At 44.9% G+C, this 144,179-nt stretch overlaps 1 protein-coding gene across 1 annotated transcript; it reads left to right on the plus strand.

The window, feature by feature from the left end:
* The first annotated feature begins 23,169 nt into the window (after positions 1-23,169).
* Positions 23,170-107,758, plus strand: efnb1 (ephrin-B1). The gene is made up of 5 exons (XM_012869899.3): positions 23,170-24,317; positions 57,750-58,027; positions 90,915-91,007; positions 98,781-98,900; positions 103,129-107,758. The coding sequence occupies exons 1-5, from the start codon at positions 24,064-24,066 to the stop codon at positions 103,521-103,523; spliced, it is 1,140 nt and encodes a 379-aa protein (XP_012725353.1). The 5' UTR covers positions 23,170-24,063; the 3' UTR covers positions 103,524-107,758.
* Positions 107,759-144,179: the final 36,421 nt, after the last annotated feature.

Consider the following 144,179-nt stretch of genomic DNA (forward strand, 5'->3'; position numbering starts at 1 on the left):
ACCGTCCGCCTCCTGTCGGTTTCCCTCGTATTGACACACGGGCAGAGTGGCTAAAGGTATGCTGAATGCGCGAACGAGTGACAGGCCCATTGTAGTCGGAGGATAGGAGCAGGAGGATTAGTCTCCCTTTGGCACCGATGGTCCCCGGCGTGGAGGGAATCTGTCAGCGGCAGAGCTGCAGGTGGTCCGCGGTTCTGAGCGGGGGGCCGAGCGAGAAAACAAGCAGGGTTTTCAGCTGGGAGCAGGGTGATGTTTACCCTGGGTTGCCCTGGAATCCGATTCTCTACACCTTCTCTCCTCACCTTCCATTATTGCTGTGCCTGCAGTCCCCCGAGGGCCCATAGCTGTGCAGCGAGTGTAATAATGCTTCTCCCTGCAGGTAGAAGGGAAACAAGTTTTTCTTTTTTTCAATTAGAGCAACTGTACAGTGAAATCATGGGAGCTGCTCTGGCTAATCGGGTGGCGAGCAAGTCCGACATCTCTGCCCCTCAGCTTCCACCTCCTCCCCACCAAGCGTCTTGTTCAGAGGTGACCTGCGGATGGCTGGATGGATCTCCGGGCCGAGCCAGCACCGGTTGAATCATGAGTCTCTGTAAAAGTTTGGATGAGTGTCTCATAAGGGCGTGATGAGACAGGTCTCATAAAGATGACAGAGAGCCCCCCCCCCGCATGTCACCGGCCCCTGCCAGGAAAGCCCTGTGATGTATGAGGCCCTGGACACCTCTGCTAATAAGAGCCATCTCTTTAATTGGCTCTACGGTGCGGCTGCCCAAACGGCACCGGGGCGTGGCTGCGTGCGCGACGACTGTGTGTGTGTGTGTGTGTGTGTGTGTGTGTGTGTGTGTGTGTGTGTGTGTGTGTGTGTGTGTGTGTGTGTGTGTGTGTGTGTGTGCGTGCCCTGGTCTGAACCGCGTTGGCTCCGCGCACGCATGTGGTTCTTTAATGTGTCCGTGTGGGTGGAGGCTCATGAATGTTCCCGTTATTAGATTTCTCACTTCAGCCTCCTCCTCCAGAGCGGAGGATGAGCAGCCTCATTAGTAGGAGAGCACTTCCACTGCGGGCCGTGATTTAACACCTTACCCAATCATAATTTATTCAATCTATTCTTAAGTATTGCATGCGCCGCTAGATGGGGGTTAGGTTATGTAAGGGTGCAACAGTGCCTTGTCTGAATGTGATGTGGTGATCATTATTAATATAAAGAAGCAGCAGATGGTGGGCCGCTTTTAAACGTTCATCAGACATTGACCACCCACTGACCACATACTTAAACATATTTCATTTGAGATTTCATGCGTTAGGCCAGCACAGAGTACTGCACAGTGTAGAGTAAGATATGGTTTACAAATAAAAAATCTAAAAAGAGTGTAGACTTGATTTGTTTTCAGCCCCCTTTAGTTGGATTCCCCTAAATAAAATCGGGTACAACCAACTGAAGTGTACCCCAGGCCAATCTAACCCCCGACTACAAAGACGACGTAATGGCCGTGATGGTGAAGCTCACAGCATTACCAGAGGTATTTTTGCCTTGTCAACCAGCATTCACACAAAAAATATCTGAGAAGCTATTTCAAATCAACCATAAAACGTAAGTTTAAATATCCTAGCCCTATACCCAACTTAAAATATACATCAGTAACTTAAAATAGTTTCTGCAGACTGCAATAGATGTAGGAGTGCAAATTTGAATTTACACTACCTGTTAAATGCTTTGTGCAAATCTGAGTCCTGTTAATTGATCATAGCTGGCAAAGACTAAGCATACAGCTTGTCTTGTCCATCACTGTTGTTGTCTTTTTTTTAACATCTTTTCAGGGAGAGGAATAAACTGTATTCCACCCTCCAAACGTTCAGGACAAAGCGTGTCTGAATTGTGCTTTCCCCCTTGACAAGGTTTAACCATTTTTAGCGATGTTTTGTAACGAAACCCATCCGACCACAACGTATTCATAGTATTCAATTCAATTCAATAAAATTTTCTTTATATAGCGGCAATTCATGAAACATGTCATCTCAAGGCACTTTACAAAATCAAAATCAATCATATTATACAGATTGGTCAAAACTTTCCTGTATAAGGGAACCAGTTGATTGCTTCAAAGTCCCGACAAGCAGCATTCACTCCTGGGAAAGCGTAGAGCCACAGGGAGAGTCGTCTGCATTGTCAATGGCTTTGCAGCAATCCCTCATACTGAGCATGCATGAAGCGACAGTGGGGAAAAAAACTCCCCATTAACAGGAAGAAAAAACCTCCAACAGAACCGGGCTCAGTATGAACGGTCATCTGCCTCGACTGACTGGGGGTTACAGAAGACAGAGCAGAGACACAACAAGAGAGACAAAAAAGCACAGAAGCACATATTGATCCAGTAATCTGTTCTACATTAGATGGTAATAAAATCCCAGCAATGTTGCTGGAGCTAAAGGGCATGCAGCTCCCGCAGGTAAGAGGCATTTCACTTTGCGATCACTGATTTGTCATTTACTGACGTGTCTCTGGGATTGACAGGCGGCTTCAGGTCAACTGCCCACAGAAGTCACCTGGTTAGTAGATAATTGAGCTCTTCTGTGAGGGACTTTGAAATCCATGAAGAGAGCCACATTGAACCGAGTATGGCACAACTACAAACCTAGCAAGACAAAGACGTCCGCCTAAACTGACTGGCAGCAGAGAGGATGACGTTAACTCTGGAGGAGCTGCAGCGATTTACAGGTCATGTGGAATAATCTGTCAACAGGACAGCTATTAAAGGTAGAGTCCGCGATTTTTACGGAAGTTTCCCCAGTTTTGAATAACTCCACATGTGCAAGACCTACTACAATGAACAGCTAACACTGAAGCTAACTGCTAAGCTAACCGCTAAGCTAACCCAATACATAAACACTAGAAGTGCGCATGTGTAGCCAGCAAGAGGAAACTAACAAGGAACGATGAGGATTACCAAGTATGCAGTCTATAAATTTGGCCTCGACAGAAGAGTGGCGGGAAGAAAAGCCATAAAAATGACCAATTTCAAGTCTGCCAAAAGTTATTATTTTTTTTTTTTTTTTTTAGTGGTAGCAGCTTCAGTGAGAACAGAGTTGAACGTTTTTTGCCCACTCTCTGTGTGGCACAAAACTAACACCCCCGATGCACCATCGCCACCATGAAACACCGTGTTGCCTGCATCATGTCTGGGGACTGCTTTTCCTCAGCAGGAACAGGGCAGCTCCCCGCACGCAAGCAGAGCTGTAGCAGACTGGTTTGGATCAGAGCGTATTAACGTGGCAGGACACTAAAAAATCCACGTCGGCCGAGCTGAACCCCTCGACTCTGACTGAGCCGGAGATACACGGCAAAGAAGAACCGGCGCGCAATCGTCTTCTCCGTACGTAGAAAGAAATTAGAAATGCACGCCGCACTTTTTAGAAATCTAATTTGTAAAACGTTTTTTTTTTTAATCATTTTTTGTTCTCCCTTTTGTTACCTTTGTACTGGGTTTATCTCTATCACATTAAATCCCACTGAAATACAATGAATCTGTGACAAAAAGTGAACAAAAGTCACAGGTTAAATTGCTTTTGCGATGCAGTGGACATGTTTTGGAGAAGGAGTACAGAAACTTTGCAAGGCCCTGCTACATTTCTTTGCTGCCTCCCATCAGAAGAGGCGATGGAGGGGAGGGGAGGGAGGGATGGGGGGATCAGAGGTGGTCAAAGACAAGAGGAGAGAGTGCAGACACGGTGAAGGAGAGCTGGTACTCGTTAGCAGGCTGTTCATCAGTCCTGTGGGGTCAGGGTTCAGGGAGCCCCGAGGCTCGATGTGTGACCGGCCACCTCTCACCCCTGACCCCCGCAGCCGGCACCTGGAGCTGAGGTATTTCCTCATAAGGTTTGCTCCTTCATCATCGATTCTCAGCCAGACGGGGGCGAGGCCCCGAAGCGCGTGTGGACCCGAAGGAGGCTTTTAGATGTTGTACGGCTAGAACTCAGAGAAAGCGGCTCTCTGGCTCAACGAGGTGGGAGAGAGAGAGAGGTGGAATCAAACGAGGACAAGGAGGTACAGGAGACAGTGGGAGGAGGAGGAGGAGGAGGGAACTCAGGGTCACAGCTGCGATAAAGAGGCCGGAATGAAAGATGGCGCTTCGTCGGACGGGGAGGAAAATAAACATCCTCCCTAAAAATAGTTTGCCGTCCACTCGACGCGGCCCCGCTCTCACTCCAGCCAGGTGTCGGAGCGGCTTTGCTCTCGGCTGCAGATCCAGGATCTCCGGACTCTCTCCGAGAAAACTGGGCTCCTAATGTAAAAAATGTGTCTCGGGGCTTTGATGTGAGGGCTCCCTTCAAAGCTCATAAGACAAACAGTCGGGGGATATCTTAACCCCTCAAATAAATATGACATGCCTGTCTTAACTTCATATCTGCTCCTGCCTGTTGCGGCTCAACTTTGACCTTTTTTCCGTGACCCGCGCTGTTGACTTTCCTTCTCTCCGTACGTCTTCATTTCCCTTGAAGAATCTCCGCTGAGCCGAGGCGAGCTGCTCGGGAATCCGTCTGAGTGAAGCTTTTTCTTTTCTCCCTTTTTCTGACCGGCTGATGGACGGGCTCCAGTTTGATTGAACCCAAATGCTCGAGGCAAATAAGACAAACAAGCACACGCACACACACCTGCATCTCCCTCGGCCTATCTTTCATCACCCTGCTTTTTTTTTTGTTATGTGTCCGTCTTCTAGGGGCCCCCCCTCCTTTCTCTATTTATGCCTGCAGAGCTACTTTGTTGTGCTTTTAGTGGCTCGGTTTGCGGATGGAGCAGATGCTGGGGCTGATATTCCCTGGTCTTGCATTGAGCTGAGATAAGAGCAGATTTATGCCCGAGTTAGGGAGCATGGGAGTAATTGCTGTGGCTTTGATGATCCCGGCCGAGATGCGCTCGGGCACCCCCGGCTGCCGGCTGCTTGCTAACAAGGACGGTCCTCGTTTTGAGTATTTTTTTTGTTTGTTTTTCTCTACAGGTTAGAGGGATGATTCCTGAGCATTTCTACGTGCACTGATCATGTGCATGGATTTTGGGATTTTAATGAGGAGCTTGAACCCTTCCGGGGCAGGGAATCGTTTCAAAAACGAAAACTTTCTGCACAAACTTCAATTTGGTCTAAAAATGTGAGGCAAATATATATACCTTCCCAATTTAGTTCGCATTGATATTAATTTATCAAGGTACACCTTGAAACACACGCCAACTATGAGACTCTGCCAATTCTACCAATAATAAGCAGGACACCAAAGTTTTTCCGGTCTCTACATGTCATCTACAAATTTATTAGTCCACTTTCTCCATTCCAAAAGCAGGTTTTACTTCAACCTACCCAGAAGTTTCAACCATCGAACTGTTGAGGGACGGTAAAGAACTTCAAGGTAGTCTTCCCTCTTTATTCCATCCACTTTGTGCAAAACAGAGCCACAGCATGATGCTGCCACTAAAAGTAAGTAAAATTTTCTCGAAATGAGTGTATTTATCCTTGACTTGAGCAGGTAAATAAGACTATTTGGCAATGGAATGAGTATTTATACCCCTAAAATAAATGATTAGATATCCTGCACTCGAAATAAGATGATGGAGATGAATTGTTCCTATTTTAAGTGCAAAACTCTTATTCCATCCCCAAAATACACTAATTTCAAGAAAGTTTTACTTGCTTTTAGTTCCCTTTTTTACAGTGCACCACCGTGCTTGATAGTTGGTACCATGTTCTTTATGTTTAAAAACCCGGCCTTACTCCAACAAACATATGTTGTCGTCACTCTGGCCAAAGGTGTTCGTTTTGGAGCAGGTTCCCATCTCCTGGTCGGTACCCGCTCAGTGAAGGTCGATATAAAACTTCCCTCCCTGTGGATAGGGACCCCAGGTGATCCAGCGGGCCCCAGTCTTTTTGTTTAGTTTTTTTCTGACCTAAAAACCCCCAAAACAAATTAGTTTCTTCTGAAATTTAGACACAACTGGGTGTTCCAACAGAACAACGATCCAAAACACACATCCAAGCTGGTCTCCCAATCAGGCCTCTGGGCTAACCATGAGCTTAAGCCTGATAAACTGAACGTTTCCTGTGGCCAGAAAAAAGCACGTGGCTCCTCTGCAGATATCCTGACACCGTCACTGCGGTCGCCACATGTCCGATCTGTCAAGCCTGCTGTGTAACTCGCGGCCGTGATGAGTGTACGCAAACCTGTGACCTGGCCTGCCGACGTGTTTGTGTGAGAGCTCAGAGCTGAAGCCTTTTGTCTTTGTCTGTGAGTGAGAGCGCGCGTGGGTACATTAGGTGTTGTAATGCTTCTCCGGGTCGCTTCAAACGACGTGCCACTGTGGCAGTGGGTGGATGTGCTGGATGTGGGGAGGGGGTCCTGGGAGCCTGCGGGACTCTTTGTGGCCTCCTTTATTTATAGCCTGTGCAGAATCACGCTCAGCTGAAAAAGCTATGACATAATCGGGCTGACAGATAACATTCTGTCTGCGGATAGAGTTATCTGCAGCTCAGCACATGAGCGCGTTTTCATAGAATAAAGGCCGGCGGCCGCTTCGCGTGGAACGAAAGCGCAATCAAGATGACGTTTTGGCTCGCAGGATTTTTTTTTTCAGCCTCGCATGCTGGGTCACACTCGGAATATAAATATGTGATCAAAGTTGCAGCAGCAGCAAGCAGCCTGCACAATTTCCCCAGCACCCGCCGGGGACGGGGCGAGGCGGGGCGGGGCGGGGGGATAAAAGCCCCTGATGAGGTTGTCGGGGGGGTAGGCGGTGGGGGGGGGGGCTGCTGTGCTCTGATTAGAGGTGGATGCTGGTGGCTCTTCAGCTGAGATCTGAGCGATCTCCTCTGTGTTCTGCTGCGGTGACCCCACCGAGGACATGTCCGGGACACCGGGCGGCAACGATAACACGTTGATCCCAGCGGGCTGTGGGTGGCTGGCCTGACGCTTGACTGGTACAAGAGGGTTCAGACGGGACAGATATCCAAGCGAGCACAAACAAACCTTATCTGGGCCAGGCCTCGACCGTGGCCCGGCCTGCCTCTCCGGGGGGTTTAGGGGCAGGGGGCTGCTCTGAGGGAGCAGAAGCTCCTGGATTTGTGCGAGGCCCTCGGCTTCTTAGGCCCTTGAAGGAGGATCTGCTGAAGAAGAGAGCGAGGTGATAAGTGGGACATCATTAGAAGCTCTGAGCCGCAGCCAAATGAGATGACGCACTCCCCGGGATCATAACGCGGGGCGAAGTCGGTAAGGACACCGGGATCAAATTAGACGCTAAATCCCTCTGTATCTATTAGCAACAATAATTTCTTCAGCGTGTCAGCGCTGTGGGCTACTTGTTCCGGCTCCAGCGCCGCCTTAGAAGAGCCAGCGCTCGGCGGCGAAGGGGGGGGGGGGGGAGCAATGAGTCAGATCCTCTGCTCCAATTATATCTCGCATCCCCGCAGTTTGCTCTTTACAGCCGGAGCACACATCGCCGCATAAGACAAGGCAGCGAGGCGCGCTCTGAAATCCTTAACTGGCTGCCAAGGATCGCCTGTAGCTGTCAAGAAAAATAACAGGCCGGCAAACAGAATCGGCGGCTGCTTGTTGACCATCGCAGAGCCAAGGGACTGTGGGGGTGGGGGTGGAGGGTGGGGGGGTAGTCAGGGGGCGTTGGAGGGTGAGCTCACTGAGGTCGCTTTGAAGTTTCTTTTCAGGTCTTTGTCCCATTCAGGCAGCTGGCAGTAGACATCTCTACTTGGGGCCGGGCCCCTCCCATCATCACACCGTGTCCTCACACACACACACACACACACACACACACACACACACACACACTCACACACACACACGCGCACAGACGCACACACGCACACAAATAGAAAAAGCAGGCACGTCCGCAGGTCCTGTCCATCACACAGGCCTTAATTAGAGCCGATTCAAATGCACCCTTTTGTACCCTTCTCACTCTCTTCTCTTTCTTTAACCCCCAACCCTCCCTCGTTTCACTCTCTTTCACCAGCTCCCACTCTCTCCCTCTCTCTCTTTCTCCCTCTCTCTCTCTCCCTCTCTGCACCCTTTTCCACTTTTGTTGGCGTCCTTTTCTTCGCGGCGAGCGGGGCACTTCTCCAGACGTTTTCTTCTCCGTGCCACAAGGACCCCCACCACCACCCTCCATCCAAAACCACCCACCCACCCCTCTGAGTCTGGAAGCTGAGTGTGACCTAATGTTTGACAGACAAGCCGCCCCGGAGAAAGAACTCATCTATCAGGGGCTTGTAATTCTATTAGAATGGACAGAACGAACCCCCCTCTCACCCCCGGGCCAACATTTGGCGTATTATCTCCATCCGTTTAGCTCTTCTTCAAGTCCTCCAGGCCGTAGGTCTACAAAACACCAACAAACAGCCAAAGAGCGTCGACGACTAGCCGCGCCAAGCAGAAGTAGACGTCTTTCTTTTTCCCCATTCTTGCCAGGTTACAGTCATAGACTTGACTTCAATGTGTATTTTTTTTTTTTATCTCTTTATTTATTTTTAATGTGTCCTGTCTGGCAGTGTAGCACTCAGAATGTCTTTCTCGGTGCCAAAGAGAGCCCAACAGATTTGCTTTGACAAGTGGAGCATCGCTGCTTTCGCTTGATACTCATGCACAACACTTTATTGGGATTATTTCAAATTCGATGGACACAGAAACGGAAAGGTGGAAGAGAAAGAAAGGAAGTGTCTTTGTTGGGATTATAGACGACAGACCAACACAGTGAATGATTTTGGAAGGAAAATGGTTTTCTGAAATTTGTTACAACAGATTAAGCCAATTCGTTGTTGGACCACCTTCCACCTGTACTGGTGAAGATTCTCAGTCATCCAGGTCATGATCATACCAAAAAATGGTACAAAAACTAAACTACTGGACTTTTTGTTCCCTTTTTTCTAATTTTTTATGTCACATTTGAATTGAGAAAGCTTTCTGGATGGGAAGCGAAACGCCTTCAAACTTAGGGAAAAAAAGTCCAGTTGTTTTGTTTTTTTAACATTTTTTTTGGAATCACCTTCCACTGTGTTTCCGGGTGTACGTCTGGTGGGGAATGTCTCTACCTGCTTTGCACATCTGCAGACGCAGCTGCTCATTCTGCTTTTGCAGAAGAGCTCAAGCTCAGCCACATCGAACGTGGAATGTCTCTGAACAACAAATGCCAAGTCTTAACACACACACTCAACTGGATTTAGGCCCAGACTTTGACCGGGCCGTTCTCACCGACGAGACGGATAGGCTTCGGTGTAAACTGTTCCCTCTCTGCTCTGACTCTGAGGCTGTTGTCCTGCCGGAAGGCGAACCTCCACCCTGGTCTCAAGACTTTAACAGGTTTTCTTTAAAGTTTGAACAGGATTTAGCTCCATCCGTCTTCCAATCAGGTCTGACCAGGTGTGATGAATCTTTTAGAGCGGCGGCCCCGAGGCTGTGGACTGCCTTGCCGCCGTCTTTCTGATTGTTTTGATTCTGTCGATTCTTTTAGGATTCAGCTGAAGACCCATTTGAACAGACTGGCTTTTAACTGGATGATTCTGCTATGTTTTACTGTATGTATGCTGTTTTATCTCTACGTTTATGCTTTCCACTTTTATCCTTTTTTTATTTTTCTGATTAATTTTATTCTAAAGCGTTCTGTGTGTTTTCATTTACCTTTAGAAAGATGCCATATACACAGAGTTTCCTTCCTTTCTTCCTACCACGATGCATGCAGTTGGCAGTGTTATTTTTCCTCCACACATAGCATTGCTTCACCGACCAGAGTGGCGTTCCTCCCCCACGGCGTCCAGCAAATAAGACATCTTGTAACTCGGGATCAAAAAGAAAATCTTGCTTCTGTATTTGCCACGCTCGCACCAAAGTCCGATTTGTGGAGTGCACAATTATGGCTTGGGTGGAAAGTTTGAGCTGCAGACCTCTGCAGGTGGACGGCCACGTCTCGGCGGGGCTTGGAGCTGCGTCTCACGCTTCCCGTTGTACTCCGAGGGATCGGAGTAAAAGCAGCTGAATGCAAATGCCTTCCACACTTTTCCGAGGTTAATTAGTTTATTGGTTTGTTTTGAAGATCCATCCATCTTCTAACATGTCTATCCCTTGTGGGGTTGCGAGGGGTGCTGGTGCCTTTCTCCTGCTGTCAATGGTACACCCTGGACAGAGACAGACAGGGCAAATAACCATTCTTGCACACACACACACCGAAGGAGAATTTAGAGAGGCCATGTTTTTGGACTGTGGGAGGAAGCCGGAGTACCCGGAGAGAACCCACGCATGCACAGTGAGAACATGCAAAAAAACCCAGGGCAAGGGTCAGACTTGAACCCAGGACCTTCTTGCTGCAAGGCAACAGCACTACCCACTTTTCCACTGTGCAGCCATGTTTTCAAGATGATTGGAAAATAATAACACTTGTAATCAACAGATTTCACACTACAGCAGCTTAATGTTTTGTGTGAAAGCAGGTTGGAAGAAGAAGGAACTTGAAATCCTACCCCAGTACCTCCAGATCAAAAGTGTCCTTGTCCCAATGTGCTGATGGATCCATCTGTTAGCATGTCTGTAACATGAAGATGAAGCGCAAGTTCAATTGAAGAAACTCATCGCCTGCCTCCATTCAATCAGAGTCCGATCCGCCTCTGATGTGAGCCAATCAGCTACGAACCACACCTCCATGAAGCCAATCAGCATCCCGCGCTCATCTTAAAAGCAACTTCAAATCCACGTCTCAGCCATCTAACCAGCAAGCGCAAACGGATTGCATGTCGGATTTCGAATCAGATGTCCGATTCAACCCAACCCCAACCCCTTCTCCACCATCGTAGCTGAGTTCATCTAGCTTCCATGACGTTCCTCCATCCTCAACCCATCAGAGTGTTTTCTCCCAGTCTTCAGCACTCCCTATCACCTTGTTATTGGTCCGGCAGAAGACCACCATGTTGGGCCCGGTTCTGCCAGAGGTTTCTTCCCAAAGGGGAGTTTTTCCTCTCCACAGTCGCTTCATGCTTGCTCATCATGGACAGTTCATGCAAACCTGTGTTTATCAAGTTGGTCATCTATCTTAAACAGATTACCATATGGACTGAACAAACTTCTTCTATCTCCACTCCACCACCAGTTTCAGACCTGGGGGGGAACATCCCTGTTCTCATCTACTTATGCATATTAAAGTATAATTCAGCATTAATGTTCCTGCCGAGGTCTGAGCGCCAAAGACTTAAAACATTGTGTCAATAAAATCCTTCTAATTGCTATTTCTTTCTCTGTGAGTTTTTCAGATTGAAATGGTTTCCTTGTAATTTTTCATTTGTAAATCATTTTAAAAATACATTTCAATGTGTTTTACATAAAACTGTCATTAAATTCGTTGAAGTTTGAGGTGGTACCTGTGTTTTTTGTTTGTGTTTTTTTTGGGTGTGTCTTGACTTTCTATCCCATCTTTTCGGCAGAGAGTTGCCTTGTTCTTCATCAAAGAACACAAGCTCTCCCTAAATTCAGATCTGATCTGATAAGCTGGGACGGCATAATGCGACAGTTTAAGATAGGAGGAGCCCGTTCCCCCACTAATCAGGATTCCTGTCCACATTCCCCTGTGTTTATATGTCAACAAGGATCGCAGCATTGAAACGTCTCTTCCACCCGGCTCGTTGAAGGGGGAGAGCAGAGGAGGACGGAGCTGGGGATGTTAAATCAGGCAGGACTTGTTTAGCGCAGACTGGTATTTGTCTGTAATCAGAGCTTTCCTGTCAGTCATAATGACTGAGATGAATAAAAGAGATGAGGGAGAGAGAGGAGGAAGACGTCTGGACAGCAATCAAGCGAACCGCAAACAGGAAATGTAAGTCTGCGGATGCCCCAGCTGTTGTGTTTGGCCTCCCTGATGTTGCTGTTAAATCAAAGCAGCATGACGGGCTCACGCAGCAACCTTCGAGCGTCAGGCGTTCTGAAAATAGCCCGTTTACATTAGCCGACTTTTCCCACCGCTGTCGCTCGGCGCGGTGTTTGGAGTGGATCTGACTTGTTTGTCTCTATATGCTCCTTGTGTTTCCTTTCGGCCGGGATTTTGCTGGCCCCGTGCGTCCGACGGGAAGCGCATTGGGCGTCTGCGAGGAACGTGTTGTCCCTCTGGTTAATGGCTCTCCGATATTGATCCCATCTGGATGGTCCGAGTCCCTCTTTAGATAACGAGGGTTAAAACCCACTTGACCCCCCGAGCATGCCGGAGCGTCGCCACCTCATGTGCCTGAATCCAGCGGTCATCCCGATTGGCAGCGTCCCCCCGCAGCCAGGCCAAGGCCGGAGCCCTTTTGGTTGCACCCCGCCTGGCCACGTGGATCGCAGCCCGCGTCATGGAGCTGCACCAGAAGGGAACGGGCCAGAATTCATTAGGATCAGATTAAAAAACGAGGGGAGAACACTTCAGCTGTGATTTATTTTCACCGTGGGGTTGCTGAACTAACAACATGCTAACGGGAGCCTCCGTCCAGGAACAATGATGTCATGGTTTCAGAGTAAATATCCAAATGAGAAGCATCCGTGTCCTCGGCAGCAAGGTTCAACATGGAGAACGCGGCAGACTTGGGTTGCTTTTCTCCTTTTAGGAGTTGGGGGGTGGGTGGGTGGGTGGGGGGGGGGAGACCATTGGGTGAACTGAAAGTTGTTCTGTAATATTTTTGGTAGCTGATGTATTGTATTAGTTGGAGGGCTCTCAAAAAATGTGAAATATCTTTGTTATGAAAACCACATGGAGAAGATTTCCCATTTGAGCGCTGTATATTATTATTAGGCACTTTTCTGGAAGGCCCCCATCTGGCAGCTTTAGTTTTAGTGTCGCTCTGTCTGTGAAACTGTTGGATATATGCGGCTGAGAGGGTTTCGATTACAAGCATAATACGGCTCAAACGACTCATTTCCTTAGATTTTGCATCCATTTATCCCGGCATCCTGGGAATCTTTTAAAGTTGTTTGATCAATACTTTTTTAGGACATCTGAAGTAAAAATGTTCTTCCTTTTGGACTTTGGCTTCGTTTTTCTTTAGTTTTATTATTATTCCATTGTGTCCAAGCCTCGGGGTGGTTGAGTCTGTTTTCCTGTTCTCACAGCAGCGGGGCCGACTCCCGTGTGTTGTCACACCTCCAGGTTATTTGTCACACGGCAGCATGCCATCTAGGATCAGTGTTCCTCTCTTGGAGTTGCCTAATGGCTTTGCCTCGCCTGTGATGGTCAAGCCATGTTGCTGGAAAAGTGCTTTCTCTTTGTACTCATGAGTTTGGATTTTCTGAGCTCGTGGCCAGAAATGCCACTAGAATGCACTCCTCCTGACTGTTTATATCTCATTACAACAGCAGAACACATTGTGCTGCTCCATTGTTCTTTGTGAATGTGTTCCTCTAGTGTTTGGGTAGCAGATGTGCTGAGAAATATATTATCAACTCGGATTGTTACTAGTAGTTTGGGCAACACAAAGTAGCCAATCCCACCCAGAACACACGTTACTCTGGGAAAGACATCATTCCCAGATTCCCAGCGGCCGGAGAGGAGCTGCTATTAAGTTCTATCAAAGAACCCAAACTGGCCGACACTGTAAGAATCAAGGATCTTTATTGTCATCATGTAACCGTAATGGTGAGACACCAGCTCAGAGTTCCCACATAACATACAGGCACAAATCAAGACACGATGTGCAAATAGTTGAATGCACCGACAACACCCCCCGAGGAGCTGAACGCGTGCAAATAGTCCTCGGCATCCGATAAGATTTAAATGTTCGAGTCAAAAAAAGTCTGCTGTCAGTTTACAGACGACGTAAAATACTGTGCAGTTGCATGACTGTATCAGACATTCTTGGAGAAGATTTTTATTAAATTTATTGCCGACACATAGTCCATATTATAAAAAGGAACACAGTAACAAAGAACAGAAACAGAATAATAATATATAATAAAGAATATATGATACAATAAAAGGAGCAATAGTACATAAAAGAAAGACTAATCTATAAGGAGGGAGCCATACCAGTGTTTGCAAAGCACAGAAACATAGTGTATGGCACTATATTACGTCTTGGTATCATAACGATCCTGTTCTTCGATGTATTCAGTCGGCAAGTAGAGTTGTACATAAAATTTCTTAAAACACCCATCAGTGAGCTGACACCAGCAGACACAAACAATTCACTGGCACTTGTCCATCTGGGCTTTTTCAACAAAAGTCTTAGTGCATCACTATAAGCTAACCTTTTGAAGCTGGCTTTCTTGTAATTCCACCATAGGTGTGCCGACACCAGACACCTTAAAGTTAGGGACTGCCCTACTTTTGTCCTCTTTAGTATGACAGATCAGAATAACAGTTGTTGATTAATTAAGTTTAACATCATATTGTGTGTTATACCAATATGACCGGTGACCATGCTTTTAATGTGTGCAAATAGTCATTAGCAAAAACGGAAATCTTGAAGTTAATTGATGCGCAAGTAAAAGAAAAGAAAAAAAAAGGAAAGGTAGCAGTCAGTTTAAAGGCTGGTGGAAAACACTGCAATTTCATGAAAGGTACTAGACCAGGGGTCTGCAACCTGTGGCTCTTTACACCTTCAGCTTTGGCTCTTAAAAACTTAGACCAAAAATGCGGGGGGAGAAAATTAGTCAATGTTTCTGAATTTAAAGGTCATTTAAAATTGCTAGCTTTAGCATGCTTTTAGTTCTGCAATATATGCATAACATTTCCAGAAAGAAAGAAACTAGTAGTGTATAGAATATTTTACTATAGCTTTCGTCAATGCTTTTTCATCATTTTGATGCCATTTGCTATAAAAAATCAAATGTCCAATTGAAGAGAATGCATTAAACCTAAACATAAAAATACTGTTGGTTAAATAATAAAAACTGCTGATTTTTATTGAAAAAGAATGTAAAGAAATTTCCTATAGTATACCATAAAAACAAGCTGTTGTTTCAAAGAGATGTGTAACTTTTGTGGCTCTGAACAAAATTTGTTTAGCTGGACCGAGGGCAAAAATATCTCTGCGGGTTGTAAAGGTTGCTGACCCCTGTACCAAACTGACTCAGCCTGAGAAGTTTGCAAGTAGACGTTAGCGAAAATGTTAATCTTCAAGTTAAAGAACTGTGTAGTTTGCATGGATGTCCAAACAAACACTTCTTGAGAATCTAAAAGTACGTGGGAGACAATATGAGAGGCCGATGTTGCACCTTTGGCTGTAAGGTGCTGGGGATCCTACTCCAACCTGTTTAATTCCAAAGTGTCGACACTTCAGATGACACCATCCAAAGCTGAAGTCCAGCAATCCGTTCTGTCCTGGCACACTTCAGCGTGACGCATTTCACTTCTGCTGAAACGCGCCAGTTGACCGGCTGTGATTAAAGAGACCCACAGCCATTCCATCTGTGGGAGCGGATGCCCTGTAAAGCAAGAGGTAAATGTATGCACAGCTCACCTGCCGCACACACCGCTCAGCCCTCATCCTACCATGTCATCAGCGACCTGCGTTGATGGACACATGACACTTCATCACTGCAAAATCAGGCGAGGAGATGCATCAACATCAGCAGGTCATTGACTGTAGGCCACATTTTCAGCTAACAGCTCTCTGAGAATCAACCTGTTGGTGCTAATATCATAAATCATGCCCATCGAATTGTATCATGATTGTAAATAGGTTTAACTAAAGATACAGGGAATAACATGGTTCGTCCCTGTGCTATTTCAGATATCACTTGATGAATTGTCACCGGAGACTCACGATCAGGTGATCCGACGACGGCTGGACTCTCCTCCGCCGGCACGGCTTCGCGTAGTAACACCGAAATGGTTTGGCTGCGAAAAGCAGCGACAAACTTCACAACTGCCTCTTGAGTGAGTTTAGACGTGTCGATTTCCTCTAATGTGTCGTTTCAGTCGTTTTGAGCTGCTAAACGCAACAGGTGGCGGTGGTGGGAGGAGGCTCCATCTGATGAGGAGCTGTTAATATCCCACCGCTCGAGGATTTCTTGACTTTTTGACAAACTCCCTAAAATACCAAGCCTGTGTGAGGGGGTGTGTGAGGGCCACGTGGGCGTGCATTGGTGGCTCTGGAAAAATTCAGGTGGGCTGATAATGTGAGGGGGGGGGGGGGGAAATGTCAACATTCAAAGAAAAACTTCTGAGAAACTGGAGAATTGTTGATCAAGACAGCTTGATTACAGACAGGCTTGATCATTGAAGGCAAAGTATGTTGAAACTGGACATTTCTCAAGACTCCAGCACAGCTTTCTGACTTTTTTTTTATTCAGCATGTCGTCCAGTTTTAGACGATTATTCATACCCAATACAGAGAGGCGCCACCATGGGAGCCCAAGGGGAGGCGCCAGACCCCAGGCTGGACGGATGAGAGGAAAGGACAAACTTTGATGAGCTCCAACAGTAATTTATTCATCTATGCTTATGTCATCTTTTTGTCCCTCAATGCCCCCCCCCCCCTCCCCCAAAATAGCTTAACCCTGATAAATTGCTCAGTTTTTGTCATGCAAAAAAAAAAAACAACCCTCCCCCAGATCAGGGTAAATTATCATAAAACTTTCCCCCTGTTTTATGTGTGTTTCACTGGGATTTTACCAGAAATCTGGTGATTAGGACAGATTTCATTCTTCACCATCACAGGAAGTCATACATCAAAGTCAACAATACAACTTGAAGATAATTAAAGTGTCCCGGGCAAGACCGCAACTAAATCTGACAGAAATGAGAGTGCCTGAAGAGGGCTGCAGACAAGGGATGGTCTCCTGATCCGAGGGATCTGGGTATGTTTGCAAAGAAGAACGAGGAAATATCTTGATTTAAGATGGGAGACGCCTACAGACCCCCATCAAAGAAGACAGAACTCTTGTTTTTCAGTGACTAGGTGCAAAAGCAAAGTTTTAGTTTCAGTCTCTCCTCCCCCGTACAACGATTGTACTTGTATCTTTTTCATGATAAGAAATCTGTTATTTTTTTCTGTTGAATCATACACGAGTCATAACACAAGTGCAATAACTAGAAAACAAAAATCATGGTCATCAATTTCCATCTCACAAACCCGGCATTTCAACGCGGGGGCGTGTAAACCTTTTAAAGTCACTGTAAGACATTGGGAGGAAAAAAAATCACTCTCTAAGCCAAGAGCACAGATTGCAAACCCTTTGCTTGAGCTTTTCTGCTTTACTTTATGATCACGAAACCCGTCAGCGTGACACTCACACAGCGACCCTTTATGCACACCACAAACAAAGACTTAGCAGCTGGCAGTTCTCTGCTCTGTGCAGTTTCTAACCATCAAGGTGACCAGCCAGAGTAAGGCGGATATTTCAGGCCGGGTGCCGTTTAAAGACACAGAAACCTCGTTAAGAACAATGCAGAGGCATGAGAAAATCCATGCTTTACTTAAATCAATCTAATCCGAAATAAAACTGCGAACTCAAAAGGAGGATAATAAGGGCTCTTTAAACGTTAAGGGTGGGAGAGCAGTATAAAAAAAAAAAAAAAAAAAGATCCACAAGGTTAAACATCAGCAAATAAGATAACAGCTGCTACAGAGGACTTCCCAGCACAGAATAATCACCAGAGTGTTCATCATTAACACATCTTTAATCTTTAAACTAAACAAGTGAGTACCAAGCCCCCACACTGGTGGATCTTACTCGCATTTTTTACCCTTAGGATGAATCCTTGGAGCGCACAGTTTTTTTTTTTAGTTTTTTTTTTTTTGGCTGACGGTGAAACGTCTTGACAACTTTTGGACGAAGCGTCCCAAAATCTGCAACAGATACGGACGTCGCTGAGATCAGCCAACACTGTTATGCTGTGGACATTTGAGATACTCAACAGCCATTTATCCATTTGAAGCGCCCCCCCCTCCCTACACATACACACACACAAAAACTAATTTATGTCCCTCTCAGGATGATGGTTTCCATCAGTGCTAACGTTCATCCACAATATGGAGCAAACCCCTGTGCTTTGGCTTAAAAACAATAGTGAATGTGGTGACGCTCTAATCGCCCTCAGCTGTACTTTGCCACGTTAAATCAAAGGTCAAAAAGTCAGTAAACAGCGGGCCTGCTTAGCATCTGGGTGCTGACAGTCTCGTTGGATGTCTCCTCTGAAATGGTGTTTTTTTTTCCCAGTGCTTTCGTGGCACGGAAAGGGTCAATTAAGCAAAACTGAAGAATCTTTCCATTGTGAAGGTCCCCAAAGCAGCTGCTCTCTTCAGGCAGCAGCGATATTAAAGTGCAAACTGGCTATTTATAGCAGCATAACTACACATTAATATGATGAGCTCACTCTTTGAGAACGCAACAGCTACTACAGAGTGTCTGAAGGGGTGGGTTGGATGGGGGGGGGGTACTAATGCTGTGTTGAAAATGTGACTGAGCACGGACAACATCCCTGTTTTTCCCCTACAACCTGTGTGTTGTTTCCCCTCTTAATAAAGCTGGTGGCCATGGCTCTGGAAAATACACGGACAGTCCATCTGTCACTGCTGTAATCCTCTTGTAGTGAGTGTGAGGGTATTTTCTTCCGCTGTGTGTGCGGCGCTGCTTATAAACTGCTGTTATAGATTACTCTCGTTGCTTCCCGAGGCGAAGCTCTGCAAAATTGCACACTGCCGCTGATGTGTTCCTAAGAATGTGAAGCTGCTGTTTGGTAACCCCCCCCCCCCAACACACACACACACACACACACACATCCCGGACAGAGGAAACTTGCACACACACGGTCATCCCTGTCCAAGTCGTGCCCCTATTGGTTAGGGAGCTTTGGCTGCAGCTGTGGCATCCATCAAAGCTGCGAAACCGGAGGGATCCCATTGGATCGCAGCGGATCAGGTATCCAACTGTGACCGAATGATTGGCCGGCGAGTTATCAGGTATCCCAGAAGTCTGCGGACATCACGTTCGGTGGCAGCCGGACTGTGTGCGCTGCGGCTGCGGCCGCCGCACGGCCCTCCGTAGGGGTCTCCACCGGAAGTGAAGCTTAAAAGCATAAAAACACTCAGGAACAAAAGTACTCATGCTATACTTTTTACATTATGTAACATTACAACCCCAAACTTCAGCGTGGTTCATTGTAATGTTATGTGATAGATAAAAAAAATCAGCTCTTGTTGCAGTTACAGAGACAAGTCTTTCGGGATTTAGATGTTCAGGGATTACATTTCCCCCCTGAGTTTTTCCAAACTCACCTAAACGAGATGGAGAGCGTTTATGGAAACCGTTTTTTTAAAATCTCCCCACAGATATCCGATGGGATTTAGTTCTGGACTCTGATTTATTGTAGTTCCGGCCCATCAGCTCTGACCAGATGCGACTGAAGGAACGGGTCCCCGCAGCATGATGCCGCCACCGTCGTGTTTCGCCACACGAACGGTGCGTTAACCCTGAACATGCGAGCCTCATGTCAAAACGTGTCGCAGTGTTAGCTTTCCGTCACACGTACCGTGGCTCGGATGTTTTGCACTTAGGCAAACAAAGACAAAAAAAAAACAAAAAAAAAAAACAGATTTCATTTTGGTCTCGTCTGACCTGAACCCCATTCCTCTCGTGTCTGTTGTGTCCCTTAGATGACGTGTGACCAGCGGTGGATGGCGTAGCCAGAAACCACACTCAAGTAAGAGTAAAAAAAGGAGTGGTTGAAAATGCTTCTTAGGTTCTGAGGACGGGAATAGTACTGTTCAATCTGATTTTAGTTGTGAAAATGATACATACATACTAGTGTTGCACCAATGCCATTTTTTGGCCCCGATACCTGGCTGTGCAGTAATGGCTGATACCGATACCATCTGTTTGAAATTGATGTGTGTGTGTATAAATGAAGAACTGCATACTACTTAGGGTAGTAGAACTTTTTATTGCCTACCTGGAATGGATGACAATAGTCGAATAAACTTTTGGCTCTCAAAGGCCAAAATAGTGCAACATTGGTGAAATTATAACATGTATAATAATAGTAGTGCAACAGTAAGACAGTAAAATTACATTAATAATTGAATAATCTCTTTTAAACCCTGAGTTTTAGCTCTCAAATGCCAAAATAGTGCAACTTTCATGAACTTTTATAACATGTATAATTCTAGTCGGGAGAGAGAAGGCTGCGTTCAAGTGACATACAAACATCAAAATGGTATCGGTGCCTATTTGTTGGTACTCACCGATACTGATACCACCATTTTAGTGCTGGATCAGGGCCCCGTCCCATACTGGTATTGGTGTTGGTATCGGTGCAACACTAATACATACAGAAAAATTCTAAAATGATGTGCAGCTTCTGGTACTACTAAATGAAAAAAACAAAAAACAAAAAACAAAACAAACAATGAGTGCAATACAATTTGATGCCGAAGAAACACACATTCCAAATCTTTGTTTGAGAAGAATACTTACAGTTTGTAATGTATAAGAATTATCACCTCCATCATTGAAACAAGTCTTCTGCATTAAGCCCATCCCTCAGGGAGCAGTGGGCTGCCACTATACACTCCCACATTGTGGAGCTAAGGGTTTTGCTCAGGGAGCCAAAGTAGCAGTCTGTGGGATACGAACCAGGGAGCTAATGGCCTTTCCAGGAGGCAAGCGCCCTCCTTTAACCACTGGGCCACCACTCCCACATCCTGCATGTACACGCTAAAACAGTGCAAAGTACTTCTAGAGACAATATCACCTGTCTGCAGTACATCCACTTGAAGTCCAAACGGCGCAACATGCCTAGCAGAAAGAAAACGTTAGAACAACAAAGCTTGTTCACGAACCGGAAGTCTTACCAGACACGCTGGTCTGTGTACCCAGAAAACTGTACTCAAGTAAAGGCCCATTCCTACCCTACGTTTGGCCTACACGTCCGTATTTCTGTCCGTACGTTCTATCCGTTGACTCCTTCATACCTCCGTCCGTTGAGGTGCGCAATAACCAATATTTCCTCTAGGTGGCAGTGCTGGGCGCCAATGATTCGTCACTGTCCAAGACGTGATTTTGTTGTATTTGCTCCGTAAGTAAACTTTTTGTTTGTCCCTGTGCCCCGGACACGATACATCATATATGTGTGGGTAGTTGCGGACAAGCTCCGCAAGTCGTTCCTCGAATCTCGCCATTGTTTAAAGCGCAGAATTCTAACCTTGTTCGTGATTTTGTTGACATTTTGTACTACAAACTCAATAGCGCCCCCACCGTTTCGGTAGTATTGCTCCGTATTGATCCGTTTCGTCCGTAATCGTAAGCTCCCAATTTTCGTGTCAAAATACGGAAGAAATCGACGGTTAGAACGTATGAAACACTCCACATGTATCCGTCTTTTACGTGAGGTATGAATGGGCCTTTAGAGGAAGGTTCTTTTAAAATATTTTTTTCCAGTAGAGGTAAAAAGTACGGTGCAGCAAAACTTCTCCTTGAAGTGCATTTCTTTCTAAAAGTTACTCAAGTAAACCTCGCCTAGGTTTTCCTTCCACCCTTTCCTGAAAACCGGATGTTTTCCAGCTACTGTCAACAGATTAGCCCACCTGAGCTGTATAGACCTGCAGCTCCCCCAGAGTTACTCCTGGCTGCTCCGCTGATGGATGCCCCGCTCGCTCAGCCGGAGAAGGTCAGGCGGGTTCCTCGGGTCGTCTGCGGGCCGTGCCTTTCTATTTTCACTCTGTGGCCACGGATCGGCCCCGGTCTGCTGTGTTCCCTGGCTCCGCACCAGGCCGTCTGCTCACCAGCGTTCTCCGACAGACCTCTGAGGCCTTTCACACAACAGCTATATTAATGAGATCGAATTGGATGAAGGTGGACTTCTGAGGGCAATGTACTGCTCTGGATTTTATGAAGCGGTCTCGGAGTAAAGATGGGGGGTAAATATGGATACGCTTCTATGCGTTTCCCCCATAAAAGCGATCCTGAAATCCTCCAGAACGGTGTGCTGCTATGCGTTGGTCTAGCAGGTTGGCGGTCGAATGCTTTTAGCAGGGCACTTCCCTGCGGTTCGGGGGGGGGGGGGACGCGCCGTCCAGCAGCCGGTGTCGGATTCTACTGTAGGTTCTGCTGCGTCCGCTGCCATCCCCGGGTGTCTCCCACACCGGTGAAACGCAGCTATAAATACACTCTGATAATTATAGAGGGTGGGGAGTGAAGCATGCACCAAGATTATTGTCTCACAAAGATTTATGGGCTGTTTGCAGTCAACAGGATGTTGTAAAAAAGCATACGGAGGCACGGAACACGTCTTAAAATGTCTGTTTTGCTCCCAGTTACACGGAATGCCTCCCCCCACCCCATCCACCCCCCTTCCCTCTCTCCCGTCAGAGCCCCAGATGCGCCTGCGTCACCGCCGTTAGGGGGCAGCATTGTTTGCATAAACGCCAGGCAATAATAAGAAAGGCGCACACAAAGGGGGCAAAGACACGGACATGATCAATTATGTGCCAAGCGTTTCTTCCTCCTGCGAATGAATGGCTCGGTGACTACGGGGCTACCGAGCGTCTATTGTCTATTGACGCTGGAGACGAAGTTCTCATGCAGTTCATTATCCTCCAAAGAGGACAAATAGGGGGAGATCCAAAGAGGCCATTAATCATCATTCCCTTCAGAGAGGAGAAAAGAAGCAATCAGACTAACAGGTACTGTAACCCCGCACGGCAAACTGTAAAAAAGAAAAAAGAAAAAAGAAAAAAAAAGTTGCCTTTTATAGGACAAAAACAGTCATAAACTCCACATTTACTTTCGTTTTTTTTTTATTAGGATCAAGCTCAGCGCAATAATTGCGACTGAACGACATAATTGAGACCTTTATGACGCAAGTGGTTGGTTTATGACCAATTTCCCCCACATTTGGGGGCAAAGTTTGGCTCCATGCTGCACCATCCCTCACTTCGTCTGCCTTCAGCGTGATGAATAACTCCAAAGTCCGTTTGACTTTGGGCCGGCATGGCTAGTTGGTTGGGGGGGGGTCAACCCAATAACACCCCTCCACCACCCCGACCCTTGCCTTCTCTCTCTCTCTCTCTCTCTCTCTCTCCCCCTCCACGTCCCCACGAAATGCCTTCGCTTCCTGCTTCCAAGTTCGGACAGAGCGCAGTGATTGGCCACGGCGCACGCTGTGGGCCGTCCCCCCCCCCCACCCTCCTCCTCCGCCCGCCTGCTCTCTTCGCTCGGCTCGAGTTACCAGCCGAGCTCGGGCTGTTGCATACACACATACACACACACTCACTCACTCACACGCACACACACACGTACACACACTCACACGTACGCACACGCGTTCGCGCATTCGCCGGAGCACGGAGTGCTTTCAGGGAGGATTTCGGGCAAACACCAACAACAAATAGAACGGGGATGTTGTGCTGAGCTGATCTGAGAGCCACATCGACCCAAGCAGGTCCGATCCATCCTTTCAGCACTTTTTTTTATTTTTATTTTAATTTGATTTCATTTTTTTTTACCGCCCTCCCCTGAAACAGCGGGGAGAGCGGGGTGCATTTTTACGCACTGGCGTCGCTCCGAGGCGGACCGGACTGCTCGCAGCGCGATCCTCACGCTGGGAGCCGGGAGGCGTATTTACAATAGAAACTCAATTCCTTTGCGGAGAAGAATAGCAAAGGAGAGAAGGGGAGGAGGAGTGAAAGATAACACTGGAATGAGGAGGACCTCCAGATTCCTGGCGTGCTGTGGAGTTGTGACTGATGGATGAATGTGGTCATCTGTAGGCTAAAAACGGGCGACAGGTACGGACACCAGCGGGGGAGCCTTTGACTTGAGTCTCGATCGGCTCGGATTGTTGGGAGTTTTTTTTTTCTTCCTTTCTTTTTTGGCCCCACAGGGTTAAGGAACAAAAAAAAAAAAAAAAGGTTCTCAGCCACAGGTCATACAGGACACTCGTTGTGGGGGAGAAAAGGAGGGGGTCCTTTTCTTCCAGATCATCCTGCGCGCACATCAGATCGCATCAGTTCAGATCGGCCAAGGACAAACAAACACAAGGGGAAAGGAGAAAGAGAGGGGAAACCTGGAGCCGATCTGAAGAAGAAGTCGGACAGGGAGACATGTATCTGACAGCGACCTCGCATGCTCCCGACTGATCCCAGCTCACCTTCCCACGGGCCGAAAGCAGCAGATAAAGGCTTGGCTAAGGCGCAGCGCAGCGCAGCGCCCCGTCGCTCCGGCTTCTTCGGCTCCCTCTCCTCCGCGCGAATTGCCCTCAGCATGGCGAGGCTCGGATGTTGGAAGTATTACCTCTGGATGTTTATTCTAATGTGCAGGTCGGCGCTACCCTCGGCGAAGTCGCTGGAGACTATCATTTGGAGCTCGCAGAATACCAAGTAAGTCCCGGGAGTCTTTGTGCAAAAGCACGGGTGGGAGCTCAGGTTTGCTGGAAAAGTTGGATTTGGGTTGCAGGTTTGCTAAACGTCAAACCTAAGTTCTAAATTTATATAAATAGATATATGTATAAAGAAATACATGAGTATAAATAAATATATATATAAGAAATACACAATTTTCTTGGTTATAATTACCAGTTCTGCACACTGGAGGTGTGTGTTTATATATATATGTATTTATTCCTCGGTGGGGGGGAATTCCCCACCAACAATAACCACAGCTCTAACAATGTGCAGCAGGCCCCCACTTTAATCACAATAATGAATGGTTGATTATAGTAATTTATGACAATATTACATGCAGCTTTTATTTTCTGACTCCAGTCTCCAAAAGTTGTGGGGCTTTATCCTCAATTTCCTTGCACAGCCTTGTAATTGGTGTTATTAGCTGAAGGGAGGGGGGAGTGATGTAAACTATTCCAAGTGTGTGAAGGTGAAGAAGTATAGGATAGTCATCTTTTTCCTCTTTTTTTTTTTTTTTTTGCTTTCTTTTTTAACTCCACTATAAGCCTTCAAAAGAGGGCCACCCCGTAGTTTAGATCTCCCACCACAAAACTCCCAAGATAACGTTCACTTATCAGAGGCAAATGGGTTACGAATTAAATAAATCAAATGTTTTTAATTGCTCTGGCTGGGCATCAAGCTTCATTTCTGAAAAAGCGGAGGCGAGTTTCTCCTCCTCCTTAAAAATTCCCATTATTCCCACCAAAAGAAGCAGAGCGAAGCCCAGACTTCTGATATAGCACATTACGCTCTGGCAACAATTATCCCCCACTTAGACGTGACTCCTGCATTTGCATGATGCTGGAAAGCGTTCGTAAAGAGAAAAAGAGTCGGAAGGCGAGGTAAACTGCGAAAGATCTGTGTGTGTGTGTGTGTGTGTGTGTGTGTGTGTGTGTGTGTGACCTTCATCTGAGCTCCGCGCCAGCCAGGGGACAGGGAGACGGGGACTAGCTCTGGCCCGGCTTCTCCCTGGAACTTAGTCATCCAAGTGAATCCATGATTTATCCCCCAAAATGTCAGATGTCACAGGGGCTCGTTGTGCAGTCAGTGAGTAGGAATATTGCTGCAATGCTCACTGGGCTGTGTACGTTTGTGTGTGTGTGGCCCCCATCGCTCTAATGGCAAAACTACGGCCCATCGGCTTTGATTTGACTATGGCTGCAGCGGCACACACACACACACACACACACACACACACACACACACACACACACACTGTATACATTAAACAAGGGCCTGCATACAGGTATCATGGCATACAGACGTTTTACGACATCGCCGCTTCGAAACCGTAAACTAGAATTTTTTTTTCCCCCTCACACCCACAGAAGGTTCACTGTCGTAACGGGGCCCTCGGCACAATTTCCTTTTTTCTGGGGGCCCCCACTTCCAGGTAAAGCTTATGGAGCGTTCTGAGAGTTACTCAGACACTTTTTTACCAACTGGCATTTTGGGATATTTACTGTGATTTGGATAAAATTTTGTTGTGAATCGACCTGAATCTTATCTATATGGATGGCACTGAAACAAGTTGGACTCATCTGAACTGATTCTGTGTCGGCGAATTTGAATCGGAAAAGCGCCTTTTATAGTAGCGTTTCTTTCAACTTGCCGCTGTATAAATAAGTTGAACTAGAAGAACCTTTCTTGGTATCTATACAACCGGTATATTTCTAAAGCGGTCCAGGTTGAATTCAAGCCGATTCCTCGGGTCACCTTTGTCCCAGCGTGAGTAAACCCAGGATCAGAATAGGTGACGCCTTTGAGATCCTCTTCAGGAATTCTGCCGATCCGCTTCAGGGATTGAGTGGAATACCTAAAATAAAAATGTTAAATCGTCATTAAGAGCATACTAGTTCTCGAAACGGTTTGATCGCAGTAGGAAGAGTAGTCGTCCTATAATTAGAAAGTTGTTGGTTCGATTCTATGCTGATGCTCCCCTGTGCAAAGCCCTTCAACCCAAGGTCCCCACCAATCTGCAGATCGGTGCAAGAGTGTGTGGGTGTTTGTGATTGGTCTGTATGAACAACAGAGGGCTATATAAATATGGGTATTTATGGGAAACCCCCCCCCAAAAAAAGTCAAAATATTGGCTGTTCCTGCTGTTATTATACCCCCTGTTTAACGGACCCACTATTACGCCCAGCTGATTTAGGGTCACGAATTCTTATCACTGTTATTTTAGTTGTCCTCAAGCTAAAAAAAAAGTTAGGAAACCAGCAGTTTAAAGTCCTTTTTAGCGAGAGAAGCAGTGCAGCGACTGACTGTGTGGAGCATAGGGCAGCACCAGGTGCCTCCTCCCCCACCCGTTGCTGCGTGCCGCCGGTCAGCCGGCCGAAAGAAGGCGACGGGACTTTTTCCGTTGCCAGACAGACAGATTCGGATCTCTAGAAATATTCCTAGTCGCGAAAGATATTGACTGTCATGCTAAGGGAAATAATGGCGTGTCAAAAAAAAAAAAAAAAAAAAAGATTTCATAGGGGTCTAGGTTCAAGAAGCTCCTTTTAGGGAGGCATTTTTTTCACTCCAGGCGTCTGGTTGCACTTTAGACCATTTATATTTTTCCATTTCTCCGTTTTCCATTGTGAAGAAAAAGGCACTTTATTTTTTCTTTTGAGGCGTGGAGAGCAAAGAAATTGATCAAGTTTGAATTAAAGTCTCTTTTAAAATGACAACTCTTCACTACCAGAACATAGAGCAGCTTAGGTACATTTCAAAGTTAGTACAAAGGACTGTGGCCTGGACCTTCAAACAGGAGCTTTAAGAACTGCTGCTCTGGAAACAGCTCCGGAGGGGGGGGGGGACATTCTGCACGCTTTTATTTATTACAGAAAAGCAATCTGAACATTTTTATCCAATTTTGGTTTCGATTATTCTTTGCGTATTTCAGTGAAATCTCATTATGTCATAAAAGTGTCATGATTGCTCGTGCCTGTAGCACACACACACACACACACACACACACACACACACACACACACACACACGCACACACACACTCAAAGCTGCCACAAACATTAAGTCCAAATGCAAAAATGTCACAAGAAGGAGAGGAGACGTTTATTGATTGATGATATCACCTGGAGGGAATGTCTTGGAAGGTTACCACGCCGCTTTTGAGGAGGATTTCAAAGATCATTTCTCCATCTGTTTTCTCTCTCTCTCTCTGTTTCTCTCTCTCTCTCTCTCTGTTTCTTGTAAAAATCCCCCAACGCCGGCTGAATATTTCATAAAGTTCACAGTGGAACAATAATGCATTCTGCAAAGTGTTCTCTCAAGCTAATTATCCTGCTGCTCGCCGCTCAGCAAACAATAGACAATTAACTTGTTGTGTATGTGTTAGTGTGTGTGTGTGTGTGTGTCTGTATTTGGAGTACTTTAAAACCACAAAAAAGACAAACCTGTTCTCCTTCTGAAACACATCAGTCAGCCGGATGGTGTGAAAAAAGGCAATAAAAGAGCGGAGTACACGCGCAGCGCTCCGCAGCAGTCCTCCCTGCTTGTTGGTAGGAGCTCCATCTCCTCGGCTTGTATTGCTCCGTGGTGATAATAGAAAGAGAATACCTATAGAAATGTACAGTACGGTGCACTATCTGGTGACTTGTCCAGATTTACGACGCCCCACTTCCTGTTCCTGCTTTGGGGAGCTCTGCTGCCTCAGCTAATAAATTAACTTAGCCCCTCTGCATGTGCACTGTGCCACATGCGCACGAAATCTAACAATACCAGCACCTCCCCGCAGGCCCTGAGTTATGAGGCGAGGTATAGGGAAGGAGCAGCAGGTTTGGGCCGGGGGGGGGTGCATGTGTGTGAGCCTCTCCTTAATGTGCAGCCGAATGTGCGGCTATCCTTTATGGATTTTCATGTGAGGATGCGATCACTCCAGCAGCATCAGCATCAGCTGCATTATCAATGACTGGGGCTTGCTTAATTGATTTCCCCCCAGCACGCCGGAACAGGCCACATATATCTTCACTGCGGCGCTGACTTGAAAGAAAAACATAATAAGAAGTAACATTCTGGATTTTCTTTTTCTTTTTTTCTTTTTTGGCTGCGGGACGCATGAGACCTTTTTCTTATTTAATTTGACTCTGGATGAGTGAGCTGAGGAGAAGGAGGGAGAGGGGTGGGGGTGGGGGGTGGGGGGGGTTGCAGCCGCGCCGAAGGAGAAAGCTGGATGTGTCAACTTTCCCAAGCTGGTAAAGAAGCGCCCCCAACATTTGATCAGAACAAATCGGATTAGCTCTCATTTAGCTGAGTGGGATTACCCCAGAAAATGTCACTTTGTTATGACTAATCACGTCCCATCCGTTTGGGTTGGAGCCCTGCGTGCAACGGCGTAAACACACACACACATACACACTCACTCCGACAATCTCCCGGCGTCCTCAGGAATGTCGCAGTGATGCCGATTTAACCATAATCTGACAAGGTCGCTGCTAGGGGCTCCTGCACGTCCGAGGCTAATATTTACCTCATGACCCTGGGCTGCCTAGGCCTGTCTGCAGCCAGGCAGCAGACAGACAACAAGGAGGCGACGCGCCGCTGCAAAGTTACTTTTTTGTAGGCATTTTTTTTTTTTGGTTTCCAGGCCTGCCGAGGAGCGGGGGAACAACAAAAACAAAAAAAAGCACTAACACAAGCAACGGAGACGTTTGGTGTCGATTCCACTCGGTCGCTGTGGGTTTTCTTCCTCTTCCCTTTGCTGTCTTGTGACCTCATCTGGTGCTTCGCATCAGTTTATATCATGCTCCAGTGGGTTTGAGACTGAGCCGAACTTGATTAGCGCTCCGATATTTATCAAGCCTGTTTACGTTTTTTTTCCCAGACCAGAAAAATAATATTGTGTCATTTCTGAGATGAGATGTGGCTGCAAGTTTATTGTTAGTTCAGCTCTGGAGCAATTTACCTACATTTTGTCCCCGTTAGTTAGAATAATTACAGAAGATTTAACAAAAAAAAGAAAAAAGAAAAAAAAAGGAAACAGTTTCTGCCTTATCTCAGTTTTAAAAGCAAATATTTAAAAGTCGGATTCTCCGGTGCACTTTGAAACCTCGGTGATACCTTTCGAATGTGACGCGGATATCGGTAGCAGGTTTTAAAAACAAAAGAACTGCTGTTTGAAAAGCCTGAAACTGACGCAACCTGTCGAGCCAGAGCCAGGATGAAACTTGGAGAGTGGATGGAGAAACAGGATTTGGTTGATAGTCCAGTGCTCTCTGCTCCCCTCTTGCCGAAACTCACCTTCCCTGTCTTTGCCCCCCACCCCCACACCCACCACCCACGTCCCCCCCTCCCAGCGCTCCTCTCCCCCCTTCAGACTCCGATCATGTTTCCCCTCTGATAGAGATCTCATTACACACAGAGAGGACTTTAGAGGCCGAGCGTCAGTCAGAGAGGAGCAGGGACCCTCCGACCAACAAGAAATACCTCTGCAAAGCAACTGGCCCTCGGTGCTGTAAATGCGCCCTGTGTCTCGGCGGGAGGACAGCTGCGTTTGCCTCCTTCATGTGTGTTGTTGCGCTCCCTGCGCCGGCGTGGCTGTTGTTTCAGCGGTGTGTAACCACAGATTCTTCATTCGGTTATCTACATGAGGCACCTGGCCTTCAGAAAAGCCGGGGGTTGGGTGGGTGGGTGGCGGGGGGCGGGGGGTGCTCAAGGGGCGGGGTGCTTCAGGTTATTTTAGGGGAAAAATGTAGCATTTTCTTTTCATTCAGCATGTTTTTTTTTTTTTTCTGGGTTCCAACCAGATGGACTCACTTTATCCACTGGTGGTTTTTGGCTGCCTGGTCGCTGAAAGCTGATCATTCTGTTTTTTTTTTTTTTGTGTGCCACTGATGCATTCGTTTCTTTATATTCAAGCAGTGGTGCACGTGAAACCCAGCAACATTCCCCAGAAATGGAGCAAGTGGGATTGGCAGCTGATTTCTGCCGGTGGTGGTGGTATCTTTCATGCCTGTATGATTTTTTTTTCTTCTTCTTCTTCTCTCCCCTTTTATTACTAATGGTTCTCATGACTCACCACAGTTGCAGTTGTTATTCTTTCAGGACACATTATAGCGAGCACACCTAAACGCGATGAATCATGTGGAAAAATGGGCGCGCGCTGTCAGGATTATTTTCGCAGTTGCATAAAAGCAATCCTGCTCGGTTTAGCCTATTAATATGTGTAATATTAATAAAGCATTCAGCAATCTGCATGCTGTATTCATTCATTTAGTCATGTGTTTCTGTTTTAACTACAGCGTTAAGCCAATTACTTACATACTTCTACTTTATTTAATTTCACCTGGAATGTCACATTGAGGTTAGGCGTTAGCTCGCTCCTGTGAAAAAAACAAAACACTGAAACGTTCAGTTTTTCCTACATCCCTTTTGTTTCTTTTAATGAGATGCCAGAGTTTCAGCATTTAGTCACAGTCCCAATTGTTGCTGCGCACCATCAGTCAGCTGGCTACTACACTTTTATAACCTAGACTGACAAATTTGGCTGCTTGAGTATATTTCTAGATGTTAAGAACACAAAGAGTCATGTCTGTTTGCATTAAAATTGAAATAATGAATAGAATGTAACTAATAGATATCAGTATTATTACCATAATAAGCCAAATATTATTTTATCGGCAGCAGGAATAACTACTCCTTTCCTGTTTTAAATAAAAGCTATTAGAACATCTTATCTATTTGTGTTTCAGCTTTTTGTTGGAATGCCGTCATACAATAGAACTGTGTTTTTCCCCCATCAAAATCTTCTTATCATAACAATCTCATTACCAATCTTTTTTTTTTTTACCAGGTATTCCTGGCCCTCATGAGCAGCAAAAATTAGATACATAAAAAATGGATTGGAAAAACACAAGACTAAAGTACAAATAATAATAAAAAAAACATTCGTTTTCCATCCGTAAAGAAGTGGCATTATGTCCTGATTTTAAGATGGCAAAAGAACTTGCCAAACTAGAGGATGGCACCATATAAATAATTGTACCATCTGCAGATGTGATCTATACCCGGATCTAGATATATCCTATATGTCTTCTTGGCATTATGTACCAATGTTAGCTTGGTTAAAAAAACTAAGAAATCTTGTCACCGTATAAACGTGTGTATCATCAACATATAAGTGAATTGGAGCTTCCTCAAGGGATAGCCTAAAAGTATTATATAAAAAGGAAAAGGTCATTAGTACCAAAATTGGCCCTTGATGAGAAAAGAATCTCTGCTCTTCTAAAGCTCCGTAGTTGAATAGTCTTATATAAATAATATAATAATATACTTTGTAAAGTGCCTCGAGCGCTATATAAATAAAACTGAATTTAATTGAATTATATAGTAGTCATATGTATACAGCGGTGCACTGATGTGTGATAATTAAAATAAATGATCTATCTATCTATCTATCTATCTATCTATCTATCTATCTATCTATCTATCTATATATATATATATATATATATATATATATATATATATATATATATATATATATATATTTATATATATATATATATATATATATATATATATATAGTTTGCTGCTTACCTGCTGTTGACTTTATTCTTTACTCCCTACTCTCTTCTTTGTGTAAGGCTTGCTGTGGGCCCCGAGGCACAAATCTCGTCCACACGTTAAGATGGAAATGACAATGAGGACCTTGAACCTTGAACCTTGAACCTTGTCCTAGTTAGGTTGTTTAAAGACCAGTTCAATACAGTCATTAAAGCCTCAGCAATTCCACTACAGCTATTGTTGCAATACCGTGGCTGTCAGTGGGTGGAATGATGCAAAGTTCATAAAATAAATCACTGTTTGCACAAAAAAAAGAGAGAGAGAAAAAAAAAACAATTCTGCATTGTTTACTTTTACACTGCCCAGCCCTAATCATTTCACTTTGTCACAGATAAATAACTGTATATAGTGGCCCTTGAACAAACACTCTGGCTGTCCAAACTATGAGAGTCTTTAGAATTACCTCACTGCAGCCTCTCATTAAAGGCGTGACAGTTCATGAGCTTTGTATGTGTGTGCGGTGAGTCACCCAAAGCTATGATAAACAGCGCACTGCCAAGCTTATTACACAGCCGCCATTCTTTGAGAGCGAAATCCACGTTAATTTATGATTTGAGATGGCCAAAACGGTCGCGATGGCGTCGGATTTGCGGTCTTCGCCTTCGTGCGGCGGTCGTAGGTTTAATTGCATTTTAAACAAATTGAGCCTCCAACGTGACACTTGTTTAGTTTTGCGGAGTTTGGCTGTTCGCGCGGCAATTGTTGGCCCATGTGAAAGGGCGAGTTTGAGCTTATGGAAGTGAGTGAGAGCCTTTAAGTGCGTGCGGTCGCTCCATTGTTCTTTGTCCAGCCACAGCGGAGCATTAAGGAAGTGTTAGGAGCGTGCCAGTGTGCCCCTGTGAAAGTGTTGAGGGCCTGAGTGGTGGATGAGTGTGGAGTGGGTGAACGGTGGCCGCCTCGCAGGCAGTTAGCGACCCAGCTTTATTAGACGGAGGGCCCAGCTGGCAGTAGCCACGAAAGTTCCCATCCACTCTGACTATGCCAAGCAGAGACACAGGCGCTGGAGCTGGAAACCTTCCCTTGGGATTTCTTCTGCCTGCCTGCCTGCCCAGCCACCTCTGCTGCGCGTTTAGCCGAATCAAGGAGAAAATCGAGGGATGCAGAGTTACAGGAAGTGGAGCAAAAAAAAAAAAAAAAAAGTTGAATGGGCAAAGTCTGCCTTTTGTTTGCCGTCTTAGGTCTTTTACATAAGAGCAGTTCATAATAAGGGGATTAAAACGAAGAGGAAAGGAAGCTAATATAGAGCGTTGAAACTCAGCCGTGGGCTCAACCGCACATCTTTTCAGTCCAGCATGGAGCTCCTAGATTACTTCCATGTGTCAGTGCGACGGGGGGGGAAAAAGAGAGGGAGAAAAGAAGAAAGGAGGACAGGCAGAGAGAAGTTGAGCGACTGAAAAGCGAGCGGACCGGGATTGGTGGAGATCAGCGGCGGTATTGGACAGTGGAACGGATCTCTGTGACAGCCATCTCTAAAACCATTACCCCAACGGCTCCGACTCGGGGAACTCGTAACCTCCTCCTCCAGTCTGACCTCATAGACTTAACTCTTTCTCACAGAGCCCCTCTGTGCCGAGGAGGCTGGCCTCCTCGGATGCCAGTCCCCAACAGCGGGCAGGCCACTTTAAAGGCCAGCTGCACTGCTGCAACTTTCAAGACGTCAGGAGTTGTCACTGGTATACAAGCAACCTGGGATCTGTTTCCCTCCAGTTTGTGGCACTCCAAAGACTTTCATGGGAAGGTTTGAATTAAGTCTGCCAGGACTTTGTAGGAAGGACTGACGGATTCCAACAACTAATGACAAAAAGATGTGGGACAGGGCAGGAAGTGCATGTTTATTAACAAATAAAATTGGAGAAAGCATTGAGGTGGGAATATAAATCGAGATGCAGGCTTGAGGACTTACAGCGCTAATACTTTGTTATGGCTACTTTCTTAAAAAAAAAGAACAGACGAAAACAAAAGTAGTATTTTTATTTACTCTATTCTCAATCTTTAGTAAAGTATAACATTTTTTATGTTATTGAAATATTTGCAAAAATTAAAACTAATGATACATTTTAATAGCTTTATTCAGACATTCACCAGCTGTCTTTGTATATATATATATATATATATATATATATATATATATATATATATATATATATATATATATATGTGTATATATATACATATATATACAGTATATATATATACATATATGTATTGTATATATATGTATATATATACATATATATACATATATGTATATATATATATACTGTATATATATGTATATATAATTATATATATACATATATATGTACATATGTATGTGTGTGTGTGTATATATATATATATATACTGTATATATACTGTATATATACACAGATATAGCTATCTATCTATCTATCTATCTATCTATCTATCTATCTATCTATCTATATATATATATATATATATATATATATATATATATATATATATATATATATATATATATATATATATATAAGCTATTGATTTTTTTAAATAATGATATATGCTGGAAGTGATGCATTATAATGGCCAAATATTTATTTTTCAAGAATTTCCTTTTACCTGTGGCTTTCTAATTTGGGGCCCAAGTGAGCCACAGCTGACCCAACAGAACCCAATAGATAATATTTTTCCAAGAAGAGCCTGGATGAAGTATGACCACACCAAAGCCGCTCTGCACATATCATTAATGATCATCATGGAGCCCTTTGTTCAGTGTTATGAGTACACTAATGGAGTGACGGGGTAATTGAATCTAGTGGTAGGATAATAGAATGATAGAATGATAAAGTAATGGAATAGTGTGGCAGCAGCCAGCTCTTCCCAAGGGATGCCCCCAGTAAGTGTGTCAGCATGGCAGATGGGCGGTCTGCAAGGGACCCCCCCCCCCCATCCACCCAACCCCTTCCCCCACATTAATTATAAAGCATCATAATCCATCTATGGCATACAGAGCCAGGACATGGAGACTATTAGGGAAAGCGTGGAAACGGCACAGCACATAATCCTCGCGTCTTTGCCACTGTTCGACTTCCAAAGCATGAAATATAAATCACTCGTTTCTCAATGATGGAATGTTACTTGTGGAGCTCGGTGAATACGTTCCTGCTCTCTGTCTGTTCACGCGGGTCTCATAAGCGTCTGTCCCCAATTCCCCGAGTTTAACTGGAAGTTTTGTTTTCCTTCCCCCCACCCCCAACTTCATTTCCCACCATGCCCACAGGCAAGACAGAAAGCCCCCAAGAAAAGCATTTGAGTTTGTGTGAGCATATATATGTGTGTGTGTGTGTGTGTGTGAATTTGTGCCTTCTTTAACCCATTCTGCCAAGCCTTAGCTCAGCCTTTTCTAAGCAAACTCCCAGCGTGATCCTGGTCCCCCCTTGTGCTGCTGAGAGGAGCCAGAATAAAAGGCCCTGTGGGACTCCCGCTGCTCCCGGGCCTGGCCACGGCCACTCCGCCCCGCAAAGGCCCCGGCCTGGGATTTGGTTTGCGCCGGGGCCCCGTGTGGCAGCTGTGACTGACGCTTCAATCGCCTCTCCCTGGGATGTCCCGGCGCAAACCCCGCATTCCCTTTCACGCCTCGGAAACGGAGGGGGGGGAGACAATTACACACATATTCAGCGACCTCCCCTCTTCCCCATCTATGTCCACAATCTTGCAACTCTGATGTATGGCCATTTACCAGAGCTATAAAAAGACATTTGCAAAGTGTCCTGTGTTTTGAACAACTTGCAAATTAGTTTAGTTGTCTGGACAGCCCGTCTGGAATTTCATTATGCGTCTGAAGTTGCTCTTGTTTGTTTAATGTCTTCCAAGTTGTCCTCTCTCTCTAAGTAAACACTATAACTTTGCTATTTCCTTTGAATTTCCCCTGATATTTGGAAAATGTAAGTGAGGAGGAAAAAGATTGGAGCTTTAAAGTGAAGTTAATGCTATCATGTATGGATTGTCTGCAAATTGAGTTTGTTTCTGGGCTATCTGAGCAGGGACTCGTAAGCCAGCGGGATTTAAGTCTCTTAATTGAATTATTTTGATTGCTGACTTGATGGATGGAGTTATATGTGGAGCGTTTGCTGCAAGTTTTCTTTTTTTTTTTTCTTTTTTTTTTTTATCGTCTGACTAATTCCTCTTCCAATAGAGACATACCAGACAGAAACAATAGGAACCTGCAATCAATCACAACTGCAACCCTGAGCCGTTTTTCATGTTGGGAGAGAAATCTGCCTGACATCAGGTCCCAGTTCCACAAGCCATCCCAGACGACGCGAAGGCAACAATGACATCAGAAAGTACGGCACCCCTAATTTTAATCTTCCCATAATGCAATGCTAAACCCTGCAGAGACCCATGGTAAGGGAGAAAGGCTTTTTTTTTTTCAATGCCCCCGCTGCTGCTCCTCCTCCCATGGCCTCTGGCACTGTGTGTGTGTGTGTGTGTGTGTGTGTGTGTGTGTGTGTGTGTGTGTGTGTGCGTGTTCATGCATGTTTGGAAGAGAAAAAGAATTCAGGAGTGAATGGAGATGTCACTGTCAGCCTCTCGCCTCTGCATGAGCCGGCTTTAGAATGGCCCATATTGACGGCTTGTGTGTACGAGAGCCCGTCGGGGGGTCCGCCGCTTCCCCTTCACGCCGCGTTTCTACCGCCGCGATCGGAGCTCGGCAGGACGCGGGTCTATATTTCATCCTTTTTCATATGAAGGAAGCCCTCCTCCTCCACCCACCCCCCCCCCCCCCCCTCCCCCCCTGTTTCATCTCTAGCACACACATGTTCCCCATTAGGTGTGTGTTTATTCTCCCACATGATGTGCTCGGCCGTGGAAGCCTCTCATCTTCCCCGATATTGGAAATAGCAGCGAAACGGGGCCGCTAAAGCAAACACAATATCCGAAAAACCTCTCGGCTCGCTTTATGAACTATGGAGAGAATAAGAGCGAGGGACCCAGCGTCAACTTGATTTAATGAGTATCCGAGGGTAGTTCCCCCCCTCTCTCGAGTCCCTGCAGTGCACTGTGATGTTTTAGCCCGCTAATCTTAATGTGGTAGTGGCTCTCCTTCCGCATTCTGCTATCTCATCTTCAGTTTTCACCCTAGCGCTCGAAAAAAAAAAACTTTCAACTGCTTTTAGCTATTCTCATCCGTCTTTCAAGTCCCCCCCACTGTGAAACATGACAGGCCCGAACCTTCACCGCATCACTCCTCTCCTCTCTCGTCTCCTGTCTGAGAGATGAAAGCTTTTCTTTGCAGACAAACCTCACCGAATCCTTTTTTTGCTCCCGTGCGCCGAGCGCAGGCCGGGCGTCCCCGCTTTTAAGGAGCTCTGTTTTGCCACGTTTTCTGATTTATTTATACACCCCCTTATTTTATAGCACCTTTTGCCAGTCAAGAATCTCAAGTCTGAGCCCTTGCCTGTGCACTGCGCAGGGTTGATTCAGATTTGAAACATACATGAATGCATGAATTCATTTATTGTGGAGAAGCACCCCTCTTTACAGCCAGGGGAGACTCTATGTGTATATATATATATATATATTTCTTTTCCAGCTCTGGAATGGAGTGGCGTGATTCTTGCCACCAAACAGAGCTGCTCTCCCACAATGGAAGGGAAATGATTTGGCTCCTACTGGCGGGGCTGGGGGGGGTGGCGAAGTCGCTTCAAAGCAGCGTGCCTAGCCGAGGCTTTAACCCGCCATCTCTCCGCATTAGATCTGCGTCCTGTGATGAGCCTTTGAAGGGTGTGAGCAGCTCCGGCCTGGAGATTGCAACGGCGTTGCACGGATGCAGAGATTCAGCCCAGCGGAAAAAAAGAAAAGAAGAAGGAAAAAAAAAAGAAAAGAAAAAGGCCTCACAAATTTGGTGGCTCCGCCATGGATGGTGTCGGCGGAGTGAGAGGAACGGCGACTCGACGAGGGGCAGCAGCTGGGCTGTCCGCACACATGCATGGAAGCAGAAGTTATTGTGGATGTGCGTCGCGCGACGTCCCAGGAGTCAGCTGTGGTCCCGCTTGTGCCGATTATGATATGAGCGTGGGTTGCAGATGGCGGCGATAATGATCAGATAGCCCTTGTAACGGAGATGGCCCAGTTTGTAATGGCGTCCCCCCAAAACAACATGTGGAGCGTCTTTTACGAGGCCGCAATCGGGCTCGGTTACTGCGGAAGAGACAACTCCGTCGTGTCAGACGAGCTATTTATTAGCACATGCTTCATGAGCGTTTCGTTTTTAGCGCTCGCAGCCCCGCGCCTCGCCCCGTTTCCGCCTGTTAAAGGCGGACCGTTATCAGAAGAGACAGAGCCTCCCGCTGCACCAGTTAGGCCGTCCTCCCCTTTTACGTTCACTGTTAATGAGCCTAATGATGTGTGTCTCTGTGATTGCATCAGTCAATATGTTGTTCAGTATGGGTTTTAGAGACTCACTGACAACTTAAGCACGTCTGTCTGGATAAGATCTTCCATTCAAGGAGGGAGGGAGAGAAAGAAAGAAAGAGCAACTAATTTGTCTTGGATTTGATGGGACATGTGTAGCTGTCTTTTACGATCGTGGGCTCGGATTGTAAGCAGAGAATAGACTTGTCACTCACGTTTTCTGATAAGGAGCTGCTTTTGACGAACTGAAGGAAATTGTGTTTTAAAATCCGTGCGCCCTGCTTGTGGCAGTGTGTCTTGTACGTGCATCGCTGTCTTCGTTGGCGCTGATACGGCATTTTTTTTTTTAGCTTTCTTGCATCTGGTTTTGATGTTTTGACCACGGGTTTCATACAGAGATTTAGTTTTGGTTTTGTTTCAGCTCACGTGTCAAACGTTGGATTAGAGATGCAGGGCCCATCTCTGGGGGGGGGGGGGGGGGGGGGGGGGGGGGGGGGGGGGGGGGGAATTACAATATTATCCCTATTTATGCATTAAAGTGTGGATTTTATTCAACTGGAATAACCCGCATCAGAGAGTGTGCTGCTCATTGGTACCTTTAAACGGTTTGGTTTCCTGGTTCTGATATGTTTTAAAAAAAGGAGTTTCATTCGTTGAGGATTAGGCCTGTCGATCACCAATCAGAGCTGATTAGCCAAACATCGGCCAGTTCTGATCAACGTCTGATTGACTGGGTCCTCTCCAGCTATGATAATATGGACAGTAAACCTTCTGCTATTTCTGGAAACTTGAAGCCTTGATCCTTGTACGTGTGACTTCATTTTGGCAACGCTTCCTCTTTGTATATCATATGGCTTTTCCTTGATTTTCACTTTAGTTTAGTTCACTTTAGGGTTAGTGTAGGGTTTAATCTGGGTACTACCCGGTATAGGATTCTCCTTATATGATGATGACTTAGTCAAAATGCCATGGTTTTATGCTATATGCACAAGAGATGGAGATAGAAACGTAGAACACAAGTGATTTGCTTTTACTTAGAGGAGAAAAACCAAAGATTCTTCCTATAGCTGCAAATACAGCAACTGGACAATAACAGTAATAGTAATGTCATGGGTATCATTTAGCAATGTTTTTAAACTACAGCAAACATTTAGACTCAATATCCTGTAGTTACCTTAATTGGAGGCTGCGGTCTGTTTGTTTGTTCGCCATGGTGGTCCGAATCTGTTTTTCTTCTAAGTGAATGAGAAGTGTGGTAGCCTCTGTGGAGCTACCTAACCATAGGTTAACGAAAACGGTGGATATATCCCCACTGTTTCTTTCCACAAGAATAGCGTCTCTTCACAGAAGTACACCCACCGTCAGAAGGGGGCGGTTTCGGCCACTCAGTTTCGGCCACTCAGGTACAACTCTGTTTTTGGAACAGTCTGTGTAGCGTCTTCATTTTCACAAGCGTGTGGATCCAAAATGTCACCCAGACTCCTAAAACCTTGAAATTTGTGTTAGGAACGTACTTCCTCTAAAGATTCCTCCCCTGCTACGAGTTCATTGATACAGGCAGACTTGACCTCTGGCGACACGCGCCGCTGAAGATACAAGCTGCAGTCAGTGTTGTGCACCTCAAGGTATGGCACAAAAGTCAAAGGGACAACGGTCAGGGCTGGATTCTGTGACGATATCTGGCAGATGAAGGTAAAGCCAATGGCTTTACCGTGTCCTGCATGTGGCGGAGAAAACTCCAGTCACTCCTGCACTTTCCTCGGGAACATTCTTAAAAGCATTTTGAACTGTAAGAGCCGTGCGTGCAAGGCTTTGGTTCACCTTGCCAGTGACCGGCCCGTCCCTACTCTGATCCCGGTCGCACTTTTTTTTGTGCTAATGTTGATTTTGTTCTTTAGCCGAACAGAAAAAGACTCGGAGCCCTTTGACACTGATAAAAGCCGTTTCTTTTATAAGCCACGCAGCTTTTTGATTGATCTATCCCATGGTCTTGATCCTTGTGCTTGGCTGATTAAACCTATCCATCAGCCTCTCTTATCAGCGGCCTAACAGATCGACTGCAGGACGCTGAACTAAACCCCCCCTGTATTGTTGCAACACAGAAAAAGTCAAAGGCTAAGGACAAGGAGGGGAGAGGTTTACCAGAACTCCTTTGTTCAAGGCCCTGAGAACAAAGCAAAAAAATCCCCACTTTGTTATTCTAAAGTAATATCCTCTGTACAGAAATAAGACTTCTGAGATAGCCATCCATCATTGCTATTGTCATGAAGCTGCCCCATGCACATAACAACCCGCATTTCGCCATTGTGCGTATTGCAATAACCTCTGTAAATGAGGTCGAGCTCCGGTATTGGAGATAGTGGCGAGAGTGTTTCCCTTCTGGAGGGAAATCATAAAGTAATGCTTCCTGTCCGGAGAGCATCGGTCCGCGCCACTGATGTGACCCTAACCCCCGGTCACGGCTCACGCAGACATCAGCCCGATAATGACATCCCTTCCACTGACAGACTGTCATTCACATGCCGGCTCGCCCCCCCCCCCTGCACACACATAGATACGCGCACACGTATCGACAAACACACGTGCTAGCCCGAAAATGAGGGCAGACGAGCATGCTCACCGTCATGAATCATCTCGCCGATTTGCAAGTCAAATTGCCGGTTTCATAAGATGTGTCTGTTATTTTTTTTTCCTGGAAAAAAATTTGAGATGCTCATCTTCCGGATGACTTCTAAAGCAAACGCGTCAAGGCTACTAAAACGTGGATGATTGCGTGTCACTTTGCTCTCATTTATCTTGCTGCATCTATTACTGTCAGGCTGTCAAATAAGTGAATCCGGCGAAGCCCACGGGCTTTTCAGGTTCACATATGTTTGATTTTAGGAAAGTTTGTTAAACGTCACGCCTCCTCTGTCTTCGCGCCCATGCCGCGATCCAGGAAACCAACTTTTTGCTCAATTTAAATATGAACACAAACATCTTTGCAGTCTGTTGATTGTATCGCAGTTTTCCATGCCGGTTCAGAAGCTCTTTTTTTTTTTTTTTTTTTTGGCATGTTGCATCAGATAAAGTTAACGTTTCCACCCCACTGCCTTATCGGGAAACCATCAGGCCAAATTTACGCAGTCAGAATTATTATGTTGAAAGAAGATGGTTTATTGGAATCCTGTTGGAGCACGCTCCACAGAAGCAGGTGTAGACCTGTTGGCTTGCCTACTTGCTGCTTGTAATTTTTTTTTAAGGAGGTGGGGGTGTGAGGGGGGAATCGCTCCCCCGACTGCAAGGTGGGGGAAGCTGTCTGCATAGCGCATTCATTAACCTGGTATCCAACTAATCTCCTGGCTAATTCATTTAGTTCTCCCAAGCACTCCTATGTTTTAATATCCTCTCGGTGCCGCCCGCTCATGGGGATGTCGTCGGAGCGTAGCCATGGCGATGATTGTGTCATTATTTTGCAGTCAGATGAGTGATATCCCAGAGGGCTCTGGCTGAGTTGTCCAGGCCGGTTGAGAGGGACTGATTAGAATTGCAAATGGCGGCCAAGTGTTGTGTTTATTGTGTGTCTCAATATTGGAGACAATCAGGCGAATCAAAGCCCTCAGCTGGAGGGATGGGACTGAGGCTTGGTGGGCCTCTCTGGTTGGCACCATGTTCTTTGCTCCCCCCCTTTCCCCAACTCCCTCTCTTTTTTCTTCCCTCTGTTGCCCTCTCTCTCGGTCCACTCCGTCGTGTGGATCTGTCCTGAAGTACGCGAGCCCAGCTGTTATAAGAGTCCGTTAAGCAGGGAAAGAGACTCGATCTAGTGCACTCGTCTGTTGTGCGGCAGCCCTCTCACGCAGCTGAGAAACATTAAACATGGTTTATGGTAATGAAAGCGCTAGCGACGGACATAAATATCAGTCAAAGTGGTGACGGTTTGAAATCTTGTTGTTTGCTCGTAGTACAGATTTGTCATTATTGCAAATGATTGTAGGGGATAAATATGCAGTCTCTGCTCGTTTTAAGAGCCCGGGAAATGCCCGGATATCTATTTGCTGTCGGGCTGCATTAATGGAACATGTTGGCCGTGCGCCATGCTGCTGATGGCTCGGTGACAAGCCCACGGTACAAAGTGCCCTGCAAACACACATGTTCTCCCCAAATCGCCCCGCAAATTGTTCTTCCTCGACGATCGGCCATTATCCCGATATTGACTCACTGTTTGCACAAGACTCGCCAGGATCCATCTGAAAGCCATCCAGCGCGGCCGTGTTAGACAGGAAGCCTGTGTTTTAGCTGTGCGTGTAATTCACTCTGTCACTTGCACACAGAGAGGCCCATCTTCTCTTGTTTCGCTACTGTTGGCTTTTAAAGAATGCCCGCGCGTATATAACGTGCATGCTATGCGGGAGCGTGTGGGTGTTTTCGCGGGGGCACTCGTGCGTGCGTACGTCCCCCGTTCGAGCACTCGATAATTCCCCTCGGGTCGTACATGCGCCTCATATTGCACCGCATGACCGGTCGCAACAGGCTCATGTGAGGCCCAGGTACAGGCATGCATCCTGAACAGGTATTGCTACAGGGAAGTAACTGTTATAGCTTCGTTTTATTGCGCCACACATGGTCTTTTTTAGCTCTCGTTGCCTGGGGCGAGGTGAAAAACTAAGTTACGAGGAATGTGTCCACGCTGCAGAAGTTTCACAGACTTTCGGAGAGCTTCTCTCTCCCTTTGGCTTTTGAGAGGGAGTGAGCGAAGGCCGGCAACCGTCGCAGGACTCAGATGTCTGACATGATACGATCAAAAGTCACCAGCCTTGAAAGACGGCAATCAGCGTACGCGAGACGCAGACGCTGCTTAGACAGTGCTGCGTGCCATGAGGGTTGACAAGTGTACGATGAGAGATGTTAGGAGTTGTGCGGATAAGGAGAAATAAGAGAATGGGTAAGAGGGAGAGCGCGTGTCACATTGCCAGTGTGGCTGAGTGTGCGAAAGGAGGAGAGAGTTCACAAGGCGACATCTCGTCAGCTGTTTGACTTTCCCAGTTTCCCAGGGAAGCTTTTTTAAGAACAATGCAGAAGACAAACCGCCAACCACCGACAAACTGAACTGCCACGAAGGAAAAAAGAAGGCAATGGTTGCTGTTTGTTGGTGACTGAATTATTGCCGTTGTCTAAAAACCGAAGACTCTGGGAATATGTGAGAGACGGCACCGCGCTTGCAGCCGACACATATCACCTACCGGACTCCTCTACCCATCCATCTCGAGGTGCTCCTCACAATAGCGGGAATACATTAAAAAAGAAGAGCCCTGTCGGCAGGGAAGGGGACACAAGATAAATATTGTGTTAGTATTTTCCCTCCCGCTCCCTTGCAATTGTCTCTGCCTCTGACAGATGAACAATGGGAGTATTTTGAACTTTGCAGCGTACGATCTTTTACGTCTGGGTTCAGAGCGGTGCTGTCAGAGCCAGACGTGCTCTGGCAGGGATTGATTGATTGGCTTTCTGAGAGCCGCGTCTTCCCTTTGTTCTTCCAGGAAGGCTTTGGTTTCTCTCCAGATTGTCTGGCTGTGTCATATTAACACCTGTTAACAACACACACCCTTATAAAATACCCACTCAACTCTGCTTTAATCGTAAAGGGTTCGTATAAAGTTCTAGCAGGCAGTAGTTAAGGTCTGTATTAGGAGAAAGAACAAACATCTATTCAGATGGGCCTAAATATTATTTACTCGTATTGTCTCTCTTTTATGGCATTATTTAGGAATTTCTAGTATAATTTCTTGTTTTCTCTTTCTTGCAAGGGCGCTTGCTAGAAGGCACATGCTGGTTATCAGGTATTAGGGTACAACAACGTTTTTATGCATTAATAATAATACATACATACATACTTAGACTTAAAAATATTATATGCATAATATCTACAGTATAACAAAGCTTTGCCCTTCTCCCACCTGTTGCTGGGCGCTGCTGGTCAGCTTGCTAAAAGAATGCTTCAACATGTTTTTCCTCACATGTGATTCACAAATCTGGCTGTTTGGAAATAAGTCCTGTTGCGAAAAAAACAGTAATTGCATGCAAAATAATGCACCTATAGCTCTAAAATAGCTAACACAGGTTTAATAATTTAGTTGTCAAGTTTCGTTGGCATGTTTGTCAGGCAACTGACTGCAGGCTGTAGCTATTGTATCCATATACATAACCTGAGTAGCTAACCACCAGCTAATGCTAATGTAGCTAACCAGCTAATGTTAGCTTGTCACTGTTATCTTTCACTATAAAGGGCAGATTGGGAAAAAGGGACCATAATCTATGCAAAGGTGAAAGTTTACTTTGAATAATTGAATTGTTTTTGATTCACATTGTGTTTTAACTTCAGCGTTCCCTTCAAAATCAAATTAATGAATACACGTTCTAGACTCTAATTCCTATTCAGTAATCTGTTTATCTTCAAGCAGTAGGAATAATTGTTGGCTTTCTGATCAAAATGTCCTTTGTTAGTACAATAATCCAATAAAACTGTGGCATTTTTACACAAGGTTATCCTCTGGTGAGAACCTCATAGCGCTCCATGACTACTTTCTTGTGACCCAGCAAGATGGTAAAAAGAAACTGTAATTCTCGTTTTGGCAAAACAGCACAAAATTTCCAAACTCCTAAGGAAAACGGCTAAGAGTAACAATCTTCCATTTTTGTGTTACAAGCTAATAATTAATCACTTGGGCTAGCTGTTCATGGTTTTACACAGTTTTCTTATGCTAAACTGTAAACTAATCTAAAATAAGATGATAATCCAAATAATCAACACGCTTGGTCCAACCTCAATTTTAACTGCACAAAGTATGTGGCTTGAATCAATATAACTTCCTGAGAAGAAAGTAAATAAACATACTTCCCTAAATGTCAAACAAATTCCACCAAGAAAAACCTCATTAGCAATGAGTGTCAGGTTTGTTTTGGAGATTTCCCCCCCCCTTCCTGATCACCGACTGATTTAATTCCCAGATGTGTCTGTGCCAAAACATACTGCTGGGCAGGTCTGCTTCAAACCACAGCCCCACCTCTGAGAGCCGTGAACACTTTTAAGCTGGAGGTTTGAAAAAGTCCCCAATTTTGGCTCCAGAGAGTGTCAAACCTCTCTTCCCCAATGAGTTTTTCTTCCTTTGTTTTGCCGTTCAGTCGGAAAGCCTGATCCCTCCAGCTCCGGCGTGCTGAGATGGAAGGATAATTGTTAAAAAATGAATTCAACTATGACTGTTTTTTTTTGTCTGTGTCAGAAAGAAAGAAAACAATTGTGTTAAAATATCTGTGATTTCCACTTTTATCTCCGTTTGTTACCGAGTCTGATTGAATGCAGCATTAAAGAGGGTCTTTCAAATGCCGTTTGCGAGCCTGTTAAGGGAATTGGAGATACAGAGCATAAAATGGCCTCTGTAACAATTCGGGCAAGCTGTGCGGGTTTGATAATGATTATGATTCTTTTTCTCTTTAGTTACTCCTTCCACTCCTCCAGGTGGTTGTTAGTAGTATTGGGTGAATAGGAGGGAGGGGGGCTATTGTTTGTTAGAGGGAATCTCCTGGTTCCTGTGGTCCTGCCTTCATGAATACAGATACGTGCTCCAGCTTTTCTCCGCTCGGCTCTGCAGAGCCCAGTCCTGAGGGATTCCTTCTCTCTACGACTGTTTGGACATCACAAATTTGGCTCGACTTGGGGGCGGGGGGGCTGGCACGACAACACACACTCACACTCACCCACTCGGGCCTGTATGCCTACATGCATCGCACACATCACACATAGACAGCGAGCTCAGGCCAGGCGGGTTTGGCTGTGACTATAGACTGGGCCCTGTGGAGAGATCTTTATGGAGCAAGCAGGGCCCATCTGTGGCGGCTCCTCGGTGATGGGAGGCAGCTGGCTCTCTCTGTCTGTGTGTGTGTGTCTGTGTGTGTGTGTGTGAGTGTATCAGAGAAGTAAACCAACGGAGGAGGGAAGAGGCTTGTGTGTCTTTGGGTCATGGAACAGTCCCAGAGCGAGCGCTAAACTCAGGCTGAAACTGACCCAAATGGTTTTGTCTGTTGCCAAGCCAAACTCTTCTCCTCTCCTCTCCTTTCCTTTTCTGCCGTGTCCTTTCCTTTCCTTGCCTCTCCTCTCCTTTCCTTTTCCTCTCCCCCTGACAGCCCAGCTGGAAGAGCTCAGTTCCTGGGCTCCTGGATGAATAAGTGGGGACCAAGAGAGCAGCAGTCTGGGCTTTCTCTCCGTGTCAGTGATAACAGGGATGATGCTCCATCACAACCTATACACCCCTTTCGCTCGCTTAGCTCCCCAGCGCTTAAAGAGAGATGGACTCAGCACTGACAGCAACCACAGAGGCCATAAGAAGTAACAGATTATGCTCTTTCTCCTCCCTAATGACTTCTCGCGCCCCTTCTCGCTCGACAGTCCTCTTCAGCTTGTTCACCTCGTAACAAGGTCCACTTCTGTCCTCCTCGTGACAAGGCCATCTGGACGTCGTCTCGTTAGCTCGTTACAGCCTCTGATTGTGCGACGCTATAGCCCTTCATGTGACAGTGATAGAGGGCGAGCACACTGGGCCTGTTTGGCGAGCATGGGGAAGGTGTGTGTCAGCCGCGGTGACACACACCGGTGCGCAGCCGCTATGAGTCACGGCGAATCTGATCTGCTCCGCATGCCAGCCCGTTGACTGAGCCATCCGGAGCTAGTCTGCATTAGCCTGTGAGAGCGCGAGGGCGTCTGTTTTCACACGTACAAAAGCGGCTCTCAGCGGGGTGGAACTCGGGTCTCTCCGTCTTCCCTTCTTTGCCTCTGAAATCGCCGTTTGCGTCTCTCCAATGGAGACAGCCCCCCGGGGGGAGGGGGGGGGGGGACAAAATTCCGAGCGTTCTGCTTTTTCAGCGAGTTGCTGCAGCGACGCCAGGCCTTCTGGAGTTAAAAATGCAATGCGGCTCCAGCTTAGTTCGTCCAATGCTACTAGTTTGTGCTCCATTTCTATAATAAGGGTCAAATCCTCCCCGCTTCGCTAAACAATTCAGGAGCCAGATGGATCTTGTTTTGCTTAATTTCAGGATGCCTGTGTTTGTTGGTGCGACTCGCTAATGTGTGTGTGCGTGTGTGTGTGTGTGTGTGGCCCGTGCTAGCGCTGGGGCGACTTGTTTACCGTGTTTGACATGTGAGGAAATCAGTGTATGTACACTGCGGGGTGTGTGTTTATGTGTGCATGTTTATAGTTAGGCCTTCCTAAGAACATCTGCCCCTGCAACGGCCTGACAGAAGCCAGCTATGTATACAGGCAAAGGCGTTTTAGCTGCAGGGCACGGGAACAGACCCTTTGACCGCGTTACCTTCTCGCGTGACCGTTCGGACTGGTTCTGGGGCTGTGCAAGCAGCAGCACTTTAACGCCACACGTGTTCCCCCCCTTGTATGAAACGGTTACACTGCGTCAGGGCTCAGTAGATCTTAGCCACGTCATAAGAACGAAGACGTTTCAGAAGCTGCTGTTTGAGTATTTCCATTCTGAGGCTTTGTGGATCTGTCTAGCTGGATCTGAAAAGAGGTTCTGCGCTGAGAAAGTTCCTGCATGGGGGGAAAAAAAATCATATTATGTACCGAACTGACTGAAAGCTGCAAGCATTTGTGACCAGAATGAGACAATATGCATTAAGCAAGACTGTAATCACAGCTTTGAAAACACACAAAATCACAGCATATTAGATAGAAGTACAGTGCCTTGCAAAAGTATTCACACCTGTTTTGCTTTTTCGCATTTTGTCACCACAAACTTCAGTTATTTACTTTGACAGAGCGACACAGTAGTGTACAATTTTGTGCGTGATGGAAAATGATTACACCACATCACTGTGAATGCGGCATGCATCACGTTGAAACATGGCGGTGGTAGCATCATGCTGTTGGCAGGTTTTCCTGCTGTAAGGACAGGGAAGCTAGTCAGAGTTAATGAGACGATGGATGGAGATGAATACACGCCAGTGCTGGAAGAAAGTTGGAAGGTTTTCGAAATAGAGATTCACTTTCCAGCAGGACTAGGATTCTAAACATACAGCCAATGCTACAGTGGAGTTGTTAAAGCTATTAAAGCTTATTCGTTTAGCGTGGCCCGGCCACACTCCAGATCCGAATCTGATGGAAACTCTGTAGCAAGAATTCAAAATCGCTGTTCACTGACACCATTTTTCAAATTTGAATAGGCAAATTTTTTTTAGATTCTAGTTGTTCAATAAGGATTTTATTTGGGGGTTTAGTAGAGTAATCGGTGCCTACATATAAATGCACAGTATACTATTCAGATATCCCAATAAAATACATTTTACTTTGTGGTTGTAATGTGACAGAATGTAACGGGGTATAAATGCTTTTGTTAGAGATTGTATGTTAAGGGAATAGCTTTTGCGCGAAACAGCCTTTTGTTAGATTAGAATAGAATAGACATTTTATTTTTGTTCCTCACTGACTCCATTGTACCGTGGCCATTTTGGTCTAGTGGTGCTCCAGGAGAAGGCCTGATATCCATCCCTGTTCTTGGTCTGTGGTATCTTGATTGAAACGGACAGAAATACCTCTGTCTTATGGAATGTGTCATCTCTGATAACAGGGGGGGGGGGGAAGCAGCCGCGGTGATTTTGTGAATAACGTAGGAGAGAAATAATAATTGGTGCGGCAACACTTCTCCTGGTGTGATAATTACCAGGGTAACATCAAGGGGATAAAGTACCTGTTGTGCTGGCGATCATGTAGGGACAGGAGCGCGTGGACATGAGCTTGTTCCAACATGCAACGCTGGAAGGTGGGGAGGAAAACAGAAGCGCGTTGAATCCAGTGGCAGAAACTGGAAGCTATAAATCTGGGCATGGGTCCTCTGATGGAGATAGATTACATAGTATGATAAAATAGATTTTAATTAACATGTATGGCCCGTTCCTGATGGTGCTCAGGAGGAACAAATCAATTTGAGACCATTCAGTTGATATGAGCCGTCCCAGCCCTCTTTCTCTCCGGGTTGCCGGGTCTATTCATTCGGCAACAGAGGCTGCCTGCCAGTGGGGCTCGGGGCAGAGGCTTGAGTTGACTGGACGGGGGTTGAGAACACAGGGGGAAGGGGTGGATCGAGGCTCTGTAAAAGGGGCTTTGAGTGGGCCTGAGTGTAGGCGGCATTTTATCTGAAAGTCGGCGAGGGCAGGGCGCTTGAATAGGGGGTGGCTGGGAAGTTGGGCTGGGAAGGTCCAGGATGCACCCCACAGTGCTTTTGTGTGCCTCCACATGTATATATGTGTGTGTGAATGTGAGTGAGTGTGTGTGTGTGGGGTGCAGCATATGTGAGATCATGTGCTCATATTCACCAGTGGAATGTAAAAAGAGAGCGGAGGGTGGGGTTGGGGGGTGGGGGGTGGGGGGGTTCTCCTCTCTTTTTGCTCCGTTGTTTTCTGTTCTCTGTCCGCTGTGCTGCAGCGTAGGTCTGTTTGGATAAGCTCTTTACAGGATTGAGCACGCCGCCGAGCTGTCCAGATGAAACAAAACCTTGCCTCGTTGGGTTGTTTTGAAAATGATTCCCTTTATTTGGTTTGGTGCAGGCAGATCCACCTCGTTTGACACGAGGGGGGGGATAAAGGCTCTCTCACGTTCGGGATCATTTCCCAGAAACATTATTTGTATCCGCACAGCTCTTCCTCTGTGCACTCCAGCTTCTTTCATCAACAGGTCTTATGGGTCTCCAGACAACGAGAATGAAAGATGCAATTCAACCTCCCCTTTTTCCCCCCTTTTTTCCCTTTTCGACCTCTTCAGAAGTACAATAACGCTCAGTCACTCGTCTCCTCCTCTCCATGGCGTGGCTGTGTGTTTCGCCGAAGTGGTGCTGATTAAGCCCACAGAGAGACAAACAGGAGACAAAGTCCCTGCCCACCAGTTTAGTTTCACATCCTGGACTGGAGCTGGGCTGCAGCTTGCCAAGTGGAGGCCTTTTAAACTGGGCTAAACACTAATTGCTGCCCTATTTCTTTTATGCCGCTTCTTTCCCATCTGCGATGGCGCTTCCAGACCTCCACAGCAGCCAGAGCCTCATTATAGCAGACAGTTAACAAAGGCTGGGAAACAGAAGCAGAGAATTCACTTAGGATAGCTATCTAACCGCCAACCATGAGGCCTGCTTGGAAAATTGAATCAATGACAGGGGCCGGCTTGAGATAAATCCTTCAAGGATATTAGGATATTAAGATTTTGAAAATCTTAATTGTTCATCTAAATTATTGAGACTCTGACAATGGCGGTAAGTGGGACGCGGGGATCACTGTTCTATTCCAGGGCCGGTCTCGTGATTCTCCAGCTCCTTTGTCGGAGGATATTTGACGAAAGAGGAATCAACAAAGCAGACATAAAACATCTACTTGTTGAATGAAACAAACGGAGGTCTGATCTCTATTTCTTTCCCCTTTCTTGTGTTTTCCGTAGGTGTTTTTGATTTTTGTGTGTGTTTGTAAAATGAGGGGGAGGAGGGAGCCGGGCGGGGGGGGGGGGGGGGGGGGGGTTTAGAGAGAGAGAGAGAGAGAAACCAAATGAGGAAAATGTTGAGGAGATGAATAAGAGAAAAGGGATAAAAAGGAGGGGAGAATGAGACTGCTGAGTGGAAACAGAGGGGGCTGAGATTGAGATTGGGGGACGGATGGAGACATGATGGAGGTGTTGTTCGTGGGTGGGGAGGGGGGGGGTCAGCAACAAAGCCTGCGGTTGCTATGGAGACATGTTTATGCCTCACTGATGCATCTTGTAGATCCAATTAGAGACTGATTGTGTCTGTGTCTTCATAGACATATGCACGTGTACCCAGGCCCAGTATGTGTATGAATGCACACCCACGGACACACACACACACACACACACACACACACATATCCATGAAAACACATGTATGCTTAAACACACACAAAAAAACAAGCAGGCATAAGCAGAGTGCTGCTGCTGCTGAGCACCAGCAAATTATTAGAAGTAGGACAAAAGGATACCCCGTGTTCTCTCTCTATCGGCCTCTCGAATTAGCGAGACCCCCCCCTTCCTCTTAATACCACGCCCCCCCCCTCCTCAAACCCGCGAGCGTCAGACAATGGTGGGGAAATAACGTCTCACCCGCGTACGAGCTTAGGACGAGGGGCCACCTGTCTGAACATGCTTTCGTCTTGTCATCATATTCATACGGGTGACAGAAAGGACTGTTTCTCAATTTTCCTATCGCATCTATCTCCTGTGCGTAAGGTCATTTACTGGGTGATGGCCCGTCCTAGAAGAATGGCCATGAATGTTAATCCAATCATGTTCATTTTCACGGGGGGGGGGGGGGGGGGGGGGGGTATTTTATCATTAAATAGGAACTTTTTTACAAATCTTTTCGTACAAGGGCTAGCTCCTTGCCAGCGTTTAACATCATTAAATGAGAAAACCCTGAAATCCCTCCAGAGAAAGACTAATCATAGATTTCGTGGGAGATTTCTAATTCCATATTTCTTGAAACTTTGATCTGCTGATTCGGATTTCTGTCCAGTATCTATGTCAGGGCAAATATTATCTATCTATCTATCTATCTATCTATCTATCTATATATCTATCTATCTATCTATCTATCTATCTATCTATCTATCTATCTATATATCTATCTATATATATATATATATATATATATATATATATATATACACATTTTAACCTCAAAAGTAAATAATAATAAAATAGTACAGCAATTTCTCAAAAACTTCCCAACGTTGCAAAGCAGTATCCCACTGGATCACTAACATTTGATAAAGACTAAAGACAGCAGAAATGCTGCATGCTGTGGGACAGAAACAGCTGCTTAGAGCCCCCAGGCCAGCAGGGGTCCCCGTGAAGCTTTTGATCTCCTGTAAAAAAAAATGCTCCATTCACTGTTAACCGGAATTTTTCAAGTTCCTGGTCAGAAATAAAAATATAATTACCATAATGGGTTGTGGAATTTCTGCTGGGAAAGATGATGTCGCTGACAACTCAGAAAAAGTATCCAATATGTCTTCTGTGCATATATAACTTTGTGTTGTTGCAGACTTACGTTGATGGTGGTACTTTAATAAGCCGGTGGTGGAGTTTGTACTGTACAACATAAATACATTGGCTTGTATTGCTTTTAGTAGTTTGCACCACGGCCAACAGCAAATCTGAGGACAGTGGTGACTCACAGGTCAGAGTAAAGCGCTTGTGTCCAGTTTGAACCCCACAGACTGCAACGTGGGGTCTGCCAGGGACCCAGCCCTCTGCATTTGACCTATACCTTAGGCTATGGGTCAAATGCAGAGGACAAATTTCATTAAAATGCACAAAGTTGTACTTAAAAAAGGAAGGTAATTATTGTAAATTCGGACTGGTTTTCTGACTTGCAACTAGAACACACGCAACTCAGGTGGGACATCACTTCCCAGATTCGAGCTCGGACCTCTGAGACAAATTAAACACAACCATACATCTCAAAACCTACAACTTGACTTTCCTTTAAAAGGAAAATTTAAAATAACTGTAAATTAAAAAAGATTTTTGTTTAGGATTTAAGTCATCTTCCAGAAAAAAATAAAATATAGTTTTAACAGTGCTTCTGATACTTTCCTATACTTTCTGTGTATTTGAGACACATTTCCAGGACAGCGTCTCTAACTGATTCATGTAGATGAAAGATGTCCACACTTTCATGGCTCTATTCAGCCTTGATTGAAAGAATATACACAGCTGACAGAACAGACGAGTGAATCAGAGAAAAAAAAAATATCATCCCAAATACTGTTAATAACAAAAATGTAAACTGGAGTTGAGTCCCCAATCAAAGTTCTGCTTAGGGCCCCATAAATACTTGGCTTGCCTTGGATTCAGGTATCTGGACAAATAGATAGCAGCTGAAAATAGTTACACATTTACAAATTTACAAGCCAGGCTATAGTTCACCATTTTTTTTGTTACACCCCAAAATGTAATGTGCACATCTAAAGATAATTTTTTACTCCCTAATCAGCTCTAAAGTTAAACAAGATTTTCAGACTGTTTTAAAACAAAGACCTATAACGATATGGATGAAGTGTTTTTAACATCCTATATTAGCATTTTTGGACATTTAGCATGATTGGTGCTATAAACAATATTACGGGTAGCATTACTAACGTCAGTCTTTGAGTGCATTTGCTGTCGAGTACATAAGGCTTAACCTTAACTGTGAGATTTACGAAGGCGTCTCGATCCAACATGTTCAGTGACATATAGAGTTGGACTCCTTAGACCAGGGGTTCTCAACCTTTTGCAAGCTGGGCCCCCCAAAAGCTGGTTCGTTGCTGTTGGGGCCCCAGTGCCCCCCGCCCAGATCCCCCATCCCCCCGCCCCGCTCTACCTTGCATAGATAGATAGATAGATAGATAGATAGATAGATAGATAGATAGATAGCCCTAGGCTATTATTTTTAGGCCCACATTATTATTATTACCATCATCAGTAGCGGTAGGTAGGCCTATTATCATTTCTAGGCTATTGTTATAATTTGCAGTAGCACCAGACTTCTAATGTGAGCTTGCAGGCATTATTATTATTATTATTATTATTATTATTATTATTATTATTATTATGAGTAGTATAGGCCTATCACCATTACTAGGCTATTGCTATATAATTGTGAGGTTACATGCTTTTTTTTTTTTGTTATTATTATTATTATTATCATCATCATCATCATCAGTAGGCCTATCATCATTACTAGGCTATTGCTATAATTGGCAGTAGCACCAGACTTCTAATGTGAGCTTGCAGGCATTATTATTATTATTACTATTATTATTATTATTATGAGTAGTATATGCCTATCATTATTACAAGGCTATTGCTATATAATTATGAGGTTACATGCTTTATTGTTGTTGTTATTATTATTATCATTATTATTATCATCAGTTGGCCTATTATCATTACTAGTCTAACTCTTGGACTGAACGTATTTTTTGCCAGATGCATTCAAATAGTCACCAGAGTAAAGAAATGTATATTATATGTGAATTTGCGCCGTTTGGAAGTAATTTTGATAAAACTTGCTGTATAAGCGAAAGAGCACGAACGTTCTGCATTCGGGTTGTTCCGGAATGCGACGTCACAAACAGAACTAGTACCGTGCATCAGCCTGCAAATACTACGTCTTTTGCTACCGATTTGTTCAATTTTATTAATAACTCCTACTCTACGTACAAAAAAATAAATTAAAAAAATGTCTGATACATCTACAAACTCCACCTCAAGCATCGGCGACTCGGATAAGGAATATATATACGAAGAAATGGAGTTTGAACAAGGTGAACCTGAGGAGACTATATCTAACGCTGGCCAACACATAGAGCCCATGCTCCATTGTAAGTACCCCTCACAATCCTCGCTTGTGAAGTGTGAATTGCATAAAACACTTTTGTCACTGCTGGCAATCCAGTCCTTTTGCGTTTCTTTTACGAATTTATCCCATTTCTTTCGGACCTTTTAATCCGTCGGCCAAGTATGTAGCGCTACTTTCTGGCCTGCACTAGACCGCGGTGAAGTTGGCTTGACATGGACATTCAAGCTCCGCGGCATCAGCGGAGCACTCTTGAGAAACAAAAATCAAATCAGATTTATTGACGGTCCCACCGCGTATGGGAGAAGGGAGCAGCTGAGAGACGCTGGCCGAAATCGGAGTCCTTCAACCGGATCAACCGTGAGCTAGATCCCGCTGACTCCGCGGAGGTTGAATGTCCAATGTCAAGCTAACTTCACCGCGGTCTGCACTACAGCTGCTAACTACGGCGATTTTTTTTTAATATACATACATGTACAATGTATGCAAACCCTCTGGCATGAGTCTGTGAAAAGGATTAATAGGACAAAAACACCGAAATAATCCTTAGTGAACAATGTTTGTGTAAACCTACCGGGCGGCTCGTCCTCTTTGCTGAAGCGCTGTGTGTCCGCTTTCTGATGTTAAACAAACATGTCTGAACGTCCATCCATCCATTTTCTGACCCGCTTAATCCCTCATGGGGTCGCGGGGGATGCTGGTGTCTATGTCCCGATATAAAATAATTCTTAGCCGTCCAGTGGGTTCATGGTTCCATGCTCTCTCATGTGTATTGCCTGCCGTGTTTATAAGGCAGCTAAGCTACTAGCTATGTCACCGTACAAGCCTTGGCCAGCATTTCACAGACTCCCTCCGTCCCTTCAGGCTTTTGCTGTATAAATCTGGCAATATGATACCATCAACCATCAACTTACTCTTAAAACGATCTTGTGATACGTTATCTAAAGAAGAAAAATATGCCGAGAACTCGTCAGCTTCCTTCCAGTCCGGCGCGCATGCGCGAAAAACCCGGATGAAAACCGCTTATCACCTGCATTTGCGCTCACTATCGACAAAACAATCAAATTTGTTCAAAACTTTTTTTTTAAATCAGTCCAAACACATTTTAATTTTTATTCAGGAGTTATGTATATACAAAACTTTAACTTTTTATGAAAGTAGTTTAGTGATAAAAAAAAAAGTGCAAATTTTTTTTTTCCAGTTTTTTTCCACTCCCATCCTGTAGCCTACTCGCGCCCCCCCGGGAGAGTGTCGGCGCCCCCCCGGGGGGGCGCGCCCCACCGGTTGAGAACCACTGCCTTAGACGGATGAAACAAAGCGACTTTTGCGTAAAAGATTCAGCTTCCTCATGTCTGTTGACATCTAATTCCCTCTTCAACCGGGCTCAATGAGCAGCTGACAGGGCTCCGTAGCAAATATGTGTTCCTTTCTAGAAGCTTCATGCAGTTTTTCTGCTTCATCTAACTCCATTTACAGTATGTAGTCAATCATACCGAGAATAGCCAACCGAGCTCTCTTCTGCAACAACGTCCACAACAAAGAGCGGTGCTGTCAGTGTCCACACGGAGATCGGAGCTTTGGTTTCCCACCACTGGATCGCAGATCAGCGATGATCTAACAGAAAATTGTTTCGTTCCGACCACTAGATGATTTATTCGTGCATTTCTACCCCCCCACCGATCAGTCTTTTCCGGAAGAGGTCGTGGCTTTCCCTTCTGCTTGTCTGAAGAGCAGGTTATTTAGTGGTGAAATGATGTGTGCGATGATGAAATGAGGGGCTGCTGATAAGGTGAGATTATACAGTGAGAGGGAGAACGAGGGGAGACAACGACACAGACAGAGAGGGCCCCCCCCACCCCCCGCCCCCAAGCCACTGATGTCTTGTTAAAACCTGAGGGATCAGAAAGAACAACAAATGCATCGCGCGTTGCTAAATCCTCCTTAAATCCGCTGGCATGGGCAGATCTAGCAGATAGCCCCACTGCTGGGCTCACTGTCTGCGATCCCAACGCTCTCACACACACACACACACACACACACACACACACACACCATATACACACACACACACACACGCACGCTTGTACATAAACACACCCGTGGTCAGTCCGGCTGTCTGGGTTAATGCTTGGCTAACTGGGACAGCAGAGCTGAACCATGTTGACGTTTTAAGCCCCAAACAAGTCCTGAACAATGATTCAGCCCATCTGCCCCCACCGTCCCCCCCCCACCCCCAATAGGAGTGCAACCTCAGCCCTTTGCGCCGACGCTCCAGCACGCTCACACACACACTACAGCGCTGGCCAGACACACCACATTGCGCTCCGTGTTACCTTTGCCCCCAGTCTTCACACACATTTACACACACCAGGCCTCCCCCCCGCTTCCCCACCTAGAGTGAATAAAAGAGAACAAAAGCCGATCTGATTGAGTTGGCAGCAGAATTGACGCGGAGAGGTACTGTAAGGTCAGATGGATTATCTTAATCCTCCAGTAGATGATCATGGCGGGGGTGGGTGTTTGGGGGGGGGGGGGGTACCAAGGAGCCTTAGCCCTCCCATCTGACCGTTGCACACTGTTTTTCCTCCAGAGACTGCCGTCTGAAGTGGCAGCGTTGGTCGGTATTACGTTAAAGCGCAGGCCTTACCCTGAACTCAGAGAATATGAAAAAGGGAGCCGTCGCATTCCTTCCACAGAATCCGACGCGCAGCGGCCATTTTGTGCCACGGCAGCTCTCGTTCCTCCCTCGCTAACTTTCGGTATGCTTTTGAGTCACGTCCAAGTATGAGGAAAACCGTCAGAGGATTTGTGTGAAACGCTCTGTTGTCTTGTTGCGAGACCGCGTCAAGCTGCTACATGTAGGCCTTTTGCCTCCAAGGCCGCGTCAGACAAATCTAAACCCGTAATTCCCTCGGCTAAAAGTATTAACACTATATAAACTGTGCTTGAATTAAGTGGATGTTTTTGCAGACTACCCCTTTTATCTGGAAGTAACAATTTGTCTTTTTTTCTTTTTTCCCCAATTCGCCCCCCGCTCCTTCCAGGTTTGTTCCTGGAAAAGGTCTTGTGATCTACCCAGACATCGGGGACAAGCTGGATATCATCTGCCCCAAAGCGGACCAAGGACGAGATTACGAGTTCTACAAGCTGTACCTGGTGAAGAGAGAGCAGGCGGAGAGCTGCAGTACGGTACTCGACCCCAACGTGCTGGTGAACTGCAACAAGCCTGAGAAGGACATCAAGTTCACCATCAAATTCCAGGAGTTCAGCCCCAACTACATGGGCCTGGAGTTCAAGAGGAACGTCAACTACTACATCACCTGTGAGTTTGTTGTGGGGGGTGGGAGGGGGGATGATTATTTTTTTGTTGTTGGTTTTTGGCGTTTTCACTTTCATTCAGCCAGAGAAGCCTGACTGAACAACAGGGGTAATAATCTCTGTGCTTCACACTCAGTTACACACAGTCACACCCGGGAGTTTCCTTGTTAAATTGCATTTTAATGGCTGCTGTGGCAGCCCCATAGCAACAACTGGAGTTTCTGTGCCTTGCTTGAGGCAGAGCGGTCAGAGGTGATTACGGTGTTAAATATTCCTTATCATTACAGGACTCAAACTGGGGAAACTTGACTGTTTTCTTTGTGTTTTTTCCAGCTATTTTACTTCCTGCTCACCTCTCATTACAATCGTTAGCGATGCTCCAACAATTGTCTTATTTTCGCGTCAATGGTAAAGCATGACATAAAAAGTGGACTAAACCAAGGACGAGGTCTTGGTTTTTGTCAAATCAGGTTATAAACCTTGCCTTTGCCTAAAAAAACCCAGGATAGCAGAATTGTGGATCAAGCCAGAGTGACTACAGAGAGCGTAAATAATTTATTTAACGCTCACTTACAAATTTATGATCACTGAGCTGTAAATACAACCTTGACAGTAGCACGTCTGAGACTAGCTGGACATGCAATAATGCAGCTTTATCTGATCGATAGAGCTTTGCTACTAGAGAGCATACAGATGAGTATTTCCAGTGATAAATATGTAATGCACAGACATTTTATGACTTCGGTAATTCTCTCCCTGGTCTGAAAAGTTACTTAGATCATACTTTGTCTACTACTGTTTGACAAAAAGGATCCATCCATCCATCCATCCATCCATCCATCCATCCATCCATCCATCCATCCATCCATCCATCGGGAAGGCGTATTGATGTGTGGGGGGGGTGGGCGTGTCTGTCTCTTAGAGCGACAGACAGTTTCATTTTTGCCTCACAGTCAATGTTTGTCTTTTTGTTGCTCGTGTTGACTGCTCACGGATAAAACAAGAACTCAGGTATGAAGTACACTTCTCACATAAACTGAGAATAAAATCAAACATTGCATAATAATCTCAACTTCAAAGGCTTCTGGTTTTGCCGTCTTGAGAAGAGGCTCCGGTTTCCTCCTCATCAAAGCCCTCTAGCTCAAACTCCCAAAGGCTTAAAACGGAAACAAAAAAAAAAAAATAAGCCCAAAAAAAACATTTTATCTTTACTTATACTTCTGATTTTGTTTGAGATATCCAGAGCTGTCTGTGTAAATCTCTTTTCTTTATCAGACTTTTACTCAGCTCACACAGCGGGTTGATCGTATCTGCGGCGGGTTGCCTGAGACGAGCTCTGGTGTTGGTGCTGAAGTTCGAGGAGCCTCAGAGCAGTGAAACCAGTCGGAGTTTATTAAATAGGATCCCAAACTGTTTTCTTTCTTTCTAGTCTTTCCTTGAGATGCCGTACCTGACACCTTAATATACCAGCTGAGATGCAGGGCTCACACAAGGGGGCATTAAACAACACCTTTCTGACTGGAGGAAATGAGAATCATTAGTTTTCACCCGCACTTAAAAATACATGAGATTACTTCATTGTTTAACTCAAGGTGAAATCCCACCTCTTACATACCCTGGATGGGCCTCTAGACTCCTTTGGTTGACAGAACAAAGTAAATCAAATTAGAAGGATTCTTCTTTTTAAAGCTCAAGATCAACAATAGTACTTGAACGCAGTTGTTTAATACGGATAAAAGAGTGAGTTTGAATCGCTGCATCACAGAAATCAATAAGGAACAACTTGGCAAAGGACACAGATTCCAGAATGTTCTGACGCCAAAATACAAAAAAGCCCCCAGTTTTCTGTGAAATAAAAGAAATGAGGATGAATTAAAGTTATTTGAATGGGTCAAAAATGTCCAGTCTTTGGTTTTCGTGATGCTTTAACCTGGTCATATCAGTCTTGGCTCATTTTGATATTTCTTTACCTGCTGTAATTGAAGGCTTCTTGTCGTGAGCTGTCACTAAGTACGAATATAAGAAGCAGAGGCAACGTCATGCCACATGCAACAGAAGCTGTGAATCGTGGCCTTTGCTACGGCTTTAAAATGAAACAAGAATGATTCAGGAGTTAACCTTCTTTACTGTCTTTTTTCATTGGCCATTAGCTCGGCTAGAATTTCTAAAACTGCTGTCTTTGTATGTAAACCCTACCCTAACCCTCCAGGGAATGGAGACCTTAAGATTTCTACAAGCTTGTCGCATGACAGCCTTACTGTTATCTGCTCCAAGTCCTGCGCTCTTGCTCTCTCTTAGGCCCAGTCCACATGTAGCTGGATATCTGGGAAAACAGGTACATTTTTATGTGGTTAGGCCTTTCATCCACACATAAACAGCGTTATACATCCCTAAAAACAAATGATTCTAAAAACTCCGGCCAAAATGGAGGTTTTCTGAGTGTGTACATGACAATACGGAGTTAGCGGGTCCGACGAATCACGGCGACACCTGAAAGGAAAATAGTTTCCTTCGAAATAGCGTCTTACATGTTTTTCACTTTCTCTATGTTCGTCACTAGACACCTAACAGATATTGAAGATAGCAAACTTTAATTTTTTTTTAACTGCAGAACAGCTTCCCCACCACAGAATGTTGTTGTCAGAACGCTTACTTTGGTGCTTAAGATCATCAGATTGTAGTCAGCGGACAATGTCTCTGTGTATCTCTATCTATATAAATCTGTAAAGTCTAGAATCTATCAGATTTTATCGCAGAAACTCCAAATCCTTAGATGTCACATGTTCAGAGGGGAACAAATGAGCTCGGAGAAACCATGCTCAAAGGAAATCGACCATGCTGTGAATTTGTACTGCAGCAACAGTAAAGATTTTTTTTGTTGCAGTATTATTATAGCCTTATCTAACATCGACTCATTTTAATTGTTACATCCAAACCGGACTCTGTGTGTTAGAGCCAATCATTAAGCTTGTCCCAGGATGCTCCCGCTGTGTTCCACAGCCACATTTTGTATGGCTTCTTCAGTAAATCAGTAAAATTATTAGAGATTATCCTCAAATTACTGAGGCTGCGCCTGAACTAATACGCAACAAGCTGCGTCACGCCAAAGACCGGCTGGCACAGCGAGAAATCAATCGTTGCTCTGCAGGCCACGAGACAAAAAATGAACCCACTGCCAATTCCAGCTAATGAAGCTTGCCTTATAATATTGTTACATCAAATATGACCCAATTAAGCTAATATTTTTGGAAGATCAATAAATCATTCGAAAGACGTAATCTCCCCGTATCTAATTTTTTAGAAGTTTTGAAAGTATGTAAAAACATATAAAAGTGACTACAGCTCTTCTGTTTAAAAGCAGCTCTTTTACATCCTCCTCTGAAAAGGAGGGGGTGAAAAAAAAAAAAGAATACAGCCTCAAGTAAATAAATTAAATCCCACATAATTTTTCCTTTTCATCTGTTGCAGTTCAATCAATATTTGTGAACTCTCGCTGGCAGGGAGAGCGCAGGGAAGCATGAAGCTTGAGATGTTATCAAGGCGACAGTTTTCGTGGTCGTTCCTCTGGCAACATGTCAGGGGGGCTTCAAGGAAATATTTCTCTGAACTTTCTAATGCGCCCACATGTTCCCCCCCTCCCCCCCCCCCTAAAAGAAAAAGGAAACACCCTGGGCATTTGTGTCGCTCTCTTTGCCTTCCCCCCCCTTCGTGGGGCTGCTCGGCATATTGTCTGCTGATTACATCATAAATATTTGAGCTAACTTTATTCCTGACATGTGCGTGGGCTCGCATCCTGACAGCAGCTAACTCCCCAACATTAAAGCAAAAAAAGTGTCAGCTTTATTTTAGGCTGATTTGATGCTTTTTTTTATGCTCTCCGGTCCTCTCGCGCGTCTCTTCCTGCGCAACGGCGTTCAAACTGATGTTAGCTTCATGCAAACTCGGAGGGAATACTTTACACTCTCTGCACGGCGCTAGCAGACTGGGAACTGGTATCTGGCTGTAAATCCTTCGCGAGGCGGCCCGGGGTCTCGCAGGACGGGGCTGACTGGGGGATCATTATCAGGCTCATATACTGTAACGTTTGCATGTCAGCGGTAATCGCATGTGGTGTCCGTCTTTGTACCGGGTTAATGTTGTTGTTCTGTGCAACAGGAGGAGCGTGCTTATCTGCACCGCTGCGGCCTGTGCATACACCATAACACATTTAAACTGTCATTTAGTTCAGAGTGTGTGTGTGTGTGGGGGGGGGGGGCTGTTGTTTGCATAAGGGATAAGCATGAGATTGTCACACTATGATGACCTTGAGTAAAAATGCAACAGTAGTGTAGTATTAATAGTATTAACACAAAGATTTCACACTCAGATGTATCATATGACCCTCTAATAGCTTTTGTTTAACTAGTCGACAGCTGTTCCCAGCGCTGGTAAAAAGTTATACTAATGTTATTCGTTACACGTTTTTCTTGTTTTTTTTTGTTTTTTTTTATAAAAGCACGTAAGTCAAAATATGGAATAAATCTTTGCTACATCCAGTGTGAGTCGCCTTACGTAAACATGCTTATTGTGCACAACGCTACCCTCTTTGCCGTCCCTGCTCCTTAAAGAGTAACTAAAACGTTAACGGCCGGGGCGAACTGGTTAACTTGCAGGTAGGGAGGCTGCAGTCGGCCGCTTAACGCACAGATTTTTATCTTATCTGTTCGAACGGCGTTACCTTTAAAATGTTGCCGCTCTTTTAGACTCCACACCATGGCGGTCCGTGTTTCCCGTGTTTTGGAAATCCTGGATTTGGGATCGGTCTGATCCGTCTTGGTTGTTAGTTTAGGCCAGCTGACCAGCAGAGTACAACAAAAGGCGGGGAAGGGGCAGCACTGCCTCACTTTGGCTCCTCATTTAAGCACCGTTTAAACTGTAGGAAAGGTATGACTTGAAGTTGTGTGTGTTTTTTTTTTTTTTTTTAATAACCGTGACTTTTTTTTAGGCTTGGTAAACCTCCTTTCAGTACCGGGCTTTTATCCGGTTCACAGTGTCCTCAGTGGATCCCTGTGGTTGTTGGGGCCCCTTTGTACCAGCTTATCCGTACGTAGAGGATGTGAGCGAATTATCCTACTGGTTCTGGTGGGAATGGGGTCCGCTCAGCCAGCAGAGTGGCATAAACCTGCTTTGCCCATAGAGGGTCGGCTTATCTGCTCTAAATAATGACCCGTGCGTTGCAGACGCTTACTGAGACGAGAGGAAGATGCGTGAGGAGCGGACATTCCTCTAAAGCGTCCAGGGGTCTTTTACCTTGTCCACCCGACCTCCGACCCGCGGCCCGGCTCTTTACGTGGGGTCAGAGAGGCAGCAAAAGCTGTTTGGCTGATGTAAACGGCAAATGGTGTGTGTCTTTGTTTGAGCGTGTACCCTCCTGTCCTGGTGTCACCGCGGGGGGGACCCCGTTCACTTGGTCCCGTCCATCCCGGCCGCGCTCTGACAGGAGTCTCGGAGGGGGTTAAAGGTCGCAATGCAAAGTCGGGGGGTCATGGAAACACCACAGGAGGGTCAGCTATGATAACTTTACGCTGATCTAAAGTCCAGACGAGCACCAGCTTGCGCTGTCTATCAGCACCGCATGCCCCCCGACCCCCCCCCCCCCCCCACACACACACACACACACACACACAACCCGCAAAGCTCTCTGGCGCGTGGGTGAACAAACTGGTTATATTTCATTGCGTTGTCTAAACACACGATATCGAATGAGCTGTTTGTGTGGGAAATGGCTGGGCTGTGTTTAGAGCCGAGAGCGAGGGGCGAGGTGATTCCGGACAGGAGGCTTTTAGGAAGGGGAAATATAATGGGAAAAATGAGCAACAGGGTGAAGAGAACGAGCAAAGGGACATATAATATATATATGTACACAATCAGTCACAATACATCACTGAGCATCCATTTTCTTTCATTGCCCCCCCCTTTAAAATAATGTGGCACGACTCGTTTTGTGATTGGCCGTCTGCGGTTAGCTGAGCCGGCGAGTCTCTGCTCCACATACAAAGTTGAGGCCGCGTAGCGGGTGACAGAGGCTGCCTGTCGACGTGCTCCTCTCCTCTGTCTTGATTTTCCCCGAGTATCGGGCAGGAGTAAGCCTGATCCCTCCCGACAGCTGTCACTCTGCATCGCAGCGCGCCGTCCTGGACTCTGACATGTTCCGACTTCCTCGCCAGAGTTCTGCGACAGCGGAACACGCGCTGTCTCACCTCAGTAAATAACATAATGCTTGCTCGCAGCAAACGCTGCAACTCGAGTTTATTCTCGGGGCCTCAGCTTAGATGACTTCCGCCGTCGTTGTTTATGTGCATTGGCATCTGAGTTTAGGTCGGTAATGAAAAAAAGCTGCGTTCATTTCTTTTTTTTCACTCACTGGGTCCTGAGCCAGCTTTTGAAAAATGAAGCCTAAGAAGATATCTGACTAACTGGATGTGACCTTCTCTGCAGCGTTCTCCCCCTCAGATGAAGCTTAGGGACCATCTGCGACTTAGGTTGTATTGATACACCCAGCTCCTGGGATGAGAAAATTTAGGGTTTACAAGATTGCCAAAAATATCATTATCCTTTTTTTCCCTGGGAAATACTACAAAATCCCATTTTTTTGGATGCCACTGATGAATTAGAGGGAATACCAAGTTTAAAAAAGTCGGTAATCAGTGTAAAATAATTTGTTTTAGTCAAAATTCAATTCAAATTCAAATTGATGTAACTCATTTTGTCAAGGAGTTATTATAGAAAGATCTCCTGTAGCGGTCCGTTTTACAACCAATCCGAAGAAGCCTTTGACTGAAGAGACTGTTTTCCAATGACAATGTCATGAAGAGGAGGTTCAGGATTGTCCATAATTTTCTTGATTTTATGCAAAATCCTCCTTTGCGTCGTCGTCTCCGGAGGTTCCACAGTCGTCCCCAGAACAGATCAGGTTGTTGAGCCATTTTAGGTCCCTGGCTCTGATGCTGCTGCCCCAACAGATGATGGCAGAGGAGACATGCCAAAGCTGCTTTTTGTGTTTTCACAAACTGTTTAGTCCAGGACAACAGAGTTCAGTTTTGATAAATGTGTTTTAGAATTTGAACTACAGATGTTACCATGAACTTAGGACTAATAAAAAAATTATGAAATAACTCTTTAATGGTGGTAGGAAGAACTAAAGCAGATGCTAAATTTAGCTTTGCAAACAACTTACATTGTGAAAGTTGTGTTCTTTTAAAATTCTTGCTAATTTTCTGGATCTTCAGTTCAGGACCTTAACAAGGTTCTGCAGCAATCAAGGTTAAGCAGTCAATATTATCAATATTATCTTGAGACTAAGCTGTGAGTCAGATGCTATCATCGTTAGCAGCTAGTGGCTAGTCAGTCATGATGCTCTCATTAGTGCTTGCAAATCATTTTTATCTCAAATTTAGTGTAAACTCTGGAGCAGATATTAACTTTTACTTTATCGGAGGCTAACAGCTAGCCTTTTGACTGCATTCTTAAAGTGCTTACAAATTATTTATATCTTTAAAGCTTTTTTTTTCTAGCTCTTTTCAGCCAACTCTTGTCATCACAAGTTGACTCAGTAACTTCTTCCTTCCAAATTTCAAAATAAGACTCTTAAGCATAAATACAACAGATTGAATGGTACTAGTAGCAAATTATTAATAACGTACTATTATGAAACCCTTTGGTATTCAGAGTTTATTTGTCATGTCCCAAATAAATGTCTCCAGCGTAGACAGAACCGGGTGTTAAACTTTAAGCACCTTTCATATCGGAGGCTTATAATAATAGCTTACGCTTACCTTACCAGCTGCATGCTGACAGCAGCTAGACGGTGATTTGTGGGACAGATGTCGCTTTGATGAAAAACTATGGCGGCATTTTAACATTGAGAGGTCAGGAACGTTTTGGCTTTTCGCTGTAATCCCTCCTTCCCATCGCTGGTATTTCCTCCTCCACACGTGACACGCCCCTTCCATCTAAACGTCCCCTGAAGGTATGCTATGTGCATCCAGCATGCAGGCAGCCATGTTGCTCGGCTCTACAAGCGCCCCCCCCCCCTCTCCCCCTGCAGGGAGTTGAAGGTCAGGGCTTAAAATCTCTACCCCTCGCTGCCGCCGATCCTCCCCTGCCTCGGGTTCACTGGGCTCCTCCGTTATCCACGTGTACATGCTCCCACGCAGGTATGCTCGCTCTAATGTCGCAAAGGAGCTCATAAGCGCAACCCTGCACACAAACACGCATCCAGATGACAAATAAACAATTAAACACCGTGAAGTCGTTTAGCCTGCGATGCAGCACAATACCGGTAATTTCATTAGAAAAAAAAAAAAAAGCATTAAATGTCATCTTTCAGAGATAGCATCAGATTACCATAATTAAATCACAGCCACTTAGGGGCGGGAAAAAAAATGCAGCTGTCAGGTCAAAGGCATGTTGATTTTCCGATTACAGGGATGCAAATAACTCGCACATTTTCAACTGCTAATTACATAAGTTCTCTGTTGTGAAGTGCTAACAGTTACCATCTGGTAACCCCTCTTTGTAAAATAAAACAGAGCCGTTTCGATGAGAGGCACGGAGATGCGTACACATGCCTAGCGTGAGTGGAGACCCGAAGATGTTTTTTGGCTTTATTGCACAATTTTCCAAACGTAGGCATAAAAAAAAAAAAAAAACGGCACTAAATAGCCTCGAGGTGATCGTTTGTACTCTCGGCATACATCCTGTATGCAGCCCTTTACAAAAGCATTCGTGTTTTCTTGTAGTACAATCACAAACTTTAACGGATACTTCGCTGCATTTTATAAGGAGTTTACGTGACGGACCGACAGCGAGGCACTGCAGCGATAGTTTTGCCCCGCTCATCGTTAATGTTTAATTATTAGATCAATGTTTAATATTTGGGGGGAAGTTCACTGGACATAAAAAAAAAAAGAAAACTGGAACCGGCGATCCGAATTCAATAGGTGTTATTTGTGTTGCTGATTTGCGTTTAAAGCAGCTAATCAGCGGCCTTTAGCAGATTTCATTTTCAAAGCCAACCCCTTGCCAACAGGTCAGGTTAGCACCGGTGGAGGAGCCTGGCTCGCGGATAAGGGGATTTAACCCCCTTGTGAGTGAATCCAGCCCCGTGTTTATTAGTGTGCCAGTGTAATATATGGCTTTCTGCTTGCTTTGCAAATCTATCCAGGCTGCCTCTGCTACTTCTCCTTTGGATATTTCATTCGCTGAGGGTTAGCAGGCACAGCGTTATTGTCGCTGGTTATTGCCTTTCGTTTATTACAAGGGAGTTTGTTTAGAGTGGAGGGGGGTGGGAAGGGGAGGGGAGGGGAGGGGGGGGGGCATAAGGACTCTGCCTCAGAGAGGCGGGCGGCTCACATGGCTGTGCGAGTGAATGGTAACCATTGGTTACGGCTTAGTCCGCCGCTGTTAGATGAAGCTGATATATTCATGTATTCATCTCAATTAGTCGGCTCCAAACGCAGACACTCATCCCTTCCTCGGCTGTGCTCCATCCTTATCTTATTAGAATATTTGATCCTGCATGCAAGACCTCCCTCGCTCTCATGCACACCATGTCGACTCTTGTTTCCACTCTTCAAAAAAAAAACCCTCCATGATTTTGCCCTTATGTTTCTGAGTCGGTGTGTGTGTGTGTGTGTGTGTGTGTGTGTGTGTGTGTGTGCAGGTGCGGTGGGAGGTCTGTGTTCAAGTCATTTTTGTTGATTACTCAGATCTCCTCTCAGCACGCAGACCGCAAGAGACCGCAAAGCAAACTCGGAGAGAAACAACAGTGTTGATTTTTGCTTCCTGCCCCTCGCTAACACAAACTTATTTGCTGAGTAACCTCCTCCTCCTCCTCCTCCTCTCTGAAGGCAATTTACAATAGTTGAAAGCAGCGTGCTGTTTCTCTTTAAATCCATCTGCTGATCTAAAACCGCCTCTGTGCCTCTGCTAGTCCAAAAATTGCTCCAAGCAAAAGCAGGAGAGATGTCTGAAGGCTGCCTGATCGGCCGCATGTTTGGAGCTAGTGCTGATTAGGAAAAGTAAATGTAGGTCGGAAGAATGCACATCAGTGGCCATGGTAGGATGGGCCTGGGCCCGGATGAGACTCTCCAAGTATCATGACCGCAAAAACATGGCTTCACTTTATCCTGGTACTTCAACAAAAGCTTTAAACGACGTGGAGCACGATCTATTTGAAACAGAAAAGCAACAAACGTTCCTACAGCTGGCAGCACAACATGGATTTTTTTTATTTTTATAGCTAAAACGATTTTACTTTTGATTTGATACATGAAGATGAATACAAATATAGAGGCAGAAAATATCGTAGTAGTTTTTAAGTGTTTAATGCCCAGAACGTTAAACATTTTTGCCATTCTGCTCTTTATAGACTAACACGTCTAAAGGTATATGGCCAGTATGAGATTCTCATAGTGTGAAAACCTCAATCATAAACATCACGGTTTTACCGCATCATGAGATGCAAAAAAGTATGACTTTCCACACCATGGCCATCCTTGTTGGTCTTTTTCTCTTTCTCGCAACCATACATTTTTCCAAATTGCTGACTTGTCTTCATTTCATTTGAGGCCCTTCTACTTTAGAGTAAATAAAAAAAAGCTATGTTTTAGCCAGCTCACTGGCAGGGCACAGCAGAGTAATAATTAGGTACATTTACTTGAGTAGCTCTCAGAAGAGAAATTACTTCTAGAGAAGTTTTCATTTTTAGTGCTAAAGCGGAACATTAGCTTAAAGTTACGCTACTCTTAGCTGCTGCTCAGGTCCCACAAGTTAGAAGGGGTCCTCAAGAGCCTGTAAACCCTCAAGCACAATGGCAACATTTTTTAGACCCAAATAGTCATTTAAAAACCTTAAAAGCTTAAAATTTCTACATTAACATTTCAGTTGATTCAAGGAAAAATGCCTGGAAAAATATTCATAGTTTGAAAGCTGAAAGCTTTCCTATCATAATGTTACAAATGCAGTCATGTCTGTTGCTTGTGTCCATACTGGAGCCACATTTCATGGACAATTTAACCACCGGATGTTCAATAAATAAATTAAAAGTTAATACGCCCTTCCCCGCTCTACTGATACTTCTTTACGCGCAGTATACCAGACAGGGATGAGTGAGTGAAAGAAAAACCCCTAGACTCCACAAATTTATTTTCTGCCATTTATTTAATAAATAAAAGGAGCTGGAAGCGATACAACTTTCAATCTATTACTGGATGAAACAGATGCTTTAACCAAGCACGGATGAGACGTGGCGAAACATCCTCATCAGCTTATGGTGAAGTCGTGGTTCTTGTAGGTGCCAAACGCTGCTTCGTAATCTTGTTTTCCATCCACTGAGCCAGCGGTGCCATTTGAAGGGCAAGTATAGTAAATCTTATCACAGGAACTACTTTGCCATGTTCTCACATACATTAATGCATATTAACCGCTGTAGGTATTTGGTTTCAAAAACTTTATGTTGCAACAAACGAAATGACAGAGACATTTTTAATCCGTTTTAAACCGTTACCCGACCAAATGCGTTTTTATTCTAAAAGGTATATTTCAGATTCTTACTTTATGCTTCTACTTGAGTGAAAACGTGTCGAGGTGATGCACAGCAACAAGTGGGGGAGGAGCGGCGCTGCGTTATTATTAATGTTCTGCACAGTGGGTGAAACCTGGAGTCACTCGGTATTTCAATAAAAGGAGTTTAAAGCCCAGGGATGGAAAAAAAAAGAAACATTTCAGCGGTTTTAAAACCACGACTTTTTTGAAAATCTTGGTGTACCTTGACACCATTAAGCCACCAGCCCATGCCCAGTGCATGACGGGACTTGACTGGGACAATTGTGTATTGTTCTTTAAAAAAAAAAAAAAAAAAAAAAAGGAACAAGAACAGGATAAAACAATACAGGCCATAATCTAAAACACTGCACATGCACATTTTTCCATTTCCATCCGAGACGTCTTGAGGTTGCTCTCCCTCCGTTTTTTGCCAACAACACACATCGGCGTATTTCTTCTCCGGCCAATAGCTGGGGCTCAAATCACAGCTCTCTGTCTGTCAGGATGGAGCTAGCTCTCCCTTCTCTTCCAGCCACGGAGCAGCGGTTTGTCTTTTCCAAGGCACGCTCTGAAATGGCTTTGTTTTCCGACAGCCATTCAGTGGCACCCTCAGCCAGGGGCCTGCCAAAAGAGGTCCGCCTCCCCCGAGCTGGAGCCCGAGCCTGTTTACACAAACTCATCTGAGAAATATGGATGTATAATTATAGAGGTTTTTAGTTTTAATGTTGCATCCTCGCAGTGGAAGAAGGAAAAAAAAAAAAAAAAACAAGAACCGCATGCTCGGTCAGCTTCGATGAGGGATGGCTGATGAAACTCTGACCATGAATTGCGTGAACTTTGTTGCAGAGAGCGTTTCAAGGGGGGAGAGAAGGGGTGGGGGGGCTTCTTGATGGAATCGAATCAGCTCTGAGTTAAGCAAACAAACATGAATCACAAGGCGGTGATGGAGATTACTGTGGTCGTCCGACGCATAAATACAGAGTCTAAATACTACTCTGCAGGGGCCAGGGCCGAGCCCGTTTCTGTGAATTCAGCTCAGTGGCAAAATGTCCATGTTCCATTCCAGCATGACCACAGGCACACAAACACAGTAACAGGAGCCGACAAACACACAAGGAGGCGTGTGTGTGCACAAACACACGGGCATAAATAAGCACAAAGCCACATAAGCAAATTAATTTTCATATATATATATATATATATATATATATATATATATATATATATATATATATATATATATATATATATATATATATATATATATTAGATGTACCACACACACACACATGGTCATATGTAACATGATGCAAATAGATGCACACACAAACCCAGCGTGGCCTCACTCATCCTCCACAGAGTCGCTAATAGGAGCTGCCGTAAGCATTGTGCATTCGTTAGTGCACCTTTAAGACAAGCGCGGCTGGGCTGAGTACGGGATCTTTTCAGTCAGCAGTCCCACAGGTGCAGAGGTGCGCTGTCAGAGTTTGTGCACGCCGTGATGGATGGATGCGGGGAAGAAACATGTCTTCAAATAAATGTGCGCCGTGTAGCTCAGGCTCAGAGCGACTCGAAGGTTCAATGTTCAAGACTCGCATTTTGTTTTCCCTTTTCTCTCTCTCTCTCTCCCTCTCTCACGCGCCCTCTCCCAACTTTTCTTCCTGCAACTTAATCTTTCTCTACCAGGGTTTTATAGTGTCAGGGTATTAACTCAAAAAGGTTAAAACAAATTAAACAAAAAAAGCTAAAATCATTTCCTCCGTCCATCGTATGTCACTGCTTATCCCGGCAGGGTCATTCAAGGTGCTCATGCCTATCTCCACTGACCGGTAGGTGTGAACCGAGGACACACTGGACAGGTCGCCAGTCCTTCACATACACTCCCTCCTTAGGACAATCTAGAGAGACCAAACAACCTAACTTGCATAAGTTTGGCTTGTGGAGGAAGCCGGAGCACCCGGCTGAGAACCTATGTGTGCTAAGGTGAGAACACGTAAACCCCATATTGGTCTTTGTCCAGGATTCAAACCAGGGACCTTCTTGCTGCAAAGCAGCAGTACTTACAACTGGGCCACTGTTGAGCCACAATTATGTCTACTGCTGCTAAAATATGATTGAGAATTACAGTTTTAGTAATTGTAATGTGTAACATTTCCTTATTTTTACTTTAATCCGTAGACCAAGGCAAAAATACCTGCCTAAATTTTGTAATTATTTGCAGTCCTTCTCCCTATGTTATACATGTTATCACAAGTATAACATGCTGATGTCAGCTGGTTATTGAGTCTTGCATTATGATTGGGCTGCCAGGCTGATTCCCAACTATAGCTTTAAAGCAGTGCTACTTTAAAAACAGCGATCGATGGAGCTCCTTTCCACACCGTTGCCGTCCGACTGAAAACATTTCAAATTAGCAGAATTTAGTGACAAATTCAGTGTAGGAACCTTCTTTCAGCCAGCTGACTGCCAGTGTGCAGCAACACGTTTGCGAGGGCGAGTCCAGGGTTCTTCAATTCTCCATAAAGCTGTTTTATTTCTGAGTTTTATTTCTCCACAATAGCGTAGAAAGAACAACACGCGAAGCACAAGAGGAAACAATGCAGCCCGTAATCTCAAACAATCTCCTCATGCAGTTTTCCATTTCCATCTGAGACGTCTTGAGGTTGTTCCCCCTCCAGTTTTGCCAAGAACACATATCCTCCGTGTTCTTCTTCTCCGGCCAATAGCTGAGCTCAAACCACAGCTCTCTCTCTCCGTGTCAGATGGAGCCTGTCTGAGTAGAGGCTGCAGTCGACGGCTCGTCGTTGCTTGCCAATAGTTGGAAAACAGTGTCGGGATGGTGATAGTCCTTTAATTTCCACACCATGACTATCTGCGTGTTTCTTTTTCCGGATGCAAATATTTCTAAGCAGTCAAAACGTATATTTTTTGTGGTTGTTGTTGTTGTAAGGGAGCGGTAAGTGCAGTTTTTTTCAGCCTGCTGAGCAGCAGTGTGCAGCACCGGACATGGAAATGGGCTGTGCTCTTCACTCTTGTGACTCTCTCACTTTCAATGACGTCTCATCAAATTGTAGGAGAGAAAAAGAAGGCGAGAGGTTCTGAGGCCGACCCAGGCGTACTTTCCATTGGCCTTTACCGTTCCACCGATATCGCCTCCTCCTCCTCCCATCTCTTCCCTCCGCAGGGACAGATCCTTCAGGAAATTGTTTCGAGTCTGCCAGACATTTTTCTGCTATAGCTGTTTATTTGTGTTTGGGTTGAGGATGGGAGAGCACGGGGCGTCCGGATGCTCTCTCTCTCTCTCTGTCTCTCTCTCTCCTCTTTCCTTGGGGATGAGGTGGAGGGGGTTTAGCTCTTAACTCTTTTTACTGTCCTGTGCCAAAAAGACGCTGATCCCTGATCAGCGCAGGTTTATCATGTAAGCGATATAAGAGGCGAAGGGCCCGGGTGGTGGGACACAATCAGTGTGCGAGCGCAGACGCGTAGCTGTGCCGGCTTTGTGCGCATTAGGATGCAATCAGCTGCCCTTCTCTCTGTGGTCTGCTGAGCTCTCTGATTGGGGGGTTTGGCGAGTAGCAGAGGAAGGGGAGGGAGAGCTTCTCATTTCCTGCTTCCTGGGTAGAAGAAGCCTCGCCCGCAGCTTTGGAGGCACGCTGGGAGCTCTGGCGTTTTACACATTAGCTTCATCACCCCCCCCCCCCCCCCCTTCAGCATTTTTTGTTTATTTTTTTAATTTCCCATCTCCGTGTCAACATGTGTCCCTGTCTACGTGTGTGTCACTGTGCATTAGGGCAGCTCTGACTAGAAACTGTGCTGGCTGCAGTCAGCTCCCCTAACATGTTAGCAGGTAGCAGAGTTCTCCCCCTACGGGGGGGTTTGGGCACACGTAGACGTCCAGAAATAAATAATGAAGCCACGCGCAGGGACATGTGCGCGCCCACACACCTATCCCGGCCTTTGTTTGTCCTCTTTGCAGATTTCTGGTTCTGTGGACAACAGATGGGCTGACACCAACTCTCTCCTCCATAACAAGTACACCCTCTGTCTCTCCCCCAGCCTTTACTGGCGCTCTCTGCTCTAATTTAGTGCTCAGGCAATTAGGCAGCTATTTGTTCATGGAATATAGCGGGCATAAATGTCATTGATTGCCATTGACCGTTTCCACCAATCGGAGCGTGAGGATTTTTGCTCATTTCCTGCTCCATCCTTTTGTGCTTCGCTGAAGAAGTTCAGCAGAGAGCGCCGCACCGCGCCCGTCCCTTTCCACTCTACCGCACGGCTCCCTCGCGCTTTGAATACCTCGTCCAATTTTGGTCGACCTCACCTGTTTGAGACGGGAAGCCCCCCCCCCCCCCCGGAGCCTGCGGCAGGAGTTATTGTTTGTTTGTTTGTCCGCCAGTCGCCGATGTGTGTTGTTGTGCTGCGCAACACAAGGCAAGCCTCAGTTGTCATAACTCTCTTCCCGAGGCCGGATTGAAAAGGTCAGGCAAAATGAAGCTCCTCTCGTTGTGGACGATGAATGGATGTGGTGTGGTGGTGTGCGGGCGGCGTCGCGCATGCATGCATGCACAGTAAATCATCTTAAAACATTTACGTGAATGCACACAAAGCCCCCTACAACCCTCCTCCCCTCCCCACACACACACACACACACAAACACACTTCAGATCATATTTTACAGGCATCAGCAGGAGAGGTGGGAGCCGGCTATTCCATCCGCAGCCGTTGGGGCTTGTTGATTTGTTCCGTCGCCTTAGCTCTGGTTTCCCTCAGGAAGGGAGTTCGATCGCAAATTGCCTCCTCAGTCAGTCGAGATTTTTCGGAGCCCCGTGCCCTTTGACTCGCCGCAGCAATCTCACCACATTCCGATCCATTCCAGCGCTTCTTCTATCACGCTGATTTGTGGATGTTTCGGGTGGATCGACCCCCTCTCCGGAGACCCAGGTCCCGGGTCGCCTTGTCTCAGACGGCCGCGAAAAGGCCGGAGAAGAGACGAGCCGGGGTGGAGGGGGCCGGAGGGATCCGCGTTATCATCAGCTGGGATTTGGCGAGTGAACCGGGGTTCACCCCCATGTGATTATCAGCGCAAATGAAGCAAGACGAAAGCTTCAATGAGCCTCCTGCTGAGAAACTGGCTCGCTAGGAGGCCCCGTGTATACATCTGTCAGCTGATTGCACATGTGTAACCCGACGATACCAGTACCACCCACTAATACTTAGGAAATAACTACCAGGATTTATCAGTTGCTAAGCTTCATACAAAGGCATTCTCAGGGTGCAAAGTAATAGGATAACAGGAGCTGTACCCTTTGTGAGCAGGCACTCTGCTCCACAGTCAAGCTTTAAATGCTAAATATCAGTTGAAATAGGCATTTTAGGCTAACTGCATGGTGCGTGCACCCCTCATTTACTTAACTGTGGTGCAAACAAAGGGATAACTGTAGTTTTCCATTGAACATGAGTGACTTACTAATTATCTCCTACCATAATGGCACACTATAAAAACGGCATGTCGACGGAGCCCTTTCTCTGCAGATCGTTGGAAACACGGAGTTGTTCTGCAGCTCCGAGGGAGGGATCGACCGAGTCCTCCCAAGCCCGAACTGAGGGATCTATAATTGACAGAATGAAAATGAACGCACATTTCTTTTCGTGACACACAGCCATATGTTTACGGTATCTGAAGTTAGCCGCAGGAAGGGATTTTTCTTTTGTGAAAGTCAGATGGGATCCCAAAGTGGGTTTATTTCCCACGTTTTAGTCAAAACTGGGCTAATTATTTTTGTCGGGGTGTGGCGGACATGTGGAAAGGCGCCCTCTGGTCCCATGAGACCAAAGTTGAACTTTCTGGCCTGCAGATAAAATGCTGCGAGTAGCATAAAACCCTGAACGAATCATGCATCAAGGGCGAGACACGGTGGTGGCAGCTTCATGGTGTGGGAACGCTTTTTCCAGCAGGTACAGGGAAGCTGGTCAGGACAGATGGAATTAAATACGGAGCAATCAGGCAAAGTCGTTGGTAGCTGCAAGAGACAGATAGATAACCCAAAGCTTCAGTGGAAATGATGAGATCAAAGCATATTTGTATATTAGAATGGCCCAGTCCTTGTTCAAACCTGGACCCAGTTGAGATGTAGGCCTTGATCTGATGTAAGACATCCAAACTGATGTCACCAATGATGTATACATCAAAATTTGCCTGAGCTGTAGCTGTTTTGCAGAGAATGGACAAACGTTCCAAGCTTTAGAAATGCAACGGTGACAGCAATTGCATACAAGTGCATGCCGCACCTCCTGCTACATGTTTGTGAAAAGTTCTGATATGCTCTCGGTGTACGGCGCCGAGTCCCAATAAAATACACCGAAGCCTCTGGTTTTGAACTGACAACATACGAAAAGGCTCAAGTGGTGTAAATCCTCTCGCGGGGCTCCGTACGCGGTAAAGCCGCTGGATGGATTTTTAATTTGACACGCCGATAGACGGCGATCAGTCAACTCACCAAAGTTCCTCACGGCAGATGAGGATGGATCGGCGGGAGGGAGACGGGAGTGGGAGCTGGAGTACAGGTCTGGAAGTCGTGTTGACTGATCGTCGATGTAGATTAATGGGGAGTTGTTTGCAAAAAAAAAAGAAAGAAGAAGAAGAAAATAAAAGCGGGCATCTCGCCCCACTGTCTCTGTGACGAGGGAGAAAGAAGCTGGGCCCGTGACGGGATTAATGAAACCCTAACGCAGAGCCCCTCCTCGGCTTTGACAGGGATGAAACCCGTGAGCTCGCGGCTAACTGCGCACGTTGTTAGCCGCAAAACAAGCCTTGCGTACGCAGGCATAATGGTCGGAAGCGAGATAAGCGGCGACGCAGCAACTCCCACATGAACAATATTAACCTTTAGCTTTTGGAGCTTGTGTTTGTGAGGGAGTCTGCGCCTCAGCATGTGTTGCATCTTTCCTAACCTTTAACTTGCACCAATAGGAAGGTGAAATGCCACCCCCTCCTCTCTCTCTCTCTCTCTCTCTCTCTCTCTCTCTCTCTGACCCAGTTTCTCCTTGACTTATCTACTCAACACGCAACATTTCAGCTGCTGTTTGTCAAATGATGCAGCATCTCAGAGAGAGAGAGAGAGAGATAGGGGGGGGGGGAACTTCAGGAGCAAATGTGTGTGTCTGTGTGTGTGTGTGCAGCTCAAGCAGTGTTTGTTCACCTGTTCGCTTTGTGCGTTCAAGGGGCGTTAATGGGCGTGCGCGCTGAAGACGGCAGTGTCGCTTTTTTTGGGAAATAATGATCTAATAAATGTGGAGCGACGTTCACGGCGAACAAAGAAAAAAAACAAAAAAACGGCGCTCGTCTGAAGCTGTCGTATGATTAGACCGCCGTTTCTTCCGTTAACCCGACTGCCGGCTGACGTGAGGGCAAAAGAAGCCGCCGCTGTCACTTCCTCAGGCTCTTATCCCCGTTTTTTTTTGTTTGTTTTTTTTTTTCTAGGCCTGCCAGCGATTTGCGCTAAACTGCTGGGGTTTTTCCGGGGCTACAGCTCGATGATATCGGTGAAAAGAGCCATTACTGCCAATTAGCTACTCTGTCATTAGGGACGACTGTGTGGGCTACTGGCGAAACGCTCCGCTTCCACAGACTGTATCGCAGCTAAAATAGCCGGCGAAGTTGGAAGCTGCAGGCCAAAAAAAAAAACGTTCCACGTCGGGAGCGGTTCGCTCTTTGCAGGCTTTAATTTTACAGCCAGCCGTTGTGGTTCTGGAATTAATATTGGATGTGCTTTGGGTGCTGGCGTTGTGTCACATACCTTGAATCGCTATGTGAAAGCATTACCGGCAGTAAGTCCTCCCACCCCTCAAGTTACAGAGTTTTAATGCACCAATCCACCCATTTCTCATTGCCGCCCCCTCGGTGCACACCTGTCAGGTCGTGTGGGTTTCAGCCCGGAGGAGGGCTTGCACACCTTGAGCAGGCCCGTATTCATTCGGACGCGCGTCGAGCGGATGTGTGAGTGTCTGGGTTAGAGGCCGGGAGGAGCGGGAGTCACTGGAGAGGGAGTCGGGAAGCGTTGTGCTTTAAAATGAGTCTGTCCACATCATGTCATGCTGGAGCACGCTCAGTCTGTTCATGTTTGAGACAGATGACTTGCTCTGCTCCCCAAGGTCCCCCTGTTATTCTGCATCCTCTATCTCCAACTGATCCTACACGCGCGCCGCCGCGTGTGTTTCTGCGTGCGTTTACTTGTTTACGCGCAGGCCGTGGGTCCGTGCATGTGGAAAGTCCCTCTCGTGTGTGTTGGGATGCACCAATGCACGCTGGACAATGTCCTCCACGTTACTGTGGGTAAGGGTGTGAACGCATCGGAGTGTCTCTTATGCTGTTTTCCTCCTTACGTCAAAGCAATCGGCAGTTTGGAGGCCTGAGCATTGGCAAAAACTCTGCCCACAAAAATCGCCCCAAGGCGCCACCTAGACGGTAGCCTCTCGGACCCGTTTGGCGTAGTGCTATGAAAGCTGGTGCACAGGCAGAACTCCTCTTCAAGATGCACAAAAAGTCTCTTGGAGGTATGCCCTAAAACCCGACAGAAAGTTTGACACCACCATTTTGACACCATATTTAGCTCAGAGCAATGGGAAGGTGAAGTGCGTTTTTTTTTTTTCTCTCGCTCTCCGTCTGACCCAGTTTCTCTTCGACACACAACATTTCAACTACTGTTTGCCAAATGATGCCATTGCTGTGCCCTTCCAGGAGTGTGTGGGTTCGCGTATGCTGGACAGTGGTCCCCCCGTGAGCCAAGGCGCGAGCCTGTTGGCAAGTGAAGAGAGCAGGAAATGAACTTGCTTTTAGGCTTGTGAAGAATCATAATGATAATTGCTTACCCCTAAACTGCAGCCCCTTGGACCGGTTTCACAAAGAGCTGTGAAAATTAATACACGTGTAGAAGTTTTCAAGATGGAGAAAGTAAGTCGTTTGGATGCATGCCCTAATGAGCCATCAAGAGGTTGGACATGTTACCGAAAGGAAGATGAGATTGCTCTTTCTCTCTGTCTCCCTCTGTCTCTCCCTCTCTCTCTCTCTCTCTCTCTCTCTCTCTCTCTCTCTCCCAGTGATGGGAGGGGTTAAATGCAGAGGACAACTTTCATTGGAAAGTACAACAGTTGGAATGACAATTACAGATTCTTCTTCTTATTATTATTATTGCTATCATTATTTTATGTGACAATTTCCTCCACTCACAGTGAGTCAGGTTATGAATGCTGTACCTAAAACCTTCGTCCATGACATCACCCTGGTTCCCCTCTGGAGTGGACCCTGTTTGTGAGGACGGAGAAATGAAAATGCCGGGAGTATTACGTTTCTTCTGATGTCAAATGAATTGATTTTGGAAAACCTGAACCTTCGCAAAGAATAACGTCTTGCTCACACACCAGGGCTATTTATTTGTATAAATGGTTGTGAAAGATAAATAAATCCTTGTTTCAGGCCACGAAGCCGCTCCCATATGAGAACTCAAAATCAGTTCTAAACCCAACAGGAACTCGGCCATTTTTGCTCAAGGCTCTGTGTTTTATTTTTAGCATACTCGCAGGAATTTTGACATAACAGCTTAAAACCTACTCCTTATATACTTTAGAGACAGCACGGAGTGAAAAATATCAGACGCACAATTGTTTTTTTTTACAAACTTTTTCTTTTGCTGTGAAAAGGGAAATAGCTATAACTGATGCAAAAAAAAAACCTGTATTCCAGTCGACTGAAATCTGGTTCAAAACAAAAACCAACATGGAAAACATTGTGACATCACATAAGCTCCTCCTACCGTTAAGCCGTCGTTGACACGTTTTACTCGCAGACGCCACTCTTTCCCCCGTTCTGTGACCATATCAACATAAAACTGTATCAGGTGACAGATAAGCTTGACAACACTGTGACTGTTTGCCAGGGGGGCGTGGCTGTGGGTGGAGAGGCACATTTTATTAGCACAAAGTTTCAAGAAATTTAGCTCCAGTCTAATAATAAGCACTGAAATCCTGTCTGCATCGCCCGGTGGCTGCACTGCGTCGGACACGACCGACGTTAATCCGGCAGGCCATGAGGAACTTCCATGTAAAAATCTTTGTGGCTGTGGCTGAACGTATCCAACCGTGCCCTCCAGAAGATTTCAGGCACTCAGCCCGAGCTCCCGCTTTGATCCAGGTTTGTGAAAAATGCGGCGCACACATGTAACCTCTCAAGATCCTCTATTGAAGCCGTAGCCCGGACCCAGCGTGTGGATACGCGGGGAACTTCAGTGGTGCCGCGTGGGAGCGCGGGGTTGCGGGGTTGCGGCGGGCTGAGGGATAAGGAAGCAGAGGGTTGGGGGAGAGCTGTGGGGTTAAAGCTCTGCCCCGCTGGATCCGCCGCAGAGGTGACACAAACAGACACCTACAGTGAAGCGATGCTGAATCTCTCTCTGGCTGCGGGCGGCAAGTCTTGCACAGACACTCGCTCTCTTGGAGCTGTGCACAAAGACACTTTGGGGGGGGGGGGGCTGCTGACAGGCCCTCTGCAGAGGTTAAAAGCTGTCATAAGTAGACTTGAAGCACTCGCCCAGTGGTGCTGGCTGTACGCGGCCTTAATGCCCGAGCTTTTGCTTGGCAGCGAGGGGCAGACCACACACACGCATCCAAACACAGCGGCAGCAGGGGGAAAAAAGAAGGCAAATGGATCGGTCCGTGAACATTTGCGAGGCCGAAGACACGCGCGTTTTAGTGGCCACTCGCACGTTTGGCACGGCATTGCGCGCGCACACACTCTCAGATAAGTGCAAATACCTGCACGTATTTGGAAGTTTCGGCAGGGTTATTCAGATGTGCGCAGAATCCAAAGTACACACATTTAGGGAGTCTAATGGAGCGTTTAAGAGAAGTTCTGAGTGTGAGTGAGAGAAGAAAGCTGGCATACGCATGCACTCACGCACACGTGCATGCAATCTAAAGCACATATGCTTCCTCCACTTAAACAGAGAGCAATCACCTCCCACCTCTTCTTTCCAAACTCAGCTCAGCGGTCCCTCCTCCCCTCAACCCCTCACTTCATCACCTCCATATTCCATTCGCAGACATATGCACGCACAACTGTCCTGTATGCACATACACACACACGCACACGCGCAGGCACGCATGCACGCACACAATCGTGCCAGCAGCACACATCAGACAGATCAGGTCTCACTCATCTGCAGCTCTCGAATTTTTTTCTGGCCTTAAAAAAGAAAAGCAGAAGAAAAAAAAAAATCCCATGCATCTGCATCTTCTGCCCTGAGCTGCACACACAAGCACCCACGTTTACCTCCCTGACGTGCACGCATACACGCACGCATGAAAATACACCACACCTCCATTTCACCTCACCCCCTCCACAGCACCCCCGCCCCATGCTATAGCAGAGTCCTTTCTGCCGGGAGGATTTAGAGGTACCCTGTAATTTTGCTGCTGGAGGAGCTTTTAAGCCCTGCCTGATCTTTTGGCTGTGCAGGCAACTTGCCTGTGTGTGTGTGTGTGTGTGTGTGTGTGTGTGTGTGTGTGTGTGTGTGTGCGCACGCATGTATTTGTTTGCCTGCACGCCCATGTTGGTGTCGGCTGACTTCTCTGGACTGGAATCCTTACAGTGCCTCGCAAAAGTGTGAATAACCCTTGAACTTCTTAAACATTTTTGATGCTCTAACCACAAACTTCAATGCAGTTCACAAGGACTGTATGTGATAGACCTACAGGAAGCGTCATATACTGTAACTGTAAAGGGAAGGACATTTATATCTGGTTTTTACCAAGATTTTCTGAACAGAAATCTGGATATGTGATATACTGGGGCCCATGGGTTAATACTAAAACCGCCTTTCACTGATGTCGCACCTGCAAATTAGTCCAAGCTCAGTCAGGCTGGTTGAAGGGGGAAGTCTCCTTTCAGATTCTCAGTTGGACCAAGGTCTGGGCTTTGACTGGTCCATTGTAACGCATGAAGATGTGTTGATCTAAACCATTTTATTGCGGCTCTGGCTGTTTGATCCGGGTCGCTGTCCCGCTGAGAGCGTGAACCTCCATGCCAGGCACAAGGAGTTTGCAGCCTCCGACAGGGTTTCTTCCAAGATTGCCCTCTGTTTGGCTCTATCGATTTTCTCATGGTCTCTAAGAAACTTCCGTGTCCCTGATTAGGAAGAGCATCCCCTCAGCATGATGCTGCCGCCGCCATATGCCAAAGCGGGGGCTGGTGTGTTCAGGTTGACGTGTGACGTTAGTTTCCTGAGCCGTGGATCTCTGCTGCTCCGTCAATGTTACCATGGCCTCTTATCTGCTTTTCTGACTAATGCGCTCCATGCCTAGGCTGTCCGTTTACACGGCCATGTCTTGGTAGGTTTTCAGCTGTTCCCTATTTCCACCTGATGGATTAAGCTGATATAATCCCAAATTTGATCCATTGTGTTTGTCTATCATTTCAAAACACAAAGAGGTTCGATGCTTGTAAGAGGACAACATCAGAGCGGCCTAATCAGCATGTAGGTGAGGAGCTCCCCCTCCGGCTGTGGAGCCACGCAGGGAAGCAGAGCGACAGTGGCGTACACGCCGGGCGGCTAAGCGCCACAGGCCTTGACCCTAGCCTGCCTACGGTAACCCGCGGCCCCCGGGGAGCCGGTCGGCGCCCGGTAGCCGCTGACGCTTTAAACAAGCCAACAAGGCAGAGACACTGAGACAGAGATGAGAAAATCAGCGGTGTCCACCCTCGTTACTCAAAACCACGTTCGTTCCAACCCAAATTCAATACTGGATACACAAAATAGCATAAAAGATTTGTGTGTCAAGCGTCGACGCTGTGACAATTTTATATTGTCTGCCAGGTTCTATTACGACGGGGAAGCATGAGGCACAGAGAGAGGGAGGAGAAAAGAGAAAAAAACATCAGCCAAACCCGAGCGCGTCCGACTCATCCGAGATGATAAGGAAGAGTCTAAACGAATCCCCTCGGCTGATGCCGAACCTACAGACGAGGCTGTGTGGGAGAGACGGCGAGCGGCCAGAGGCTTGGAGGTTGATTACTGATTTCCATTCCTATTTCTGGGACAGAAGAAATGGAAGTCTGATGGGCTGGGACATCTATTTAGATCCATTTCATTCCACTATAATCAGGCTTTAGCCATGCCCTAATACTCGGGATTAGAAAAGGTTCAAAGTGCAAACATCCAGATCCCCCCAGCATTATTCCAGTCTGTCAACCTCAGTCTGTATGCCGTTTCCCCTCCACATGTATGTGTCTGCGGCACATGCGTTCGGCGGCGCGCCCGCCAGGTCTGCCGGGGAAGGGTTATCTGTGGAATCAGGCGCATAAACCTAATCTAACCCTCCCTGTGCTCGCTCAGGAGTGAAATATTTTGTGCAAATAGGCTCTCTTTTGCTCCTCAGCACTTCAGTTCTGCTCGGCTAATGTAAACAAAAACCCAGATAGGGGAATGACAGACACGAGGAATGAACGTTTTTTTTTTTTTTTTTTTTATTGTGACGCTCCGCTTGACACACAAACGCGCGGCGGGAGTAGAGTGCGTCTTAGTGCCCCGCTTTGCTCGGAATGCATGAAAACGGCTCTCCGAGCGCCGGCGGTCTCTGCCGTGACGCTAACCGAGAGTGATCCGATGGTGGTTGTTGCCCGCTTATGTATTTATCTCTTTTCTTTCGCCCCCCTCCTCCCCTTTTTTCGGGGGGGAAATGTAGACATTATTAGCGGTGGTTACCGTGCCTACCGTTTTCCCTGCTCTGCTCGTCTAAGTGGGAGTCTGAATGCTGTGGGTGAGAGGCAGCCCAATGAATGTCACCTCTCATCCACATTCTCATTAAACAACCTGCTCTCTGTCTGTCACATGGGCTGTATCCATCCCCTCGCTTGTGCTCTGGGCAGATGTTGTGCACGCTGCAGCTAGCTTCACACCGACTCCATCGCTGTGTGTGAAAAGCGCCCCCCCTCCCCATCCCTCCCCATCCTCCTCCTGGACCGGACAAGAATAATAAGCAGTAGATGATTCATGATGTGGAAGGGGAGTGGAGGTGGGAGAGGGGGGGGGGGGTTGTATTCAGCAGGACCACCTGAGTGACCTCATTTAACAGACCTGAGAATAAATATAAACCTCTAGCCTTAGCATGTGTCGTCTCAGCGCCGTATCCCCCGACACGTCTCCCACTCCTCTCCTCGGAGCGCCACAGGGGAGCAGTCCTCCCTCTCTGCCCCGAACGTCCCGGTGAAATCTGGGTCCGCTCGTGACCCGCTAGGTCCACACTAGGATAGGATGAATGCTAAAGGGGCGTTTCAGGGTTTTTGTAACCCTCTGTCGAAATGTCGTAATCGGTTCTTTTTCTTGGAAGTCGGAGCCCAGATCTTTCCGACTGAGTTGAGCACCTCGGGATTTGGTGTCCACCGGTCTGAAACGGCAACACTGGGGTTTTTTCCCCCCCATTGTATGCGTTCAAATACCAAATGAACATGTTCATAAATACAAGTAAAGCAGTGCTATTCATGAGACAAATCATTAGAAGTATAGTTGCGACGTTCGCTCAGTTTGTGCGTGTAGCCGGCGTATGTTTGGTAGAGGGCCCATGGCTGCTTGGTGAGGGATTTCTGGTGGGACTCTTATCAGTATTTCTTACTTATCTGACCTCTGAGTACAAATAGAGCGCGCCATTATAAACCTTTAAAGCAGCGTCACGTTTGCACTGGGTGGTTATTTACAAGGAGGCTTACTATTATTTACACAGCAAACTGAGGTCGGATGCGGTGGGCCACCAGGGATCCTCCTGTGAGGAAAAACGCACATAGAATCGAGCATTTAAATAATTTCAGGTCAGAGTGATTACCGAATTATAAAAATAACTCGTCGTAAGGTTTTGACACAGCACGATTCGTTGAACCAGCTGTAATATCTTGGCTTCTGTAAATAGCCACCCAATGCAAATGAGATGGTAGTTTAAAGGTTAAAGAAGGAGCGTTTGTATGAATGCCCTTTTTAAGTCTGGAGTTGTTTTAAGACTGTCCATGTTTGCTTTGGCTCATCTCAGACTGTCCAGCAAACAGATTGTTTTATTATTATGTTATAATTATGTTAAAAACCGGTTTAGTTTTTGGTCTAAAAATTGGCCAAAATAAAGACGTTGAAAGTCAAGTTTTAGTTTGTCCACTTAATGTATACTGGGTGGATGGATTAATTAGAGGATAATCTAATGTGCTGTGTGCAACGATCACCTAAATGGCCATTGATCTTTGTTTTTGTCATATTGTTATCTCTCTATAATTTTAACCTTATTGGGTTTTGTATACTTTTGGGCATGTTGTTTTCTTCTTGATTCTGGAGCTTAATCGCTAAGTTGAATTTCCTTCTGGGGTTTGAAAACGTAATTTCTGATTCTGATCCACCCCAGCCACCTTTTTGGTTCAGATGTAGATATCAATCACAATCTTTATGTAGCTGTGTTTTCACCGCTAGCTTTTCATTACTTTATCACATTAATTAGAGGAGAAAAATCATCGGCTTTTGAAATTTCTCCCCAGGGCGCTAGCTGTCAGCCTTTAGGGCCAACCAAGCTAAACCAGTTAGCTAATGCATGTAAGATATTTCTTACTTTTTACGCTTCAACTGAACCTCACACACACACACACACACTTTTAAAATGTTATGTTGTAGGTAATGTGTGGTAGGAGAACATATGTTGAGCTGGAACAGGAGCTTTTCTCTTGGCTCATGTATTTGTACTGTAGATATTTCCCAACATCAACATTTGGCACCTGGTTCGTCTTATGACTTCAGCAGCTGTAGATCTTTTGTTCTCCCACTAGTCACTCTGTGGCCAACGATCCACACCCACAAAAAGGGGGTCTTAAATCACACAAGCCCCCCTCCTTTTTGGAGCCAGCCGCTTCATTTCAAAAACGCAGCATTCCTTCGTGCAATGACCGCTTCTTTTGGGTATTCTGGACCGCGGAGTTTGTTCCACTCAATCATTGAGCGGCGGACCGGTCCCGTCTTTGTTCTTGGTCCTGTCGTTCCTTTAACCCCTCCCTTGTGTTTTTATCTCTGCCGAGACACACAGGAAGACCCGTTTCCCCCCACTTTCCTCTCTCCAAAACGCGACATGACTGTTGGCCTTTTAATATCTGGAAATCCAGATTTGGATTAACGTCAGCGCTCGGGGATGAAACGAGCGGAAGAGAGAGACGGGTTGGGGTGGGGGGGGGAGAACAAACTGGAAGAGAGGAAGAGAAGATAGAGTGAGAGGCTTTTAGATTAAAATAAAAAAAAAAGCTGGCAGTGCGTCCTTGTTGTCGAGTGGGGTTAGGGAGTTTGACAAACGTAGCTGGCACAGTTTTAGCGTGATCTCTTGACGTGATAGATGCCGAAATCGGCCGAGGCAACGGAGGCGGGCAGAGTCTCCAGGTCTGCTTAAAGATTTGCTGCACATTTTTGGAGCGCACGTAACAGTTGGTTGCTGCAGTTGATTTCCATCTTGAGCAGCACTTAAAAGATGGATTCGCAGAAAGAAATGTGGTTGTGATCGGACACAGTTAATCAGATTATGAAGCTCCAGCGGTACAGTAATGGCTTGAATTATGTGACGTTGTACATGGCCTGAATGCAAACAACATGTGAAGCGGTCGTCTTTTTATGAATCCGGCTCCCTTTCGGTCGTACGGGCTAAACAGGAGCCTCAAAGGGCCAACTTATCATTATGCCACATCAGCGATGCAGAGGCCCCATTCAGCCAGCCTGAAGGAATAGTTAATTTAGACGACAGGAGTAAGTTAACACTGAGAAGATTTGCTCTCCCTGAGTGGATATAAAATTCACTCTTAGTGAGATTATTCAAGCGCCTTTGAGCCTGAGCTTCAAAGAGGTTCTAATTTTTTTTTTTTTGAGTAATGCTCCCCTGGAAATGTAAAAAAAAAAAAAAAAAAAATGGAAGGAGGAGAAGAAACTGGGTGTAAAATTGCAGATGAGGTTAAAGTACTTGTGTCAGCGTCTGCTCCGTCAGAACTGGGGGCAGGCCCCGTTCACCTCTCTGTCATTGGACGGTCTCTTCAAACAAGTTGCTCCCTGTTCATGCTCTAAAGACCGCTAGGATGAAACCACCCAGTTTTTAACCACAAAATGGGTTAAGGTGACGAATGCCCATATTAGGGAAAACTAATCAGTGACCTGGATTATTAAAGAAGTATTTCCTTCCAGCTATCCTCTACACCCACTTTATCCTTACAGACGCCTAGCAGCAACATTTGTATCCGCAGAGTCAAAGCTATGTTTTCCTCAATCATGTGTTTCTCATCTGCGCTTCCAACATGGTGACTTTTAGCGTTCTGGCCACTATAATTTGCGTTAAGTATGGGATGTCTATTGCAGTAACCTTACGTTCACCAGGCCGAATATTGCAACGGTATCAGTGGGTGAATTATTTACCTTCAAATAGCCCCTAGCAACATAAATGTTTATTATGATATTGCTGTTACAATATATGTGGGATGTAATGTGCAGCCCGACCCTGGACGCTAGTGCATCAGAGAGACGCAAGTACACTGCAAAAACGGTACTTAAAATAAGTAAAATGTTCTTGAAATTATTGTATTTTTCCTAGATTTGAGCAGGTAAATAAGATGATCTGCCAATAGAATAGGATTTTTGCACTTAAAATAGGAACAATTCATCTCCATCGTCTTATTTAAAGTGCAGGATATATAATTATCTTATTTTAGGGGTAAAAATACTCGTTCCATTGGCAGATAATCTTATTTACCTGCTTAAATCTAGGACAAAAGCACTAATTTTAAGAAATTTTTTACTTATTTTTAGATCCGATTTTGCAGTGTAACTGTGCTCACACCCTCACACCAACAATTTAGAGTGAGCAAAAACCTAACGTGGCTTTTCTGTAGGTATGGCGACAGAAAGCCGGAGTGTCTGTACAAAATGTACGTGTATAAAAACGGGGAGAAAAAGCTAACCACTTCGCTACTGTGCAGCTCAGAATAATTTATATGTATTGTTTATGTTTTGAAAGGAATCAAATAAAAAAAAAAACAGCCTCAAAATTTCTAATAAGACTTTGACTGATGAACTAAATGTTATGCTCTGTACGACACTGTGTAAAATACTGCCTGTCTATACTGACTTCAGTTTGTTGACTAAAGGGGGAATTTTGAACATAGTTTGTACCAGAAGCACGACTATTACCAGACGACGGGTGCCTGCTGTTTTTGTTCCAGTTGCTTAGCGGGCTCAGAAAACACGTTTTGTTTGCTATCGAGAATTGGAGCAATAACAAACGGTAAACACACTCATTGACACTCAGAATTCAGTTTGTTTTCTATTTGCTTGCTTTCTGCAACATCCGCAGCCCAATAGTCAACCTAGAAGTTTGTTAATGTTTTTAAGTACCTATAAACACAAAAGCAAACTGATCTGATACACAAACAGACGTTTTTTTTAAGCTGATAGAAAAATATCCATTCTAATGATAATTTATGCTTTTTTTAATTTAAAAAGAGACCTAATTTTTAAACACATCTAGCAATCGTAGTCTTCCAAATGCCTAAATATTGTCATTATCAAGCCTAAATTGTTATTATTAGAATTTATATTTGAATAAACACATATCTGAACTTTTTGGACGTTTTTTTTTTACAAGCGTTCTTACACAGTTTGGAAAAGTATATAATTTGATGTTAGACTTTCCCAGATCTGAATAAGTGCGGAGAAAAGAAAATTTAATATGGAACAAATGCTTGAGTTTCTGTGGTTCCTAAAGCAGGCATAGTCCTCACGGGTTCAGATGCCGGACAAACCACTGAAATGCTTTTTTTAAAATCCTCACAGACAGAAAAAAAAGTATTCAACTGTGCTTCGAGGAATCCACCCTGCCTGATTTTAGAAATCTAAGCATTTAAACTTTTTTTTTTTTTAAATAACTGATTTTGGCAAGTATAGACCCACAAAAAAGAAGGGTAGCCCCCCTTTTACAAAACTGATAAGTCACGTTCTGTGGAAAATATAGTCATAAAACGCAGACTCTTACAAAGTATGGAATTTTATAATAAGAAATTTGTAGGAACTCTGTTTGATGACTTATTTCATTAATGAGCTCAGATTCAGTATAGTTTTTATTATAAGGTGATGACTGTTGGGTTGTTCCTTGATTTTATTCAACACTTCCTTTATCGGTCCGGGGCAATTGTTGTTTTCTTGCTATCTAATGCCGACTTGATTCAGGACTCTTTCACAATGCCTGAAGCTAAATGTCCCAGCAATATCTAACAAAACATTTCACTTTTTGTAGCGAAGGTCCTGCTTTAGGTTGGAAATGTTCACCTTTTAACTTAAACTAAAGAATGTTTGATCTTGAAAAAAAAAAAAAAAAAAAAAAGCTGGAGCTGTTCTCATGTTTAACCCAGAAGGCCTTTCAATGCTCTTTCAGATAAAACATTTCGGTGACTCGCAACTCTTTTGAAAATTTTTACCGACGCGCCTAATCTTGTCCAACAAACTGGGTAAATTTTTTATTTTTTTCAAACCTCCCCAACGTTTAGTTCAAAGAAGTAACCCTGCAGCTTTTAGAGTGCAGGATGTAGATAACTCAGCGGCCTCCCTCAGCTTGGAGTGCTCGTTCGCATTAATGCCGCACGTAAATTTAAAATGTTATGTTCATGCGCGGCACTTAGTGGTCCGGGCCCCTGCTGTATATTCCAGTGTCCGCTTCCCTCAGCTGTGTTGAGTCTACACCAGAATTTGGGGTGGATGGGTGGGAGGGGGTGATCACCAAAGAGCTCCTGACAAGATGTTATCGCAGCGAGCCTCACAAATTATCACGCGCTCCGGCCATGCTGGCAAAATGTTGTGCTTCCCCCCGTAACTTAGAGGCCGAGCGCCATCTGATAGCGTAACACAATATTAGTGCTGTTCATTATTTCGTTTGCTTCAATTTCTCTGAAGTGAAAAAAAAAGATCAAATCCTTTAGGAGGTGGGGGGGGGGGAGGGAGAGAAGGAGGAATGTCAGCATTAATAACGCTTAAGAATGACAAGGCATGAATCAACTAGACGAGGCTTTTTTTTCATCATCGCTGAGGAGCCACATTTCAACAGCGCCGTACATGAGTTTACAGCAAGTAATCGCATGTAGAAACATTGATTCTGCCATAGCGTACGGATTCCGGTATTTGTCGGGCATTGTTTGGACCCGCGTTCCCCTCCCTTCCTTCTTCTGCCCAGTAGCCAAGTTTGCTTCATCTTTGTGCCGTCATTAGATAAGCATCCTCTCTGAGACAATGTCATCATAATGAGGGTGCCATCTGAAGCAATCACCCTGGGAGATGGTTATTGAGTTAAGAGGGAGGGAAGGGGAGGGGTAGAGGAAGGTATTTGCAGATAAAGATAAAAAAAAATGGAAACGATTTGAGGCCTAGATGGATAAGGCAAGGAAGAGACGCAAAAAGCATTTCGGAGGAAGGGAAACAGCAGACTAAGCGGACGTGGAGATCATTTGGGGAATTCCAAACTTAGAGCTGCCGTCTCAACACACACACACACGCAAACACACACACTTATATACAACCTCGTGCTTAACCGCTCGGTGTTAAGGTCGGAGTCACAGTCTGTCTCCCTGGGTCATTATCATGGGTCTGAAAATAGACAGGCAATTGTGTCGCGGTGCGTGACGAGACCGTGACATTGGATAAACAACCCCGGACCCCTAAACTCTCCTCCTCGGCCGGATCAGAGCGCGCTTTAAAACGAGCGGAGACACACACCGCGCGCCAGTGCTCTAATTTAGAAATGGATGCTGAAACTTTGAGGGCGGCATTTAGCTCGCTGCACTACCAGCAAGTGGTGACACATGTGGCCCAGAGGGAGTTAGCTGCTCGAAGGACTCGGCGAGCAGCTGGAGCTTTGGTAGCCGTGCCTCACTGCTAAACTATGCACAAACAGAAAAAACACACACACACACACACACTCTGAGGTCTGACCAAGTTCCTCCTCGCCACCTCAGTGGACTGTAATGTTGTTGCTTTCATTTGACTTCACTATAATGTGTTAATGAGAGATGGCGTTGAGAGGAGCTGCTCACTGATTGAGGTTGAGAACTGCTAATCACTGGAACAGCTAATCAGAGCTTGTCGTAAATATTGATTAGTTCTGTGCGTTATGGACGTGCTCATTAACCAACGTGTCACCGTCTCTCCTCTTTCTTCTGCCCTCTTTCTTCCCTCTGCCCCCCCCCGCCCCGCTTCCTCTATCTTTCCCCCGCCCTCCAGCAACCTCCAATGGCACGTTCGAGGGCCTGGAGAACCGCGAGGGAGGCGCGTGCAAGAGCCGAGCCATGAAAGTCATCATGAAAGTCGGACAAGGTAAATGTGCGCTCACCTCACATGTAGAACACAAAGCAACCAATGCTGCCTTGAAGCCATGTTTCACTTTGGTGTGACATTTCCATTTAACGCCATGTGTGCCTGCCGTGACTTTGTGTCCGCCAGCAGCGTCCGACGAGACGCGATCTCTGGAACTGTAAAGCTGTTCTGTGTAATACAACTGCCGGCAGGGTTAAGGTTTCTTTCAAATGTTTGTACTAACCAATATCTTATTTACATTTAAAAGACATTTAACTGATGAATTTTACAAGTTTTGACGTTAAAATGAATTCAAAACAATTTTTCCTCCCGTTTTAACCCTGAAAGATTTTGAGAAACAAAACTGTGTGATGTTTTGTGTCACCCTATGTTGCCCTGCTGTTAAAATATGAAATCTGCTGGGTTTCCTCAAGTAGAATACTTTTTAACCAATCTGTCTGCATGATTTGGTAGAATTGACTTGAGATGACATGTGTTGTAAATTGGTGCCACATAGATATAATGAATTCAACTGAATTTAATAGGAGTGGGTGAAGGCTGTAAAGTTAGCTTCTGCTAGGTTACATAAGGTAATCTCCTTTGTAAGCGGGATCCTTTTACATAGTATTATACATACATCTAATAACAGCCATACATGGCATTAGCTTAGTTGTCTTTAACTTTCAATAATCTTCTCTGTCATTGCCATCCTTCAGCAATAGTTTTAATCACTGGGGGCTCGTCCAGGATATACGAGTACATGAAAATAAAGTAAATGCCTTAAGAAAGTTAATACGAATTGGCTATCCCATTCAAAAAGTGAAACTCACAAAAGAAGTAGATTAATATAGTGATATAGCGAAAGCATTTATTTCTGTTAATTTTCATGAATGTTGCTTATAGCTAATATAAACCCCAAATTCAGTGTTTTGGAAATTCTGAATATTACATAAGTCAAATATATAAAAGTCATTTAAGGGCCCACAAAACCATTGGCACCCTCGAGGACAAGGGTAAGCCAAAATTTGGCCATTGCCAAAAAAGCTGTTCACAGAGGACTGTTTCCATGTATGATAATGGAAAGTTTAGTGTAAGGTAAAATGTTGTAAAAAAAAAACAACAAAAAAAAAAAAAACAAAGGTACACAAGCAACCGAGACAACTGCAGCATTGAGAGGATTATGAAGCAAAGTCTATTCAAGAATTCAGGTGTGATTCTCAAGGATTGGATGGTGGCAAAAACAATAACAGATAGATGTTTTCAGAACATAGGCTAAAGCTGTCACAATCCTTGTGTTAAATACTCCAGAACTGTCTTACCTGGGCTCAGGAGATATAGGACAAGACTGTTGCTCAGTGGTCCTAGGTCTTTGTTCAGATGAAAGTAAAGACGAATGAAGGAAGTAAATCTTTGATTTTATTAGGAAAATCAATATACTAGAGTCTGGAGGAAGAGTGGGGAAACCCGAGAATCCATTTTCTTATCCTTCTCACATTCATTGTTCTTGAAAACTCTGCAATTGAGAGTTGAAATGTGTTTCTGTTGCAGTAGTTTGACAATTAACTGCTTATCTCAACTGAAAATAGGGAATGCTTTCATGAATAAATCCATATCAAATATAATACAACTGAGAAGAACATAAAGTTCAAGCACCACTCTGGGTTTGTATGGATTCTTTCCGATACGTTTTTCTCGACATCTACCGCCTCCTCCTCAATTATTGGCAATAACTGATAAAGATGTATTCAAAAACCATTAATTAAATTGTTGCTGTGGAAACTATCCGGCCCTAAGATGTGACTAACTGTTTGCTTTGGAGATATTTTTTACCTCCCTTACCTTCCTCCTCAGTGAGTGTGGTGTCGAGATAAATATGGGTCCTTGTTCAGCCTTGTTTGTCTCATTTGCCTTTAAGCCTTGTAATTATTGCTCTGGCTGTAGATATAGACAAGTTTAGGCAAGTAGTTATTTTCATGTAGCCATTTTCTGACTTATGAATACAGATGTCACACTTCCTAAATGGTACGTTTTCTAGTTTTCCCCATTTTGAAGAGTAGCCAAGCGAAATAGACCTCTGTGTCATGCTGTATTTCGCATGGTCTAATAATTAAAAGCTCTTAGAGACATATTTAAGCTGCCAATGTTGACACTGGCATATGGGACATTTTCCACAACTGATTGGATTTTCTTAAATTAAATTGACCTCTTTAAAAAAAACGCTATGAGTTTATGCTTCTGCAACAAAAGACTTATTTGTTTAAATGCATCTTTACTCAACTTTACCAATAGGTTTGGGCTATTGTGGACATAAAAAGGCACTGCGAGCAGTTTTTATGTGACAGTAAAAAACACACACCCAGGTATAGGATGAAAAGGGTTAGCTCTTCCTCGATATTGGATGGATACCCATCCAGTGTCTATATTTGTTTATCCTTGCATGGTCATGGGGGTGGGTGGTTTTCAAGACCTGTGGTTCCAGCGGTCATTGGTCGGGAGGCGGGGTACATCCTGGACGGGTCGCTGGTCCATCACAGGGCAACACAGAGACATACAGAAAAGCCACAATAAACACACACATTTACTTCTGAGGGCAGTTTAGAGTAACCAGTTAACCAATCGGGTTTTTAGACCGTGGGATTAACTTGGAGTTGCTGGAGTGAACCCAAAACCGTCATGCTGCAAGGTAACAGTGACAGCCACTGGTCCGCTGTGAAGCCAGACTGCGAAATAAATAAATAAAAGTCTTGAATTAAAAAGAAGCAGTTTCACGTGTAGCTCTCAGATGGCAACTTCAGGAAATCTGCTTGGTCCTAATTAAAAGCTAGGGAGGATAATTATCTGTTTACTCGGTGGAACCTGTTTGTATTAGGCCCATGCAAGCGATCAATCATCAGCGCTCCTGCATGCACGCCGTTATTCAATTTTTAAGGATCTGTAGGTTAGCGTGATGAAGTGAGCCAGCAATTTTGGATATTACATTTCGAGTTGCACTGATGGAAAAACGGACCGCCGCAGTGTACACTGTGATATAAGATTACATAGGCCTGTATTATGATAGATGATTGTATCCTTCTTCGCCCGCCCAGCCCTGTGGGGTATCCAGACATGTTGAATGACTCTTATATACCGATGAATAGTTTTAGCAAACTGAGTAGAAAAGAAATCCGAGAGAAATAACAAACAAATGACCGATGACTTGTGTGGAATAACGGCGAGTCCGCTCTCTGATGTTCCTCGGCATGTGGTTCTCGCGGCGAACGCGTGTCGGCAGTTTCCACGTGCGTGCGCGGCGGCGCTACGTCATCCGAAAAAGCGCTGGAGGTAAACAAGCGCGCTTTGTTTAGATATCCTTGGACGTAGCATTTGGTTCGCATCACGCATTCCCTCTTTTCCTCGTCGCTCCGCTTCACGATCCGGACCCTCTATATCCTGGCTTTGACAGGGTACAGTACACAGATGTGTTGCTGTGTAAACAGTCGCTCCGTCCTCGGAGCGGTTTGTTTTGACCCAAACAGACAGTGAGAGGAACATCTGCCCACCACAAACGATCCGACTCCAGACTTAAAGTTGGATCCGACCGTAACCGAGAGGCGCGGTAACGAAATCAAGTGTGCGCGTGGGAATCCGTGTGCAGATATTTCGGATGTGCCGGAGAGTGAGATTGCAGCGCTGCATCCTGTGCAGAACGTGGGGGAGCAGAAACTAACAAGCTGCTGATGCTAGCAAGGTTCCAGCAGGAACAATTTCAGCAGAGGCAGTGAAAAATACCCACAGCCCTCTCAGAGACAGACAGGCTCCGCGTCTGCTCTCCATGTAGGTCAGTCCGAGCAGCCTGGGATTGGAGCAGACGCGCGTCGGGGTGACGACAGCGCCGCCTGAGCGTAGGCGACGCTGGCTTTTGCACAAAGCTATTAGGGACAAACAGCTCCATATTCTCCGGTTAATGGAAGTTGAAAGGGAAGGGCCTGGGTTTTCGAAGGAAACTTCCAGGAAAAGTTCCTCCCAGCCGGGGTCTGCTTCTGTGGCTCCCGGCTGTTCCTCAACTTCGCCGGAGCCGTGCGCTCGTTTCCCAAAACGTTCCCCGGCGGAGCTGTCACTCACGATCAGCTTGCCCTAAAAACCCTGTTCAGAAAGATGCAGTGCGCCCAGCTGCGGCTACTTTTAAAAGTCGGTTTCTGGGGCTTGGACTTCGGATGCATAATGCGCCCGTCGAACCCCAGTGGCTATTTGAGCAGGACGTTGATTTGCCTGCTTTTAAGTGATTTTTTTTTTTCTTTCTCCATTAACTTTCCATTATGGCCATCTGCACACATAGAGTTAGGATTTTTCCTATTCTTGCTATTCAGCTGGTTGCTGTGAGTGCAGAAAGTGCTGAAAATGTCAAATATAATTCCCAGAATGAGTGCTTTTTTTTAACAGAGAATGGTGGCATATAAGAAAGTACTTTGACATTATGTATTTCAGGGGACTTTACTTCGCTATTTCCATTTTATGAGCGGTGGCACTTCTTTTCTGCTAGGAATCTTTTTTCTACATTTCTTTCAAAGCAATGTTAATCCACACTGGATTCACATTAACAAATTATATATAAAGAAAATGTATATTTCAAGCACCCATTTCGGAGGTCTGATATTTGAGGCTTTTCCCTCTTTTATTAGCTATTTGAGAAAACTTAAGGAACTCGTGCCTCGGGGCGAAACGTCTGCATATTTTTTTTTCTTCTCTTCTCTAAAATTAAACATAAAAATCCTCACCAGACTAATCAATAATGAAAACAGACATTATTCACTTCCCCCTCGAGGCTGTTCCTTCTGCAGCCACACTGTGTTTTGTTTTAGCAAACACAATAAAAACCAAAGCCCCGCTCGGTTCTGACCCCACATGTTATTGTGTGTTCGATTCAAACATCCTCCGTCTCTGCAGCTGAGTGCCTTCTGCTCGCCAAGACCCCCCCCCCCCCCCCCGCGCGCGTACGCGCCCCATCCCCATGTGTTCGCTTCCAATCTTTCTGCACATCTTGCTGTGTACGTCTATGATTGATTCCAGTGTGAAATGAGCCCAGATTCTCTTAGAGCCAGATTTGTGATATAATGCAATTAACGCTCACGGCGAACGCGCGAAAGTATTCACACCCGCCGCATCTTTTCAGGCTTCAGCGTTTCTGATCGGATAGCATTGGGGAGGAAAACGGTAATTAGTGCATGATTGCGAGAGAAAAACATAGTGTTGAAGAAATAAAGCTCCCAAGGATGCAACGTTTCCACTGCCTCAAACAGGTTTCTCTCCCGGGGTTGCCTTTGTGTTTAGCTTTATCCACGTTCCCATCAACTCTAAGCCGCCCCAGTGTCAGTGTTGAAGACAAGCATTCCCACAGCATGCCGCTGCCACCACCATGCCAGGGTGCAGTGTTATTTTTTTTTTCCGTGCTAGTGGCAAACTTTAAGCTCCGCTTCTTATGACTAATCCATGCCTAATAGTCGTCCCGTCGGCGGATCCTCTCACCTAAGCTCAAGCTCTCTGCAGCTCCTCCAGAGTTACCATCGGGCCTCTTGGCGGCTTCTCTGATTAATACCCTTCGGTCCTCGCCTGTCGGTAAAGTTGTCTTTGTAGTTTTTTTAGTTGTACCATACTCCGTATCCCTGAGGCGTTCTTTAGTCTTTCTGATGCTCTACATACAAATCAGTGGACTTCTGGAGGCATTAGGATAGCGTTTTGTTTTCTATCGGAGTAGATCAACCCACAGATTTCTATTTATAAAACAACTGAAAACCTGGCGTCGATTCTCCTCCTCTTCAAAAGTTATGCTCAGCCATGCGTCGCTGTGTCACATCAGCTCTCAACAAACCGGCAATATTTGCGCCTTTTATGTCGCTAATTGTTCTTTAAACGCCTGTTGTTTAGCTGCTTTTCTGTAAAACATTAAAAGGGAAGAGAAACTGCCTGAATGGGAAGCTCATCATTTATAAATACGCTGCTTTACCGCAGTCTCTCTCCCATGTCACCGCGCTGCTCATTAGAAATATGTTGACTCACTGCCACGCAGGCATCTCTCCCTCCCCGTGTTTTTCCCTCCATCTACCTCTCCCGACATCCCTGTCTCTCCTCTCTGTCACTCGATCATCACCGTCTCCCTCCCCTCCTCCCCCCCCCCCTCCCAGCCGCTCCCTCCTTCTGGTGGCTTGGCACTTCTGAGTTAGTTGCTTGTCTGCCTAGCTAAGGAAAATGTCAAACAGCACGCACATAGAGAGAGAGAGAGAGAAAAAAATAAAATAAAAATGGGTCAGGACATTAGGCCACGGCGTGCACATGCTCAGTGCCCGGGCGCGGCGTCAGGGGGTGGGTAGGGGGGGTCGTAGGGTTGAGAGGCGCGCACGCTCAGACTGAGTCGGATCAGTGTGTCCTCACGCATCCCCTGTCATGCGTGAATGTTCCCACTTCTCACTCCTGTCTTCTCTCATCAATTATTGACAGTGCACAACAGCTAGCGGCTAAGTACGGCACGGCTGCAATCAGCGCCGAGCCGGGCTGTGGTCGGGACATGGAGACGATAGAGCAGGAGAGGCCTCCACCGTCTTCACAAAAAAAAAAAAAAAAAAGGGAAAGAAGAAGAAAGAGAAACCATCGTCCAATCCCCACCCCCCCCTTTTTTTTATCTTCCCATCCACACCCAAATCATTTCTCATTTCGACTCAGGATTTAGCCATAATTGCTTGGAAATAGAAAATTTCCTGCCAGAGCGACTGGCCCCCTTCCTATCATCCGCCCGGGCTCGGCCACACACGCTTTTCCACGGGGGACTCAAATACAAATTGCCTCCCCACGAGCCCCCTTTTTTTTTTTTCGCTCTCCCTCTCACGCAGCCCTCAGAGCGGGCCTTGGGGCAGATGCAGATAAGGCCTGCCCCACGGTGAGGGAGAACTATCTGATAGACTCCTGTGGAATCCGTGGGTTAATAGCGTCTGACTGTTTTCTGTCTGTCGGCCCTGCCCTTGTAAAAGAAGAAGAAGAAGAAGAAAAAAAAAAACCCCGCTGGAGGACCCACCGCCGTTCACCGCGCCGAACCTTCAAAGCGTGCGTGCTGAAATCACAACAGACAGTCGGATAAACTGTCTGTTTCCTCTGCGCTCCCCTCACGGCTCATACAGCCGCCCCCTCCTCTTCTCCTTCTCCTTCTCCTTCTCCCCGTCGATCCCTCCGTCCCCTTTTTCCGGTCGTCTTATTACCCCCACCACCACCACCCCGAAGTGTGCTGCTTCTTGCAGAGTTAAAGCCGGGGCAATAAATAAGGCATATTATGGCCTTTTAAAGTGATGAATAATGTAAAACAATAAAAAGTTAATATATAACTACTTTACCCCCATTCTGCCAGGCTGAGTGTATTGTAAGTATATTGTAGGTGTGTGGGAGTGTGCAGAGCTCTCGCGAGTGTGCCGGTGTTGGAAATGCCTGTCTGAGTGTTTGCTGAAGGAGCTGCTGATGTAGATGTGAGCTCACTTTTTTTTTACGACAGGACAGGGATAGCGCCGTGTTTCACAGGCGTTCGCAAATTCCCCCCCCCTCTTCCTCTTTTTTCCCCTGCTTTCATCTTCCCTTCTGACACAGTTTCGACACGGGCGAAGATAACCGTCTCTGTGTATAAAAGATATATCAAAAGATAATGAGCATAATCCTTTGCTGTAGCAGAGGAACGAGTCATTGTAATTCATCGCATGCGGCTTTCCAAGGCTGACTTTTTGTGTGTTCTTTTTTTTTCCTTTCTCCCCTTCCTCTTTTCTTCTCCTCCGTTTCCCACAGTCCCGAACGCAGCGAACCCGGAGGCGCCGGAAACTGAAAAGGAGAACCAAATACCGGAGTCCAGCAGTTCCGGTCCACCCGACCCGGGCAAGATTGGGCCGGTGATGCCAGGAATCCCTGGTGAGTGCATTTACAGACCCTTCAGCCATTAACTTTGACCGTCTGGAGACTGAAATATCGGCTCATTTTCCTAAATAACTCAAGCTCAGGCAGACTGGATGGAGGTCGTCCGTGAACAGCAGTTCTCAAGTCTTGCCGCAGATTCTTAGCTGGGCTTTGACAAGGCCTTTCTGACACATGAATATGCTTTGATCTAAGCCATTTCGTCGTAGCTCTTCCTGAGTGTTTAGGATTGCGGTCCTGCTGGAAACTAAACCTGCGCCCTTGCCTCTTAAGAGCTCACATCCCGTCAGGTCTGACCAGCCTCCCTGTCCCTGTCTCCACAGCACGACTCTGCCACTACTGTGTGTCACTGCGGGGATCATCTGCTCCTGTGCTGTAGCATTTGCCATCTTCCTAACCAAGAACTCCCACAGAATGACAAAAACTTAGACCAAAAAAAAAAAGAACATTCTTGTCACCTTATAAAAACTTGATAAATTATTTTTAAAAGTAGATGAAATCCAATAACATCTAATTTTTGTTCTGTGGAAAGGCAAGACAAGCTGAAAAATCAGCCAGTGAGACTTAATCAGTGCATGTAATGAACATCCTATTTATGTATTTTTTTTTTTTATTATTATTTTTTTTACTTATTTTGGATTTGCTGTTTTGATGAAAATCGTTTCACAAAAAAAAAAAGGTAATCAGTGTGTGCGCATTTCAAAATGTAAATTTAACTCAGCTCCATCCTTGGATAACTATTTCAACTCGTTGTAAAATGGTTTTCCTTAAATATGTAAGAGCCCCTAAAACATTCCTCCGTGACTTTAGCTAGAAAGTATAGTAGTACTTTATAGTAGTACTGTAGTATTTTCTTGACTAACACTAGACTAAATCTATAATGGCTGTGGAGGACTAAATTGGGACTAAAACTACATTTAAATTCTCTATCAGAATGAACACAGCATTAGTTTATCGCCTCACAAAGCCGTTTTGTGTAAAAAAAAAAAAACACGTGTTAAAGGAGAGCACCACCCTCCACATGTTCGCTGTGTCCCCTGGATGACTTGTGATTCACTGAAAGCAAAACTTCTTACTTTAGTGTTGCTCTGCTGAAAGGTGAGCCTCCTCCCACGGCTCAGGTTTTCTACAGCTTCTGTCACACGTTAATTTCCCATCAGCCCTGACCAGCTTCCTCGTTCCGACCGGAGAAACATGTCGCCACAGCATAATGCTGCCACAAGCATAGTTTACATTGTTACATGTGAATGCTACATTACGTTTTGCATAGTGGATCCTGTTTTTTTTTTTTGTTTTTCTTGCTACTTTGTATATAACAGATTCATGGAGTGCTAAATAAATAGCTGTCGTGTCACCAAATTGCGCTAACGATTAATCACATTTAGCATGGAAAGAATACAATTAAAAATAATAATTTAGCCTCTCAAAGTACATTTTTCCTCATTTGGCTCCGATTCTTGACTCAGCTGGCTGGAGTACTTCCAAAACCAGCGTTCCTCACAGAAACAGAGTGAAACTCTCCAAAAGTCAGGTTGCGCTGAAACAACATGAAACCACACCCTAAACAAATACCGCTCGCCCTGAGTCACAAAAGGGAGTGTTCTGCAATCTGGGAGACTGAAAGAGAGACGTCTTTATTACATGTCTGCCTTAAATCTCATTAGAGTTGCAGATAAATGCAAAAAGCAGGGATAATTGCAGGGGTCACTTGAATCTCGGTGGATGCTGTCGGGCTGTTTCTTGGATTTTACCTCCCATCTTTTTCACAGCTGCCTCCCACCAGAGGACCCACTTCATCTCTTTTTTTTCCAAAGAGAGCCCCTTTGCAGGAACTTTTTTTTTTTTTTTTTTTTACTTACTCCGCAACCTTATGCACCACAAACTTCCCCCAAAGTTCATACTGTTCTGCCTGTCCCGGTGTGATAAGCCCTGCTTTCTTAATATTTGCTTATTTGACATTAGCTACTCTAAAAAAAGATGTCCCCGTGTCACTTTTTTCTGTATTCCTCGGGTTTTCGCCTTCCTGTCACTGTTGGATCAGTTATTATGTCAAGTGAGGGTGGAATGAAGGACGAGTGGCGGCGGGTTGAGGGGCTGATATTTCAGGAATGAAATTTCTGACAGCCTCTCTCCTCCCGGCTCGCTCTTCGGTGCCCAGAACGTACGAAATTCCTTCAGCCTCCGATTTCACCGATAAGGCCAGAATTGGTAGCCTTCAATCACGGCATTCAGGGGTGATAAGGCTTAAGGCGCAGTTATCCCCTTATCAATAAATGGTTAAGTGCAAAAGGGGCCAGCGTGCGGAGACACAGTCATTAACGGGACTGGCAGGCTCCTGAAGTATGAGACTTTTGTGTGCCTGTAGAGGTAAGGGGGGTGTTAGGGGTGAGAAGGGGTCATGGACAGTAAAAGAGTGATGGCTGGGGGGGTGGGGGGGGGGGGGGTGGAGTGGTCTTTGGCAGCAGCTGCATGCATACATGGAAAACAGATTTGGTTCTTCTCGGATTTCAGTCACCGGCGGAGCCAGCCATTCTCTTTCCCATCCCATCCTGAACCCCTCGAACAAAAGGATAAAATAAAATCAGATGTTCAGATGTGCCCTCCACATTTGGTTTTTCCATCGCTTGCTCGGCCTCTGACACAGTCAGCATGTCGAACAACTCGCCCTCCCGCTTGAGCAGCACGGAAGAAAAAAAAATCTGAGCAGGAATCTTTGTCGTGATGAGTGTTGACTTTGAGTTTCATTTGGGGGGCGGGGGACAGGGGGGGGGGGGGGTTTGGGTCGCTTTGATTGAACTTATTTAATTAGAGCACATGAAGGGGACCGTTAGTCACGTTGAGCAAACAAGAAAGTGGGAAGCACTCAGAGTTGATTTAGTGTGGTCTGGACATGTCAGGACAGACGGACTGTAAATGCTCTGCGGTCTCTTAGGGACTTCATGACAGTTACTCATAATGGGGGGGGGGGGGGTCTGTCTCTTCCTATGAACAATCAATTTTCCCTGGATACGTCAGATCTTACTGGCAAAACAACCATGCCTATGTTCTGACTAAACAAGCAAAGAGCATCGGGACCTCTCTTTTGTCGTTTTTTTTTAAATGTTTCTGCTAGAAGAAACAATTCAACATTGATGAAACAGGAAGATGTGACTTTTGAGCTTCCTACTGCTTTTACAGGAGATCCTCAGTGACTGGCCAAAGTATTCACGCCCTCTTAAACCTTTTCGCTTTGTTCGCGTCACAGCCACGGACGTCAGAGTCATTCATGCGACAGATCAAAGCAAAGTAGTGAATAATGGTGAAGTGGAAGGGTGCGTGCTTTTCATTTCAGGGTTAGATTTTGAAACAATACCCCTGGCTTCAAACGTCCCATGGAGCACTGCTTAATGCATCATGTGAAAATGGAAAGAGCATGGCTCGACCGCAAACCAACCTAGACATGATTGTCCATCTGAACTGACTGGCCAGGAAAGACAGCCAACCCCTAGAGGCCCTTGTTGACTCTGGAAGAGCTGCAGGGGTGCGCAGCTCAGGTGCGAGAATCTGTCTTTGCAACAATAAATAGTTGTACACGCCACAAAACATGGCCGTCATGGAGGGGACGCAAGAAGAATGCTGTTGCATGGGATATGCTATGGGATGGCCATAGGAAGTCTTGTTTGCAGTTTCCAATCAATCCTTGTAGGTGAAAAAGCATGCGGAAGAAATTGCTCTGGTCAGATGAACTGAACCTTGGTCTAACATGCGTATCCTTGTGTTTGAAAGGCCCAAACCCAGACCTAAGAATCTGTGGCAACTGCTCTCCGTCCAGTCTCACTGAGCCCTGAGCAGAATGCACGTTCATCATTTCCCTTTCACTTCCCAGCCCTTGACTGCTTTTGTCTCGGCCTGTCACATCAAATCTCTATTAAATACACTGAGGTCTGGGGTTGTGACGTGACAAAATGTGGAAATATTTAACGGGTTATGCAAGCTTTCACAAAACAATGTACATATGGAAAAACTGAGTTTTTTTTATTTAATGGAACTGTTTATTCGTTTTTCACATCAATCTCTAAAATCTGAAACTGGAACAAGCAGAGATGTGTATCAGGAAATAACTGAATGATGGTTTTCCAGCCATCGGAAATCTTTCCTCCCTTTCTGCTCAGAAGACTAAATCACCTCTGCCTTTTCGTGACCTTCCTGTCCTTAAGCCCTCTCTCTTTTCCGCATCTCTTTCTAGGCCCGAAGATACAGGAGGAGCCTGGGTCCTCTGCCAATTCCGAAGGCTTCTTCAGCTCCAAGGTGGCCGTGTTCTCCGCCATAGCGATCGGCTGCATCATCTTCCTCGTGCTGATCCTGCTCGTCGTCATCCTCCTCATCAAGATTCGCAAGCGCTCCAGGAAAAATGCGCACGCGCAGGCCCGCCCCTCAGCACTGTCGCTCAGCACGCTGTCTAACCCCAAGCTGCCCGGCGGCACGGCCGGCACGGAGCCCAGCGACATCATCATCCCCCTGCGGACAGAGAACAACTACTGTCCCCACTACGAGAAGGTGAGCGGGGACTACGGTCACCCGGTCTACATCGTCCAGGAGATGCCTCCGCAGAGCCCCGCCAACATCTACTACAAGGTCTGACGGGGTTCAAGGGGTCAGCGGTAACGGCCGGGAGGGAGATAAAGAGGAGCGCTTGATTTACGTTCTTGGGAAGAACACTTTCCTTCACGTTTTTGGGGAGGGTTTTGAAGCCCCCTGTTATTTGTACCACCTGCTGCACAAATCTGGAGAAACACGTACCGACCAGTCACCAGCGGGGTTGGGAGCGGACTGACAAGAGATCCTGTTTATTTGGCTTCTCTGATGATCCCCAGCCCCCCCGTTCACCCCCGACCATCGTCCCTCTGCACCCTCACCTCCCTCCCCCACCCCCCCTGCATCTCCCCAACTGCTGGAGAGTCGGGAGCGGAGCAACCGACCAACAGAGGGAACTTTAGCTTTGCGGTTTGCTATCCCTGCTAACGGACCGGATAGAACTTATCTCGGCTCCCCGACGTACAGTCTGTGCTACACCCAATTAAACACGCCACCCCGGCACACGCCAGGCCGGGAAACACAGGCTGGGGGACACGGGGGGGCCGGAGAGCTGCTCACCCTGCCGCTGGTGTGCAAGCCAGAAAGGAACAAAAAGATACAAAAAGGCGAAGGTGTGCACGTCTTTGTGTGCGCGCCTTTGTGCATGAGTCGGGGAGCCCCGTTGCTGGGCCAGGAAAACTCTCCAGATAGCTCAGGTATCTTACACGGTGTGTGATATAATGTGCTCCTCTCCCTTACGCACCTCTGATGTTTGCCTTACTTACTATTTTTGATGGAGGATTTCCTTGAACCCTGATTAAGTTCACAAAGCAGTTGTATTTTGTTAGACTTTTCCTACGAGTGCACAATGTATAGAACTAAAGTGATCATCGCCGCGACTCCATCTGCTCACCGCCCACGTCATCTCGTTGTTTTCACTCTCTCGATATGGACTTTAACCTGGAGTCTAGCTACCGAGGGGTGTATGTGTATGTCTGTGTGTGTGTGCGTGTGCGTGTGGACCCCTCCCTCCTGCTGCTCTGATATGAGTTCCAGCACTGCTCTGGCATCTGTGTGTATTTCAGGGTGTGTCCTCGGCGAATGTGGTTGGACATGTCCGGACCAGTGTTCCCCATGAGGGGAGACTTTATTGGATTTGATGCAGAGATAATGTAGCCTGAGCTTAAAAAAAGGAGGCTGATGTGTCGACAGACAGACAAGATCTAACAAACACACTTGAGCGCCACGGTTGGCAGCGATCGGAGATCTTGCCGTCGGATCGGCTTTCAGACAGACCAGGCAGGTCGGTATTTGTTCGCTTTCTCTTCTGCAGCCACAGTTCAAGCATCAAAAATGTGAGTTTGGGGCGTCGGTCGGATGGCTCTCCCTGATTGGCTGGCCTACATAGGCACCACGCCCAACATATAGGTTTGGATGGAGAGCTGGAATACAGTATCGTCAGATGCCAATTGGCCGCCATCTGTAGATGAGTCAGTGGAGCGCAGAGTCGGCTTCGGCGCCAGCATGTGACTAATCTATGTGCCGTCTTCGTGCCCACTCTCACCAGCTGGGAGGGGGGTGAAGGAGAAAACGTTCCTGTGACTTGGCTTTAACCTGGGAGGATAATGGAGGTGGGAGCGGAGGGGGTTGACGGATGAGGCGGGGCTGGTTGAGGTGGCTTCGGCAGCACTCATTTTTTGCCATCCTCTCTCGCCAGCTGTGCTGTGAATAAAAACGCTGCGTCGAATATTCAGTGAGGACACTGCAGCCCAGCTATCACACAGCCCAGGGCGACAGCATCAAGGCGGGGATCGTACTGCAGCTGCGTGTGTGTGAGGACTGGGACGGATGTGGAGGGGGGGGGGGTGTTTTTGTGTGCACACATAGGTGCTTATTTGTGCTTATATTTGCAGTTTCCACTCAGTGGATGGGTGCACGTGTGTCTGCTGCTGTGACAGGCTGTTTGTTTGGGCAATGGGCACCTCCTCTAACAGAGAATCGGAGCCCTGCAGTCAAGGCCAATGATGTTTGAGATACGGCGAGCCATTAGTGCCAAATAGCGGTGCTCTTTCAATCCGTCTAGAACAGATATAATATTAAAAAAAAATCTTTGTTTGATAAATAACAGAGATCGAAGACCCCCGCCAAAAAAAGATATCTTACACCAGCGAGTTAAATTCAAACTCTTCCTTCCTCCTTGAACGCAGCCTTATGGCTGTTTAAAAGGGGGGAAATGTTGTTTTATACGCCGCCCATAAACAGATATTCATTGCACAGCTGCATAACATGAACATATGAAGTAAAAAAAACTGCAAAAGCCGGCCGTACTTCACCAAAACGGCGTATTATGCACCAGCAAGTCCTACCATTTTGAACGGGTCTTTCTGAGCGGTGATCATAACGGGATTTATCAGGTCATCGAACGGCGCTTTAAAGCGCATGTTTTACCTTGTGTACGGCAGTTTTTTCCAGCAGCTCATAATGGGGCGTAGCTTTAAAAAGTGGCGTTCCATGTCCACTAAAAGTGTCCCAGATCCTCCCGCTGGCATTCTGGGAATGTTCACTCATCCTGTCATATAAAACAGCAGTTTTTATGTCTTCGTTTTCCTTTTTTTTTTTCACCAGGCGGGTTGAAGAAGTACGCACACTAGGCACTAATGTCCTGCCATATTAAGCGGAGACAGGGAGGGCCGTTCATGACGACGGGCGGGTTGTTTGGGCCCCCACCGCAACACAAACACCTCAAGACCAACTGGTCCAGGTTTATCTCCAGTCAGGGTGGTGCGTAACGTTTATTCGACGACAGAGGACACCCGTCGTCCGCCGACCACAACCTGAACCAACATCACCCCCGGACAGGCGCTGCTGAGTTAAAAGGCGACCCCAGCTTGAAGACTCGGGGAGGATTCCGGGCGGCTCTTGCGTGTCGTTAACCTCTGAGTTAACAACCTGAGCAGCTGCCGGTGCTTTTCCGCGGCCCTGTGTTTTAACTCAGCGTGCGCCCCTCTGCAAAACTCATCTAGAAGCATATATTTTCGTTTCGGATCGCCGCACCTCCATTCATCTACACCAGCTTAGGGAGTCATTACTAAATTACCGCAAAGCATATCTCATTTTCATTCATTCTAGTGACCGCTTTAGTGTTATTCAAAATCTGGAGAAATTATTAAAAAAACAAATAAACGAAACAAAAGGAAAAAAAGAAGAAAGAAAGAAAAAAAAAAAAACGAGTAAGCCGAGAAATGTAAATATATGGATAGAGCCCAGATAAGATGTAATTTCCACCTGAACACTGCTCATGAGAAGAATTTAAGATTAGATTTTTGTAATGGAGGTTGTTTGTAAATAGCCGTCTTTTTAAAGTGTGTTTTGTATGAATCCTTGCGATCTATTCTTTGTTTTCATTTTCTTTTTCCTTTAGACTTTTAACTGAATATTGCAACATGAGCTGTCTTTTACGCAGCATCCAGTATTGTCGAAAAAGTCTTTGTTACCACACGTGTTTTAAAAATATTAATAATTATAATAATAAAATAAAAACTAGGATTCAGAGGTTTTTTTTTTTATGTTGCCGTTCAACAGGAATTTATTTCATCAGACTGAACCTTTGTCAACGGGTGGCTTTGAAATGGATAGGTTGCTGAATCTGTGAGGACGTTGGGGGCATACGCTTAACTCTGCATATGAAGACTGTGTTATTCCGCTCCATTTGCATTACCTTCACCCTTGGCAACATTATAACAAAAGGATGTTGGTCCAAAATGAAGAGTCTGATTTTTAGTTTTAATAACTCCAGAGGGCCAGAGATGGGAAGGACCCAGGAAAGGAGGGAGGAGGAGAAGTGGAGGAAAGAAAAGAAAAGAGGCCATGTATGAAAGTGTGACAGTTGTGCTCTCACCAATAAATCATCTGGTTTACACTACTCATTATCTCCCAGGCGGTCTTTTGTTTTAAATATGCCCCCTCTCCTCCTTCTCTCCCTCCGCCCCTCTCCTCTGTCGTCCCCTCCTTCCTAATTAAGCACAAGGATGCTGTAGGATGGTGTCTGCTATTTTTTTCAAAGCCACAGTATTATAATTTTTCTCTCTCTCAATGTGCATGTGAAAGCAAAACCTGTTGAATTTGTTTTCCTTCTGTTTCGAATCACAAATGTTATTTTATGTTTCTTTTTTTTTTTTTTCTTGCCATTCACTTATTTACCGCTTCTCAGCGTAACCTGTTGGCACCAGCTACAATGGAAACAACCTTCCAACAGTTTGGAAACTACAGCATATTGATAAATAAAATTTTTTCCCATGGAACTTGGTCTGACGTGATGTTCTTTCTTCAAGAAACGCAAACTCTGGTCAGCTTCCCCGTCGGCGCTGAAGAAAATCCCCACAGCGTGATGCTGCCGCCACCATGTTTCACTGTGGGGATTATTATGTGCTTGCACCTCTCTGCACAGACAGCTAAACCAGACTCTATCTTCTGAGGAAGGGGATTCTGGTTTAGGTGAATGTACAGTGTTAGTTTTCACCACATATGGAATCAAATACTGGATGTGGGGCAAAAGTTTGAATTTTGATTTCATCGTAGCACATCCCCCTTTACATGCTTGCTGACTCCCTATATGGCTTGTTTGCAAGCAATGCCTTTCTTGCTGCTTTTCCATTAGGTCAAATTTATGGAGTGTCAGATGAATAGATTTTGAGTCAACAGATTCTCCCGCTGCTGCTGTGGAGTTCTGCAGCTCCTCCAAAGCTACCCACAAGCCTCTTTGCTGCTTCCCCTCCCCTCCTCTCCTCGACGAGTCGGCTCCTACACCATGGATATTTATTCCTGGATCATCTGTTGCACCTCCTCATGACACCAAGATGACGTTTCCAGCACCCTGCTCTTCATTAGATAATTCAATTAAGTTCCATCTAAACTCCTGTGTGACACACAGTCATGTGGCAATATCCCATGAGCAGGAGAGATCGTTTGCTGAACAAGCTTGGTCACGTGCACAGTGGTTTACGACACAATAACTGCAACAATACAAATTATTCAAATTTGCTGCACAATCTAGATGCAAACACAAACATGCTTACAGAGTCCTTAAAGTGCAGCCAGACAGAAGGGTCACACTTAAGTGAGATCTATACACCCTGGAAATGTTGATGGTACCAATGATGAAGCCACTTAGCAGTACAAAAGTGCAATAAACTGAAAATAACGTCTGATTATGTCTTGCATATAACCTAAAATGTGACGCTTTTGACCCAAAGGACAACATGGCTGCTTTACAAAAAAAAAAAAGAAGCAAAATAAGAAGGAAAATCACTGGATGTTCATTAAGACCCAGGTAAGACAACGTTTCTAAGGTGTTGATTCTATATACCTCATGTTTCACAATTAAGGTATCCATGTGAGTCCCTCTCTATTGAATCCAAACACTTTCAAAACCAATACAGATCAAAGAGACCGCTGCAAGGTTTTTTTTTAGGACATCCACATGTTTTACTTGTACAGGCAACTCTGGTGGTCTAACTTAGGCAAGCGTCATTAAGCATCACTGCACATTTTACAGGAAACAAACCTCTTCATTTCCTGGACTCTCCCTGTATTTTGAGGATAGAAACATGAGGGACATGACATCGGTGAAAATGACGACGTTTTTTTCCGGGGCAGAAAAGGATGGTCTGTCCGCTGTTAGCAACATGTTTCTCAGAATGGGAACAGAAGCATCAGTAGAGCTGACCTGCTGAATGTTAATGTTTACCAAAATGATTCCCACGCCAGAATAATTTTTTTTTGTATTTGGTAAAATTGTATTTTAAACACACACATGTTGGCATGGACATCATTGTGTGGACTTTCCATTCATCCATTCATTTTCTACTGCTTTCTATGCCCTAACCCTACCTCACCCTGAGCCTAAGGTCAACTAACCCTGACCTAAACTCGATTCACACCTTAGCCCTAAACCTACGCATAAGCCTAATTTCTATTGTATGGACCTTCCGAAATGTCCTCACAACGACACACACACACACACACACACAACGACGACAGGACGACGACAGGACTTGCTTCACTGTGGATAGCGATGCTCTCTCACCAGCTTCGGCCAGGATCCTCACAAGGTCTTTCACTTTTTGGTCCAGGGTTGATTTAAACATTTCACACCTAAAACATCAACATCACTGGGATTCAGAGTCCATCTTCTCAACATTGTTATTGCTGGATCCTATGCTTGTTATGTTCTCCCTGTAAATGCTTAGACAGCTTCACTTTACACCTTCAGGCACCTGGAAATCGTACCTAGGGGTGAGGTGGACTCCTCACTTCTCTGAAATCTCACCAGATTTCTTTTGACTTTCCCATGATGTCAGACAAAGAAGCAGTGAGTCTGAGGTGCTGCTGGTAAAAAAAAATGCATTTACAGGTTTGCCTGCGTTTAACTTAAATGATGCAAATGATCAGAAGCTTACAAAGCAGTGACATCTTCATCTCTCTCATTGTTCTGGCATTTAGCAAATAGAAATTATTTTTGGTAATCCCAACTGACCCAAAACAGAAACAGAAGAAGAAGTCACGTATACGCCCAGCAATTGATGCAATGGATAAAATTTAGTGGTAGAAGTCAAGAGAATGCAATTGTATATCTATAGTTTTACTTTGCTTTACATCGTGAAATACTTTGACCAAATGTGGAGAAAGCTCTGTGGGTACACATTTTCTGCAGTTAACTCATCTTTCCATCTCTCTGACCATCTTGGAGCATACACCGGACGCCCACGCTCTCAAACCCCCCTTCCAACACGCGCCCCAAACCCTAACCCTCAGGGGTCAGCGTTGCACAGATGGGTTTGTTCCGATACATTAGTCAGATTAAAATCACAAGCAGGCTCCATACATCCATGTTTGTGGAATGCGGACACAGCTTTTTAGCCCGGTAACTAATACCCGCAACAACCCGCTCCGTGGCCCGATGTCCCCCCAAAATTACATTTCTCCATACATGATTAAATCTGATCGGCTGCACTCGACGTTTCCATTGCGTTTGTCTGAAATTACAGTCTTCGTTTTGTTCGGCCGGAGAACAAAAGCCAAGTGCTCGGCGAAAGCGGAGATGGCATGAAATGCTATTAAAGTGACGGGGCATTTTCCCTGACAAACACATCAGTGTTTGTGGGCATGGCTTTCATGCTGATGATGATGTGAGCGGAGACGGAGTGGGCGAGAGGAGAGACCGATGGCAGGGGAGAGAAGAAGTCAGGGCAATGAGAGACATAATGTGCCTGTGGCTTTACAACCCCCCCTTCCCTTCTGTCCACCCCCCCCCCCCCCCTCATCCTCGCTGTTTCTGTGTGCGCCCCAGGGCAGGTATACGCTCATCTGGTTTCTTGGCTTCGTCCCGAGACGCCCCCACAGACCTACGTTGCTGTGGATTTATTAAAACCTTCCCCTCCCCGCCGAGCTTCTGTCTGTGACGGCTTGTTGTTTCCGCGTACATCTCAGTCTACCGCCGTGTTTCTGTGCGAGTGAAAACAAACGGGAGTTGGAACGCGCACGGCAGCCCCGATGCGTCCCCCCGGATCACGTGGTAAATTGAATTATTCTCATCACCTGGAACTTACATGCGATGTATTGCGAAAGCATTTGCACCCCTTGGAGCCTTTCGCATTATGTCGCTTCGTGACCGTGACCCATTTTTCCTGGGTTTCCGTCTGACAGAACAGCTCATAGTAGTGCAACTGTGTAAAGAAAAAGGATATGTGGTTTCAAACGCTTTTACGGACAAAGACGAAAACGTGTGGTTTGAATTTGCCTTCAGCCCCTTTTACTCTGGTACCAATACATAAAACTTCAAAAGTCATCAAACTGATAAATAAAGCCCGCCATGTGTAATTTTATCTGAGTACCAGCTGTTCTTTGATGGCCTCAGAGGCTTTCTGGAGAACATTGATGAACAAACAGCATCATGAAGGCCCAGACCTGTCTGCTGTGTGAAGAAACACAACAGACAAGTCAGGCCTCACGTGTAAAGCTGGGTCAGGGTGTACATTATCATCCCAAGCTTTGGACATCTCATGGACTACACCCCATCATCCAAACAATGGAAACGGTAAGGCACAGCTGTATACCTTCTAAGACGTGGTCGTTTACCTGAACTGACACTCCGGGCATGACGAGCATTAATCAGAGAAGCAGCCAAGAGGCCCACGACGACTCCTGGATTAGCTGCAGAGATCCACAGTTCAGGTGTCAACAAGCTATTAGGTGTGCTTGTGTGCTCCCCAAGCAAGGTGCTTCTTGAAAAGTGGCAAGAAGAAAACCACCGTTGAAAGAAGGTCATGAGAGGTACCACCGGCGGTTTGCCACCAGCCATATAAGGGACCTGGTAAATATGTGGAAGAAGGTGCTCTGATCAGATGAGTTCAAAACTGCAGCTTTGGGTCTACAAGCAAACCCGGTGGAAAACTAGCAGAGCAGATTCCCCTGAACACACCATCCCCATGACGCCGGCATCATGCTAGGGTCGTTCTGTTCTGTACCACTGACAAGGAAGCCGTTCAGAGTTGACGGGAAGCTGGATGGAGCTAAACTCGAGACAGTCCTGGAACAAAACCTGCTACGCGCAGGTTCAAAGGCTTGAGACGGGAGGGGGGATTCATCTCGCAGCGGTCAGTTACGTCATTAGCAGGACTCTGAGGAACTTGCATGCAGGCATGCACTGACTGCATGGATGATGTGTGCATTGACACCAGGTCTGGTGTGCCAGTACCTGGACCTGGGAGGGTAGGATGTGTGTGGTGAGTGTGTACACCATCCCTTTTTTTTCCCACATGTGGTTTAGAGCACATGCAAGTGGGGGCTCTAGGGTGGGATCGTGGGAATGTGTACCTGTTTTTGTGTTTGTCTTTTTGTCAGGTTGGCTTTGGACTGCTCTCTCGGGTCTTTGGCTGCTCACAAGCACTATTGAGCGTTTTTCTTACGGATAAACCTCACATACACAAGCGCACTCTCACTAACACCTGCAAGTGCTTTGATCCAGGTGCTTACAGATTCACTTCTCTACAGATAAAACCCTATAGTTAGCTTTAGCTGTCATTTTATACATCTTGTGTTAAATATCACTACATATCTTTCCGGTGATGTTATCAAGGCGTTGGTTGTTTGTACCTGTGAAACTTTTTTGGTTGGTTTTGCTGTTCTCTTTATATCTCTCTCTGCAGGTGCAGAAGCAGACTCAGAGGATGTTATCTTCGACACTCTTTCCCCTTTGTTCTGTCGTTGTCGGCTTTTCTCCCTTTCAGCATTTTGTCTCATCTTTTTCTCTTCCATTCTTTGTCTCTTACCTTTCCGTTTCTGTGTCCATTGTACTTGAAATAATCCCAAAACAACATCTAATAAACGTTTTGCATATATGCAGTATGTCAAGTGGAACACTATGGTGAAAGCAGCAATGCTCCATTTATGAAAGTAAATCTGTTGGGCTCTCTTCGGCATTAAGACATCACTTTTTAATTCTTAATGCTACACTGCCAGACAGGACATGTTACAATTTTTTTTTTTTTAAATAGAACGGGTGAATATTTTAGCATCTGGATAGACAAAACTGGTAGAGACATGTACAAAATAATAATTATAATAAAAAAAGACTCACAGTTGCTATACAGATAATTTGTATGTGTGTTGGTTGATCACATTAAATTCATATTGTACATAAAAGACTGGTTGGGAAAAAAAGGGAACAAAGTCCAAGTCCAATATTTTATTTTTCCTCCCACAACATGATGGCTCTCATGTTGTCATAGAGGAAGCAAGTCACCTGGGAAAGCAGCAGCTGCCAGTATTTTAGTGGATACAATTTTACATTTTCTTCCCCCATGGGTATGAATACCAACTAAGGACTACCCAGAAAACTCTTCTATCTTTGCATATAGTGGGGTTTTATTTGTCTATAAAAAAATTTGCAGAGATGGTTATGGTTTTTGAGGGTCCACAATACAAGCAAAGCTGCATTTTTCTTTCTAGCAGAATTTGAACTTTCCTTTTAAACTGTCAAAACCAGTATATGTAAGTTTAAAGCTGGGACATTCAGAGCGAGGAGACAAAGATTACAACCTCTTATTCTTCTGTTTATATATCTATATATATATATATATATATATATATATATATATATATATATATATATATATATATATGTATGTGTATGTATATGTATATACCAACAGGTTGTCTATTATCTCCCATTGCATGCCTACGTTTTCTGTTTTGACAGGACCAGCGCAGCTTGCGAAGCCGCAAATGGAAAACAAAGTTGGAGGAGTAAAGTGATATAGCAAACCAGATGAGGGAAAGAATTTAAGAACACTGGTAGCTGGCGCTGACTCCTGCCCCTTCACGTTATTTCACACTCTGCTCTCCCGAAGTGAAATCTGCTGCGTGTGCAGACGCTGCTCTTGATCTGCAGAAGGTGGGTAACTTTAAACCTGTGCAACTCCTCAGCTGCGGCCGGGCATCCTGGGAGAGGGTCCGTCTGATCTGCCTCCGAAGCGTTCAACCTCCTGGTGGGCCTTCCTTCATAAAGTCCGTCCAGGAGGCCCGTAACTCACGCCAGAATCAATATGACATGCAATGGGGGCATGTTCTTTCTCATGTAATGTACACATACATATTTGATGAGTTAATGCATCACTCACCCGTTCATAAATAATGCAGGCCTGCTAATGCCTTTCATCAAGTGCTGCTCATCAAATATCAAGCAGATTTTTGGTCAATCTCTGAGCTGAAGGGGGAAACCTGAGATGGCACAAAGAAAACAGAAACTGAGCGCAGGGAAACCACAAGAAGAGAGTTCATCAGTCAGGCAGTGACATAAACTGTAGATCATTCATGAAAGAGCTAATTAATGTGTTTCAAATCCCAATCAGCAAGGGGGGGGACCGTATCTAAACAGCACTTCGCTTTAATCCCTTTCAAGAGGAGCAGGAAGCGGAAATTCCACATGTGCATCCTGCCCCGCTGGGTTATGGTATGTTTCAATTTTATGTTTCATTACAAGTGAACACACACACACACACACACACACACACACACACACACACACACACACACACGCTCGCTGCCAGCCGTCAGGCACATATTGATGGCATTGTTATGACCAGAACATGCCTGATCAGGCCCAGGCTGCGGCGGGGATCCAGGTCTGACCACAACTCATCAATCATACAGAGTCTGAGAGAGAACCAAAGAGACTTGATCACATAACAGGAAAAAAAAAAAAAAAAAACCCAGAAAGAACGAACGTGTTCGCTGGAGAAACAGCCACGGTGGCTGGCTGCTGGGTCACAGGTGTGGAGACCAGAAAAGAAAGTGGGAATTATTTCACTATCCACCCCCCCCCCCCCCTCACCTCCAAACCCATTGCTTCCCTTTTAAGGAGACACAGCACCTCCCCACCCACGTCTTTGAAAACCTCCCATTTCCATCCACATTTTCTTTCACCCAATTTAAATTAAAAAATAATAAAAAAAAAAAACACCCAGAGTTGATTCGCCCCCTTCAGCATCCCCACTCCTCTGCTCCTCCATCTCCTATTCTCAATTAGGCCATGCTTCGAATCTCAGGCATTATCTGCACGGGCCATTTATATGACATGACTCCAAAATGCATTTGCACAATTTTCCAATTACAGTATTATGCCTTGAAGCTCTGGTTCTCTCTGTCTCGCTCATTTCCTCCCCTTCACTCAAACTACCCTTGATGTTTAACACTATAAAAGAAAATAGAGGTGCACATTTATACTTTTAAGTAATGGTCCTTTGTTCCCTTAGGTATTATGGGAGTTTACGTACCTTTTTATTTTCAAATGTTTTGAGGCTACGCTGTTTGTGTTCTGACCTTGGTGAGCGAAGGTTTTTGTGGAGGACAAGAAATTCGGTCCGAACTTAGGACTGACTCAAAAAGCTGAACATTTTGGACTTTGGAAGCAGAATAATAAATAAGAATGTTTAATTAAAAACATGATAAAAAACAAACAGGAAAAACTCAAACAAATGATTACAATTCCTTTTAAAGAGAAAGCAAAAAAGGTCAGACTGAAAATAAATGGCAAAAAGAATGTGATGCAGAATAGAATTACTTCAGAAAATAAATAATATCAAGACTTTCTAAGAAAAACTAACCAAAAACTCTGAAAACATAATTATTATAATTGTCCTAATTAAAGAAAAATAAAATTTGATGACTGTGCATTCTGTCTGTGTTTTAGAAGAAAAAAAAAAACACTTTTTGGTAAAGAAAATGGAATTTGTCTGAGATTGGTAAGGTAGAGGGATGTAAATATTGCATTCAGTATGGAGCAATATTATCACAAACGTACTTGGTGCAGTTAGGGGCCGTTATCAAAGATGTTTAGGATAGATCTGCTGCAAGATAATAAATGTTGGGAATGTGGCGAGGACGTTGGCAGCTAACTTTATGTTTTATGGGAGTGTCAGCTGGTGTTTCCCTTTTTGGATTGAATTCATTGTAAATTTTGAAAAGTGGACTGGGCTGCCCGTACCTCAATCACCACAATTGTGTCTGTTGGGAGATAAATCTCTAATACCCTCTGGATTGACCAAAGAAATGTCAGGGTTTGTGGTGGATGGATTTATCGTCGGATTTATTGTCTAAGGAACTAGAATGGTCCCTGATGGCTAAAATAAACAATGTCCAGGTAAAAAACGAACCATATATGGAGAAGATGTATGTCATTTACTATCACAGGATGAAGTCCTCTCTGCAGAATTCCTTGGTATGTGCCGTTTTTTGATTTTGATTGAACAGAACTGTGTCGTTATTTTGATATTTTTTTATTTATTTTGGGAAACAGGAATCAGTTCATTAAAAAAGAGAAAACTTTGAGAAAAAAAAAACACAACCCCATGACTTTTATGAATGTTTGGTTTGAAAAAATAACAAAATCTTTGGAGTTGTGCACATTCAAAAGGAAACTGTCTAGAGGCTCTCTTAGCTATGAGTTGCAAATAGCAACTACAATATTGGAAAACTCTGCAGAACGAAGAACCTTTTGTTGTTTTTTTTTACAAACAGAAACTGAAAAATGGCATACAACCTAGAAGTGGATGACATTTATAAATTGTTAAAATTCTGTTTGACATTCAACAGTGCGTTTGATTTACCTCAAGGTAAAACAAAAGTACATATAAATTATAAATAAAAAAAGCAAACTTAATCCGTAAAAAAGCACATGCCAGCGATGGGTCTCTCCTGAATCTTACATTCAGAAAAGTGCCTATTATTAATGAAACTCAAGTACTGTGCTTGGAATCATTTCACATGTTTTTCAGCTTATAGCAACAAACTTAAATTGCATTTAATTGGTATTTTATGTTCCAGACTCTGGATACCTACACTGTGGCCCAGGGGCCATTTGTGGCCCTTGGAATGAATTTGTGCCCCCCCCTACTGAATTATGAATGCTACATATTTGGCCCGCCGGCACGTGAAGCTAATGCCGATGGACACTTTGTCAAAGTCTGTCAGAGCGACACCTTTTATGTTTATTGCTGGCCAGTCAAAATCTTTTTTAATATGGAAAATATTAAAGTACAACACAAAGTATTAGATTTTTAGGAAAATTATGGTTTTGAAAAGGATTTTCAAGAACACTATGTGAAAAGATTTCTGTGCATTTATATTCAGGGCCCTTTAATCTAATACCCTGAATGGAAATCCAATGCAACCTGTTGCCTTTGGAAATCACTAAAATGTCAAATGGAGTCCATCTGTTTGTTATTTCATTTGGTGGCAGCATCATTATGTCGGGGGCAATCTTTATTTACCAGGCAAAGGGAAGCTGCTTAGATGTGGATTGATCAAAATAAAGGACAATCCTGGAAGGATTACTGGAGGCTGCAAAAGACCTGAAGCTCGAGACCTTCCAACAGTACAACAGCCCTAAACATACACCTGGAGCTACAATTAAAGGGCTTATATCCATGCATCTTATTGTATTTAGGATGGCCTAGTCAAAGCCCTGACCTAGATCCCATAGGCAATTTGGGGCATTTACTGCTGCTCACAGATGGTCTCCATCCGTCTGACTGAGCTTGAGGTGTTTAGCAAAAAAAGAAAGGTGAAAAATCTCACATCCCCAAACAGATTTATTCACAAAAACACTGATTTGTAAAGTAAATTGAATTAACTTCCTTCCACTGAACTTCTACATCCAACATTCTGCTACTCTATCGCACAAAATCCCAAGTGAAATACACCAAAGTTTGTGGCTATGGTAAGAAGAAAACCAAGGGAAATGAATAATCACAGAAGGCACAGAACATAATCTAAGACAAATCTTGTCTCAGAGGCTTTCATCCAGACCCTGGATCCTCCCAATGCCGACAGCTAAAGTCCGTACAGAAACTGGACCTTAATGCTGTTTGGTATCCTTAAGTTAATGCCGTCCAATATGATTACCGAGAGCTGCCCTTCCGGTCCCACCAGGGTGGCCGCTGAGCGCTGACTGGCCTATTGTGTCAGTCTGTGGAAACCCAAGCTGATATAGGCGTCGCTGACCACCCATCAGCAAACCAACTGACCTAAATACTGTGCAACATCTGTGGGGGCAGAGCAGAAGGATGCTGGCAGTCTGTGTGTGTGTGTGTGTGTGTGTGTGTGTGTGTGTGTGTGTGTGTGTGTGTGCAGGCCCAGCACGCCGGCCTGGAAATCTTTCTTGACAACGACAGTGTCAGAATAACAAAATCTCCCAGCCGGTGGCGGGGCGAGGAATCTCTCAATGTCACCCCTACTCGGGAAGAGCTGAACGGGCTTTTTTTTTTTTTTATTGCGAACAAATTCACAGCAAACGCCCAGCTGAGAAATTAAAAGCAAGAAGGAGCAGCCGGGAAGCATCACAAACGCTTTCTTTTTTCTCCCTCCCCTCCCTCCCCTCCCTCCTGCTCCCCGCGATGCTGTGGCTACGCAGCAGTTGACAGGATGCATTAGAGAATCCCTTAGTGAAGGGTGACTGACCTAAACATGTGACCTAAGTGCTGCCCTAGTTCTGAGAGTGCCACATGAGATCAAGACCATTTCACTCATCTGCACTTTGTAACTGGCCCCAGACCAGCAATGCTTTGCCTTTAAAGGATGACCTACAGTACAGCCCCCCCCCCCTCCCCTCCCTTCCTTCTTTTGCAACAGCGAGGACAGCTTTGACAGAGTGAACGTTACTGGGGCAACTCGTTTTCCCACACGCAAGCTAACATCAGTGGGACATCAGTGAAACTTGGAAGAGGTGGGAGGGTTTGGGCTGGGTGGGGGATGTGGAGGTGGGTGGGTGGGTGGGGGGGGGTATTCATGAAGGGCAGTGGTGTACACTCCCTCTTACTCTACCTCACACACACACATCGCCCTGTCACAAAATCCTGCACACTCGAGGAAGGACTTGTTCCATACCAGCAAGCACATACTCATCTCACGCTTCACTGCCCTCATTCACATCAAAAGCGCATGCTCATTATATCCAATACACACACACACACAAACACACACACACACACACACACACACACACACACACACACACACACACACACACACGCACACACACACACACACACACACACAAACAAGCCCAGCGATTAGGCTCAGTGGCAGATCCAGCAAGACTGCTGCCCAGGGCGAGCCCCTCCTTCTTCGCCTGATGGCCAGAGCACCACCGTCGGCCAACAAGAGTCAGATTTTTCTGTAACATTGGCAAACAGAGCAAAAGGATTCATAAATCTAAAAAACCCCCCAAAAAAACAACAACAAAAAAAACCAAAAAAAAAAAAACCCAGGGCATTTACAGAATGTATGTTTAGTGTTAAAATCTTGATTTCAGGTTTGGGGGGGGGGGTTTCAAAGTGGGGGCCCAGAGGCCGTTTGCGCCCTTGGGAAGGATTTTGTGTGGCTCTCGCCCGCAATCCAAAAGCGGTCCAGGTTTCGGTCCATCGCCGCAGGGGGTTGATGGAGATGAACCGCAGAGAAGATTTAAAGGCAAGATTTTCACTGATAAATTAAAGCCGTCCGAAACTTGAGAACATAAGATGACGTTTCTGTTTCACATTGACCAAATTGTTTGGCTTTCATTGTAAGTAATTTCCTGCTAAGAAGGAACACAAACATCCAGAAAATGAATTATTATGAATAGAAAATAAAGGAAAATGTAGGAGCCCACAAGTCCTTTCAACTTGACTATTCTGGCAATTACTAATCACATATTTTTAATTTCATAGTAAGAAAGACCGCAGAGATCAAATGTAATTGTTACAGCAAACAGGGCATCAAACATCCAGCGAATTCATTATTAATCTTTTTTTTATTTTTAATTAATACAATCCAAGAGTACTTTCAGCTTGACATTTTCTGCTGAGTGGCATAAAGTTGGGACACATGTTGGCCTTGGAAGTTGTGATATTGTACCAGAGCTGATCAAATGCAGTCCTGATTTAATTTAGCACAGAACAGGAGCCTGAATCAGACACCGACTGCATTAGCTAGTCGGGACGCACAGGAATCATTTTAACAGTGTTTACTCTGTGCACAGCACTTCATTTATTTATTTATTTATTTGTTTTTGCCAAGAGCTCGTTACGCAATGGTGCCCTGCACAGATACGGGCTGTATTAACAACCACCACTGATTAGGCTTGATCTGCCTCGACTCCTTCCATAAAGGTTTAACAAACACATAAATATTTCCCATAAACGCAGCTGCTTATGAATCGGCTATTCCACCGACTGCATTTCTTCTTTTTTCCGCATCGTAAAATAAAAAGTGGCTGGAGGGAGAACCTGTCCGTCACTGGGAAAAAATAACGAGAAGAGGATGAGATTTTGACCTAGAGCTGATCAAACACAGTCAAGATTTAATTGAGAGACGAGTAGGAATCAGATACCAACTTCATTAGCCAGACAAGGTGTGGAGAAAGGCTGTGCACGACACAGGGTGGCACCCGCTCCCTGATAACAGTAAGGCTGGATGTGGATTCAAATGTCAGGAATCGACTTGATTCTGATTTTCAAAATTTAGACTCGATTCTTTTCAATCCATTCTGATCTCAAATTGGATTGCTGGTATTAAAAACATTTTTTAGCTTTTACCTGAAGAAACATGACTGTGTAATTATGTGAGATATTGATACTAGTATTATATTAGCATTCAGCTGCAAATTAATAAAGTAATGGTAGTTAATTGCGTCTTCAAGGACCCAACCCTCTTCCTGAATGTTGAGATAATTGCTTTCACAAACATGCTGAGGGTCAGAATAACCAATAAGACCCAGGGTAGAAAACAGAGGATGTCTGAGATACATACAGCTGCGATTTGGACTAACCTGGTGCATTATTAAAAATATGACATTAAAAAGTCACCTCCCGCAGTGGAGTGGGGGTAGGAAGTGCCAGCTCACACTTTAAATTCACAATGGAAAATGCATTTTTTTTAAAAAAAATCTTTAGGAAATAATATGAGAATCAATTCAAAGTTGGAATATGGATTTTTTTTAACACAATTTTAGATAAAGGTGATATAATCTGTAGAATATTTTTCTTTCCAAGTGCTTGTCCTGCCCCTTGACACAATGGCACCCTGGGCGAAGAGCCAGCTCACCCAGATTTTAACCACCACTGATGACTCCTCCTCTAAAGGTTTAACACAGATGAGAATAATTTATCCCAAAAGCAGCTGTTCGTGAATCGATTAGTTCAGCGAGTGCATTTCCTTTTTCCTTTTCTTTTTTTTTCTCCCTTTTCTTTTGCTGTAAAATAGCTGCTTGAAATTGACTCAAGGCAGAATCTGCCACACACAGAGAAGCGATGAGAAGAGACAGCTCTGATTCAAGCAGATGGTTCCTTGCAGCAACTAACAGCTGGATTCATGCTTCCTCTTCACAGAGACATTGTTTGACATTACGATCATCAAACAGAGCTGTTCCCCTCCGCTGTGTTATTCCGATATTGGTATGCAAAGGCGGCCCACACGGGCAGGAGGAGGAGTGGACGGCGTGATGAGAGGATAGGGCTCCGACGTGATGAGAGGGCTGAGGGCAGTCAGTCGGTCGGTCGGTCTGGACGGTTTTGGCACAGAGGCAGCGGATTCCATTTCCATGCCAATCTGCCTTGTCTCTTTCTGAATCAGACTTGACCTTCACAGGCTGATGACTCCAGAGGCCTGGGACCAGGCAGACGCTTTCTGCCTAGAACCAGACACACACACACACACACACACACACGCACACTGGTATGTTGAAGAGAAATGGGAAAAACATTTCCCCCCAACGTGCACTCAGCCGTCGGTGTTCTTGCACACGCGCGCGTTGGTCTGGCAGCGCGTGCGTGTGCGTGCGTGCTCATGAAATCTAAAAGACAGGGGAAGGAACTCTCTGGCTTGATTTACAGTAAAAGGGGAGTGATGCAGAGGACTGAAACGGGACCAGATCGTCTTCAGAGAGCCAACCCCTCCATGCAGATGGCTCTGTTTTTCATCTTCCCCCCCTCATGAGATCTCATTTTCTGTGCTCTGTTCAGCAATTTGAAAGAATTTTTTTTTCTTCTTCCCCCAACCATTTGTGTTTGTCTCCATAAAATACCAGCAGATACCCTTTCAACAAAGCAAATAACAAACAAAACAAACGAGTCTCTGTAGGTCTCCCCACTCCCCACCTACTTTTAGGATCTACTGTGCTGCTTTGTGAACGTATACATATGTGCCTGTTTCTTCAACTTCTTCACATTACAACCACAAACTTCAGTGTTTTCTGTAAACACCTCCTTCGGCAGACCAATTCAAAATGATGCACGATTGCGAAGCAAAAGAAAACTAACCCCTGATTTTTAATGTTACAAATAAAAATGTGGCATACATTTGTAATCAGCTATGTACTATGTGTTTTTGGGGATTCTCCACCTGTTTTGCTCATATTTCTGCCCATTCTCTGAAGAATAACCGAAGCCTGGTGAGACTGTGTGAGGAATCACTTGCAAACATAAATTATTGAGATTTGGCACACAGTCCCTGGAGATCGATTTGGCAGTTCTAAAACACAAATATGCTTTGATCTAAGCCATGCCATTGAAACGCTGGCTGCATTTTTAGGGTCGTTGTCCTTCTGGAAGGCAAGGCAAGTTTATTTATAAAGCACTTTTCAGTAACAAGACGATTCAATGTGCTGTACATACAAAAAAAAGAAAAGAAAAGATTACAGAGACAGAGGGAAAACGTTACAGAGGAAAGCACATTGCAGTGCAACAGCAGCAGGTTAAGCTATAAGACAAGTTGGACTACAAACTTCAACATTAACATTTAAAGGCAGCTCTAAATAAATAGGTTTTGAACCTTGATTTAAAGGAACCCAGAGTTTCAGCACTGTTACAGTCCTCTGGGAGTTTGTTCCAGATAAGTGGAGCATAAAAACTAAAAGTGACTTCTCCATGTTTGGTTCTGGTTCTAGGTATGCAAAATAGACTTGAGTCAGAAGACCTTAGAGGTCGGTAGGGTTGATACATTGATAACAAGTCTGTGATGTATTTAGGTGCATCAGTGATTTATAGACTAACAGAAGTATTTTAAAATCTATTCTCAGATACAGGGAGCCAGTGTAATGACTTTAGAACTGGGGTGATGTGCTCTACTTTCTTAGTCTTGGTGAGGATGCAGGCAGCAGCGTTCTGGATCAGCTGCAGCTGTCTGATCCACTTTTTAGGCAGACCTGTGAAAACACCGTTGCAGTGATCGATTCAACTAAAAATAAACGCATGGATTAATTTTTTTCCAGATCCTTCTGAGACATTAGTCATTTAATCCTGGAAATGTTCTTCAGGTGATAGAAAGCCGACCTTGTAACTGTCTTTAGATGCTTTTGGAGGTTCAGGTCTGAGTCCATCACTACACCCAGATTTCGGGTCTGATCAGCTGAAGCTGTGTGCTAACTTTTAATTGCTCCTCTATCGGTCCACAAATTATTACTTAAGTTTAGTTTTTATTCAATTGAAGAAAATTTTGGCACATCCATGCATTGATTTCTTCTAGGCATTTACTCAGTGATTGAATAGGTTCATAATTACCTGGTGACATGGTGATGTAGAGCTGTGTGTCGTCTGCATAGGTATGATAATTTGTGTTTTTTGTTTTAATGATCTAGAGGGAGCATGTAGATATTGAAAAAGAAGGGACCGAGGATGGACCCTTGGGGAACCCCACATGTGATTTTTGTGGTCTCTGATGTAAAGTTGCCTACTGACACAAAAAAGTCCCTGTTCTTTAAGTAGGATTTAAACCAATTCAGTGATGTACCAGAAAGGCCGGCCCAGTTTTCCAGGTGCTCTAACAGAATGGAGTGATCGACAGTATTGAACGCTGCACTGAGGTCCAATAATACCAGCCTTTTGGTTCTTCCACAGTCTGCATTTATATGGATGTCATTAAACACCTTAACAAGGGCAGTCTCTGTACTGTGGTGAACACGGAAACCTGACTGGAAAACCTCAAAGAGGCTGGTCATTGTTAAGAAGGTATCTAGCTGTTCTCCACAGAGATGTTTTCTTCCCAGAAACAACCTTGAAAAGTGAACCTTTACTCCAGTCTGACAACTTTTGCTACCTCTAACAGGTTCTCTTCCATGGTTCCCATGTTTTTAGCTCAATCCTCTTCCCCTTCATCTCTGACCAGCTTCCTTGTCTCTGGTAAAGAGAACCATTCGTGACACATTTTCTCTCATCTGGTTAGATCACCTTCTTGGACATCTTTCCTGGGTCCTCTATGTGGCTTGTATCAAACGGTAAATAGGACTTTTCTTGGCTTTCCTCTTGCCGGTCTTGCATATTGTGGGTGGCACAACTAAAAGTTGCACATTCTCCAACCTGAGGTATGGATCTCTGCAGCTCCTCTAGAGTTACCCTGGGCCTCTGATTATTGCTCTTCTTGCACAACCTGCCAGTTTAGGTGGGATGCAATGTCTTGGTAAGTTTGTTGATGTGCCATACTCCTTTTAATATTTTATAATGCTGCTTTACATTTCACCACAGCCTTGTTCCAGACCTGTCTGCTGTGCTCTATGGTGTTCAAGAAGCTGTTTGTTCGCTAATGTTCTCTTGCAAACTTCTGAGGCCTTCGCAGAATACATTAATATAATATTAAATGAAACTCAGGCAGGCTCAATTTACTAATTGCTGATTTCTGGAGTTAAATTGGTTGAACTGGATTTAATTTAAGGTATCAGAGAAGTTGTTGTATATTAATCTCTGCTAAAAGACATTGAAGTCCGTAGTTGCAATGTGACAAAATGTGTGTCTTTGCAAGGCACCGTAAAAGAATTTGGGGTCTCTGCCTCCCTTGTGTTTCTGCTTAAAAGCCAGACTAAAATAGACCTTTACAAGTCTTCTAATGAAAGTGACTCCGGGCCCTCCGGTTAATTGACCACCTTTAATAAGTGGCGAACAGCGGTGGTCATTAGACTGGGGGTTGCTATGGGTCACTGCAGGAGTGAGACAAAGAAAGAAAGAAGGAAGGAGTGAAAGGAGAAAGGAGAGAAGGAAAAACACCAAACATGTAGGCAATAAAAAAAGCATAAATCCTCCTTGTTCTGAGGTCTGCGCCGTTTTTTTTTCTTCGTTTTTCCATTTTTTTGCACGCACGGGACAGCACGCAGGCATTTGTTGCCGTGCGCGGGAGGGGAGAACCTGCCCTGACACGTTTTCCATGCAACACAAAGCGGCGGCCATTTGGCCGCTAATAATTTCATAATTTTCCTCTCCACCTAGAGCTGCTTTCACATCACGTCTCCACCAACATCATGGCAGCTGTTTGTGCTTCTTCATTGACCGAATTTAGAGTGAGAGCCGAGCAAAATGGAAACACATGCCCTCCGTTTTTGCATGAGCCCACCGAGCTGTCTGTGATTTTTCGATCCTCCCTTATAATTTGGAAACCGTGGGTGCTAAATGACCACAATCATCTAGTCTGTCATCGCTGATAGGGGAAGAGATTTCTGCTTTTCACGAGGCACGGATGATCATGGAAACCTCCGCGAAGGCATGCATTTTCTCCTGATGACCCCATTTGGGAGGTATATTGCAAACAAACCCCGCCGTCCTTGTCTTTTATTATGTGGGCCGCATGTGCAGCCGCTCCTCGAGGCTGAGCGCGGACCGGCTCGCGCGTGTGCACGTGCGAACCCGAGCCCTCCGTGTTATTGAACTGAAATTGAGCCCACTGCACATTTCCTTAGAGTATTGATTTAATCAACTGAATATCATGTTGAGGGCCGTTTCATCTGATGCAACACACACCACGGCCGGCAGAAACGAAGCGATCCATCTCCATTTAGCCAGACAGACCCTTGTAGTCTAAACACGGAACCATTACGCATGGTTTAACATGGACACTTTGACCTCTGGGAGGTGGCAAGGCCAATGACATCATTAGAGGAGTCAGCCTGTGTGGCGGAGCAAGACTAATTGCTATCAGACCTCAATCACAACTAATAACTGCTCGGATTTGTTTCGATACTCATATTATCCACTTTTAATATCCTAAAAGATTTGTCGGTGTTGTCTTAATGACACAGGAAGGAGCTTCTTGAAAGCTCATTTTGGTTTGTTGCTACAACAGCTCTGAGGATGTCTTTATCCTGAGGCTCTGTTAGTCCATCGACAGGTACCTGAGTTCACAAAATAGCTGGAGGGTGATTTCCCAATCGCAGATAAAGCCCAGACTCAAAATCCCTTTCAAAGCAGCCTCTCATCTTGGGATGCTTTGAAGCCCGGGAGAGGAGAGCTTGGAAAATCAGCACACGGGGACAGATATCCTCCAAGGCCTGAGGTTTATCCTTTTTCGACCCTGAAGTCTGGCCTAGACGCTGCGGTTCGAGCCGGCGTCCTGTCGCACCAACCTGGGCTCGCCGGGGAGGCGCCACACGCGGCCTCGCCCATCGCAGCTTTGTCAACGGCCTCGCTGGACCGTGAACGGAGGTAGACCACTCTGGAATGTCGGCAGAGCCGGCCTCAACCTTAGATGGGCCAGCACACGGATGAGCACAGGCAAAGACACACATGAGAGCCGAGGTAACATGATCCAATGATACAGGAGCTGGCTCGGTGTGCGGGTAACTGCCTTATCTCCTTCTGGCCGCGCTCCTCTTTCCTCTCAACATTCTTTCAGGTATTTGGCCGAGACCTTTTCTCTTTGTCTGCCCTTTTCAAAGACCTGCTTTATGCGGGGAGCCCTCCAGACGTAGTGCTGCAATCTCTTTACTGCCTCCCCCCCCCCACCCAGGTCTATTTTTTCTGACCACACATCCACAGGACCAACTTACCTTGCTTTCTGTCTCACCTCCAAACAGTCACATACATCGAACTCTACTCTACTCTAATTTCTTCGCACTATCCCACCGCAGAATTTAACATATAATGGTATCTGGGCTCTGGTTGCTGCAACATCCCAAAGGAATGCGTTAAAACTAAATGTGTGATAAAGAGGAAATGTGAATTAATGATGAACAATTAAAGGGGCCTAGACACTTATCTATTAGTGAGCTACTGGTGCAGAAATTTGTAAAGTCACAGTACACGACAAGGCCCCTTCAAGTACTTTCCAATTAACAGAAATGTTAATTCAGGTGTCCCACCACATTGTTTTTCCAGTCTTCTGTGCTGCTGGCCTTCTTCGTGTGTCTGATCAATTTCTTCCATTTGTTTTCCATTTGGATCTTCATTTGAATCTTTTCTTTTTACTTTGTACGTTATCAGGCACCGTTTACTAGCCACCACTAAGAAGAAGGACTAGATGGCGGGTCACTGCTCCCTGAATCTGTGTGTGTGGAGACGATGCAACATCAAAATCCTCACTGCTACCCTTCAGCCAAACGACCAGGTGGACAATGGAGTACTTCTGGATCCTGACGTTGGAGATTATGAAGAAACATTTGCTGTTCTGCATTGCTCCCATCTCTTAGGGAGCAGTGCAGCTACTGAGGAGCGATCTGGGGCTAAGGGTCTTGCTTAAAGACCCATAGTGGCAGTTTTTGAACTGGATACTTGCAGCCTTCTTAGAATGCAAACTCGCGGCTCTAACCACTAGGCCACCATTCCCCATGTTGCCCCTTTCCAGCGACTCGCCAGTCAGCCTCTGATGGTCAGCGGTAATGTCTTGGCTTGCATATTCTCAATAGTCTCGGTTGGCTCCAATTCCAGGAAGAAGATTTCAAAAGTCAGGGTTTTAGATGAAGATCCGCATGAAATACTTCAAATGCAGGAACACATAGAGGTCGGACTCCCTCTGGATGTCGTGGTGCAATAGAGTGTGACCATCTTGCATCTGCTTACCCTCAAAGATCAGCCTCGGCCGGTCAGGGGAAATGCTTTCTTACTTCAGGAGCTAGGCCTGGACTTTCTACTTGCTTTTACCATAGGCTCATCCTCTACCATTAAGCGCCTTTACAAAGACTTCCGTGTTTGCCCGATTGCTCTTCGTCATCCAATGCATCAGTTTGAAGACAGCAAATGCAGCTCCCCTGACGCCTCTGAGGAACAGAGATACCTTTACAATTTAAATCCATTAGTTTCCTGCCTGCTTTCCTTGTCACCGATTTCTTACAAGCAACTTTTATCTTTCTCCTTTATGCATCCATGGCAAAATTGACATGACTTGGTTGCAAACAAACGCAATCAAAAGCAAATTAAATTGCAGAATATATTCCAATTTACTGTTTATGTTTTTTCAAAAAGGTTTTATTTTTCAGCGCATGCAAAACACAGTACATGGCCCTGGTTGGTAATATCATTTCAGATGTTCTTTGACATGAAACGCTCTGGTTGGAGCGTTTTCTTATTATTTGGTGGGGGATATGTGAATTCCTTCCTTCCCCCGTTTGTGAGCTAGTAGATGTTTGATGGCTCTTCCACATTTGCTTCCAAATCTTAAAAGGATATTTTAATATGTATTTCTTCCCATCGTTTTTCTTTGATATGTTCAGTTGAAAGAGAGGTTTTCCCTGACAATGGCTTCTAAAATGCATATGAGACTTAACAACTTTTCATCATGTGCTTTATTTGACACCAGAGACGTGGTTAGTGATGGGGTGCATGTTTACCATCGGGTTGCATCACTCCACTTTTAATACCCTGCAAGCGTTTTGGGAGCTGGCAAGACCAATTGCTGTGGTTTTGAAAGTGAAATGTTTTCCCATTCTTGCTTAATATAGAGCTAAGCTTTTCAAGGGCTCCTTTGTTGAATTTCTTTGTTTCATAACGGGTAAAATGTATTCAGGGGATGACAGCTCTGGACGGCAGGTGGGCCATTTTATCACCTACGCCGCTTTATTAAACAGTGATGCTGCGGTAATATCTGCAGATTGAGGTTTTCTTTCATCTTTCTAAGGTTCTCCCTAGGAAAAATAATACCTCGGCTGTGATGATATGCATATTTATGCTTAACATGCCATGTGCACTAATCAATGAGTCCTCCATTTGATGCATCCTCTCAGGCTATTTGTTCACCTTCAAGAATATAAACGGTTCTAGTATTTTGTTGACTGCAGCCGCTGCAGCAAACAGGGCGTGTTTTGTGTATCTAAGATGAATGGCGTTTTGGCTCCACGTTTTCTAAAATGTGTTTTCAAATTTAAAGCGCGTTGAAAAAAAAGTGTTCACACTCTGAACCTTTCCACACTTTGTTATGATTTTTTTGTGCTAGCCCAACACAAAATCACCAAATGGTGCGTAAAATGCTGAAAACGTGGAGCGCTTTTATATCCAGACCTCTTTTATTCTGATACGCCCGAATAAAACACAGTAAGACCAATGCAAACCAAGAAGTCACTTAATTAGTGAATATTGTCCATCAGAGTTTAGTTTTGGTAAAAAATGTAAAGCAGGGTTGGTTTATAAAATAATACCTTACTGAAACATATCAAGAGAACCTTGCTTTGTATCCACATCATCTTCCGTAAGCACATTTCTCACTCGCTGGTCGATTTAACAAAGTCACCAGGTTGGGCATATAAACAAAATCCGAGGGTGAAAAAAAGGTCATCATCACATCATGTCTAAAATGCAGCTTTTGTGCAACGCCAGGCCATAACAACAGACACCATTCTGGCAGTTCCCATGCAGTTATTCTCATGACCCCTGTAGGTCTTACATTCTTGAGATTTGATTATGGGTCATAATTCCTTGTGTGAGGAGGGGGAAAAAAAAGGAACCTTTATTTCATTTGGTGAAAGGAGGACAGTCTTGCATTGTTGCACCCAGATACCACCATGAACCATAGCTGTTCTTAAGAGGTTGTGTTGTGGCCTAGTTTGTCTTGTCTTTGGTCAGGAGAAAGCTCCATCCCTGATTTCAGTGGGAAACAAAATTCAATACTTTATTGGCAATAGCATTGTGCTGTTCACCCTGGGCCCGCTGATACAAGAGAACGGTTACTGCCTTTGCACTGGACACCAAGAAGGTACTAAAGGCCACTTTGCTGCTCAACTGCTGTCAAATGAACCTAAACAGTCGTTCGCCCCTGTATTGAAAAAGCAATTCTCCCTCTCAGTTCTTACTTTTCAAATTAGTTCTGCCTGATAAGTGATCCGCAGCAAAACTTTACTTTTGACCTCTGCCCTTCCTCAACAGAGGCAATGTTATTGGATATTAAGAGCATTTCGACCATAAGTACACAGAACCTAAATGCCCCAAGGGCTTTTTCCGAACGAGCTAACAGATTATTTCAGCACTGGCTCTTCTCCCTTTCCTCTGTGGTTTGAGGTAAAGAGTAGATTAGCCAAATTAAATCTGTTTAAGTGTGAAACAGAACTCCTCGCTGCAGCGATGCGGCTGCCGTGGCGGTACAAAGCTGTACCTTTGGAGCCTGTGGAGCTGACTCCATAGAATCACTCCATTGCCTGCTTAGGTGGTTGAAAACAGTAGATTATTTGCCGTTACTTCATGGCATTGTATGGTTAGGATTAAAATGAGGAAACTTCCCACTAAAACCTTTGCTTGATCTTATAAATGTACTCCATAAATCTTCACAAGATTGATTGTTTGCTGAACGATTTCCAGGACCTGAAGGCTGGATAGAGGAAGGTGATGCAAAGGGAAAATAAAAATCATGCCCGTTGTGTGCCAAATAGTTTTAAACAAACACTTCTAGTGAATTGCAAAATTTAACCTCTCAGTTCTTATATATATATATATATATATATATATATATATATATATATATGTATATAGTCAAGCAATTAATACCCTGCTCGTTGTGAAGTTTCACATCTAAACACTGATGCGACATTAAACCAACCGTTGAATCCTTGACTGATTCTAGCACACAATAACACACTCAACTCACCTACAGAAGACAAGGCACATGATCTAAACCTTCACACCAACATCCTTTAACCATCTGTTGGGTCATTGTGATTGCTACATTTTGAATATCTCCCCTATTGAGCACAAACCTTTATGAATCAATTAGCTAATGAGGTCAGGATAGGCAGGATTGGTAAAATCTTTGACCCATAGGCATTTGAAGAGTCTTGATCTTGATAAACAAAACTTTTTTAACACAACAATTTCAAATTTGATATCAATGCTGAGAAAAACGCTCAATACCATTTTCGCACATTACGCCTTTGAAGGGATTGTGTTCTTTCTAATAGACTAGCAAAGTTGTATTGAGGATTGGTTACATAACATTGGTCACACTATAACAGTGTTTTAATGTCTTTATGACTTCAAAAGCAATAGGCAGTAGGCATGTCAAGGGCCATTTGGATAAAATACATATATATTAACTTGAACGATTGGTTTCCTGTGCAGCAAAACAGTACAGACGGTAAAACTTTATAAAAGTATTTTTTGATGGTGGTATGTACCTTTCACCAGTGTTTTTAACTGTGTGAACATGGATGTGATGCATGCACATGTTTTCAGGAACAGCCGTTTTCAGTTTCAGTGTTTTTGTTAAGCTTGCGTCATATTTTCTTCGACGACCTTCTGGAGTTGTTAACTTCGGATGCCGTTCCTGCTGGCTAGTTTCTGGTTGATGCTTGTCAGCTTCAACTTACGTCTTAACGAAAAGAAATACAAAAATGCGGTAGGAGTGGTTTTGGTCTGTTGCCTCTTCACCGTTTAGCTCCTGTGTAGTTTTGGTCGTGTACCAAATGAAAGTCTGGAGCTGTGGATGCCGGACGTTTCCTACCAACCAGGTGTCTATATGTGCCCACACCAGGGGGATGAATGGGGCTTTTAGCAAGTTGCTAATATGTAGACGGCTAACATAAACCTTTGATGTCCGGAAAGTTTCATTAAATTTGCCGTTATGAGAGCTTTTTATGGGAATATGAAATGTCTGAGTTGATATCGATTTAATCTTAAAAAAAAACATTAACTTTTTAGGCACTGGTCATGTTGAAAGATGATTACTTTGACAACCATAGTAGCAATTCCTGACATCGCCTTCAAAAGGTTGATTGCATTGATATGATCCTCAAGATTTATCTGTTTGGGTCAGTGTTGACAAAGTGTGTATGCTAACGCTGCTGGAGACTGCTATTGCCAGCCTCCGTGATCATTTGATCTAACATCACTGACAGCATCTGGAGGGCAGTGAAAATAGAAGTTTAACTGTGGTACCTCAAAATTGATGTCACGCAATCCTACCTTGTTATCTATAACCACAGGCATGAATGATGGACCTGGGACGTTACGTGCTTGCTTTGAAGGCACAGACGGCTCATGATTTGGCCAGATTGAATCCTGTGATGTCAGTGACAAAACGCTGTCTGCAGCGGGGGTTTGTGGCTGCGTCTTTATTGCAAAAACAATAATGGGAAAGGGTGCTAGAATAAACTTGAAAAAACGGTAGAATTAAAAAGATTTGCCGTACTAAAAAAGAAAAACACACACAAATAAAACAAGAAAACAATTGGCCTTTCATAAAGGTTCTGGAAATTTCCAAAGCAATAATTTTGTGCCAAAGCTCAAATTGGTTTTAATAATTACCAGGTTGTTAAGAAATATTTCCAGCCATGGCATGGAAACTAAAGTAGGGCCACCCATCACTCTTATCAAGGTTATGCTGTTTAGCAACTTTAGTTGGCAAGCAATGAGCAGCATGAATGTTGAACAGCCAAACTCTGACTGGCTGCCTGAGCAGAAGGCCCAGCTAATTACTCAGCTTCTTATACTATAGCAGAAAGGCTAACAGGTAAAAGAGTCCTGTTCAAAAGTTGAAAACTCTTACTGAAATTGGTTCAAAATTATTCTAAGTGAATCTATATTCTACACGCTATATGTCAAAATAGGGGAAAGAATGTCCTTATTATGACTGTAATGCAGTTGTTACATTATTCTAGAAGCAAGAGGACTGATTATTGCATTACTGCTTTAAATCTAAAAAAACATTATGTTACACATTATTGGTTTGGGTTAGCCACTTGAAATCGTTGGCCATTTTTAGGAGTGCATTAGCAGAACAAAGGGACGAGAGCCTGAGGAAGTCAGTCTGTCAAAAGTCAGAGAAGGGTGTTCTTCAGTTCACAGCATTGTCACAGATCACAGCAAGCCCCTTTTTTGCTTGATGTGGCATTTTCACCCGTAAAGAAACTGCTTTGGCTGAAGATGTCTTGTGTTGACGCCGGTCAGCGAGTCCACGTGAAGCCCAGCGGTCGGGGAGGGTTTACATTTCTAGTCTCAACTAGCACTTGAAGATGTTCCAGCCTCTGTAAAATCAGTCCGTAAAATCTTTTCAAAGTGTGGCCGGGCATTTTGTCGACTCAGCTTGACCAAGCAGAAACATGACCAACTTCCTCGCTGAACCCAGACAACCTTTTTGCAAACACGTGTAGCTCTGGCAAGACATCCCGGACCGAGAGTCTTTGCCTGGAGAGATTTCACCAGAGATACTTCCTGTAATGCTTTCAGAAGCTTGAAATAACAATCACAGCCTGTCAGCTGCAAACGAAAAGAATGTTTACTTTAGCGGCATGATTGCCTAATGTGGTCGTTTCACGGTGACTGGTCAAAGCATGTTAAGTGTGGGCCAACTGCGAAGATAAGACTGAAAAATGAAAAAAAAAAAAAGCAATGGCACATTTTCTTTTCTCTCAGTGCACTGAAAGCGGCTGCACGTCTGTTTTTATGCCTTCCACTGTTAAAATCTGAAACCCTGTGATTAGGTCCCAAAATCTTTTTTCTATGCACACTAGTTCACAAAGTTTGTGAGATAAAATAACAGATTTCTGGTCTTTTAATGCCTTTGATCAAATGTTTCAACAGTTCAGAAGTTGGGTACTATTCTCAATCAAATGTAAAGTGTGGGAGATTTATTTGAATATTCTGCAGTGCACAAGTCGTACACCAGCCATGTCCAAAGTGTTGCCCAGGGGCCATTTGTGGCCCCTGTAGTGATTTTGGATGCCCCCCTTCCCCCCAACTGCATTTCAAGAAAGATTTGGTCCACCAGCACATGTGCTAATGAAGATGGAAGATTTCAGTTTTTATTTAGGGCAGAATTATTACAGAAAAGTTAAAATCCCTAAACTGAAAATGTTAAGTACAACACAAAGTATTCATCTTAAACACACTTTTGACATTCTCTTTAATTTCATAGTAACGTATATCTAATGACATTTAGTTACTCAAATGCAGACTTTGGTGCATTAAAGTCTGCTTTGAATTCAGTTGTTAAAATTGGCCAATTACAGCAAGTGCTTTCAAAGAGTAACTGACCCATATACTGTTCTCATATTGCTAGACCAAAAACAGTAAAGTTTATTATTGTTGAAGAGTTAAATGAAATTATTCAAAATAATTTGCAAACTGGATCACCATCTTTTGATACAACAAATGAGCAAAACCTTTTTTTTTAATTTTGGATTTTCTACAAAAAAATCTGACTCATTTATTTATTTAAAATGTTTAACATTTATTACCCTAAACATGTATAGCCAGAGGTACAACATTTACAAGTTCATGTGTCAGAGTGGCCTAGTCAAAGTTCAGAGCTGGATCTAACTCTGAATCAGTGGCGAGACTGAAGGATTGCGGTCCAGAGACGCCATCCATCTGACATGATCTGAGCTTTAGCTATTTTACAAAGAAATATTGACAAAAATACTGATCTTTAGCGTTATAAAGCTGACAGAGACATGCACCAAGGTGGTTGTAAATTTTTTAAGATTTGTGTTTGAGAAATATTTTGAAATCATTTCCATTCCACCATTATGACCTTTGTTGTGTTTGTACATCACGTGAAATCCAACTATAACACATTAAGGTTTGTGACTGTAACGTGAGCAGATGAGAGAAAGTTGTTCTTTTTCAAAGCACCGTAGATATGACACTTGGTCGCAGGTCTGACATTCAGAAAGATCACTAACATTAGACTAATTGGACCTTTGATTTGGCCTCTTATTAAACCGACAGGTGGAGAGAGGATCTTGATATATACGGGGGCAGATTTCAATCAGTGTGCATCTACGAGGGCCGGCCAACAACTTCAGAATCCACTAAGCTAATCTGCCGTGGGATAACTGATCACACTTCATGGAACAATTGCACCCCGCAACCTACACAGATGCTCTTTCCTGAGGTGATCTATAGGCTTCTCTTCGTGCATGCTCCCATACGAGCACAATCAACACAATACCTGTGCAGCTTTTGGAGAGCTTTCGGACTAATCAGCTCTGACAAGTGGAACAAAACAATTTAATACAGAGCTGATTTCACATCTGAGCGGTTCGTCATTTACATAAGCTTTTCACAGTCTGCTCACTGAGCTGCAACAGGCATGTGGTGTGTGCCAAGAGAGACCGAAAAGGCTTGCTCCAAATATTCTGCCCCCTCTTTATCTGACCTCCCCAAGGAGAGTGCCCCGCATGCACGCACAGGCTCATTTGGGATACACGTGTGTGCAGAATTTTTTAATTTTTTTTTTATTCCTTTTTTGCCCGCAACCACCCTGTTTCCGTCTTGCACACACAAAGATAGGCATGCACGCATACACACACTTTTAGTGTCCTGTGGTTAGCAGAGAGAGGAAGCAGTGGCGCGTCTCTGTGCTGACTTAATGTCTTTTAACAGTTTGGCTCCAGGACCAAGGGTTGGTCAGAGATGAGCTAAAGCCAAAACTGGGCCTGATCATCTGTGACGGCAAGAAAAAACCTGAGGCGAAGTGGGTTTGCGTGTGCATGAGCGTGTAAGTGTGTGTGTGTGTGTGTGTGTGTGTGTGTGTGAGAGAGAGATGAGCTCCCTCACCGCCTCTCCTCTCAACCCCTCATTTTCTCCGTTTCAGTGTGTGTGCCCAGATGTGTGTGAGACCATTTGTTGGCGGAGGCTACAGGGGACAGAAACACCAGCAGACTGAATTATCCCGGACAAAGCCATTGACCTCGGCATTAAAGTGACAATGGAATATTTACAGCGCACGGAGCCAGTTCAGTCCACTACCCAATGTGCGGCGCATCAATATCCCGCAGAATGCTTGTAGCACACTGCAGAGGAAATTAGCCCACTGTACAGGCTTGCATGCGCATACAGTGCTGTGAAAAAAAAAAGGGTTTCTCCACATTACAGATTTCTAAATCTAGCTGGGCCTACGTGAAGCTAGAACTGCCTGTTTATCCATTAGTTCTCCTCTGGAGGAGGGCAGTGATCCAGAGCACAGCAGCCAGTCTATGTCTGAATTAAGCAAATACAAATTTTTTTTTTTTTTTTTTTGGAGGGGCTTAATTAAACTCCAGAATTATGATGAGATTGAGACGCCGTGGAAAGACCTTAAAGGCATACTATGCAACATTTTTCAGTTAATTAATGTGTTCCATACCGTTTTGGATTATTAAATGAGTCATTTCAGGTCGAACAAAGGTTTTCTCGGCCGCCCTGGTGGTCTGTAGGGGAAATACCGTACTTGCAATTGCAAGAGCCCTCGGCCCGCACACACAGGCTCAGAAGTCTCGTACAAGACCGCGAGAGTTGGTCTTGCTTTACGGCGAGAACTCCATGTATTTTTGCCCTGCCATTCACTATATGCACGTGCGAAAGCAACAAAGAACCGCGTGTTAACGTCAAATAAACATGCAGGCATATCAAGTTTTCTTTGTTATTATTATTATTATTTATTTTTTTGAATGTAGATAGTGCTGCGGGAAGCCTGATATTCATACTTTCACTGTGTTAGTCATTGTTTGTACTGCCGTTTTTTCGACTTTTCGTTGCGTTCGCCTGTCTACTAAGCTCAAAACAACCGCGCCTGGCCTGACGGAGAAACCAGAATAGCTGAGCATCTTTACGACAGTGCACTTTTACTTTCGCCCTCTGGGGGGAGACTCGCTGGAAAATCAACCCCGGTTGCATAGTATAACTTTAAACAAGGCCGCTCTTGATCAAAAACTCTCCAATGTGACTGAATGGAATATATTCTGCAAAGAAAGGAGCACCAAAATCTCTCCACAGTGAAGCAGAAGACTTGTTAATGCAAACGTTCGATGGCACTTTTTGCTGCTGGGGATGCTACGGCCATATATAACTTTCTCACCTTGGTCCTGGTTGGATTGGAAAAATACAACCAGAAATGAAGGAAAGCCTTTGAAAAAAACACTTTGTTTTTACTTATTATGTGATGTTAGCCTGATGGAAACATTTATTTAATGATCTGAAACATCTAAATGTGACAACAACAAAAAAACAACAACAACACAAAACAAAAGACAAAGAAATTTAAAATCAACACAAAAAACAGAGGAAACCAGTATGGGGAGAAATACCACTGTACCCCCTTCTACACGCACATCCAGACAGACTAGTCTACTTACTGGTGCTGGTTTGAAGGCAAAGCTGGAGGGTTTGGGAATAGAGCAGAGCAGAACGGGGACATAGCTGCCACTCTGCCTAGACAACAGACTGCAGAGGCCTCACCTCTCAGGTGGCCACCGTGTCACCTTGTCAGCTAATATCTGACACAGCAGAGCAGCTGCACCTCACCGGCGTTAATGCCGGCGGGGATTCGGTGGTGCAATTACACGAAGCCGGGTCCAAACCTGCTCGTGAACCTTCAGGAACGATTCGAGGTTCGCAGCCCCCGAAGGCTCGAGGTTACCCAGCTCCTACGGCTCAGCTCAGAAAAAAAAATCTGCATCGGATCAGGCAAACATGTCATTCGGTTTTCAAAAGTTCCACCCCGCCGGCTAACCGCTGCTCCGATCCCCCTCCGTATTCACAGCCAGTTAGATCATGCTCACAGGCACCACAGACCTCTCTCCCTCCTGTCTCAGTTTCACAGTCCAGAGCCGGGCGAAATAGCCAACATATGTTGGGAAAATAAATGCGGAGTGTGGAGGTCAAACCGTGGTCTTTGCACAGCTCTGTTCTCATTTAGTTAAGTACAGACCACCGCATACTTAGCTTGATTGTGAGACGCTTTCTACAGTTGCTCCTTTGCTCCTTTTTAAATATTTTATATCATCCGTAACTCGCAAGCTGTGGAAAATTAAGAGCACTTCCAACAGCTGTAATTTGAGAGAAGAAACAAGTCAGTGGAGTGCTGCATGTTGACAGTGATGTATTTACGCAGCACTGATTAGAAATGTACAAACTGCTATGTTACATGCATTAGAGGAGAAATAGAGCCTGATATATTGCACGTTGGCATACAGCGCTGCCGCGGAGTGCTGAAATACACAGAGCTGTGGTCCAGGACCGTCGTACGAGTGAGAGCGTTTCTTCGCGTTTTTTTGGCATTGAACGTGCTTTGCAAGAAGATGTATGACAAGGATCTGCAGTCTTTATGCAGCAGAACATCGTGGGTTAAACCATGACTTCCTTATGTTACAGCAATTAAAGAGGGGAATGTGGTGTTTTATCATGTGCAGTACAAAAGTTCTTTTCTGTGCACAAAATCTGCTGCCTGAGTAAGGAAATAGAAAAAATCCCCATGCCAAGCTATGCAAAAACGACCCAGATGAAAACCACTTGCAGTGTTCCCAGAATGTCACGGAGCCACAGAAGAAAAAAAAGAAAAAGAAAAAAAAAACAAGTAGACTGTCCAGATCTGGCAGGCTGTTTCTGAGCTGGCATTTTGCTCTGGTTATGGAGGTGTGGAATCATCGATCTCTCCACGGACGTGGCAGGTTGGTGCCTTTGTTTATTGAAAACTCAGAAAATGACTGCATCAGCCATTTTTAAAAGTTTGATAGTTTTGCCTATTACTTACAGTATATATATATTTTTTGTCAGGAGCACTCTGTCTCAAAGAATGGGGGAAGGACATCACGACAGAGGAAAAAGGTGACCTGGAACTAAAAGTGGCAAAAATATCAAGAACTACTAATATGGATGATTTCTGAGCTAGTCATACTGAATGGAATGCAATAAAATCCTGAAACGAGTTTATCTATGACAGGAGTCCTGGCACGCATGTTAGCTAGACTTGGTCCTCTAGCATGAGCAGAAAGAAGCAGCAGAGGTGGCTCCTGTATGACAGGATCCCTCTGCAAGCAAGCCCACTTTTCTGTTTCTCCATAACGTTTCAATTATGGTCCATGACTTTCTTTGAGTGCACGGTATGGGAACAATAAAACTGATGTAACACCCTGCACACATTTTATTTCTGAGCAGACAGTACGTAAGTTTAACAGATTAAACACACACATATAAATCTGTTAAATTCCACCCAATTTTCAGAACTGTAGTTACTAAACAAAAAGGAAATATATATGTATATATATGTATATATATATACATATATATATATATACATATATATATGTATATATATTCTGTGTTATGCTGCCATTTTAACAAAAAACTTTTAAATTTCCACCTGACAGCTACAGTTTAATTGTAGAGTTGCCGATTTTTCCAGAAGTTTCCCCAAGTCCCTTTTTGAGTGACTCTGTAACCTGCTCTTTCACTCTGGTCTTGTTTCTTTCTACTGAGGCCTTCCTCTTCTTCTTCTTATAAACTTGTGCACAGTTTGCTTCTTGCGTCTCTCAGCCATGTTCAAAGTATACGGAGAGAGCAGCGGAGCTACAATGAACGGCTAACACCGAAGCTAACAGGATACAGAAATGCTAAAAGTGTACATGCGCAGCTAGCAACCAGAAACTAACAAGGAACGTGAGCACTATGTGAGTGTGTCACAATGAGCGGCATGTAGGAAAACCAAAAGATAAAGCAATACCCCTGAAGCTTGAGGGACAGAGAGGGGGGTAAGGTCAGAACCAAACCTCTGACCAATTCCTACCATTCGGTCCAAATTACAGGATTGGTTAGAGCATTTACAGGCCTGCAGCTCTCACAGATTTTTTAACCTCCTTTTTCTGAATACATAATGTATTGACTACTTTCAGGATGGAAGGACCATTTTACCCGGTTTAACAAAAATTGTTTCTGAACAGGATTACCAACTACAACTTCAAATGTGCCGTTCACGTCCAAGTTCAACTTGCTAGCAAGTTTGAGTTTAGCATTTGTCTCTAAGTTACCTAAACTGGAGTCAAACATTAATTCTTGCTCTGACCCAGAAAATAAACCACAAGTCAAAAGACAAGTTGTTGCTTAACTAAGTTGTTGTATATATTAATTCACATTTGCAAACCAACAGCAACTCTGAAGTCTGTCATTGTTGTTGTTTGAGTTAGCGTATGCGCGTTAGCGTAGGTCTACTGTGGCTTGCATGCCCAAACACAGCAGTTTGTTGGCAGTTATGTGGATAGGAATGTGAAGATGACGACGTACCTTCATAGCTGTCAGACTTCTCCACTTTGGGAGCCAGTTTCAAATGTAGTTGGTTTTGCATTTGATATAGTTGACAATCTTTTTTGGCTTCGAGTTCTGGGGGTCACCTTATCTATTGGTTTTCCCCTATGCCAATCATTGTGACGCGCTCAGATAACGCAATGTGCGTGCACGCTCCTAGTTAGTTTCCTCTTGCTGCGCATTCGCACTTCTAGTGTTTATGTATCCAGTTACTTTTGGAGTTGGCTGTTCATTGTAGCTCTGCTGCTCTCGCCGTATACTTTGAAACTGGCTGAGAGTCGCAAGAAGAAAACCGTCTGACAAGTTTATGAGAAGATCCTCAGAAGAAAGAAATGAGACCAAAGTGTATTTGGGAGATTCTTTCATGCGATCACCCTGAGGAGAGCAAGAGCAGATAAGATGGTCTTGCGCAGTTACTCAAAAAGGGACTTGGGCCTTTCTTACTTACATTTCCGGAAAAATCTACCTTTAAATGCTAGTTAAAATGTTTACAATTTTGTTAAAAAAAAACGTTGCCAATTTTGAAAGAATTGACCGTTTATCAAGCATTGGATGTACAAACTAAAAAGCTTGATTAAAGTTTAAATAAAGCTAATGTCTAATATTCAATACACACCAAAACACCACTTTATAGTGTACCTCTGATAATTTCCCTTTTAATGGGTTTCAGGGAATATTTTAAACTGCACATAAAATGGAACTGAATGCATTCTGATGTCATACAAAGCAAACAAGCTGGTAGTCTTTGGAATCTGACAGTCTAACTTTTCAAAGTCTTTTTCATAAAAAAAATAACAGATGCCAACTCACAAATATTCATATTTAGTGGCAGAAAATAAATGTAAAGATTGCTTTGGCTCTGTATGTTGACATGATTATCAAAGAAAAGAACAGTACTCTCCCCACGAGGTGCGAGACTTTCTCCTAACGGTCGCATTAGAGGGAAAGCAAAAGCAGGGAGCAAATCCACAGGCGTGGGTACGAAGCAACAACAGAAGACAGATGAAAGAGTCCAGCTTGTCTGCTGTCCTTCATTAGGACTTGTCCGGGATGCAGCTGGATGTACTTACCTTTAATAGTGCTGATAATTAGCCCTGCCATTCTATATTCTCCTGACATAAACACACCGCCACTCACTCACCGCACACAAGCGCACACGCGCACTCGCCGCAGAGTTTATTACTTGGACGGGAATCATTATCGGGGATAATTTGAAAGCAATTTTGAGGCTCACCTATTACCTCTGTTTTGGTTCCTTCTGGTCATTAGCGGAGCTGTCAGGAAGATTGAATATTACACATTTCGAGGGGGGTCCCTGACTCCAGGTGTCAAGAGAGGTTAGGAGGAGCAGAGGAAAATGACAGAGCGGGGGCGCACACAGAGCCCCGGCCGATCCCGAGAACTGGACCTACGTCTGTGTTTCCAGCTGAAAAATGAGTTTGGTTTGTGATTTTCGCCCCGTTTGTGTTTCTATCTGTCGCCCGGGGGAGGCTGGGGAAGACTCAGGGCTGAGATAAATCAGAATTCTGCTCCTCGCTACTTGTTGTTGCTGTAGGAAGTTGAGCACGTCTCATCGCCATTTTTTCTCCCCCCCCCTTCTTCTTTTTATCATCCGGAGTGAGAGATTAATCACTGTTTCAGGTGATGTGCGGGGAGAGAGGGCTGCGGAATATCAATAAAGAGCCCAATTATGGATGTGAGGTGCGACCATTGTCTGTGGAAGTCTTCCTCTTTGTGGGATTAATTATGAGACTGCATTTTACCTGCTGATTTTATTAAACCCTTTCATGTCTCGGCTCCCATCTATTCTTTAAGGCATTAATATGCAGATCAAAAAGGAAGGAAGAGAGAAAAAAAAAAAGGGAGACTGATTTTCTCCGGCAAACAGCGAGGTCATGCTTCAAATTAGCATATTACTAATCTACATAAAACTGCTCCAAAGACATAGTCTTATTAGTGTCACAGCTCTGGGTGCAGTTTCACGTCGCCTAAACCGTGACAAGGCTGAGTGGGCTTGTTATTCTGAATGTAACACTATTAGCTTTACACCGGTACATTCCATGGTATGCACATGCATATATTTCAGCTAAATGACGCCGCGCTCATGGGCTGTGATTTACAGCTCCCGTATCAGATGTCGCTCCGTTGTAAACTTCGTCCCGCTCTGTCTGTTTCCGCTTAAAAAGTTTTTAACGGGTGAAACCAGAACAGAGAGCAGGAAGTCCCATTCACGGTTTTTATCACGTTACAACTTCAAACTTCAATGTGTTTTAACGGGATTTCGTGTCTTGGACCAACACAAAATTTTGAGGTGGAAGAAAAATTACTCCAAATAAAAAAAAAAAAAAAAGAAGGTGTTTCATGAATTTGTGTCATCGTTGTGATATCCTAAGATACTTGGTGGAAATGCATTTTGCTGCCATTACGGCTGCAATTCTCTCCCAGCCTTATGTTCTTGTCCAAATATACTCCAGCTCAGTTGAGTATGCTGTTCACAGAGAACGTCTGTGAACAGCATTGTTTCACGTTTTGCCAAAGATTCTCAAAAACATTTAAGTCTGGACTTTGACTGGGCCGTTCTGACACGTGGATATGTTTTCTTAGACTTAGACTTAGACAAACGTTATTGTCATTTTGTATGCACAGAGTGCGTACTGAACGAAATTTCATTTGCATACAGCTTAACAATTTCCGTGAATTGCAGTGGATTCCAGAATAAAGTAACTTTGCAGGATAATAAAATAACTTTGCAGGAAAATAAAGTAACTTTTCAGGATAATAAAATAACTTTGCAGGAAAATAAAGTAACTTTGCAGGATAATAAAATAACTTTGCAGGAAAATAAAGTAATTTTGCAGGATAATAAACTAACTTTCCAGGATAATGATGTAACTTTGCAGGATAAATACAGTAACTCTGCAGGATATAAAGTAACTTGCTGGATAATAAAGTAACTTTGCAGGAAAATAAAGTAACTTTGCAGGATAATAAAGTAACTTTGCAGGATAAATACAGTAACTTTGCAGGATATAAAGTAACTTGCTGGATAGTAAAGTAACTTTGCAGGAAAATAAAGTAACTTTGCAGGATAATAAAGTAACTTTGCAGGATAAATACAGTAACTTTGCAGGATATAAAGTAACTTGCTGGATAGTAAAGTAACTTTGCAGGATAAAAAAAGGAACTTTGCAGGACAGTTCCAGGATAAAGTACACAGTGATTTCACAGTACAGCAATTGAGATGTAAACAGTGCAGGACTCATGTGGTACAGAGTCCAGTTTTAGCTTCAGCAGTTCAACAGTCTGATGGTAGCAGGGAAAAAGCTTTTACAGAGCCTGGAGGACCTACAGCGAATGCTGCGGAACCTCTTCCCAGAAGGCAGCAGGGAGAACAGTCCGTGATGGGGGTGTGTGGGGTCTCTGATGATGTTACGGGCTCGGGACACACATCGCTGTGATGAAAGGTCCTTAATGGAGGGAAGAGGAGCCCCAATGATCCCTTCTGCTGTCCTCACCACTCTCCTCACGTTCTTCCACCTTCCACCTTCCCACCATTTCCTAGAAGCTTCCATCTCCCTGTGAAGGGCTCTGATTAAGGGATTTCTGAAGGCCCTTCACTTTAAGGTTTGTAAAAAATGCTGCTATTACGTTTGACTCAATAAATTAAACAGAGCTTTTGTTGTTGTAAGAAATCTACATAAGGTGTATGAATACTTTTGCAGCACTCTGCAACCGGGGCTCACTGAGTGACCAAGCAGGCAATTGCAAGGCCGGGCCTATGAATAAACTACCGGAGAGTTGTTGGTATTTACAAGCCGAATGCAAATGTCAGCGTCTCTGTAGATCATCCGCTGCTCTCCCGCCGAGCTCTTTACACTGTTTTGTATTCTCACAGCACTTTAACTTAAAGCCAGAGAAAATTAAATCATGGAATCATTACGGAGAAAGGTCA

This window comes from Fundulus heteroclitus, chromosome 23 (assembly GCF_011125445.2).
Source record: "Fundulus heteroclitus isolate FHET01 chromosome 23, MU-UCD_Fhet_4.1, whole genome shotgun sequence".
Classification (NCBI taxonomy): Eukaryota; Metazoa; Chordata; class Actinopteri; order Cyprinodontiformes; family Fundulidae; genus Fundulus; species Fundulus heteroclitus.

Coding starts and splice junctions, on each gene's coding strand:
- efnb1 (XM_012869899.3), top strand. CDS start 24,064: ATGCTCCCGACTGATCCCAGCTCACCTTCCCACGGGCCGAAAGCAGCA. Junction 24,318..57,749: donor TGGAGCTCGCAGAATACCAA/GTAAGTCCCGGG, acceptor CGCTCCTTCCAG/GTTTGTTCCTGGAAAAGGTC. Junction 98,901..103,128: donor GGTGATGCCAGGAATCCCTG/GTGAGTGCATTT, acceptor ATCTCTTTCTAG/GCCCGAAGATACAGGAGGAG.